Here is a 122,771-nt window from a genome sequence, read left to right as displayed (position 1 = left end):
GAGCTCTGCAGCTACTGCGAACATGGCTCCAGCAGAGAATAATTTGCATATCTTTGTGTTTGCTCTTGTTTAATTCGCAACTGACTTGCAGTGTTGGAGTTGCAAATTAGTCTGTCATGTCACTGCAATCTCATTCAACTCAACTCTTGTCAGAGTTGATAGAATCCCATATATGTTGGTTAGTGATGAAGCAATCACTCTACATTATTGTGCTTGACATTGTGGATGCACATGGAGTAAAAACTTGAATGGACTTCTTTTTTTTTTCCTCACTGGATTTAGTCCGACCAATTTGTGTTGCTATACATCCATGCAAGTTCCGGTTGATAAATGGCCCTTCTCAGATGTGATGTTCAATGGACAAGTAAATAGAGATCAGCTACTGTGCCTTATAAACACCTTGTCTTCTCCCATATAGTGCTACTAACAACTGAGTGCATTTCAAGTGAAATGGTTCTCGGTGATGTATTTTTCAATGTTTTATCTATTCATCTGATCTGTAGGGCATACTTAATGTTTCGAGACTGAGATTACTTAGATGCCAGTTATTTTGGTTGCATTAATCAATTCCCAGCGTGAATGTTATATCTGTACTTCTGTTGTAGCAGATGAAATGACATCCATCCAGATTCATTCGGTGGGCAGCAGCTCGAAGGTCCCACTGTGTGGACGTTGGGTTAACAATGCACCTTCCTCAAGCCGCTTCAAAGCCAATAAAGGGGAACAAGCTTTGATTGACCACTCTGCCAGCCTGAAAAGGAGCTATGATACAACCATGTCAAAACAAACTACTTTAAGTCCTCTTCGAAGGTTCCACTTAATTGATTCGGATTCTGATAGTCCATCCACTAGTGAACATGCCAATGAAGAAGCTGACAAGGCAGAGTTATCCTCCAAAGAGAAAAGTGAAATTGCCAATCATACACTTGGAAGTCAAGAGAGTAGAAAATTCCCATCTTACTGCATCCCTAAGAATGAGGATCTATGGAGAGATTTTCGTCCAACAAAGAGCTTTCACATCCCAACCCCAGCTCTGGATGAGGTCTGTGAAGAATATTTCCACTCTGTGAAGAGGGGGAATAAACCTCAGCAACGGGCGGCTCATTTAAACGTCGATAACAAAAGCTGTCAATTGACAAGAAATAGCAGCCAAACTATTGAGCCTTGCTGTGATTCAAATGACAACCTACCTCCTTCTCATAGATACTTTTTTAATGATGATCCAAGTATTCGGAACTTAGTCCACAGTCGTCTACCTCACTTTTTCCCTCTCGGTGGTGCCAATAGTAGCAAGCAGCCATCACTCATTGATTACATGTATTTCACCTCATCCTTATCCACTGAAATCAGCTGCTTGAACACCCATATCCATCTTAATGTGCCGTATAATTTTAACTACATGAAAATTTTTGTTTTTGCAGGGGTCAATTTGCAAATGGAGAATCTTCTAAAAAGCAAGCTATACAAAAAAATGATTCTAAGAAAAGCTCAAGAGGAGAAATAAATCAAAAGCTCACATTGCTGACGAAATCACAAGCACCGGAAGCTGGATGAACCCCAAAGCCACTTCAACTGCTCCGCAAAATGCTGGGAAAAGACGAGTTCATGCTAATGGAAAATCCGCTGGTCATTGGTATACTGCAGCTGGTGGGAAGAAGGTTGGTGAAACTTCTGTTTGTACTTCTTTTGAGCATTCTCATCTTGTTAAATTCATCAACTTGTTTGTAGCGGTTCTAGAAGGAGAAAGTGATAATTGCTTGATGTGTGTATCATTTATGTCAGACAGACTTAAGCGTTTCCCTTCCTTTATTCACAGTGTCTGTCATTTGTGCTGGTACCTGCTCAAATCTATCTGATCAGCATTAAGAACTTGCTGCCTGCTAATAACCTGCAGTCGTAATGTTACCAATTAAAGTTTTGTTTTCACTAGATTTATTGACAGTTGGTGTTTTCAGACATGCCATTAGCGTGAGTGTCTAAGAGATGATATTACAGATTCTACTTTGTGCAGTCGTATCAGAAGAATTTAACGTATCCAGTACTTAGTTGTGTGAGAGAACAATATTTGCAGTGGTTGCACCTCTCAGTTGCCATAATTCTGTCCTTTCAAGACTCATGGAAGCACCCTGAGAAATGTTTCCATGGTCATTGCTCCTGTCCGTCTGTTGTTTTCTTTTTTCTTTTTATCTAAATAGGAATTCTTGTGAATGAGTACTTCACCATTTCCGTTGCACAGTTAGAAGCTAAACTTGCAGTATAATTCCGAGTCTGGATAAGCACAAAGGCTGGAGGGTTGTCTCCTAATTTAAATAGGTTTCCTAATTTGATGCTTCCTATTTCTTTAAACAAGTCAAATTTTTTCGGTTGCTTCACTCCAACCTGCTGTGTCTTAGCAAACTCTCAAATACTTTGCCACGATAAAGCCAGCCAAAAAGACTAATTTGAGTGCATTTCCTTTTTGATCTAGCCTTTGTTTCTATTGGTCTCTTTGAATGACCTATTTCTGATGTCTATATGTTAAGAAGTTTCGTGTCTTGATCAAGATTTGATTCCCTCAGGTTTATGTCACTGCAACTGGGGAGGAGTTGACAGGTCGTGGTGCCTATGGACATTACAGAAAGGTAAAACTCAAAGCTTGTCAATTCAAGAAGTAAGGTGCAATACAGTTGATATATGTTTCGCGTGTGTTGCTGACAGGAGAATGGAATGGCGTCTGGAAAGTCAAGAAAGAAATCCAAGGCCAAGAAGGGCAAGAAGGGCAAGAAGGGTTGACGCTTGGATTACCGTCACGCTTTGTAGTTGTTGCTTGTATTAAGAAGCAATGTATACTTACGCATTTTCTCTTCAAATTTTAAGGTCAATTCAGATGTCCATCCAGTAATAAGCTAGTGGTTCTAACAAAAAGATCGAGCTAAAGAAATGTAGTGACCTTATCTGCCTCTGTTTTCCAGGCCAGTTAGCTCAAAATGATATCTGATTATAGCTGAACAAGCGTCTAACTGGTCATCTGCTTATATGTAGGCAGCAAATGATGGACATAAGTGAAGATGGCATTTGATAAAACGTATCAACCTTTCAACCGCAAATATACCTTCATAAGCCCGAGATGTATGTCAATCCGAGTGCACCGTAGATTCTTAATTAAATGCCTTAAGACGGTCTGAGAACGCTGATATTTTGCTATCTCAAGCAGATTTTTTCTTGTTTTTTTAAAAGTACTTTGGACGGAAGTTCCTCTTTTCGCTTCTATCAACGATCTCAATTTGTTTCCATGTAACCGAGGCAGATATCTGGATTATTGGTAACAATCAGCCGAAACAGTCATGTACGATTACCCTGAATCTGGAAATATTTGAATCAGTAGCTTCTTGTATGACCACCTCGAGGTGATTAAGGGCCTTTATGCAAACAGTTTCCGGCGGTTGCTGACATGATCCGAGACCTAGCTAGGAACTCTTTTTTGGAAGTTCTCTTCTATTTCTTTCTAACCTATTTTATTTTGATTTCGGATCATATATTCAGTGATCTTCCAATCAAAGGATATGACATAAGAAACTCCGCCTTATTGTATACTATCCGAACTATAGACCCAGCTAGAACTCTACATTATCTTTAGAGATGCGAGGAATCCTCACTTGATTGAGTTATCATCCTCATTCTCTTCCATTGCAAAAGAGTTCCTATATGCTGCGTAAGAAGTCGCTAAACTATCTAATGCTCTTGCCCTCTTTGTCAGGTACAACTCGTGCAAACTGGCATTTACTATTGCCACGGCAGGTATAAAAAATAGTGGTCATTGTATAAGCAGAGGACCACATTAAAAAATTGACCGACAAAAAGGAATAGTTTCAGAGTCTCCCTCATAGGGAAATCAGCATAAGATGAGCGGATCATGCATTTCAACAATTTTCACAATTCTTAAGGGAAACGAATTCAGAATCGAAACTCAAAAAACAAAATCTTGACCAAGACTCTCAGGTTCTGTCAGTTTCTATAATTCCTCCTCTCATTTCCACACCTTTGCTTGCTAGATCTAAATCTAAAATGTCAAAAAGGAAAACCTAAAAGATTTACATCTCTTGAAAACTAAACCCTGTTAACTATAGGACATGAGCTCACCAGTAAAAGGTTAAAAGAAGTGAAGTGACCTTCCCACAATCTGTTCATGAGTCACTGGAAGTGTGATGATCTGGGCCTCTGGACTCTCCTGGAGTTGGGCTAGACGTCCTTTGATTTAGCATATGCTTGCATTTCCTGAAATTCACAAAAGCAAATGTCATAATCCGTTGACAGATTTGGGTATCATAGAAGGAGAAAAACTCTGGTGATAAAGTTCCGCCATGTCGTTGGGAGGAGACATCAGAATATCATGCCTCAGAATATCCAGTCGCAGAAGAACTTTGCTTACTAATAAAAAGTAGTGAACTTCATCATAGAGGCACCAAGGGTGTCTGTCTCTAAAAATCTACAAGTCAAAATCAAACTAGCATGCACGGTTCATTGGACTTTATGAAATAAAAATAGTTACACCTGATAATTATTAAGAAATACATATTGGTACCTCTCTATAGCAGTCTACAAGTCAAAATCAAACTGGCACGCATGGTTTATTTGACTTCATGCGATAAAGATAGATCCACCTGATAATTATTAAGAACTACACACCACAGAGAGAGAGAGAGAGAGAGAGATCTTTCTTATGGTTCCGCAGTAAATAAAGAGCATTACATTTCCAGGTCCTCTGCCCTGCTCTTGATATCGCTTGACCATAGTACTGGATTGGAATTCTTAGGCAAGGACTCCTGTTGCTGGGTCTTCTCTCTCAGCCACTGTTCAGCTTTATTGCACTCATCCACTATCTGAAATATGGAAAACCAAAAACTCAAATAAAGTCCATACTTCATAATAACTTGCATTTAAGTTTCTTAATCATACCAATTCTCTGTCCTTTGGCGGAAGTGACTTTACAGACATTCTATACTCCACGATGCAGTTCAATAGGTCTCTTGTAGCTTGTGCTCTAGCTTCTTCGTCCTTATACCGACTCTCAATTGGATTGACCAGCTAAAAAGCAAATGGAAACTGAGCACCAAGACGAAAATGGCAAGACAGACTCTAGAATTTAGAAAGAAAATCACCTTGTGTAGGTCCTCCAGCTTCAAAATATAAGCATTTTCAGTTTCATCGTCGCCTTCATCATAAAGCCAATCCTCCGTCTGTTGTAGACTTCTGGAGATCCTCCCTCTCCCGATCACTTGCAAAGCTCCGGTACGTGTTCAAAAGCTATTACAACGAGCATTGACTCATTATTCTGAGATCATAATGGAAATTTGGAAGCACTGATAGAAGACAAGACTTGAATGAACTGCCTAACCAAATAAAGGAAAAGATGCAGAATATGCTAGAAATAGGGATGGATGATCAAAACCAGAGTTAAGACAGCTTCTAGCATCAAAAGATGAAACTAGATCTGCTGTAGGTTATGATTTCACGATAGGACGAGGGAACTTTCTCCTCTGCGGGAGGAGGAAGTTCACAGTATTATCAGAAGGCCTTACAGATCCTAGAAACAGACTATGGCCATCTAACAGAGCATAGAACTCTTCAAAATCTTCCAATCTTTCCCTACTGAGCCAGAGAAGAGGAATGATGAAAGATTTGAATTGTATCAACTTTAGGCACAATATCCACAGGAATCAACTGTTACTGCATAGACTCTTCCAAAGCTTCAATAGAGTTCGCAATATCCAATGCAACCAACTAATAACTACAAATTTGATGAACCAAACAACAAACTCGTGTTATGGATAATATGCTGAGAATATGCTCTGAAAATGTCAGGGGAGTGTATGCATGTTATGATGTCCTGATGGCATTTCAGACACTTAACTCATTTTCAATCTCTGTAAGTTATAAGAGATAGCTCAATCAATACACGAAAGGCACACATTTACAAGATCCAACAAGAAATATTTTCAGCAGATATCAAAGCAATACCTTGTTCCGTGTCTCATAAACATATGACTCCAAAGCATTTTCTTTCTTTTGTTTGTTCAGCTATCTTATCTTGCTGAGCCAACTGATATTCTTTCTCCTGAGCTTCTAAAACCTCAGCTTCTGTCATCCCTCCATATATTTTCAGATGAACTGGTATATCGTGCTTTTGGTCACTTTATGTTTTCTGATGTGATGATCCTGCCATAGAAAGATCAGATGTAAAGGAATTCTATTCCATGTGTGTCAATGAATCTCATTCATGCAGTCCCGCACATATTTAAGCTTACAGTCAAGACTAGTCAAATTTAAGAAGTTCCATAGTGAAACAAACATAAAGTTAACTACCATTATTTGTTTTACCAAAAGGTACCATTATTCTAGTTGTACTAAAATTAAACACCACTAATTATAGAAACCATATTACTGCATAAAACATACAGAGGCATGTGAGGATTGAAAATGTGAATGGGTCCCATCTTCAACACCATTATCTCCGGCAAATGAAGCACTCTCGGTATCCATTTTGTCACCATGTGCTTGAGTGTCATCATTGCTAACTGAACCTTCTACACCTTCTTCTATCATCTGCAACAATATGGGCATCAAAATTGTGATAATTGGAAAAAAACTCAAAAAGTCTGCAAATGAAATAACGTGTCAATTTCCCCAAAAAAAAAAAAAAAAAACATGTTAATGTATAGCAATAGCAAACTCACCGTGGCTGAATCAATAGTGATGATGCCATGAAGGTTTAATTGAACTCTAACTTTAACCTTTGACTTTTCCCGTGCAAACCTTTGACGGGGCCAACCTGAATGAACAGGAGCATATCAACAAGAAAGCAAAGTTACTAACATCAACACAGACAGTCCCACTACAAATGCCCAGCTACAACCATATCTGCTTATCACATCTCTGGCTAAAGAAAGGGACTGATCAGAGAAGATTTGAGGACCGACTAATAATGAGATGACTTTAAAAAAGTGATTTGATGCTTGAAAATCTTGCATGTCAAATCATTCTAAAATCTGAGTAAATTTCTTATGAACTCCTAAAACAGGACCTATAAGATTTGTCAAGTTCATATACTGTACTCACCATGAAGCAACTTATTTTTGAAGACATGCCAGAAGGGAGCTCATCGGGATTAGCATAAAATGCTTCCAACTGGAATGAGCTACTCCTTTGAAGTGTCAGTACTTTGACACTTGGAATAGGCGCCCTTTTGGAAAGAGCACGACATTTGACCCTGCACCAATTGGGCCTCCATCTGATGAGAACCCTATGGAGAATGGTATTGAATCTTGTACCTACATGAAAACAAAGCAAAAATTAGTTCCACTCAATATCACCAGCAAAAAAGAAAGACAAACTAGATAAGTAACCAACAATGTAAAAGGTTAAGATCATGCTAGAGAAAGATTGGCCTAAGCGTCAGTATATTGATTAGAATCCCAAGACATATTTGTGCATAACAGACGTATGTCCGGAATTTATGCCGGCATGTTTAAGAGACTGACTGTCCTTGATTCGAGCAACTGGGACAGAAGTGGTTCAATTTGTGCCACAAAAACTTGCAGGTGGGATGACACAATGCCTGCCCGTTTTATAGTATAGTTGGTCTTATGGTACTCAGATATGGTGCAAATGCAAAGGGAAAGTATAAACCTTCAGGTTGGACAAAACAAGTTCCTATGCCTCTTTGACTATGCTTTTCAGGAATATAAAGAAAATAAAAGAAGCCCGAACACATCAAGAAATACAGAACTTGGGTTTTGATACCAGACTAGAAAGTCCAACTCAGAAGCTTAAGTCATTAAGTTGAGAAAGAATGTGCCAATACCTCGTATTCTCTGACCCGGAAACCGGACTAAGCATTGCGCACTGTAGAGCACATCCACGAGCTACACATTCGCTTGCATTCAACGTCCTTCTAGGTTCTCTTCTGAAAATAGACGTTAACACTTTAGTAATAGCTGGTATCCTAGACCCTGATCCAACAAGCTCAACTGAATGAAGTCTCTCCACAGGCAATGCTGCATCAGCTAAGGCTCTTTTGCAAGGGATACTGATCCTCTCCAGCAACGCAGATGCGAGTATCTCAAATTCGCCCTTTTGATGTCCCTTGACATCTTTCTCATCCATTAAGCACTCAATATTTAATGGTGCCTCTGCATTGGCACTCAAAACTTTCTTCAACTTCTCACATGCTGCCCGCAGCCTGATACAGGCCTTAACATTTGAATACACATCGATGTTGTACTGGTCTTTGAATTGTGCAGCAAAATGACTGAACAAGACCTCATCAAATTCTCTACCACCCAAGCTTCTATCAAAAGCATGTGAAAGTATTCTCATATGCCCGGCCTCAAATGATGCAATGCAAACCTGAGTATCGCAGTGGCCAATGTCCACAAATGCAACAAAAGTGGGGCCTCTGCTGGAGAAGTCTGTCTTATAAATCCCATAACTAAGGGCAGTTGCAGTACAGTCATGCATCAACCTCAGAGGCTTCAATCCAGCAATCGTGGCAGCATTCAAATATGCCCGCCTTTGCAGGTCCGTAAAGTATGAGGGAATGCCAATAACGCAATCCGAAACAGGGATTTCTAGATTCTTCTCCGCAATATCTTTCAGATGCGCAAAGAGCATTGCCATCACCTGAGTCGGAGAGAATGTGCTTTTCTCCAGCATATTGTATTCGAATCAAAATGCCTCCGTCCGGACCTTCACAAGTTTCTACAGGCAGCATTTTAAGCCCTTTGAACATCGGGATCTGCAAATTTTCTACCGATCAGTCTCTTCACCTGAGACACAGTTGATTTCGGTGCATCACGAAGCAGCCCCAGCAGAACCAAAATCTCTGCTTCTCCCAAAACACACAATAGCCAGGGTCTCGCGATTTGACTCATCATTCAAAAGAACGTCGATGCCCCGCTGCTTCACCACGGCAATCACACAGTTCTCATTTCCTATATCAAAGCCCACCACACTCATTTTTGAAACTCACAATAGACAAAACACACACAAGCCTTAAACGAGCCGCTCCACTAATCCAGACATAAAGATTGCGCTAATTAATTCTGTTGCATCCTCCGAACTGAAACCTCTACGCCAGCACACCTTGCAAGATTCACCTGATTCACAGACACGAAACAAATTCTGGCAAAATCACTACAATCGCAAGCTGAAAAACGGGAACAGAAAACAAATTCCGCCAGCTGAATCGCAAAACCGCAAGACCAACGACAACGAAATTGCCAACCGATCGAAACAACCGACAAGCTCTCGGATTAGGAACCGGGGAATTCATGGAAATTAGCCGTAATGGGGTGCAATCCGATGCGCGAGCTGTCGACCATTGACTGAACGAGGGAGTGAAGGCATTGAACTTACCCTGGATTACCAGCGAGTGAATTTTCGTGGGTCGGAATCAAATGGAGTCTTGACTCCATTGAAGATGGGAAGCTTCAGGAAGTCGAAGAGGGAAGATGGCGATTAGCGGTGGTGGAGAGAGAAAACCTGCGCTTTGCTCGCGCGGAGCTTTGCCCGTCTCAGGAAAATACGGAAAAAAATTGCATCTTTTTTCTTCGTGTAAGAAAGTGCGCGTGTAATTAAAAGAAGAAAGAGAAAAAGAAAAAGAAAAAACACGTTTGACCCGTCCATTCCACAACGGCAAAGAGCTTTGCCATCATTATTATTATAATAATAATATTCCGTGCAAAATCCCTTAAGACACTTCATTAATCACACCTAATCACAAAGTCTTTCGTTTTACTGCTCTAACAGCAACTCGTGATTGTTAAGGCTACTACCCTAATTAGCAGGAGTTGTCATAATGACAGATTAACTTCACTGATTGAAGTCATTTACATGGAAATACATGAGACAGAAACTCAGTTCAAGGGTAACTCTAGAAAAATTATCTTTGTTAGGGTTTGGATGCTTCATACAAAATACTAGGACATTGATCTGTCGCCACGTGCCACAAAAACAAAAGAAATTAAACCGTCGTGACATTATCAACTTTTTTTTTTTTTTTGTGATTGAAGATCTGCCAGAGCTTGCCTTTGTTGCTTACGTCGACGAGATCTTGGGCTCTGGCCAGGCGCCCAACAAGAACTATACCTCGAGGGAAACTGACCCAACGATATTATCAACCTTTTTGTTATGTTAAAAATTCTACATTATGGTTCGCTTAATCATTTTTTCAAAGTTTCAACATTTATGGGACTCATCATGGATCTCATTTTACTTGAGTATCATCTCAAAATAAAGTTTCAATGGCCTTGTACATATATCGAGATATTTTAGAACCCTTCCATCAACAAGCAAAAATAGCACAACTCCAAAATTATCTTTATATGGCATAATGCTTGTCAAATTTGGAATGGGAGACTTACTAAGATGATAAATTTAGCCTTAGTGTTTTCTCATAATAAAATAAATGGGATGGATTTTCATAGTTGACGTCCTCTATTAATTCTAAATGTTTTGATGGCTAGATTAGTAAAAAAAGGGTAAAGTATTTGTCTTCTTTCAAGATAGTGAATTTAAGATATTGTATAAGACATATTTGCATGCAATTAGTATTATTAATATTTCAAAGGTTTATATCCATAATGTAAACTCGCTTTATTTATTGATACTTGCCAATTATCAACGTCAAAGTCCGTGACTGCTTTAACTATTGCGACTTTAGGACCATGCGAACAAGTAATGGATTAAAGGAAATGTAGAAGTAAGCTTAAAAAGTAAAGTACAAGAAAGTAGATAAAGAAAGAGGAAGATAAAAAGGGGAAAATGAAACTTGATATAAATTCAGTGAAATAAAAGTTAAAATGAATAGCAAAAGAAGAAAGGACGGAGGAAGGGGCACGAGTGATTTGATATGTCCTCCTAAAAATCTCATTGAGTACACAAAAAGATGAATAGATGCATTCTTTTTTCTTTTTTTTTTGGCTAAAAGATGCATTTAGTGATTTTTTTGGCAAAAAAGATGCATTTTAGTGATTGAAGAGGCGAAAAAGGGAACACAATTAAAAGGCGAGAATAGGAAATGGAAAAAGGTGACCGCAGAAAATGCACCCTACTGTCCCCTTTTCACCATAATATATTTTTTTTTGAAATCATAGCATAAATAGAATGATGACGACACCATCTAATGAAGCAAATTCATTTCTAAAAGGTCCGGCATTAGAAAATATTTGATTCTTTAAATGGTCAGTGGTTAGATGAAAGATGGGGTACGTTACTGGTGCTTTATCAAAAGATTAAAGTCCCATGAATTAATGATTCATTCTTTTAACAATAATTAAAGATTTGAAAATATTTCCTAAAAAATGATTATTTGTATCGATTACTAAAATGAATAAATAAGAAATATTTACATATTTTTTATCATAGAAAATATTTGAATCTTTAAATGGTCATTGGTTAGGTGAAAGATGGGTTGTTGCCAATACTTTATCAAAAGATTAAAGTCTCGTGAATTGATGATTCATTCTTTTAATAATTATTAAAGATTTGAAAAATATTTCCCAAAAAAATGATTGTTTGTATCGATTACTAAAATGAATAAATAAGAAATATTTTCATTATTTAAGAAAATAATTACATATTTTTATTATTATAAATAACCTTCAACTAAATATTTCAACCGATGTAAGTGATCGATCTTGACAAAAACATTTTCTAAAGTACGTATTTTTCGTAAAATAAACAGAGCTTAGATGAGCATTTTCAATAGGCGTTGAACCAATCTCTCCTTCATACACTTCTCCCAGTTCTCTTGATCAGGCCGATCATTGATCCCGAGTTCTCACGAGACTGGTCAGATGGATTCTATAAATCCTTTCGAGGGCCAAATTAACCGAAATACACAGAATATCCATCGGTATTATTCCAATTGTTTCATGCCGTATTCAATAAATCTCCTGGAAGATAAAACCACGAAACGCATCCACAAATTCTGGTCCCGAGCCGCGAACGAGACGTGAAGGACTGCGACTCCTCGGAGAAGTAGCGAAACAGGACAAGCTCGAGCAAAGGCAGAAGCAGATGCCGAGGGCAGGAGAGGCTGGCGATGATTCATCGGGTCGGACAGAATATGCTGTCCGAAAAGGCATAAATTCTAGTAATATTCTCTCTCTCTCTCTCTCTGTCTCTGCTTGATTACGGCCTCAGAATCTATGGCGTATACAAGTACACCATCGGAATTCCGCTCGGATGCTGGAAGCTACAACACTTCCGCGCGAAGTAACTAATGCCCGAGACACGAGTCGGTCCATGTTTCGTTCACGACGCAACTTGAGTTTATAATAATCATGTTCAGATGGGTCGTGTTGTATAGTATTGGGTCGGGTCTGTCTTGTCTCGTCGTTCACGTAAGCGCCAGTGGAATACGGGTGCCTTGGAAGGTGTATACCTTGACTCTGCATCGGGTTCCTTGCACTCTAAATACTCCCTTAAGCTTCACGCTTTTTTGGGTTCTTTTTTGCTCACTCTCTCTCTCTTTCTCTGTGTCTCTCTCTCTAGGACTTTGCTTTGTCCTTCTCTGTCTGAACTCCCACTTGGGTTCTCTGATTCGGCCCTTTCTTGGAACAGCAACACCTCGCGGCGGAAGTAGCGATTTCTTGCTGGGCATTTTGGCAGGTACTCCGTTGACGAAGCTCCTTTTCGACGCTTCGGCTTGTTCTGTCGCCGGGAACGATCTTGGAGGTCGGACTCCCTGGTTGATTCGTCTCGTTTCTTCTTGAAGCTACCGACATGAAGATTCTTGTTTTACTGTTCTTGTTTTGTTTTGTGTCTTGTTCTCTCTGCTTTTTTTGGGCTTTAGTGGTCTTTAATTCGGATAGAAAGTTTAGATTTTGTTCCGACCCATATGCTTCTTTGTGGTTCTGAATGCCCTTTGAGTGATGAAGCTTTATCCTAGTGAACTTGTTCTACTGGTTTTAATGCGCTGATCAATTTTTAAGCTTGTTAAGCCAGAGCGAGGCTCCCTCTAGCTGCTGAGAAACTGAAAAAAGGAGTTGCACGTTGATACTGACTTTGTTTTGCTTCGGTTAGTTTTTCGATTCAGCTCACCTGTACAGAGTGTACTCTGTTAAAATTTGGGTAAGGTAAACGTTAGTAAGCTTATTGGTTGTAGTAGAATTTCCCATCTGCTGTCTATGGTAACATCAACTTCTTTCATGTTGAGCTGTAAGCGTTGTCCAGACCAGGAGCAGTTCGAAAACGATTGCAATTTCAACAATTCTGCCAGTATTCTGGTGTTATTCCTAATTCTGAATTTAAATCGCCCCAGGTGAATACTACATAGAAACTCCATTGGGGCTTGCTCATTGATTCATGGAGACTAGTGGGGCGACCTTGCTGAGGTACAGAAAATTGGAGAACTTCTCTCAGAGCTAGCACTTCCGAAAATATAGGAGCCCCATCAAAGGTTGCGGCAGGGGAAGAGGTGGGGGCGGCAGGCTGACGTGTTCACGGATGATGACGGATGGGTGTCTATAATGATATCATGGTTAAAAATAATTACGTGCTTGATGACAATGATGGTGACAAATAACTACCTGGGCGCAATCATGGTTGTGCTGATTCCGTGGCCATACGAAAGGGTTCGCAAGGCAATATTTATGGCCATGTGACTGGTAGATTGATGGTAAGTTTCGGGTGTCACTTTATTGTTCATGTAAACCCTGTTTGTCTAATCTTCTGGGTAGGTCTTCAGCTTATTTAATCTTTTTATATATTTTTGGGCCGGTAAGTTATGTGTGTGGAATAGCTACCCATGTCATTTGGATACCAAACAAAAATCATCATTTTCACTTTAGAACCGGGGAGAGTTTGTCAAGAAAGTGCTGCATGGCAGTCTCCATTAAAGTTCACTGCAAATCATGTAGATCTTTGTTTCCATTTACTCAGATAAATGGTATGCATATTTATGATGTTCTTGACGAGCTTCTTGTACAATGTTTGTGTGAGAATCCCTCAGTTTGTTCCACTTTTGTTGTTGCTATTTACATGGATGAAGAATGTCATGATTAATGAACTCAAATTATGGTTGCAGATGTGGATCTTAGGGAATCCTGTGAAGATAGAAGGTTCAGAGTTTGCTAATGAGAGAGCAATTTACATCAGTAATCATGCATCTCCAATAGATGTCTGTCTTATAATGCGTGTTGATTTCCCACTGGAACTGTTGGCATTGCAAAGAAAGAGGTACTTTGACTATCATTTTTTTCAGACATGGTCACTGATCTTCAAGAGAACATCAATATGATGAGATCTAATAGGAGATGCCTCTGAATAGTGAGCATTGAACACAATTTGCCTTGCTGTTAAGAATGACAACACTGCGTTTTGCTGTGATTGTGTGACTTCATATTTAAATTTCCATTTAAGTATTGCATATAATACTATTCATGCTAGAAAGAGCATCGGGGCTGTTATAATTTACTGTTCATGTAACCTTGAGTTTGTAAAAATGGACAAGCATCATATATCCGTTTCATAGTTCATGCAGATTGTTACTTATCAAAAGTTAATTGTGCCAGATCATTTATTACCCTTTTTTGGACAACTCTATGTGTTGGCGAATCACCTCATAGATCGCTCAAACCCAACTGCTGCCATTAGGTCAATGAGTGAGGTATGTTTGCTCATAAATGTTAGTCTGCTCATGCATCTTCATTACTAAGTTGTGAATATCCTTATTCTCAGGTAGCTCGTGCTGTTGTCGAAAACAAGCTCTCTCTCATAATTTTTCCTGAGGGGACCAGGTCGAAGACTGGACGATTGCTTGCTTTCAAAAAGGTTAACTGCCCACTTTAATATTATTTTCGGGCATGCATACGGATTTGCTTGTCTTTTTTCATTTCACATCATGCAACCATGATGAAGATGTATAATGCAATCGATTTTTCTTTCCTGGCCATTATCCACTGTCCAGGGTCCTTTTGTTAGACATTCTGTTCTATGTATAGCAGCTTGACGAGGTTAAAGATGCCATATGGATCAAAATCTGCATCAAGATTCTTCATGGTGCAGATTTCTTGGAGATTAGCAGAATTTCAATGTTGACACTTCCTTACATTCAATTGGTTATTATACTATTATGACGAAGATCTTTCTAGCTTTGATTATGTAATTTTTGATGTTAAGCTTCATTGTTAATGCTCTGCAACATACATATGGATCATAATTTGATTGAAGAATCTTAACGATGTAGGTTTTAGTGGAGATTAGGGGAGATTCCTTTGAACTATAAGTAGATGCTACTTTCGTGACTGGTTCTCATGACAAAAGATCTAACTAGCTTTGGTTATTTAACCATGCTACACCTCCTTGTTCATGCTCTGCGACAGAGCATTCACATAGTTGCTTCTTCTCTGCAGGGTTTTGTCCACCTGGCATTGCAAACCCGCCTCCCTATAGTTCCTATGGTCCTAACTGGTACTCAACGAGCATGGGCAAAGGGCAGCATGCATGTTCGAGCTACACCCCTCGCTGTAAAGTATCTCCCTCCTATAAAAACTGATGAATGGGTGGCCGACAAGATCGATGACTATGTAAAATTGGTGCATGACCTATACATTCAGCACCTCCCAGAGTCCCAGAGGCCTCTTGTGGCCCCTGATCCTTGTAATAAGTCGTGAGGGAAACACGTCTCTCTTGTAAATACTCAGGCTAGAGAGTTGCTGTATCAAGTACTACAGTACTAAATGGCCTGTATATTCTTTTTCAGCTGGGAGATAGGGGTGGCTTGTAGTCTGTGTGGTCATGTTGTACTATCTGATCAGATTGAAATCTGAGCAACATCATTACATGCTTTGTTTCAGATGAACTTTTTTCTACCACTTGACTTGTGTAGTGAAGTGACAGAGGTAGACCCCTTAAATTTCAGGTTTTTTGCATGATGTAACTTGACATGGCAGGGCTAATGGAGGAGATGGGGTTCCGTCTTCCCTTTTCTCAGCAACAATCTGTTTAATCCCTGAAAGAAGTTTACTCAAGAGTCAAGACTATTAGGGAAAAACAATGTTGTTAATCTAAATATACGTATACTAGCGAAAATAGATCAAACTAAGCATATTCATCTCGATAGATTCCTCTCAAAATCTATTTTAGACCGAGGTCTTTTGCCTAGAAAACCGTCTCAAAAATCTCGTAAATAACATGTCGCTTCTTTATATTTTGCTGTAATCTTACTTAACATACAACGGTTCACAAATATTATAGACCATCATGGAGTGTAGTGTAGCAATATAGCAGGCTAGCAGCATACGCATCATAAGTGCTGGGGAATTCTAAACGTCACCGTTTAAGTATTTTCAAGTGAGCCAATAGAAAAAATTTCTGAATATGACTCTCCGGGTACGCTACTGACTTTTCTTTTCCCTGTAAAGTTCAGGTGTAAACCCCTAAAATCTCTAACCAAAAAAAGAAAAACCTAAAATCTTTAAAAAGTCTGTCTCAAATTTATCCATTTTTTTTTTTTTGTACATTCACGTCTTCTTTTCATCATTTTCGAAATTCAAACTAATTTATTAGCAAGGTTTATGAGTCAAAATAAGCCATAACTAAAGAAGAAAACATCCTTTAAGGCGGATACACCATGAGGCGTGAGTGGGTTTGTTTCACGAAAACAAGGATCGATTGTACCGCTTACAATAACAAATAAGCAAAAGATATTATCATCACCATACAAACAAAATTATAGTCAACAATGAAAAAATTTCGTTAGCTAATTATTCAAATGATAAAATAATCATTTTTAATTATTCATTTTTCGTGAAACAAAATGATTTAGCCATAGATTATTTTAAAAATGATTTAGCTATCTCATTTTCTTATTGGGTGATTCCATCTATCACAAAAAGATTAAAGCCAATAGAAAATCACCAATTCTTTTTTCCAAAACAGTCCCGAGTCAGCAAAAATCCACGTGTCGGGCATTGCATGGGCGCACAGGTGGCAATTTAAGCGATTGCCGAGGTCCAGGTTCTGTAGTGATTTCTTGGGATGTAGGAGATGATTCTGTAATGGGATGGAAACCTTATTAATACTCGCTACCCACCATAATAAATCGTCTCCTTTACGACCATTAGCACCAAAATATATATCAGCCCCTCCCCTAATAATAAAATTGGTTTTTTTTTTTACCCTACTTTTCCGACGTCAATGGCGGTCGGTCGCTGGGCCCTCTCCCATGAAAGGTACCTCTCTTTCTCTCTCTCTGCTCGTTCTGGCTGTGTTTATTTTTTTATTTGAATAATGAAAAGTCTTGAACTTTGGCAGTTTCCCAGAAAATTTCCGGTGATAATTTTGTTTTAGTTGATAAAGTTCTGAGCTTTAACGTTCCTGTAGCTGAATGAACACGAGAGTCGAAAGAAAATCATCGGCTGATAAAAGCGGGTCTTCTCCTTTTCTTTCTTTTTTTCTCTTTTTTTCTCGGATGGACGTGGAAAGCTGATGAACTAGTTGAATGTTTAAGAATTTTTACTGCTTGCGTAGAGCTAATCTCTACTCGAGTTGTGAGATCAAAGACGGTCCAAAGTATCTTGTTTCGTCACTTCGTCCCCGTTTTTTCTTTTCGTCTTTTGAATTGCCGCATATGGTCACTTGATCCGATGGATATAAGGCCACCCTGGGCGTTGATGGTAGTCCTCGAATGGGTTTATGGCAGGATTACACGTTTGCTTGCTGTTCAGGCACGCGAAGTGCATTATTCAATGCGTTGAGTATGAAAAGATGTCTTTTTTCTATGGCGGAATTGGTAAAGATTGATTAAAATGGTCCCTGTCTTTTCCTCTTACATTATTGAGCAGAAAGAGCATAAAACATGTCGGGAAAGAGAGAGAGAGAGAGAGAGAGCATGCCAACATGGGTCAATTGGAAAATAAGGTGGCTACAGATTTGAAGACTTACTGAAAAAAGATCAACAAGTGATTTGACAAAGATTTGAGGGATGTTAAAAATATACAAGTGAGAGACAACATGCGACTTGGACTAAAGATGTTGGAGAAAGTGGTGAGTAAGGAAACAACTTGGTGGGTCAATGCTTTGCGTTCCATTTTTAATAAATCCTTGAATGCTGGAGTTCAAAAAAAATTTTGCTCAGAGAAAAATTGGTGAATTATTCTTTTCATTAATATGATTCATTGACTTAACCTCGCAATTTTTTCATTGAAAGTGGATGTCATCATGCGTTTTATATATAATATCGGCGACTTCCGTCATGTTATAAATAAATGCAATCAATTTCTTTACCCATTAGTTTTGGTTCCTTGAGCTAGTGTACAGAGGCATGCCGACTGCTAATGTTGGATTTTTGGAGGATTATCACTATTTTACATCATGAAGGGAATTATGGCGATTTTTGCATATATTAGGAAGGATTTAGCTACAAATTATATCCTCCATTAGTTAGATAGAGAATCTTGATGGACAAAACTCGACATGCTTTCATAGTGTTTTGTATTGAAAAGCATAAAACAGAATTTAGTAAATTGGGCATTTAGATATGGAGCTCTCAAGTATAATCTTACACAAGCCATGTTCAGGACTTCACTTCAGCAGAACGATATGATGAACAAGTGCTGTGCTCATGGTATTAAACTCTATAGGACGTCCACTAGCATTTGGGTTTGTCTTCTGGTCATTCTTTTTTAGTTCTAATGGTAGAAAATGTATACTTCTATCTCAGTGTAAGAGAGCAACTTGGAGAGTCACCATTCTGTCTCCTCAGCAGAAAATCGTTTAAGGCTGAAATATCATGAGTTTTTGCTGAAAAGGTAATTAGTGAAGTTTCCCGAACAAGATTCATTGGCATAAACCATCACGAACTTTACAATTAACACTAAAAGTCGGCATGTATCTATACATGATACCAGTGAATTCTGTCAGTTTTAACATGAACGCACCCAATTTCTTTGCTGACTTTTTTGGATGTACTTGCACACAGGCAGCGCACAAATAAGCCTGTCAATGTTGATTTAAATATTTAGACTCTACACTTTTTTGCATCATAAATAGAGTAATGGTGATTACTGCATCTGCTAGGAAGGATCCAGGATCCATTTACTTATCTAGTTATTATCTTTCATTTGTAAGATGGAGAATCTCAAGCAACAACTTTTACTGTACTTAGTGTGTTTGCAGTTGGTGGTTCAACTTCTGAGCCATCAAAATTCCATAGAGCCAAATCTAGGACTTCAGTTCAGTAGAACCTGTCAAGAACCATTCTTATGCTCATGGTTTTAATTCTATAGGACCTGTTCTAGCTTTGTGAGTTTGTCTTCTGATCGTTTCTTATTATGCTAATGGTCAGAAAATGTTAAAAATATATTGTCAGTCAAAATATTTGTGGAAAACTGATGGCAGCATCAACATTCACTTGTCATCTATCACCCTAAATGCGTTTGCTTCTATTATTTCTGTTAGTGGGACTGCTAGAATCTAGAACTTGAGGCTCACACATTTGATTGCTCATCTTCTCCTTTAGTTAATGTTTGCAGTAAGTTTTGCAAGCATTGATGTATTAAGTTCTTCAAAGCGGTAACATTTTTTTTCCTTCCTTTCTCTTTGGAAGTATTAGCAGGCTTCTTCCTGATTTTTTATCTAACCAACCTATCTTTTTCCATTACATCGTATTATAGCATGTTTATCACAACATATTACTGTTTACTTGTCGGTGCTTTCTGTTGCTATTCTCTTAACACGCTGTAGCCTTCACGTTCTTTATGTGATCTGGACTTGCCATAATCTTGTCGAGTGCACATCTTATGTCATTATTTCTATTTCCCAGTAATTTTAATTTAATGTTCCTTCTACTTTTGTTCATTTATTCATTTCCAAAAAAAATTGATTCAAGCTACTAGCTGTTGCAGAGTTGATAAAATTTATGTTAATCCTAATGACAAAGTATGAGGGTGTCTGGCTGTTGTCAGGGAATGATAAATGGAGTTAATTAAATTCGATATTTGAATTGCGGTAGAACTCTCGTGAGCATTGAATTCTGTTCCTTTATTAGAGATTAGCATCAGTTATTAAGGCCCCGGCATGAACTCCACGTGCCGGGCAATGCACGACATAAAGCAACATGGTTGCTCTATATGGTACCTCTTTGATGTTTCTCTGGTCATGGTCCAGTTCAGATTTAATCACTCAAAGATCTAATTTTCCTTTTAGCGGCAAGAGGTGAAACTAGACCACATTCTGCAGAGAGGGCTAGAGAATAATTCTAGCAAAGATGAAGAAAGCAAACCAAGATACCATCCCCGTCCTCAGCAAACTCACGTAAGCGCAAAATGGGGCACCCTCGAAGACTAACAATTCCAGAGGATCAGAATTCAAGTCCCAGTGAGGCCCGCAAATGTACCTGAAGTTCAACATCAAGATCCTCGGAGTGATACTCTGACCCACCTGTGCATAGAGGTTCGAAGAGAGACCAACCCCCATCAAGTGGATCGTGTTGATGGCATAGACAGCGTTTTGTTGGGCCAGAGGTTTCTGGTGTCAGTCAAGAGAATTTGATGCCTGTTATTTGCTGACTGTTAGTCTTGGCAACCCCCAGGAAACTTTAAGGGGTGTTGTGTTCAAGCCTGGATGCCATGTACCTGTTTCTGCTGAAAACGACGTGGCTCCTGGCGTGCAAATGATCCAAAGAAAGGAGATTCCCCGTCCAGAGAAAAAGCATCGAACCCAGGCCTCTAATGCCAATACAAGAAAGAAGAATGCTAGCTCTACCCGTGCAGCACCAGTTTCTGCTGATTCAGGCCCCTCAAATAGCAAATGGTGGCTCTAGCCAAGACTGAGGCCGCTCGTGTGGTTGTTGAGGGTAAAGAGGTGGCTCCGCCAGCAATCAAGGATGTCTACGTGGTTTCCGAAAGTGTCAACAGACCCACCAGGTTTACCCAAAACTTTTCCTCCTCCTCCACCTCCACCTCCACCTCCTCCGTCGTCAAGTGAGATAATGTTCATGGATCATGTGACGACTCTGTGGTAATGGAGTTCCCAGGCCAGCAATGAGTATGATCCAGTGGTGGAAAATGCAGAAGACATGGGGACCTCTTTTGAGCTCTCAGAAAGGAATGGCGTGAGATGGAGGCCATTTCGATGACCTTGCTGCCTGGAACTACGAAGAAGCTGCTGAGGAAAGTCATTTCGAGTGTTCTGGGAAAATCAAAGCCGGTGAACTGCAGCGCTAAAAATCTTAAGTCAGGAGAGCTCATTGAAGCAGACGAGCCAGTCGCTGTTGAGCCTTTACCACCTCCTGAACCCGACAATCCTATCTTCTGCTCATGGATATCTGGAGCGCAGAGATATGGGGAGGATGGCTGAATTGTTGCAGGTATTAGAATCTTTATTAGATGGCCTTATATTCACTTTATTGGGTTGCGTTGTTTATGCCTTTACTCTAAGAGCACTTATTCACCAAGGCTGTGCAGGAAGAAGAGAAGCAGAACCAGGAGGCTCGGGCCAAAGAACCTGATCTCGGTGGTACCATGAGCAGATTAACTGAAGATGGGGACTAAGCTGGGGGAGCAGGATAACTTATAGATGAAGAGCGACCAACCTTAAAATGTCATGAGATATAAGATAGCTTTTATTGTTTAGGGACTGTTTATTTCCATCAGCAAAATGGGAACAAATTGATAGAAACAACAATCCATTGACATACTCTGCTTTGTGTCCTGAAAAGGATGCAGAGTCGATATAGTTTCCTGTTTACTGCTTTTAGAGTTGCAAATAGTTTCTGTATGCGTGGGTTTAATCATGCTGGATCGAATATTGTAATTGGAGTTGAACTATTCACTTTATGCTCCAGTTTCTCTGTTGCGTTTATCCTAACTTTATAGATTCTGAACATCACTGTGGGCAAATTGTGTGATTTGTACTTCAAGCCCGAGCTTCTGTAGCTCAAAAATCATAGCAATACTCTCCAGGCTCAGAATGGTTTCTAGCGTGTACCGATTGTGGTATGCATCATTGTTTAGTATTCTCTGAGTGTCGAGCTTGGCATCTTAGTTTGCGGGGGGTCATTTCAGCTTTTGCTTCCATCTTGCATGGCTCGTTTATTGCAGCAGTTTCTCCAAATCAATTCAATTCGAGCGTGAGATTTGATGACCATGTGGAGCACAATCTGCTGAGTTGAATGCGGCATTAGTTATTTCACACTGGAGGTCGGCGCAATTTCTGTGCGTAACTTACGAATAAGGGGAAATGATGCAAGTCTATAAGATATCTAGGTATCACTATGTGTGCTTCGAGATTGTCCTGGTTCAGGGGCATACGGACGCCTTCCGGAATCCCCCACCTTCAAAAGTCTCATTCAAGGAAGAGGGAAAGAAATCAACCCTTGGCCTGTAGGGAATCATACAGGTCTCATATTTTACACCCGACCTACGAAGCCTCATGGAGCCCTATATCTGACTTGGTCTGGTGCATCTATCTTCCTCAAAACGGGGGAATTTTCAATGCCCTCAGGACCTAGGCTAACGTATTGAACTCATGGTGCAGTCTGGTTTAATCTTTACAACGCAGAGCAAGAGTTCTCGAACAAACTCAAGACTATGGTTCGATCCGAATCAGTTCGTAAAGGCCCAGCACAGGCTGGAATAAGCTCAAAACAGATGGATCCCCGGCAAATCGAAGGCCACAGGCTGGAAGAGGAGGTTTACTTACGAATGAGCATAACAAATGATGCAGGCAATTAGAGATGAACCGTGACTTCCTAGAAATACTTGGAATAACCCGGCTCCACTTAGAATCTTATTCTTAAGTCGCAGTTCTGTACGGCCTGCAACTATAAGAATATACACAATAGGCTCTTGGCAGCAATATACCGAATACAAGGATTATACGCATGTTCTAGGAAGGTAATAGGGCCGGCAGGGAGGGGAGGGAGAGAGAGAGAGAGATTTCCCTCGTAGCCAAAGGAATGACAAGCTTAAACAAATAATTTAAAGAACTAAAAATTCCACCTCACAATCGAACTGAAGAACCTTTAATAATAAAAAAATAATCCCTTGACCAGGTCTTACAACGATTTCCCCAACAGTGCACTCACTTTCAAACATATAGAAAGAAAAACCCATATGATGCAGTCCGGCAAAAAAAAAAAATTAAAGGAGAGGAAAATGAACAATCAAACTCTTCCATAGTTTCGACCAAAAAGGGGGGGGGGAGGGGGTGGAGGGTAGGGAACTCTTCCATAGTGAGGGAAAAATGGAGAAAATTTCTTTGTTGACGCTGATCTCAAGGAAATAGGACTACATTCACAAAAACTTGGCGTTAAAGAGCCCGTTAGCTCCAGGGACTGAAACTGAAATGGACTGATTAGCGGGGAAGGGAGACTGCAAAAGTGGCGGAGGGCTTGCAGCAGCATATAGTTGCTGCCCACCAACCCGTAGGTTGATGCACAAACGGTTGACCAGGAAGAGTTCCTGCAATCAAAGAATGAGATGCTTCTATCACAATTTTTAAAAGCTCTTTTAAGATAGAAATGAGGTTGTAAGAATAAAATGAAATACAAACAGCGTAGCTCCTCCATACAATCTTCATAGACAAAAAGATAGCTCCCATGACTATTCACCCTCTCCTTGGTGAATAAAGCTAGCACAACGGGGATAATACCAAAACTGTGGCTTAGATAATCTATTTGTTGCAAATTGCAAGATGAGATAGTTGACTCAAAAAGATTAGTTTAAGATACAATAGGTAGGCAAGTTCACTTCAACATCTGCATGTTTTTCCCTGGCATTCCCTTGAGCTGAGCATAATATTTGGCCTGAAAGAATTACCATGTATCCTCTACTTCTAGTTGGCAACATTACCTAATGGAGCATATAATGTTCCACTAATCATCTTCAGCAGATAAAGTAAGGTTTGACGTTTTAAATGACATGATGCCCTACTGTTGTACTTACCACCTCAAATTCTCATGTTCGAAAATCTCCAGAAACTCAAAAGATATCAATTTGCAATTCTTTGAACACAGAGACATGCATAACATTGAAATTCTCTTTTTACCTTGGTGCTTTGGAAACTGCACTTGACTTAAGGTGGGCAAAGGGCGTGGAAAAGCTGGAGGGATGGCAGTTCCACTTTGAACTAGATCCTTCAAGAATTAAATTTAAAAAAGAAGAAGAAGGGGTTAATATAAAGGAAACCATGTCATCTTGATATTATCAAACAAGGGAAATGTGAATGATGTAGTACAAGGTCTTGGTAAAAAGACCACCTAACACAACAAGCAAATAAGTGTGCACAACCCATCAGATAGAGTTCATTACCTGGACTCCGTTAAATATAAGAATGAAGAGAACTCGTGCGACTGAAGTCACAAACCCTATAGATATTAACTGACTTGGACAAAGAATCACAACAAAAACTGTTGCAGAACATGTCTTACCTGGGATACAGGCATATAGACAAGCTGACCCATTCGTCCAACCATGACCTGTAAAGAAAGATACAAGTTTGGATACAATTGCCAGATGAGGCATTATACTAAAAACGTAATGACTGGACAGGAAAAGCACCCAACTGCTACTTACAGCTTGAGCATTAGGGGTGAACAAAAGTAGAACCCAGTGGAAAAGCATGATGCTGACCACTATACCTAAGTAGCTGTGCCCTGCTTCCATATTTCCAACAAACTGCAAACCAAAAGCCCAGTCAATTTATAAAATAAGACTTCTTGCTCCCTTGCTTCCCAACCCCAATCCAAAACTAGAAAGAAGGATTTCTACAAGTAATCTTGGGTAAATAGAGCTCAGAAGTTGAAGCATAAAAAGAATGTTTGCCATTTTAAGAAATGAAGTAATAGCATGTCCTCTGCCAGGAAAATAAAATGCTTAAATCTGTTAGGAAAGACAACTCAATGTAAACTATAAATTACTTACAGCCTGCGAAATAGCACTCATGTCGCCATTTCCAGCAGTGAAATTATTGTACTGTACAGCCTTAACAGGCACAGATGGCTGGGGTACATAACTGCTGGTACCCACCTCTGCTTGAGCTGCTCCAACAGGCAACAGAGGTGAGGCGCTTGGCACATAGGACATTCCTGTGACTGGTCGTACCAAGGGTGGAGTTGCTGGTACAGATTTTGTGAGAGCAGGAGAAAAGATTTTTGCTCCAGGGTTAAGTTTAGATTCCTGTGATAAATTTTTGATAAAAAGAAAGAAAAGTCTTTGTCAGACAATATAATAATGCAGAGGAACAATGCAACTAAACAAATCAAATGCACAAATGCCAGTTTTTTGTTAAATGTAAAAATTAGTTCTATTTTACATACTTCCTCGTTTCATCTTCTCACAAGTTTGCAAGACCACACTGTTACATGCCAACCTGATTATTTGCATTAGCCATATGATTTACCTTTGCCCTTTGTATGCTTCTGACCTTGCAAATGAACCTTCTCAGTTGGAGATGCCATTGAACTAAGGCTTCTGCTGGAGGTACCAATTACGGATAGAGTGGAAGCCAATCCGCAGCAAGAAGAAGCAGCATTCTGATAAAACCGGCCTACAATAGGTTCCGTTATTTGATTTCACAGGTGCAGAAGCAGTAAGATGGGATGCTTCATTAGGTTGCGGTGGCGGCAGCACCTCTGAATGTGTTCCATCAACAGGTTTTACTAGGGAAAGGCAAGCATCCGCTGTATGGAAATCATATTGAGTTTTAAAAGGAAATAGTATAAAACTTAGTTAGTTTTCAGCAAGGAAAACTTAAAAAACTGGATGGCAAGCTAACAAGACTGAGAGCATCACGGCAAAAACCAACAGGTGCAAGAGAATCCATGTGCATCTTCATTGGAATGCAGACAGAACTACAAAATGTTTCTAATGGCATGCCATGCAGAGCTAACAACTTCTAAAAGAGTTCCTAAAAACCAGTGACAGTCATTTCAGTGTCTCATACAAAATAAGCCACAAAAGCCCCTTCTTGAACCACTGCACCCCTATTTAAGCTCTTCCAATACTATGTTTGGCAATTTAAAGTTGGAGGAACGCAGATAGAAAATTAAAATGTCTCTATCTTATTTGCGAGTCCATTGAAGAGAAATAATGCACAGTCAGTAGGGACTGAACACGCCTTGTCTCATCCTCTTTCGAAAAGACGACACATGCATGGGAAATGGATTCCTTCAAATTCCACCTAACTCTGGAGCAATGAACATGGGCCCAAGAGGAAAAACAATTCTCCCAATTTGCATTCATTTAGCCCAGTAAAGAGAGAACAGAATTCTTTAAGTAATTATCATCGAGAGTGAGCTTACAGCTTGGACTTGAACCTTGCATTGCTGAAGCCTGCAATATACAACCACATTCATAAATACAAAAGTACTTCCATTGACGTATTATTAACTCAATTCCACTGCATAAGACATATGCTTCATTTCGACAAACATACTTTATCATCCTCTTGATTCTCAGACTCCCTGTTAAGATCATCCTGTTTGACTTGTGGATTTTCATCAACCTGTCTGGAAGAAATGACCGAAATGACCTCAGGAAGAGAGACACACTGAAAGACAACTTAATGGATAGAAGCATCCACAAGAGAGATGTGCAATGAAATGGGACAAAGGCACAGAACTACAGCGTAACTGTCCAATCATGCTTTCATTCTTCTCCACATGATAAAATAATAAGCTCATTATGGTCTACAATATGCCAGAAACCATGGATGCCCCCAAAGCATTATCCTAAAAATCAGACTAAGTCCAGAAGCACAGAGTTAATACCTTCCATTTGCCGAGGCATCAAAAGCTCCTCCTCCCTGAAATAAGCATAAGATGGTCATTGAAAAGGAGTAACTTACTGCATGCCAATAACAAAACTGGATAACCATTAGCTTCTCCAGTTCATAGGAACATCAAATGGAATCTCTGCAAAAACCAACAGAGGAAAGTTGCAGGCCAACAATACCATAATATGGATTTTCCTGCCCCTTTTCTCAATTCCTCCTTCAGAGACATTTTCGACTGCTCTGATTGACATCCCTTTTCCCTCATTCTTATTTTCTGCCTGTCCCTGTGAATTGACTTTGAAGGTTCCACACGTATCTCCATCAGTCAATCCGTTTTCAGATGTAACTGAAGTCCTGCTTAAGCAAAGTAAAAGTAGAGCCCATTATATAAATAAATGGCTTCACCATTTTTAACATCATGATAAATTCAATAAATGAAAGTAGGAGATACAGAACCAGGAATTTCTTCCTCAAATGTCAAATCAGTCTATGATTATATAAAGGTACTCTGGTTAACTAAAATCATGAATTTTCAAATTTCCATTATTTTCCAGCTATCTTCAGCAGCATATGAAAAAAATCAAACATTAAACATTTACTTTGGTTTATAAGTATGATTTCGCAACATGTAATGATACCTACTTTCTTTGATGGGGTCTCCTCTTGCTTGTGTCAATAGAACCGGACCTATTATCCACTCTTGCAACATCGTTTGAAGCAGTTCCAATCGCCAATTCTGATTCATCCCCAGCTATAGTTCCAGTAATGCCATAAGCTGGAAGCTCTACTCCCTACAGCAGTAACGTCACTTTAGTGCATTGATTTGTACTTCGTGAAGGTACTCAACATCCTATAAGAAGTGTTAGACAATACCTTGGCAATGACCTGAACAAGATCTTCAGCGAGAATCACAAGCGTTTCTACCATGCATCCACTTGCCACATTTGAATTGCTTCTCCCCTTCTTAGTCATTCTTGCTTTCTTCACAATGACACCTAAGTAAAGCGAGCTTAAGTTTAGTTCTTTTTGTTCTTTGGGATCATAGATTGTTACAGGGACATAGAAATGTCTGCTAGACTTCTGCGAATTAAGCTTCAGCAATTATCTGACCATATAACCCTTCAAGCAGTGAAAATACAATACGTGGCCAAGAAAAACCTCATCGGCACAATAAATAAGACTACAAAGATTCTGATCGCCACCTCCTTTTGGCACCAAGCTAATAGCACCTCGACAGACAATGACAGAACATAGGTTGCATCTCCATGTCAGCAGAGTCCTATGTTTTGGTTGTTTTCAGTTAACCAAATTGGTTGGTGGTTGTTAGAGAATTATAGTTCTGGAAGTTGCCCATTACTCATATGCAGCCAGTTCCATATAGATTCTACACTAAAAGACGCATAACGAAGCGCTGCATCAAACGATTGAAATTGATTTCCACCCTAAGCTTTTTTTCCGCAGGCTTTATTCCTCTACACACTATCTCGAATTCTTCCCCGGGCCTTCTCTACATTCTTTCAATATGTAATCTCCATTACATTCCCTACAATACAAACTGAAAAAAAAAAAAAAAAAAAAAAAAGACGCCACCACTGTGATCTCCAATCCCATCCGCACCTCAGTTCTATCGCACCCGATCAATCAACAGACCCCACGCCAACCGCATTCCTATGAAATTCGCACTCCGTCACACGGATGGATTACGCAGCAATTGAAAAAACGAAATCAAGCCCTATAAAGCAGCGCCGCGTCGTAACGGAAAACCGAACGAACTATCGCGACTTCGCCGGAATTTTCCCACACGATCGACTCTCCGCGCATCGGTTCCGAGATCTCAACAGGCTCGCCGTCAAGATCGAGCCGCGAGGGAGCCGAATCCGCACGCACACAACGCAACGCAACGCACGCACGCACCTTCGACGGAGACAGTGTGGAAGATTCCGGAATAGACAGCGCCGTTCGTGACGTGGACGTCGACGGGGAGGCCGACGATGCACACGGCAGCGAGCAGCAGCGATTCGCCGAGCGACGCCCCCGTCGCGCCCGTCCCGCGACGGCTCTCCGATTCTGCGCCCCATCGCTTTCGCTCTGCGCTTTTCGCTCTTTCCCGATGCGGGATCGCTGTTCGTTGTATGATGTAACAGTCGCAGCGGCGGGCGAGTGAAGGAGAGAGCGAGAGAAATGGTGGAGAGCTTCTTCGTGTCGGTTCGGTCGGTGTCTGCTGGTCCTGGTCGTGCGATTTGTCCGTAGGAGGTGGCAGTGATGCTCGACATTTCCTAGGATGGGCTAATTATTTGGGTCAAGGCCACGGTCGGCCGTATTTTTTATTTTTTTTATAGAGAAGAAAAAAAAGTTAGTCGAATACGGAAAATTGAGGTCGTTAATTTACTCTCTCTATTTTATCATCTAATAAAATATTAACTAAATTTTTTAGAATTAAGGAAAATAAGATAACTTAGTGTTCAATTGTTTATCAATTCCATATTTAGAAATTAGTTGCCGATACGATTTTTTTCCAGGAATTAATGTTGCATTTTAAACTCAAAGTAAGAACTCAATAGTCTTCGGATATATTTTTAAGTAAAGAAATGCCGATGTTATCAATAATAAATATAGACTAACAAGATCAATTATTTTAATGATGATTTTGTGAAAGACTAGTTGTTTTGTGAAGTTGGTCCCAATCATAGTGCCCGAAATTATCTTGTGTTAATGAACATAATCTTAGGAATGTGGCAAAACTAGTGAGCTAGGGACTCCTTTTTTTGGTAAAGTTTAATTTTTTTGGTAAAGATGAGCTAGTGACTTTAGTTTCTAAATAAACCCCTAAAATGGCAAGTCCTAGGTTGCATTTAGAAGCCCTATCAATATTCAGAATAAACCACTGTGAAGGTGGGAATCCCATCTAATCAAAATCGGGGGAGTGTATAATCCAATTAACATCGAGTTATTCTTAAACGAAACCTTGATGATTTCCTTTGCGTATGATCATTAGTTGTACTGGATTTAAAGGGAAATGAATAGGAAGTAATTTTTTTTCCATTATAAAAACAAACCACACACTTAATCAAAAAAATTGTGCTCCAGTGGCAATGAAAATTCAATCGTCCTTTACCAGCAAGATTAGAATTCAACTGTTGAGACAAATTCATTAAGAAGAATTCTCCCAAAAATTGTTATAGCATAAACTCAATCTATATTCGTGGTACACTCGTATACTCTTGTCAAAATGAGTCATAAACTCACTTTTTAACCATACATGATGGGTTGAGTTGTTATATGAGTTAGTTATATTCAATAACGGGTTATAAATGGGTTTAAAATGGCAAATCCCAAAAAATATGTATGTTAAATAAGTCATAAATTTTGAAAAGAAAAGAATTATAATGGGTTTATAATTTACTTAGATCCAACCCTCTATGACTCTCTTTTCATTTTCTTTCGCCCTTACTTGATTTTGCCCTCACTCACTCTACATTTTTACCTTAGTTTGAATATGAGTTATCCTAGATTAGGCTATTTATGTAAGTGTTTTAGTATTGTGGGTTGGGTCATATATGTGTCTAGTATGCGTTGGGTGGTTATGAGTTATTAGATTTGCATTGCATGAAAATGGGTCAAAATAGGTTAAATAGATATATTTAAGTTAGACCATTTTCGATCAATCTCAAACTTGACTTAACCCACCCGTTTGATGGGTTTGCTGAAGGGACAATTGAACAATCTCTTGAAACATGTAATGTTCTTTCCATGAACTTCGATTTTTAAATGTTCAAGTTCCTCCATTAACTTCGATTTTGACCTAATAGATTCTGGCTCTTCGAACGGATTTGAGGAAAAGCAGAATTGATTAGCAAAACCTGTGTGTTTTAGAGGGAGCAGCTTGGCTTTGGCTTAACCAATTGTGAAATGAAATAAAGTTCTAATAGTCCATGGAAGAACATATTTACCTAAATTAAGATTAAGATGTTAATGAATCGAATCAATCATAATTATGGATCAAGTGGGCCTAATATCAGGATACGTAGGTTCTATAAAATACAAAATTTGCGAGAGCTTCTAACCCTTAGACTCGGGTCATGGAAATTTGGTCTGTTAGCCTTTCCCACCGATTTATCCAAAGAATCAAAACTATATAGAACGCAAATTGAACAAGAATTTCAACCTCCAATAATAGTAAAAACAAGAAAATTCATGATCAGGTTCATATCTTTTATTGCAATATCATAGTAACATGGTATAGCCAAATGCACAAATATATAATCTAAAATTATCAAGACACCTGCCAACGAATCTCACAAACATCTTACTTTCCAAAATTGATCATCACATGGTTCATTTTAAGTCTTTAACATATTAATTTGCAAATTTAGACATTATCTCTATTAAAATCAGAATTTTTTAATCAGAGAAGGTAGTTGTTTAGTTATCTGTAGGATCGAGGAGGGAATGTGGCATTGCGAATAGAGGGGATAACGGGGGGTATTTACGAGGAAAGTTCCCTTGTTTCCTCTTGTTTTCTAGAGGTATCAAGGAAGTTCCTAATGACTAAAATATTTATGAGAAAAATCACATAAATAATTTTGGAATTTGGGTAAATATTCAACATCGTTTCTGAATTTTTTGATTTATTTAATGCGATTCATAAATTTTGATCAAATATTCAACGTGGCCTTTGAATTTTAATTTTTTATATAATATAGGATTATATTGAATATTTACTATTTGTTCAAGAACCATAATAAGTAAAGTAAAAATTTAGAGATGACATTACATATTTAAAAAGTGCCAAGATTTATGGATCATTTGTACTATTATTCTTTATTTCTATAGCCGAATTTTTTCATATGAAATTAGAGCTAGCAAGCGTGGCGATGACCTACTTTAGTGTCAAAGGCAAACGAGAACTTAATCAACATCCTATACTTTGATCTCACTTAATCCGAAAATCTATATGGAAATTTTAAAAGTTGTGCCAAGCTCGCCCATTGATAAAAGGGCCTAATGTAATGATCGAGTCCACTAATGATATAATTTCTACACAGACAATATTCAATGCGTTTTAAAATTGGACGAATTGAGCCTTTTCATTTTAGGACATCAACCGAGTCGGCTCATTTTCCCTTCGGACCTCTCGGGCCGGGCCGGTCGCCTCGGTTCATCCACATTTCCCGCCGCCGCACATGATCAGATCGATTCAGACGTCGTGCCCTTCTCTCGAATCCACGTCATCAAACCGTCGTCAGGGCGCGAAGGATCTAGTCACTTTTAAATCCGCAGGCGGCGCCGAACGGAAGGGCAAAAACGTAAATTCCGCACGTACTTCCCCCGTCCTCTTGCCTCCTCCTAAAACATCGCACCGCCCTGCAAAAACCCTAAACCCCTCCATAGCCATCCTCGCTAACCTCCGAGAAATCACCGCAATCTCCATCGGAAGGCCGCCGGAGACTCGCCGCCGATGAAGCCACCCAAGTCGAAGCAGTCCCGCAAGCAGAGGCGCTCGGAGGTCCAGGAAATCGAGCTCCTGGACGCGTGGATCGAGTCCCGCAAGCCCGATTCCGGCTCCAATCCCCTGTCGCCCCTCTCCGCCGCCGCCGCCCCCGCCCGGCGAGCAGGACGCCGCCTCGCTCCCTCCCTACGCCGGGTCCGCGAGGTTCGACCAGCTCCCGATATCGAGCAGGACGAAGGACGGCCTGCGCGACGCCAAGTTCGTGAAGATGACCGATGTTCAGAGGGCGTCGCTGCCTCACTCGCTCTGCGGGAGAGACGTTCTCGGCGCGGCGAAGACCGGGTCGGGGAAGACTCTGGCTTTTCTCATTCCGGTGAGTGCGTGTTATTTCGAATGATGGATTGACTCGTTTTTTTAACGTAAGAATGTGCAGAATTGGGCTTTCCCTTTTCCTATGTTTCTGTCGAAATTTGAAGTTCTTTCTTTTTGAGAGAATTGCTGATTTTGTTCTCTTTGTCCCTTTATGACATTTTCACTGCCTGCGTGAGGAGACTTTTTTAGACTGAACCATGTAGCTTGTCTCAGGTATTGGAGAAATTGTACAGAGAACGATGGGGTCCTGAGGACGGGGTAGGAAGCATCATAATATCTCCGACAAGGGAATTAGCTGGTCAGCTTTTTTGATGTGTTGAAAGTTGTTGGGAAGTACCATGGCTTCAGTGCCGGTCTTCTCATCGGTACCGCAAGGATGTTGACCTCGAAAAGCAGAGTGTAAACGACCTTAACGTATTGGTCTGTACTCCTGGTCGGCTTCTTCAGCATATGGATGAGACCCCGAACTTTGATTGCTCACAGCTTAAGGTCGATGGGATTTTTTATTAGTAATTTTCAATGCTGATGTATAGTTGCTGATTTGAGTTAAAATTTCTGGCCAGGGAACAGGTCTTGGTCCTTGATGAGGCAGATCGAATTCTTGATGTTGGATTTAAGAAGACTCTAAATGCAATTATTTCGCAGCTGCCTAAACATAGACAAACAATGCTCTTTTCTGCAACCCAGACAAAGTCAGTCCAGGATCTTGCAAGGCTTAGTTTGAAGGACCCTGAGTATATAAGTGTGCATGAGGAGTCTGTGACGGCGACTCCAAACCGCTTGCAGCAAACTGCCATGACTGTTCCGCTTGAGCAGAAGCTGGACATGTTGTGGAGCTTTATTAGGACACACCTCAAATCCCGGACTCTTGTGTTTCTCTCTAGTTGCAAGCAGGTATTTTAGAACCTTTGAGCTTTCTTCACTGAGCCTTGCCATTTTAATTTGCCTCGCCTTAATAGAATGAGTAGATAATTTGGCTTTGTTTGTGAATACTTAAAATTGTGTAATTCTGTTAGATGGTTTGTGTTATCTGACATTTTCTGTTTGTGTTATTAGCATTGTTTTAGGCTTTTGTTGACTTATATTTGTTTGGTGATTAGTTGAATTTGTTGGCTAAAGTCTGTGGCTGAATTGTTTGATATTTTCTCCCCAAAACTTCTTAGTTTGTTATGCACATCTGTTGAAGAAAAATTGTTATATGCTGGTGTATTTTCTAAGCACCACTCTTGCAAATGTTTAATTGCTAGCGTGGACCATTTACAACGTGAGCTGGTTTAACCTCAAAAAGGGAATATTTTTTTGACCAAACAAATGGGAGGCTTAGATTCCAACTTTAGAGATAAACAAATCACCCGGGAGTCTGGTCCCATTTTTCTATAGAGATTGCTGGTATCAACAATCAAATTTCACGCTTTCGGGTAATTATTTGCTTCAAGATAGCTTGATTTAGTTGTATTTGCTTGGTCAAATGCTTAGCTCAACTCTTCATGATCACTATTAGAATCTTTCTACCTCTTATTCTGGTTGATTTAGCATTTCAATTTTTCATTCACTCGTGTTTGGGTTGATTCTTTGTTCATATATAACTCTACCCCTAAATTGCAATCTTCCAGTGAAATTTGTCTATGAAGCATTTAAGAAACTTCGTCCAGGAATTCCCTTGAAATGTCTTCATGGAAGGATGAAGCAGGAGAGAAGGATGGGAATATATTCTGAATTTTGTGAGAAGAGGTCTGTTCTTTTTTCAACTGACGTGGCTTCTAGAGGTCTTGATTTCAATAAGGCAGTGGACTGGGTTGTTCAGGTGATTCTTTTTTCACTATGCTTTAGGTGGATTCTATGATCAGATTGTCATCATAGTTGTTCTCGGGAAGGCACAATCTGTTCCCTTTTATAAGGTGTTAGATGCTTTTGAACTTGTAGGTTGATTGTCCAGAAGATGTTGCATCTTACATTCATCGAGTCGGTCGCACAGCTCGATATTTGTCTGAGGAAGGTCAGTTTTGTTTCTGATGCCATCAGAAATGAAAATGCTTGAAAAATTGAAAGCTGCCAAAATTCCTTTGGAACTTGTTAAGGTAATGCATTCTCTGGACCTTTTTGCCTTTTTGGCTTATGGTTGAGCTTAGCTCACTAGTCATCTATACAGTTGCTTATGTGGTACTTTGTTGGTGCACTTCGTTGATTATCATGTGGTATTGGCACCTCAGATGCTGACATGGCTTTGATTCGGTCTGATTCCAGGCAAATGACAAAAGGTTTCAACCAGTTTCCGGCTTGTTGTCTGCCTTGCTTGTCAAGTATCCCAATATTCAGTATCTTGCACAAAGGGCCTTCATCACATATTTACGGTCGATCCATATACAGAAAGATGAGATCTTGATGTGATGAAACTCCCTGTTGATGACTTCTCAGCATCATTTGGTCTACCGATGACTCCGAAGATTCGTTTCCTAAACCAGAAAAATAAGTCCAAGATAGTCTTAGAAGAATCTTTACCACTTGAACCAGAGAATGCTGGGGCAAAAGTGAATTGAAGGTCTCAACAAAGAGTCTGATGGTGAATGACTCTAAACAAGATGAAGAGAACGATTTACTTTTGACCGATGATGATGTGGATGAGGCTCAGCCAAAAGTTAATGAACTTGAAGATGTAATGTATGTTTTTCTTTTCATATTAGAAAATTGTTATCCGAAGATAGCTTATGCACTCTTCAGTGTGGGCATATTCATAGTTTAGACATCATCCTTATTGAAATGATCAGAATGCAATTATGCACAGAAGTAGGCTACAAAAAGATTGAAGAAAGAGCTAAAAATTGAAATCCGCACGTTCTTTCTTAGGTAGAATTATATGTTGCAGATTAGGAGGAGCATCAACAATCAAAAGTTGGTTAGGGTTCTACAAGCTACTTGTTTTTTTGCATCTTCAAGATCCTCATCTGTTGCAACTTGATTTGATGTTACAAAAAACGTAAAATGAAATTTGACTTGCTATTCTACTGTAGACCGGCGACTCGGGTTTTGAAGAAAAAGAAGCTTAAAATCAATGTCAATAGGCCAGTGGGATCTAGAGTTGTCTTCGATGATGAAGGCAATACCCTACCCCCACTTGCCAGGATAGCAGAGATGCTTAGTTCGGATGGTGCTCTTCTGCTTGACAAAGGTATGTACCCTACTCAAATTGATGGGTGTTTTTAGGTTTTTCTTTTAGAGAACAATATTGTGTTGACGTTATTCTAAATTGAATCATGAATTTCTTGTGTTCAATGCATCTTGCCAATGGGAAGAATGTCTGCAGCTAGTGAATTGACTGAATGTGTTATTATTTTTATTTTTTGGTGATGGGTTGGTGCTCGTGTCATTCTGTTTTATATCTGCCCAGATACTTACTTCCTGACTCTATGAACAAATGAATATCAGGTGTGGTATGTGTCTCTGTTTGCATTCATGCAAATTTCTGTAATTATTTATTGCAGGCAAGAAAGACGAGTACTATAAGAGGATGAGAGAGGAGATGAAGCTAGTGGATAAAGAAGACAAGCTCCTTGAGCGACAGCGCCGCAGGGAAAGAAGACTCAAGCAAAAGATGAAACTGAAGGAAGGGAAAGGTAAAGATGATGATGATGAGGGTGAGAGTGAGCTTTCGGAGTCGGACGGTGAAGCTATGGAGAACAGGAAGCGAAAGAAGTCGAAAATATATTTTGACAGTGACGATGACGGTGGCACACAAAAAGAAACCAACGATAAGATCAATCAGAAGTCCGACGCTATATCTTTGGCAGAGCAAGAGGCATTGGCTCTAAGCTGCTGAGTTCAATGCACTCATGAGTCATGATTTAACTTTATAATGATGAATCTAGTTGTGAGATTATTTTCTTCCGACTGGCTTTACCAAGTTTTGTCCGTGTTACTTAACTCTTGATCCGGCACATGTAATGCTTTGTTGAGGCAGAGACTGCATCAGGATGTATTTTATGCGACAGCATCGTACATATTTGAGTTCCCACAAATATTTGTCGGGGCGTTAGTAGAAATTTGAAGAAGCATGTTGCAAGTCGACTCTTACCATATTGGTCATTTGTTGCTTCTTTATTAACAATTGCTGCGCCTTTAACAGTTTGTATGCAAGAAATGTCATAACTACAATACCAGGAAATTTTAAATTTGGCCAGAATCCGCAGCTGTGAAGATTTGTGTAATGCTTCTGCTCCCACCCTGGGTTGTAGGCAGACCTGACTAACAAGAAGCTGCATAAATCTGAAAGATGGTTTTAAAACGTATTTGGTAGAAGAGGATGGTACAGGTTGCATCTAACAAGGCTGTCATGCACAATAGAGACCTGAGGACCCTAAACTCTTCCAGAAATATGTTTTGAATCCCACAGGGTACACTCACTCCCACATGATGCACTCAATTTTGCAACGTCTCAAAATACAAATTGACAAGATATCACCCTTTGCATTACCATATGACTACTCCTGTCTACACTCGATTTTGCAGCGTCTCAAAGTACATATTGACAAGGCGTCACCCTATTTTAGCTACATAACCATATGACATCGGCCATTGGCATAAGAACTTCATATCGCCGATACTAAGGAGCCATGAGAATCTTCCTCAAGGAGTGTTTCTTTTCAGCGAGGCAACCTGAACTCTTCAAAGAAGTTATCCACAGCTGGTCTGACCTCACCGGCTCATCATCATCATTCCTGTGCCAGCTCCATAATGCATGTGATGAATTCACAACCTTGAGCTCACCGTGACCAAAGCTGGCTTCACGGAAGACAGACCACTCTGGCGGGGGGTCCTTATATCTGTAATGATACACAGGAGCTATTTAACATTTCCCAATGCATCCAATGAAAATTGATCAACAGAATGTCCTATCGAATCCCTAATCAATAGCTTTTGTTAGAGTGAGGACATACCTATGAGCTAAACCTTCTCTGTTCCCCCCATCACCAATGGTAATGTGAACGGCACCGCAAGGATCGGGTTTTCCACCATTGACACGTTTCTGTTCAGTGATGACCACTTAAAATCATGCCTCATGCACATCAAATAGCAATGAGAGATGAAAAAGTATAGGTATAGGGTCATACGGATCGCTCATAAGCATGCACGTGTCCTGCAAATACTATGTCCACCCCAGCTGCATAGAGCAATGGTTCCATGGCTTGCATCATCCCATCGCCTTCACCTTGGTGAGCATAGTTACTGTTATACCAAGGTACATGGAACAATACGATCAGCCATGGAGTTCTACTGCGATCGACCTTGAAAGATCAGCCTGTAAATGGAGAATAAGACATATATGTTAGCAGAAAATTCATAACCATTGGACAGAAATGAGTGCTAAATACCATCATAAGTCCTTTGCATCAATGTAAGAAAACAAAGAGCTACATCTGATAGCTGAAAATGAACACCTTTGCCTTTGACAACTAATGCAGAAGTTAATTCCCCATAACAAGTTGAAGATTGAAAATTGCTTCATTAGCAAAATAGTAGCTAACACTGATTTCAAATCTATTTACTCTAACAGAATTTAACCAAGGATATATAAATTACAAACTTAATTTTCCTATCTGTGAGACTTGTTACCTCAATTTTAGAATCCTAACTTTCACAGATAGCTAACAGCACAAACTTCCTCCTTTGTAATTAGTGCATTTAAGTGATTCACAACAGCATCCATATTATTGCAACAACTTTTGCATGACAAAAATAGGAAATGAATGATAACCTTCAACCAATTATATTGCTCTGAGTATTCATCATAGTCTGTGTATGAGCCAAGCATGATGAGATGGATGCCTGCCACCTCAAAAGAGTAGTACAGATTCGAACTTGATCCGCTCTCCTCATATGGCATCTTCCACCTTGCATTATAGGACTGAAATCCATCTTTAATCAGTGGAATGTTCTCCATCTCGTGGTTTCCTTGTGTTACCATCCAAGGCCTTGCACTTGCAAGTGGCTGCACCAGCTCACCAAATGTGTCCCAGCGATGCTGTATGTAATCAGCATAGGACAGATCTCCGGAAGGAGATGCACATCGTACTTGCATTCATCAATGTGGTCTAGTGTTGATTTAGTCCAGCCAGTTTGGCCTAAATCTCCTGCCACAGCGAAAGCAACCGGAAATTCTGCAGGAGGAGTCTTGAGCTGGAACTCAGGACCTTCTCCTCCACATCTGTAGAAGTAAACAGTGTTGCTCTCCAATGGCCCGATCACCGTGTGGTGTATCTTTCCAGAGCTATAAAATAGATAACTATAAGAAGTGCTCTCTCCTTGAGCTGTAGAGTCATATCGACCAGGCGATGTTCCGTATTCCACGTATGAAGGGGAAGATTTACCATCAGTGACCCATGAAATGCGCATATGTCCATCTCCAGCTAAAGAAATGTGAACCTGCAGGAGGATTTTGATAATGTCACACAACGTATCAATTTGAGGTCTTGGTGAGGCAGCTGGAACTCATATCGGAACAATACTGAAAACACCAACTATTGACGCGAACTAAGTCAACACAACAAGAGAACAAAGACAACCGAGCTTCTCTCACTAAACAAACTCAATGGACACATGAACTGAGAAAAAGATGAGACCCACTGTTCTATGGCAGATCACTAACAGATCATTCAACACCTTGGCCTCCATAAATTGGTGATACTGCTAAAGAACAACATAGTTTACGAGGACGGCGTAGGGCGAGGAGACTGACGGTAGTCATCACACTGATAAAGATAAAGATAGTAACTTTAGTAATCTTGGTTTGGTGCCATATGAAGTACCTAAGTTAACGTGAGATTTCCCTTTTCCCCTTTGTACTATCCATTAATTCAGGTCCCTCCTCACGTGATTCGACACTCATCTCACAATCTTCACCACAGGATGAACCACGAAGCAATTCCAGCTTCAAGAACACAACAAAAGCTCCAAGAAAGCGACAATTTCAGAAATTGCAGACCAGCGAGCCGAATTCAACCACCCGAAGTCACGCAAACTCGACAAATTCCATCCCCGCAAAAAGAAAAAAAAAAAAAAAAAAAAAAAAAAAAGAGAGGGCTTTCGAAACGAAAGATAGCACAGAAAAAAGGAGGAGCGAGAATCGACAAGTCCTTCACCTGCTGGGGATAAGAGGAGGGCTTGCGGTCCCACGGGAAATCGAGGGTCTCGCGAGGCTGGGGCCGCACGTACTGGCCGCGACGGCAGCCGAGAAGATGCAGAGAAACAGTACCAAAGTCGGGATCTTTCCTTCCATGTCCACTTCCCAAATGCTTCTCTGTTTGTCAGAGAATGTTGTTCATCTCCACGCCCCCGGTTTCTCCGCAGCTGTTTGCTCTTTGCTTGCTCGCTCAGCCTGCGCAAATTATTCGGTTGGTAAAGTGGGGAAGTGAAGTGACGCGATGGGATCGCCCCTTCAGGCCTTGTTTCTGTGTTGGGCCTTCTTCTTGGATGGGGCCGTTTTCCTTTTTCCTCACAGCAATCAGCCCAGCAGTGTTGCAGCTCTCCTTCTCCATTTTAGCTGTTCTTTTTTCTGTCTTGATATCCTAAAGGACATCATCGCTCCTCGTCTTGTTCTGTTGTTGTTGTTCTTTCCATGATTCGACCTTTTTTTTTTTTTTTTTTTTGTCTATATAGTTTGGCTGTCTTTTCCAATTAAATGCATATGATTTCAATTTTTTTATTGAATCTTTCTACTTTACTTATATGTAACGTCTAATCAAGTTATTCTGACATAAAATCTAATTGATATATCCATTGAACGATGCTAGTGTGTGATATACATTATATATTGACTAAGTTAACACCCACTATGAATAGTGATTGGGTGGTAGGCTGGCGATGTATCAAAAAAAAAAAAATTGATCCATTCTCAATTTTTAAGGATTTGATAAGACATTTTGTGTTCTGAAAAGTACTTGAATTAAAAGTATCATGGACTTGATGAGAAAGGCAGCGCAAGTACACGAAATGTGATGGGTCTCTCCTCTTATGCATGCTTTCTTATTCTAAAATATACCAATTGCCGAGACCCAAGATCTGATTGACTTATTAAATCCTCGTCTCAGGTGCGATTATTGCTTCTGCAATTCCTTTTCATGGTAGTGTTTGCAACGTTGCACTACAGTCATACATAATATCGACCAGTACCATGATGTGATGATATTTCATTGACGAGCGTCCAGTGCATCGAAACAATACGAATTCGTATGATGCAATCCAGCTTGATTGAAGTGCACAATGTGCACCCTGCCTCAGGTAGACTTCTAACATTTCCATAGATGCTTGTCGGCTCCAAGTCCGACATCAGATGGAGCAATTGTTGAGATGCAACAGCTTCAACCAGGATCCTCCCTGCAACTTTCTCATCCACCTTCCATCCCACCACAATCAAGTTCATCACTTCGAATTCAGCCGCCTCCTCAAGTTCATCAATGCCGAGCGGGTTATGAGAAGGAAATGGAAGCTGAGAACCGTGAAGTGCTTGTATTCTTCAAGCACCACAAGTATATTAAGTCACAGCCTCGTCCAAACACTCGGCTGATTCCCAATATGTTGATAGCGCAATACGTGGCGCATGTTTACTTTGTGATACTTAGACAAGTTTTCCTGATTGTTGGAATAGCAGTCCATTCCATCCACTGAAAAAGCTATGCAACTCAACAAGGTCCAAATCCAACCAAAACATGAGACAAAGGCCGCACCTGGTGTAAAGAACCGGACACTAGGATAAAACTAGAGTTATGCAGAGAAGAGACAAATTTTCATCACCAGGTGCATCCCAATTGCGTGGGAACTATGTTATCTCTCCATGTAACAATCGATTAAGGTGGACAATTGATGATTCTCTACATGTACTTAATTTTATTATTGGGTTAGATCAGTAGCTAGGCTAGAATTTCTGAAACCCTAATTATCTCGAGTGCCTCTTTCCTGTGTTAGAATTCAAAACACTCCTAATCATCACCATTGGGCTAGCGAAAAGGTGATCATTCTTGACATGAAGTGATAGCGAAATAATTTCATAATTTCTCTCTGTTAAGTTTAAATTGTTTTACTCTTTTATTTGAAATCTAACATGTAGAAAGGAAATAACTAAGCTAAATAATACAAAGTATTTTGAGAAAGGGCAATTTCTATCTAGATTCTGACATGTCAACACATTGATGCAGTTACATATCTCTGTGTATCACACAGGTCATACTCTAGTATTAGATTGAATTACAGCATAAAAAGCTTAAGCAGATACTTTGATACTCGACCCAACGTGCCTGCTGGTGGTCAATATTCATAAAGAGATAAGAGAATCACAGGGCAGAAAATCAGTGCATCTTTAGCAAATTCAACTTAGAGACATGATTAAGAGGGAAAGGACCTAGTTTGAAAAAGCTAATGCAGGCGATTACAATGCATGATATTCTGGAAAACCGTGAGAAGTGCAAAAGATGAGACAGCAGAGACTTCAGTGAATGCAAATTCAACAGGCACAAATAATCAATGCAATCATGCGATATGAACTTGAACAGAAAATTGCCCAAGAGCTCATTATGGCAGGGCAAGCTGAAGAGGCTTACCCTGAAGTGGATTTACCCAATCTTTCATGTTTACATCGTCTCTGATCATCGACCATTGACTCAAAAACATCTAACAGCTGATCCAGCCCCTCTGGACTACCCCCAATTGCCTTCATCGTGTAAATGACACTCTCAAGAGTGGACAAACATCCAGCCTTAGGCTGACTTCTAACTTCTTCGTACAAACTCATCACCTCCAAATCCAACTTCAGATGAGGCAACAACTTCAACCAAGGATCCTCGCTATACATTCTCTTTGCCTTCATCCACGTGCCATCCAGCACAATCAAGTTCCTGACTTCAAATTCAGCTGCCTTGAGTTCGTCAATGCTGAGTGCATTCTCGGTCGGGAACAGAAGCACTGACCCTCGCGGCACCTCGAGCACAAATTCCTCATATTCTTCAGGCTCCAAGCTCAGATTTGATACAAGGTTTTGCGATTTCCTAACCACAAATCCATTCGACAGAACATCACGAGCTGACTGGCAATCTAATATGGCATCGAAATCAGCTCCTTGGTGACCGATTCTAGACATCCAAACATGGTCTGTCGATTCGATAGTCCCCTTCTTGCCCATTCGAAAACTGATAACAGGTTTGCTAGTACCTCTAGACACGACTCCACAAGCGCGCGAGTCCTGCAGCGCCTGGGAATCCTCCGAAACTTCCACACCGTTCGAGGCAATCGAACCGCAGTTCCTATCATCCCCAGGACAATGAGCTCCATTCGATTCGACGACCGAACTAGGGTTTCCCACCGCCACTCCAGATTGCTCCCCATTTTGGACACCCAAATCCGCGCCGACCAATCCGTGGGCGCCGATTTCGGCGTGCGGCTCGAGCGGCGAGATCGAGAACTCGGCGCCGAAGTTGACGTCGGAAACGGCGGCGACGGCGACGTTCTTGAGCCCAAGCCTCAAGATTCGAGTGGAATTGAGGGGGTGCTTCCGCTCCAGGCTGTGCTGGAGAACGGTGACGCGGACGGGGTGATCGAGACCCGGAGAATGGATCCGAGCGCAGAGGCACGTGCGCGGGGCTTGGAGCAGGACGGACAGACGGGCCGCTTCGGATTGGTGGAGCGAGCCGTCTCCGCCATCTTCGCGGAGCCGCGGCGGACGGAGGCGGAGATCCGGCCGGGGAAAGTAGGGAGCTCGAGGAGGAGGGTGGTCGGGGACGCGTATTGAAATGGGCTCGCATTCGGGTTCGCGAATCGGATTCGGGTTGCGAAATGGACCCGCATTTTTCCAGAAATGCCTAAGATTAGAAAACTTTTATTCATGAGATATTGGGACAAAAATGGGTGTGGAAAAGTTCACGCTTTCGATCGGAGAAGGTAGTATTTTAATTACTGGACCAAAGTGTTCCCACCAATTGGGAATTAGTAGGGTAATCATTCTGCGGGGAAATTTGATTTAAAGTAGAAAAGCTGGGTGTAAAGGTTATTGTTGGCAATAAAAAAGTATTCCACCACAATTGTCGGTAAGAGTAATACCAATGAGTAAAGGTAGGGAGATGTGATAATCCATTGATTAACCTAGCTTGGAATCTTATAGGGGTGTGAGGGGAAGGCTTCCTGCCATTTAGCCGGAGGATTGACTTGGGGTACCGTTGTTGTGAAATGAGTGATTTTGTTGAGGTTATCAGGTGCCGAAAAGTGTTTAAATCCAATTGATTTGGTTTCGATAGAATATGTTTGTAATAAAGTAATGGTTTTTCCAAAATTATGTGATTAGTAATGCTAATTTTTTGGAAAAGTATTTCTTGCCAAAAACTTTATTATTTTCACGGTAAAGTCTTTCTTCTACTGTCATTATGGTTTGGTATTAGCTTTTCATAATAAACTGTGATTTTCGCCAGAGGTCTAATGATCACCTCAATGGAGAATCGTTGACGTTGAAAGAATGGTCACCTGGACGTTCACTTTCTCGTTCAGTACGCGAGTCACCATATCCAACCTGGACGCTCAACAGTCAACCAGGAAGAAAGCGACCTTCACCACCTTGAAGAAACACAAAGAAAGGTATGCAGCGTTCCTTTCGCTAGGTTCATAATAAACTTCAATGGAGAATCGTCGACGTTGAAAGAATGGTCGGCTGGAGTATGCGACGTTCACCACCTTGAAGAAACACAAAGGAAGGCATGCAGCATTCCTTCGCTAGGTTCGTCTCATTTGATCTCTCTCAAGAACACGGCACGGAGAGAGACGGAGGAATAGAGAGAGAAGGGGGCGAGCGACGACGGTGGATTGCAGCCCTCGAAAGAAAGGGTCGAGCGACCGCCGGAAATCTTCATTTCCGAGCACCAGGCAAGAGATTTTACCTCTATTTCTCACGAATTTGGCGATTTTCGTTTTTTTTGAAGTTTAGGGTGCATGATAAAATTATTTCGTTCCGTAAATGATTTTTCTCGTTCTGCACTCAATTTCGAACAAAAACTGTTTGATAACGCTTATCAAATTTTCTATTTCTAATACGATTTATTCCGTAAATAGAAATTGAGGAGAAATCGAAATATATATTTTCTATTTCTCGATTTCTTCGTAAATCAATTTCCGATTTCTCCTAACCTAATTTCACTCTTCTCCCCTCGTACGCCTCTTCTCTCGCTCCTCCTCCGCCTCTTCTCTACCTCCTCCTCCTCCTCCTCCGCCTCTCCGCCTCTCCTCCGCCTCCGCACCGACGCCTCCGCCTCTCTCTCCCGCACCGACGCCTCCGCCTCTCCGCCGCCCGCACCGACGCCTCCGCCTCTTCTCCGCACCCCGCCGCACGTTCCCCGCGAACCGAAGCCCTCGCAACAGATCCGAGCACCGACGCCCTCCGCCTCTTCTCGCGCTCCTCCTCCTCCTCCGCACCGCCCGCCTCCGCCTCCGCCTCCGCCCGCTCCTCCGCCTCTCGCTCCGCCTCCGCCTCCTCCGCCTCCGCTCCGCCTCTCCTCCGCCTCTCGCTCCACCTCCGCCTCCTCCGCCTCCTCTACCTCTCCTCTCTGGCTCATCAAACGAATTTCTATTTTTGAAATAGAAATTCTATTAAGTTATCAAACAGTTTTTTTTCCTTAGAAACTCGTCCGTAAATAGAAAGAAAAATAGGAGAAAAAGGAAAAAATGAAAAGAAAAAAATGAAAAAAGAAAAGGAAAAAAGGAAAAAAGAAAAAAAAAAGTAGAAAAATTATTTAAAAAAAAAAAAAAAATTGAACAATAATCAATGGACACGTTATCAAACGCAATTTATTCCCGAATCAAGAATTTTATACAAGCTACAAACACATTTTTTTACTCTAATCGGTTCTAACAGAATCAAAATAATAATTTCTTGTCGACCGCCCTGAACAATCATTGCCAAACGCGCCCTTAGTCTCAGCTTGGCTTGCTCGCTTTAGTCCCCGTGGATGTTATTATTTGCTTGAGAATAATGCTGTGCGCTAGGGAAATATACACAAGACTGGTATGCTATATAGTCGGGTGCGCTCTGTTTGCCTGCAGGTTGATAATCAAGACGACAAGATGCTGCGAGCTGAAGGTATAGCCTGTAAATTCGTGATTAGGCAGGGCAAGAAATGGCGTTGTCCTTACTGCAAGAAGGAATACTCTGGATCAGTCACAAGAGTGAAAAGTCACTTTTGTAAACAACCAAAAGAAGGGATTGTCTCTTGCACAAAAGTGCCGCAGCACATAAGCATGCTAATGGAATTGTTACAGAATCAGGTGGCTTTAGCACTTGTGGTAGCTATATTATGTGCCTGAGAATAATGCTATGTGTGCTAAGGAGATATTTAAAAAATGGGGACAATATATGATAGGGGTGTGCTCTATGTGCTTGCAGGTTGATAACAAAGATGATATAGCCTGGAAATTCGTTGATAGACTGGGGGAAAACATATGGCATTGTCATCATTGTAAGGAAGAATTCCTTGGAGACCTTGCAGGAGTGAAAGGTCACTTGCTTGGAGTCCCAACTGAACGGATTCCCATTTGCACAGAAGTGCCAGACCACATAATAACTCTAATGCGGTCGTTACTCGATGAGGTGGCTGAAGAAGAGAGCAGAGGAGCCAACGGTCAATCCTTCACGGAACCTCAATCACATGACATGCCCGCTCAAGCTGAGGTGGGTGAAGAAGAGAGCAGAGGGACCAGCCATCAATTTTCCACGGAACCACAGTCATGTGACACGCCGACTCAACCGTCACCTGTTTTGACACCAGAAGACCTCGAATATGTGAGAACGTTGTTGTCAACACCACGTGGGGCGAGCCACATGGCAAACTTCACCCCACAGGGTGTCATTGGTTTAAACTCTGACCAACAATCACAAGCGGAGCATCAGCTTCGTCAGAGTTCAGCAATGCCGTTATTTGTGCAAAGTAGCCATGGTATGTCCACGTGAAGTTTCTTTACATTCATCTAGGCGTGAAGAAAGAAATTCTATTACATTTTTCATATAATTAACTCCATCTAATATGACTCAAATTTATCTAGTTCCACGTCCCATCAATTCTAAATTACAGAGGTATCATTGCATTTTCTATATGTCTGATATCACTATATATTCACTGCACACTTTATTTCATTTAAATATTTAACTTACGAGCATGCTGATTTTCGTTGTAGAAATCTCTCTGTGATCAAGTTCTAGATGTTCGTTTTATCTGTACCCATGACTTGATTCGAAAGTCCCAGTGTTGACTGATCTTACGCTTGAATATTTTAGTGCAACCAGCTTTGGTATCCCCTCAACATCAAAGTGTTCTGCGTCAATCTATTAATCACGAGATAAGGGATACACAGCAGAATGGAACCATTCCTCTGGATAATCTAGATACCACCCGGCAACCTAATCTTCATGACTCTCCGCTAGAGAATCTTGTTGAATCTCGTGATGTAATTGTAAACGCTCTTGAGGCAACTCCTACGCCAAATTCATCCTTCGCTGTTGGAGATTTGACTTCTTTTATGGAGTCTCTTGAAGCTGATTCTTTTATGGAGTCTCTTGAAGCTAATTCTTTTATGGAGTCTCTTGATGCTGACTCATTAAACTGTGAGCTCCTTTGATAATATTTTTCAAAATGAATTACAGGAGTCCCTTTTGCCCGATCCCTTTGCATCGGATACTCAACTCAGTAACATGGCCACAACAAACACTCCCAGCAGTCTAGTCAACCACTTCAAATTTATGTCCTTCATTTCCTTGAGATTCAATTGTTTCGCTTAGAAAGTTTGTCAAGAAGTCGAATTACACGTTAAATTGATCACTGTTGTTGTCCCCATTCTGGATGGTAATGGCAATGGTGACGGCCATATTGAGAATGGCGACAACAATGTTGGTGACCATGAAGTGGAGCAAGAGGTGCAGGAGGTGGAGAATGAGCAGGACAGCGGCGAGGGGGCTGGTGGTGTGGGGGCTATTGTTGGTCCTGCCGTTGCTGAGAATAGAGCTGGCTTTATTGTTTTGGCAACGGTGCTGATGGGGGCGCTCGTCCTTTGGAAGATGCGGCTAATAACACAGTTGATAACGGGTCGACGGTCGCCGGGTCGGGCTGGCCGGTCGGGCCGCATCGGACGGATCGACCCGGCACGTGCGGCACGCGTGTAGTGACCGTGCACGCGCCTTCCCCTGTGAATCGGCGAGTGCAGCCGGTTCGTTCTGGCTGCGTGTGAGGGCGTGTCCGGCGACCGTTGGCGGCGTTCCACCACTTGTCGCGATCGTCTTGACGAGACCTTCCATCCAACGCCATCGAAATCAATTTTGAGTTACGTAAACTCGAAAAATGGATGAACAAAGTGCTCGGGTGTCGGGATTTTTTGCCCCGATTGGTGTCGGCTGATTAATTTCGCGAAAAAACAATAAGAAATCATCCATAAACATGAAAGGGGTCGGAAAAAAACATGGAAAAGAATCAGGAAACAAGAACTATGGCTTTGATACCAATGTTGGGATTGTCGGATTCCCAAAAATCAGATTCAACACTAAATCGAACCCCTAAACTTGTGTGGAAGACGAGCCCGGGAAAAAACATGTATCACCGATCCTAAAGCACACCACGGAATCAAGCGTACCTTGTTAGCCACAGATTAAACACCGACGCTGATATGAGGAAGAGAAACCGATCCCGTTCGATCCGATAACGTCAATTAGCCTTGAAGGGAAGATGGCGTTGCCTTTTTCTCACTGTTTTTCTTTTGGAGGGAGAGGGGGAGGAGGAATGTATGTTATGCCAAAAGGTGCGTTCCTCCCTCTTTATCTCCTCTTATATACGTCCCCTCCAAAAGGAAACGTGCCCCTTCATCATATCCCTCCATCCATGGGCCATAATATTGTGGGCCGGGCTTTTAGGCCCAATATGGGCGGATGGGCCAACTTAGGCCCATCACTATAAATAAAACCATCACAACCTGGTGAGGAACTTTTTGGCTGAAAATAAAATAAAATTGGTCAATGTTTCGGGTTAGCCAAAGGACGGTGGGTTTGAATATTTGAGAAGACAAGGGATTAGCAGAGCCCGCTTCCTATCCAGCTTAGAACCAAAAGGAAAATTTATTATTATGATCAATCTTTTTAGAATAATGCCTCCTAAAAAAAAGGGAGAATTCTAGGCAATACCGCATTTAATCTGTTTTTGTTTAGAAATGATTTTAAACATGATATTGCATAAACTTGTCGATCGAAAATGTGTGCCACATATGATGTTGTTCGGTCTTTTGAATCAGAGCAACTTGAGCCATATTGAACTATTTTTAATATTAAACAATTTAGAATTCTCGATCTACTTAGTGATTTTATTATATCTGGTAACATAGGCTGGGAAGTTTTCTTTTCGCCCTTGCTGTCAAAAGAAGATGAAGAAAGAATAGTCTCATATGACTAGGGGTTCACACTTGTATTGCCTCTGCATGTATGATCGTGAGAATGAATGCATATACTTGGAGGACGCATAATCTCTTCAATAATCGAAAGAAGAGTGAATAACAATAATGTTTTGATCTTCCTATAGGCATTGCCCCTGATGAAAATTCTTACATTCAACATCATATGCTCTCTTCTCTTTGTTATGGAGGAAGGAGCTGAAAGAAAGAAATTCTTGGAAAATTTTCAAGAAATGGTAAGAGGGAATGTTGTCCATACCAGTGAACCTGCCATTGACACGCTACAATCGGAGCCTCCGTGCAAGCTGTAGGGTCCAAGGTATGTTAAAGGAACTTGTGCAAGAGAAGAAAGTGAAACTAGAGTAGCACACTGCAAGCCCTCATCAAGACATAGTCATGTGCTTTTTAAGTAAGCACAGTGAAGAAAATGAACGAGTTGTGGCTAACAAGGAAATTCTGCAAAATGTCAAGCTTGTCATGATTGCTGGACATGATACCTCATCCATACTTATAACTTTTGTGCTGCGTCTTCTATATAAGAGTCCTGCTGTTTATAAAGCATATCTTCAAGGTAAACATCCTCTAATCCCGTCATCTTTTTAGATTTGTCGAATCTGCATAGAGATTCCTACAGCCCAAAAAGGAAGGAAAATGGAAACAAAATGAACTTGTTCAAATCTAGTTCACTCTTGAACTATGACCCAAGCTGCGTAAGGATAATGAATGATCTCTATCTTGCTGATGGATGACGGATGGCCTGACAAATTTAAAAAAAATCAATACATAAATTTGTCTGAGTTTCCAAATCCAAATGTCAACTTTAATAACAAAGCTCAGGAGCGTCTTCCTTCCCTTATTGCGACAATTAATAAGCTTGTTTTGCTATTGCAGAACAAGAAGAGATATCAAAAAGCAAGACTTCAGGAGAACATTTAACTTGGGAAGACCTTGCCAGGATGAGGTAACCATGGAGAGTAGCGATGGAAACTCTAAGGATGGTTCCGCCTATTTTTGGTGGCTTCAGGTTAGCTTTAAGGGATATTGACTATCGTGGCTACCTCATTCCTAAAGGCTGGCAGGCAAGGATGCAAATAACTTTTCTGATCTCTTCAAATTCTTGCTTGCATTATCTGCTATTTATTCTCTCTATCTTTGAAACCAGTCCATTGACATACATTTGGTATTTGATGTGTGACTTAGGTCTTCTAGGCATTGAACATGACACATATGGATGAGAGCATATTCCCAGAGCCATCAAAGTTTGATCTTGCTAGATTTGAAAACTAGAAGTTAATCCGCCATATAGCTTTATTTCTTTTGGAGGAGGGCCTCGTGTATGCCCTGTAAACGAATTTGTGAGGATGGGGGCGCTCGTCCTGTGGAAGATGCGGCTAATAACACAATTGATAACGGGTCGACGGTCGCCGGGTCGGGCTGGCCGGTCGGACCGCATTGGACGGATCGACCCGGCACGTGCGGCACGCGTGTAGTGACCGTGCACGCACACGTGCGATGCACGTGCGTGCTTGCGACGCACGCGCCTTCCCCTGCGAATTGGCGAGTGCAGCCGGTTCGTTTTGGTTGCATGTGAGGGTGTGTCCGGCGACCGTTGGCGGCGTTCCACCACTTGTCGCGATCGTCTTGACGAGACCTTCCATCCAACGCCATCAGAAATCGATTTTGAGTTACAGAAACTCGAAAAATGGATGAACAGTGCTCGGGTGTCGGGATTTTTGCCCGATTGGTGTCGGCTGATTAATTTCGAAAAACAATAAGAAATCATCCATAAACATGAAAGGGGTCGGAAAAAACATGGAAAAGAATCGGGAAACAAGAACTATGACTCTGATACCAATGTTGGGATTGTCGGGTTCCCAAAAATCAGATTCGACACTAAATCGAACCCCTAAACTTGTGTGGAAGACGAGCCCGGGAAAAAACATGTATCATCGATCCTAAAGCACACCACGGAATCAAGCACACCACGGAATCAAGCGTACCTTGTTAGCCTCGTGCACATCAAATGACAATGAGAGCTGAAAAAGTATAGGTATAGGGTCATACAGATCGCTCATAAGCATGCACAGAACCTGCAAAAACTATGTCCACCCCAGCTGCATAAAGCAATGGTTCCATAGCTTGCTTCATCCCATCACCTTCACCTTCACCTTGGCAAAGGATAGTTACTGTTAATACCAAGGTACGTGGAACGATAGGATCAGCCATGGAGTTTTACTGCAATCAACCTTAAAAGATCATCCTGTAGATTAGCAGAAAATTCAAATCCATCAGACACAAATAAGCGCTAAATATCAGCATAAGTCCTTTGCATCAATATAAGAGAACAAAGAGCGACATATGATAGCTGACAATGAACACCTTTGCCTTTGACAACTAATATGGAGATTAATTCCCCATAGCAAGGTCAAGATTGAATATTGCCTCGTTAGCAAGATAGCAGCTAAATTTGATTTTAAACCTATTTACTCTAACAAAATATATTCAAGGATATATAAATTATAAATTTAATCTTTCCTATCTGTGAGATTTGTTACCTCAATCTCAGAATCCTAACTTTACAGATGGCTAACAGCACAAGCTTCCTCGTTGTAATCAATGCATTTAATTGATTCACCACCGCATCCGTAGTATTGCAACAACTTTTGCATGGCAAAGAAAAGGGAAATGCAGAATAACCTTCAACCGGTTATATTACTCTTCAGTAGTCATCATAATCGTGTATGAGCCAAGCACGATGACATGGAAGCCTGCCACCTCAAAATAGTATAGATTCAAACTCGATCCACACTCCTCATATCGCATCTTCCATCTAGCATTATAGGACTGAAATCCATATTTAATCAGTGGACTGCTCTCCTCCCCGTGGTTTCCTTGTGTTCCCATCCAAAGCCTTGCACTTGCAAGTGGCTGCACCAGCTCACCAAATGTGTCCCAACGGTGCTGTATGCAATCAGCATAGGACAGGTCTCCAGCAAGGAGATGCACATCGTACTTGCATTGATCAACGTGGTCTAGTGCTGTTTTTAGTCCAGCCAGTTTGGCCCAAATCTCCTGCAACAGCGAAAGCAACCAGAAGTTCTGTGGGAGGAGTCTTGAGCTGGAACTCAGGACCTTCTCCTCCACATCTGTAGAAGTAAACAGTGTTGCTCTCCAATGGCCCGATCACCGTGTGGTGTATCCTTCCAGAGCTATAAAATAGATAACTATAAGAAGTGCTCTCTCCTTGAGCTGTAGAGTCATATTGACTAGGTGATGTTTGTTGACACCTATTTTTAGCAAATCTAGGAAAATAAGGAAAATAAAATTGCATTTTGAACAAATAAAAGGAAGAAAAAAATAAAAATGGGGAAGATTGATTTGATTGATTATGCATGGAAGTTTGAAATTTTGATGAGCATTCGGATTTCGTTAAATGCAGAAGTAATTTAAAATTCAAGTGAATAAGAGGCAAAAATTTTGCAAAATGGAATAAATGAAGAAGATCGAAATTGCAAATCACGCTCGATTTGCAGGATTGATTTAATGCAACATAAGATGGAAAGCCGAAAGTTGCTATAAAATGGCCATCTGAAAATCACTATAAAAAGAGCGATAATTTTCGTGAGCCGGGGGGAGAAAAATTCAGAAAATTTTTCAAAGGTGTGAAAAAATTGAGAGAGATTTCGTGAAGAGAGTGCGGGAGAAAGTGAAAAGAGAGAAAAAGAGAAAAGCTTTCTCCGCAGTCAAAAGAAGTCTTTTTCTTTTCCCTTCTGACAACCTGCAGAAAAAGCACGAACGTGAGAGAAAGAGTAGGAGAGAAAAGAGAAAAGCAGAAACGGTTGATTTGACCTTTACTGTTCATTGTCTTCCCCAAAGTCCACTCCTCACCCGCGCGCTGCAACTCGCGGAGACCCGACGCCGGAGCTCCGACGAAGCCTGCCGCTCCTGACCTCGCATCGCGCCCGACGACCGCGCTCACCTTCGCCGACGCCGCGCCGCTGCAACACCCCTGCTCTGCCCGCGACGCCGCCCATTGATCTCCAAGCTCCGCCGCGCCTCCGCCAGACGCCGTCGCTGCCCCGCCCGACGCCGCCGCGTCTCTGCAACCCGCGACCAGCGCCGAGCACGGCCCAGCCAACGCCTGCAGCTCCGGATCCGCTGCCCGACGTCGCCGGAGCCAGCACCGTCGCTGCTCGCCTCAGCTCAACGCACCCCAGCCGGAGCCTCGCCACCGCGACACCAGCCACCTCCGCGACCCGAGCGCCCCAACTCCACCTCTGCCCGTGCCGATCCACTCAACGCCGCTGGTTGCCGTGCCAAGCATCTACAACGTCGGCACCATCCCTGCTGTTGCACCACCAGAGCCCGACGCCTCCGCCTTGCCTCGCGCGACCCGCAAGCCCCTCGCCGCCGACGTGCCACTCCCGGTGCCTCGCCGAACCTCCGGTCAGCCATCCTTGGCTGGACCCCACGGCTTGCCAAGCCCAATAAAAACAAGAGAAAACACATTAGGTAGTTTTCTTTATTTTATTTTATTTTATTTATTTTACTTTTATCTTGTTTTTTTTAGTATAATTAGTCTTTAGTATATGATCGGAAATTCAGCATATTACCGGATTCCGCAACCGCGCTTCAGATTTTTTATTTCATCTATAAGGCCTTAGATGAAATAATTAATTAAGTGGGAATAAAATTGATATTTTGATCTTTAAGGCTTAAGATCAATCTATTGATTTTATAAGTCAAATATTGTCTCTTGATCTCGAACGATGTGCGATATTTCCGATGATTTTGAATGAATTGTCTCGCTTTAATTGCCTTGTTTATCTCGAGATATGTTTGAATTAGAATATTGCATGTTTTAGGGTTTACATGTTTAGAATAAGAATTTTATTTAAAAAAATCAAAAATCAATTCAGTTGCTAGATTTTAATTTAGGTTGCATGTTTTAATTATTCGGCAATTATTAATTTCGAAAATTAATAAAAACAACAAAAATCATCATGCATATGTAATGTAGTATTAAAGCATATTTTGCATGTCATTGCATATTAGGTTAAATTGCACCTAGTTTAATTTAGATTTTTTTAATTTGTTATAAGTTTAGGCATTTTTTAGATATATTGCATTTTAGAATTATTTAGGTCAAGATAATATTTTAGTTCAAATTAGGATTTGGCTCAACCTAATTCCTAATATAAACTAATTAGGACCTTAATCTAATTAGGTAATCTTCACATTTCATCTAATTTCGAATTTTATGAAAAATACAAAAAGTCATATTATTTAGGAAAAAATACATTCTTTTAGGAAAGAGAAAAATGCAATATGTATGTCATTTAAGGATTGTTGTTAGATCCATTTAATTAGAAATCGCATGACATTAGAATTAAGTCATTTAGTTAATATTGCATTGCATATTGCATGATTCTCATTAATTAAGTGAAAAAACAAAAAGAAATTGCGTGTTAATTAGAAATCATATATAGGGTTGTTGATGTGGTTTTTAACTTAACATTACGATGCTTTCGTTGTTTTGAGGTAAGTTTTTACGCTTATTTATTGTTTATCCGAGTGTTAAATTGGTGGATTGCGCACCCGCATGATCACCTAACATGTTAGGAAAATAGATTTAAAATCAATTTAAGCCGCCCGCAAAACATTTTTGGAAAATAAAATAATGGTACCGAAAGGGCATTAGAGAAATCTAAATCAGAACCAAGTCCCTGTACTCCATAGTCTCTCTGTTCGTAGGAGTAAAGTGAAACTCCTCGTTACTTTACTTGGGTTTCTAATCGACCCACCAAAAATAGATTAGTGGCGACTCCGTTTAAAAATAAATTGCATGTTAAGAACTTGAATTTAAGTCGCGAATTGGTATGGGCTTGGGAGAGCCCGAATTAAGTCTAGGCTTAATAATCCATTAACCAAATTTTAGGTGGTTCACACTTCGAAAAATTTAGGTCGCGACAATGTTCCATATTCCATGTATGAAGGGGAAGATTTACCATCAGTGACCCACGAGATGTGCATATGTCCCTCTCCAGCTAAAGAAATGTGAACCTGCAAGAGGATTTTGATACTGTCACATAATGTATCAATTTAAGATGTTGGTGAAGCAGCTGAAACTCATCTCAAAACAATACTGAAAACACCAACTATTGATGAATCCACTGCCCATTAAGCGAATCAAGTAAACAAACTCAATAGACACATAAATTGAGAAAAAACAAGAAACCTACTGTCTCATGGCAGATCACTAACAGATCATTCAACACCTTGGCTTTCACCATAAATTGGCAATACTGCCAAAAATTAACATAGTCGACGAGGACGGTGTAGGGTGATGAGACTGACAGTAGTCATCACACCGATAAAGATAAAGATAGTAACTTCAGTAGTAAACGACTCATCTTGGTCTGTTGCCGTATGAAGTACCTAGATTAACGTTAAAATTTCCTTTTTTCCCTTTGTACTATCCATTAGTTGAGGTCCCCCTTTACGTGATTTGACACTCCACATCTCACAATCTTCACCACCGGATGAACCAAGAAGCAACTCCAGCTTCAAGAACACAGCAAAAAGCTCCAAGAAAGTGACAGTTTCAGAACTTGCAGACAAGCGAGCCGAATCAACTCCCCCACCGCAAAGAATTCAACAGAAAAGGACGACCCAGGTAACGAAGCCACGCAAACTCGACAAATTCCATCCCCCAAAAAAGAGGGCTTTCGAAACGAAAGATGGACAGAAAAAAAGAAGGCCCGAGAATCGCTAAGTCCTTCACCTGCTGGGGAATGGGGATAAGAAGATGGCTTGCGGTCCCACGGGAAATCGAGGGTCTCGCGAGGCTGGGGCCGCACGTAATCGGCCGCGACGGCAGCCGAGAAGATGCACAGGAACAGTACCAAAGTCGGGATCTTCCTCCCATGTCGACTTCCCAAATGCTTCTCCGTTTTCTCCGTTTATTCGGTTGGTAAAAGTGGAAGAGAAGTGACGCGATGGGATCGCCCCTTCAGGCCTTGGTTCGGTGTTGGGCCTTCTTCTTGTATACTATTATAGGGCCGTTTTCCTTTCCCCGCAGCAATCAGCAACCGTGTTGCAGCTCTCTTCTCGATTATGGCTCTTCTTTTCTGTCTTGATATCCTAAAGAATTCATCATTGCTCCTCGTCTTGTTCTGTCGTTGTTGTTCTTTCTATGATTCAACCTTTTTGGTTGTCTATATACTTTGGCTGTCTTTCCTAATTAGATGCACTTGATTTTGATTTTTTTAATTAGGTCTTTTTATTTCTATATAATGTCTAATTAAGTTCTTTCAACACAAAATTTAGCTGATATGATCGCAACGATGCTGATGTGTGATGTGCATTAAAAATTGATTACATTAATACCCATCATGAATAGTGACTTGGTAGCAAGCTTACTTTGATCCATTTTCAATCTATAAGGATTTGATAAGATATTTTGTGTTGCTAAAAATACCCGCAGTAAAAGTACATGGGGTTGATGAAAAAAGTAGGGGACATGAAATGTGAAGAGTCTCTCCTCTTTATGCATGCTTTCTTATTCTAAAGTATACCAATTGCCAAGACACAAGACATGATTAACTCGTTAAATCATCATCTCTGGTGTGGTTATTACTTCTGCAGCTCCTTTTCATGGTAGTGCTTGCAACTTTGCACGACAGTTATACATAATATTAGCCTGCAGCACAATGTGATGATGTTTCATTGACTAGCGTCCATCTTTTGCGTATGCATCAGAATAATATGAATTTGCATAATGCAATCCAGCCTGATTGAAGTGCACAATGTACATCCAGCATCAGGCAGACTTCTAACTTCTCCATAGATGGTCATCGGCTACAAGTTCAACATCACATGGTGCAATTATTGCCTACATCCACCGTCGGATGTTTTTTCCTTTAAAAGATGCAACAGCTTCAACCATGGATCCTCAATGTAACTTTCTCTTTGCTTTCATCCACCTTCCGTGCCAGCACAATCAAGTTCATCACTTCAAACTCAGCCGCCTCCTTGAGTTCATCAACGCCAAGTGCATTTTGAGTAGGAAATAGAAGTGCAGATCCATGCAGAACCCACGCTCTGAAGTCCTCATATTCTTCGAGCGCCACACGTATAAGTAACAGCCTTGTCCAAACACTCAGCTGATTTCCAGTATGAGCACCTTTCAAAAGAGTTTGACAGTGCAGGTGTGTGCCAGATGTATAGTTTATGATTCTTCGACAAATTTTCCTGATTGCTGGAATGGCAGTCCATTGCATCCACTCAAAAGCTATGCAACCAAACAAAGGTCCAAATCCAACCAAAACATGGGACAAGGGCCGTGCCTGGTGCAAAGAACCAGACACTAGGATGGAACCAGAGTTACAATGCAAAGAAACTGTTCGACGAAACTATTTGATCATCGTCACAGACGATAATGAACTTCTTGAGTAGAACTCAGAAACTGAATAAATTTTTTCTGGTCTTCAAATTCTGACATCTATAGTCCACATCTTGTTCTACAAGTTTTGGTGGGTTCTGCGCAATCCATCAATTGTGTTTTTGCTCCGAAGGGATAATGCAATTTGCTGCATTGTTGCCTGATGGTTTTGCCTTTTCCAGGAACATTTTAAGAACACAAAAGTATATTTCAAAGCAAGATTTCGTTTTCCTCTTGGGCTCAACTCCGTTTGTTGAAAACAAACCAGAGTTCACATCAATTTTTCCCTGTTAGGTCAGTCTTATCCTAAATGTTTTACTCATCCGTAATTATCAATAAAGGGTCCACTAAACGAGACAAATCGGCAGAATATTTAATAAAAACTCGTATCAAAGTGGGTGACGTTTTCTGCATCCCACGTTGCTGAAGGAATATACCGCTTAAAATACTAGATGAGGAACTGACAAGTATAGAGCTATAACTCTCCTGCTTTCCCTCATTACACACACATGCCCGCACCAACAATGAACATTCTGATCACCCTTCTTCTTCTTCTACCAGTTCTCTTTCTGTTAAGCTGGAGAAGGAGAATATCATCAAGAAAGCTACCTCCGGGATCACTGGGAATCCTGGTTATAGGCCAAAGCCTTGGCCTACTCCAAGCCATGAGGATAAACACAGGAGAAGAATGGTTCTGCGAAAGAGTGAGGAAGTATGGGCCAATCTCAAAGCTCACTCTCTTCGGCAAACCGACAGTGTTCATTCATGGACAAGCAGCAAACAAGTTTGTATTCCATGGAGACAGCAGCATGGTTGCCAACAAGCAGACATCATCCATCCGTGCAATTCTGGGAGACCGTAATCTGATGGAACTCAGTGGCCAAGATCACAAGTGCATGAGAGGTTCTCTCATGTCGTTCTTGAGACCAGAATCCTGAAGCAGTACGTGGGGAATATGGAAAAAGAAGTAAGAAAGCACATTTAGTTGCATTGGCAGGGCAAGGAAAAAGTTGCGGTATGTCGATATTCTGTAAATTCTGTGTCGCTTTTATCTGTTTGAGGCATATTCAATACATAGTAAGTTTTAGATACACATGGTGTATGGACTCATAATCTCATTTGACTGTGGTTCACACTTGTATGGCCTCTGCATGTATGGACTATGAGAATGAATGCGTAGACTGGGAGTGCACTTAATGTCTTCAATAAACGAAAGCAAAGCAGAGTAAATCACACTTAAAGTTTTGATTTCCCTTAGGTATTGCCCCTGATGAAAAACCTTACATTCAACATCATATGCTCTCTCCTCTTGGTTTAGAGGAAAGAATTGACAAAGAAAAATTCTTGCAAAATTTTCAAGAAATGATGGAGGGGATGTGGTCAATACCTGTAAAACTGCCGTTCATGCGCTACAATCAGAGCCTCGATGCAAGCTACAGGGTGCAAAATCTGTTGAAGATACTTGTATAAGAGAAAAAGGTGAAACTAGAGCAGTGCACTGCAACTCCTCATCAGGAATTGATCACAAGCTTGTTAAGTGAGCGCAATGAAGAAAATGAAAGAGTAGTGACTGACAAGGAAATTTTGCACAATATCATGCTTATCATGGTTAATGGACATGATACCTCATCGGTTCTCATAACTTTCATGCTGTCGTTTTCTATCTAAGAATCCGGCTATTCATAAAGCAGTTTTTCAAGGTACACATCCTCTATTTCTGGCATCTTTTAAATTTGTAGAATCTGCATAGAGATTCCTGCAGCCCAGAAAGGAAGGAAACTAAAGCAAAGCGACGAAAAATATGTTCAAACTCAGTTCACTCTGGAACTATGACCCAAGCCGCGTGAGGATAGTGAATGGTCTCTATTTTGCTGTTGGAAAATGGAACACGTGCCAAATGTAAGGAAAATCAATTCATAAATTTGGCGAATTTCCAAAGCCAAATGTCAAACTCTAATAACGAAGCTCGGAAGGATGATCCTCCCCCTTGTTGCGACAAGTCATAAGCACCTTTTGCTTTTGCAGAGCAAGAAGATATAGCAAAAGGCAAGATTTCAGAAGAACCTTTAACTTGGGAAGACCTTGCCAGGATGAAGTACACATGGAGAGTGGCAATGGAAACTCTGAGAAAGGTTCCACCTATTTTTGGTGGCTTCAGGGTAGCCTTGAAGGACACTTACTATGGTGGATACCTCTTTCCTAAAGGTTGGCAAGTAAGGATGCATACAACTTTTCCTCTCTCTTCAAATGTTTGCTCATCTGCTATATATTCTCTCTATCTATGAAAACAGTCGATTTACATACATTTGGTACATCGTGTGTGATTTAGATCTTTTGGTCATCAAACATGACACAAATGGATGAGACCATATTCTCGAAGCCATCAAAGTTCGATCCCACAAGATTTGAAAACCAGATGTCAGTACCACCCTACAGCTTTATTCCTTTTGGAGGAGAGCCTCACATATGCCCAGGAAATGAATTTGCAAGGATCGAAACCCTTGTTGTAATCCATTATCTGGTCACTCAATACTCTTGGGAGTTATGTTTAGATGATCATTACATTAGGGACCCCATGCCAGTACCTACTCAAGGACTACAGCTTCGGATTGTGCTGAAGAAACAGAAATGAAGTACGATTCTTTCCTTGACTGTCCAGGATTTCCACCATGCCACCTTTTCAGGACTTAGCTACATCAAACTTCTTCATTGGTGGATGAAAGTTGAAACACCATTATTAACCCAACAAAGAAGCCAACGCTTTGAGAAACTCTTCTGGACAGCATAACCAAGTGCATTGTACCAATGGTGTATGTTTTCATTTTATATGAAGCTATATGCATGTCGTCTTTACAAATTTGACATTTAGCTTGATTGCCCAGTATCCATGCAATCTTCCATCGAGGCTGGGACTAGTTTCTTGATAGATAGGTCCCTCGATGTTGAGCCCAATGCCCAAGTGCTTGGGCTCAGGTCTTGATGATCGTGCCTGAGTACCTGGCTCTTGTACCAAAACCACCAGTGTCCAAGTTCGGGTCCATCAAGGCAAGCCACAAGTTTACAGAGGTTTGTCTTGGGATCTCAGCACCATGTCCAGTATTTGACTCCCATATGTAAGTTACTAGTGTTTGAGCCTAGGTGACTAGGTCCATTGAGAATAGGCCTGAATTCACAAAGGTTGGGCCTAGGACCTCGGTACCTGTGCCCAAGTCCTCAATGGCAATGCCTAAGTACCTACTTTAGCACCAAAGTCATTGGCACTCAAACCATAGTATAATGGCCCAACCCAAACCCATGTGTTTAATAGACAAACTCAATCCATATTTCTTCTCTTCTCAAGATATTTCACGTGAGAGCAATCGACTAACAAAATAAGAAAAAGAAGAAAAGAGAGGGGGCTCATTCGTGAGAAGGAAAAAGGGGGAAGAGAGAAAATTTTTGCATGCTTATGGTCCAAATGACTTGTCGAGTCGAATCAACATCGTTTTGCAATGTCAAAAGATGATTGAAACTTCTAACTGTCTATTCAAAGGGATTGCTGAAAGTAGAGGCTTGAAATTCAAATCAAAGGTTACTATTCGCAACCCGATCAACATGTGCGACAAACTTGAAAATTTCGTTTCGGGCAAAGTGTAAGCTCAAATTTAGACTTATAAAGTGCTATAACTTCACAGCATCTAAACTATCAATTTTATATGTATACCGCTTGAAAACTGCCCAATCAAACATAGGAAGTTATAATTGATCTAAATCCAAATTTCAAACCCTAACTTCAGCGATTTTTTTAAATAGACAATTAAAGGTTTCGATTACTTACCAATGTTGTAAAATAGTGTGGATTTGGCTTGATGAGTCGTCCAGATCGTGAGTGCATGAAATTTTCTCTCGTCCCCTTTTTTCCTTCTCACGAACGGCTCCCCCTCTCTTACCGTTTTTTTCAATTTTGTCTGCGGCTTGCCCTCACATGAAATATCTAGAAAAGAGAAGAGGATAGATGGGCTGAGTTTGTCCGACATGGGCTTGGATTTATTGGGCCATTATATTACACAGGCACTGGTTTGTCAAGGCCATGCTTGGCTCAATGGCAGCCAAGGTTAGGTCCCTTGAGGTTGGACCAAAGATCTCGGTACCTATACCTAGGAACCGAGCCATGCCCAGTTTCATGGTGACTAGGGCCAGGCCCATGCTTAACTCACTAGTGCTTGGTCCTGGTTCCTTGGTAGTTGGGCCCACGTCCCCTGAGGTCGAGCCAAGACTCTAGTGCCCGTGCTCGGTTACACGACTCTCGCTTCTACGTTATCAGCACCCAAGCTGGGTTCATCAAAGTCCAGCCCATATCCTTGGTGCTTGTTCCCGAGTTCTGGTGGCTAGGCTAGAGAAAGGCTAGCTCCCGCTATTAGGATCTCAATTGCTCGGTACCTCTTATATCAAATGAATTGTGCATGTCTTTTTGGTAAAATAAAATTGGACACTAGAATGGAATTAGAATTATGGTGCAGAGAAGTAAGATTTTCGCATCACTGGTAATATATCAATTTGCATAGGAACAATTGTTCCAGCTTTCACCGAAAATGAGATCTCTTCACTTATCAGTCTTCGGACCTTATGGGTTGGAAAAAATGAAGACTCCATTCAGAATAATTTTTCACTGCAGTTTCCAAGAATCCCACCTCCATTTCCATCTCATATTCTTCACATTCTTCTTTTTCTTTGCCCCTCTCTTGTCGACTGACTTGTTTGATCAACAATCGCGGAGGATGATAGCGGACAATGTTAAGCTTTTCGAGTGGAATTCAGGAACTGATCCTGTTCCTCCTTTCAATCATTCCGATCTTCAAATTTCAACAACCATGGTCCATTTCTCATTCTAGGAGTTTTGTTGTATTTTACGCTAACACATTAAAAATTGGTTCTCAGTTTCGCTCCATTCCGTTAAATTTATGATAGTGACCGGAACAAATTTAGAGTAACATACATCCGGGCTCAACTCCGCTGTCACGACCAAACAAGAGGTCTCATCCATTTCTTTCTCTGTTAAGTCAGTCTATGTCAACCGCAACTTTGAATAACGCACCTGGCACACGAAACAAATTGGCTAAATATTGAACAGAACCTGTATCAAAGTCGATGCGTTTTCTACACAGTAATCGTCATCGCCCGTTCCAGAAGGAATCTGCCACCTAAAGTGCTAGTTCAGAAACAGACAAAAATGGAGAGCTATGATTCTCTTGCTTTCCCCTCATCACGTACACACCCACACATACCCACACACCCACACACATGCCCGCACCCACAACAATGAACATTTTGATTATCCTTCTTCTCTTCCTTCTACCAGTTCTCTTTTTATTAAGCTGAAGAAGAAGAGGTTCATCATGAAAGCTACCTCCGGGTTTGTTGGGAATCCCCATTATAGGCCAAAGCCTTGATCTGCTCCGAGCCATGAGGACAAACATGCAAGAAGAATGGCTCCATGAAAGAGTGCGGACGTATGTACCAATCTCGAGGCTCTCTCTCTTTGGCAAACCAACGGTGTTCATTCATGGACAAGCAATGAACAAGCTTATATTCTCTGGAGACAGCAGCGAGATGGCCAACAAACAAACAGCATCCATCTGCGCGATTCTGGGAGACCGAAATCTGATGGAACTCAGGGGCCAAGATCACAAATGCGTGAGAGATTCTCTGAAGCAGCAGGTGGGGAAAATGGATGAAGAAGTCAGAAAGCACATCGAGTTGCACTGGCAGGGCAAGGAAAAAGTTGCGGTACGTCAATATGCTGTAAAACTCCCACAGTTGCTTTGATCTGTTTGAGATATATTCTATACAAATCAATTTTAAGGAACGTATGCTGTATGCACTCACTCCCTCATATAACTGGTGTTCACACTTGTATGGCCTCTGCATCCATTGACTATGAGCATGAATGCATAGACTGAAAGTGCGCATGCTCTCTTCAACAAACGAAAGCAGAGTAAATAACATTAATGCTTTGATTTTCCTATAGGCATTGCCCCTGATGAAAAACCTTACATTCAACATTATATGCTCTCTTCTCTTTGGTATGGAGGAAAGAGCAGAAAGAGATAAATTCTTGCAAAATTTTCAAGAAATTATAGAGGGAGTGTGGTTGATACCAGTAAAGCTGCCATTCACGTGCTATAGTAGGAGCCTCCATGCAAGCTCCAGGGTCCAAGGTCTGTTGAAGGAACTTGTACAAGAGAAGAAAGAGAAACTAGACAGCGCACTGCCACTCCTCATCAAGAATTGATCACGTGCCTTTTAAGTAAGCGCGATGAAGAAATTAAACGAGTTGTGACTGACAAGGAAATTTTGCACAATATCATGCTAATCATGGTTGCAGGACATGATACCTCATCTGTTCTCATGACTTGCATGCTGTCTTCTAATAATCCTGCTGTTTATCAAGCAGTTCTTCAAGGTACACATCCTCTATTTCCGGCATCTTTTTTGATTAGCTGAATCTGCATATAAATTCCTGCAGCCCTAAAAGGAAGAAAAATAAAACTAAATGAAGAAGATATGTTTATAATAATGAATCTATTTTGCTAATGGAAAATGGACGACTTGCCAAATGTCAGACAAATCAATACACAAATTATTCAAAGTTTCCAAAGTCAAATGTCAGCTTTGATAACAAAGCTCAGAAGCATGTTCCTTCCCCCTTACTGCAAGTCATAAGCGTCTTTTGCTTTTGTTGAAATGATTTATATCTTTTCCAGCACAATATATGTGATTTCTCTTTTATCCTATAAAATAGATAAAGACAGCAATAAAAGTACTACGGGAATTTCCACATGATCGGGTAATAAACAAGAGAACTGATTTTGTTCTGTAACTTAATCGAGTAGATATTCTAGAGGGCGGTATATAATATTCTCAAAAGACATAAATATAAGGAAATAAGATGCTAAGTAATCATTTGCCTTATCAATTGGTAAATTATAATGAAATAAACTATGTTATCTCTCCATGTAACAATCGATTAAGGTGGACAATTGATGATTCTCTACATGTAGTTAATTTTATTATTGGGTTAGATCAGTAGCTAGGCTAGAATTTCTGAAACCCTAATTATCTCGAGTGCCTCTTTCCTGTGTTAGAATTCAAAACACTCCTAATCATCACCATCGGGCTAGCGAAAAGGTGATCATTCTTGACGTGAAGTGATAGCAAAATAATTTCGTAATTTCTCTCTGTTAAGTTTAAATTGTTTTACTCTTTTATTTGAAATCTAACATGTAGAAAGGAAATAACTAAGCTAAATAATACAGAGTATTTTGAGAAAGGGCAATTTCTATCTAGATTCTGACATGTCAACACATTGATACAGTTACATATCTCTGTGTATCACACAGGTCATACTCTAGTATTAGATTGAATTACAGCATAAAAAGCTTAAGCAGATACTTTGATACTCGACCCAACGTGCCTGCTGGTAGTCAATATTCATAAACAGATAAGAGAATCACAGGGCAGAAAATCAGTGCATCTTTAGCAAATTCAACTTAGAGACATGATTAAGAGGGAAAGGACCTAGTTTGAAAAAGCTAATGCAGGCGATTACAATGCATGATATTCTGGAAAACCTTGAGAAGTGCAGAAGATGGGACAGCAGAGACTTCAGTGAATGCAAATTCAACAGGCACAAATAATCAATCCAATTATGCAATATGAACCGGAACAGAAAATTGCCCAAGAGCTCATTATGGCTGGATAAGCAGGAAGAGGCTTACCCTGAAGTGGATTTACCCAATCTTTCATCTTTACATCGTCTCTGATCATTGACCATTGACTCGAAAACATCTAACAGTTGATCCAGCCCCTCCAGACTGCCCCCAACTGCCTTAATCGTGTAAATGACACTCTCAAGAGTGGACAAACATCCAGCCTTAGGCTGACTTCTAACTTCTCCGTACAAACTCATCACCTCCAAATCCAACTTCAGATGAGGCAACAACTTCAACCAAGGATTCTCGCTATACATTCTCTTTGCCTTCATCCACGTGCCATCCAGCACAATCAAGTTCCTGACTTCAAATTCAGCTGCCCTGAGTTCGTCAATGCTGAGTGCATTCTCGGTCGGAAACAGAAGCACTGACCCTCGCGGCACCTTGAGCACAAATTCCTCATATTCTTCGGGCTCCAAGCTCAGATTTGATACAAGGTTTTGTGATTTCCTAACCACAAATCCATTCGACAGAACATCACGAGCTGACTGGCAATCTAATATGGCATCGAAATCAGCTCCTTGGTGGCCGATTCTAGACATCCAAACATGGTCTGTCGATTCGATAATCCCCTTCTTGCCCATTCGAAAACTGATAACAGGTTTGCTAGTACCTCTAGACACGACTCCACAAGCGCGCGAGTTCTGCAGCGCCTGGGAATCCTCCGAAACTTCCACACCGTTCGAGGCAATCGAACCGCAGTTCCTATCATCCCCAGGACAATGAGCTCCATTCGATTCGACGACCGAACTAGGGTTTCCCACCGCCACTCCAGATTGCTCCCCATTTTGGACACCCAAATCCGCGCCGACCAATCCGTGGGCGCCGATTTCGGCGTACGGCTCGAGCGGCGAGATCGAGAACTCGGCGCCGAAGTTGACGTCGGAAACGGCGGCGACGGCGACGTTCTTGAGCCCAAGCCTCAAGATTCGAGTGGAATTGAGGGGGTGCTTCCGCTCCAGGCTGTGCTGGAGAACGGTGACGCGGACGGGGTGATCGAGACCCGGAGAATGGATCCGAGCGCAGAGGCACGTGCGCGCGGGCTTGGAGCAGGACGGACAGACGGGCCGCTTCGGATTGGTGGAGCGAGCCGTCTCCGCCATCTTCGCGGAGCCGCGGCGGACGGAGGCGGAGATCCGGCCGGGGAAAGTAGGGAGCTCGAGGAGGAGGAGGGTGGTCGGGGACGCGTATTGAAATGGGCTCGCATTCGGGTTCGGGAACGGGTTCGCGAATCGGATTCGGGTTGCGAAATGGACCCGCATTTTTCCAGAAATTTGGAGATGATTTTTGGGAATCTGAAAGAAACAGTAGGGGCCGGAGCGCGCGGGGGCGCTGTTTGGCCAAAACGGTCGAGCAAATGGTTTTGAATTTGCTAAAGAGCTCGCCGGGGACGGCCTCTGTGATTCAAATCCGAAAAATGATGTGCGGAGGCCAATCGATAAGAATTGCCGCCATCAGGCGAGGCTGGATATCATGATAGCGACCGAGTGGTGGAGATTGTTCTCGTGGGTTTATCATGCCATGAGACGGCAACCCACTGCGGCGATGGCCGAAATCATGACGATGAATGACCGAAATCATGTATCTAGACCACAGTAAGTATCACTTAGATGTCCTAAGCTTCACATTCCAGCTGCCAATGATGCTGTAAAGCTTCACATGAAATCGCCTTCTTGGAATTTGCATGAGTATTGTCCAATTTCAACCTGGTGAGGAACTTTTTGCTCGAAAAGAAAAAAGAAAAAATTTTGGTCGATGTTTCGGGTTAGCCAAAGAACAGTGGATCTGAATATCTAAGAAGCCAAGGGATTAGAAGAGCCCACTTCTTATCCGGCTTAGAACCAAAAGGAAAATTTATTATTATGATTGATCTTTCCAGAATAATGCCTCCTAAAAAAAAGGGAGAATTATGGGCAATATTGCATTTAATCTGTTTGTGTTTAGAAATGATTTTAAACATGATATTTCAGCAACATGAGTTCTTTTCTGCCTTCCATGCTCATCCACATCAGTGGGGGTAGGTATCTTACGGACATGCCTATATTTGTTTTGTGGATAAATAAACTCTTATGGAGCAGGAAACGAGAGTTTGGAACTTTCTCGAACTAGAGGAGAAAAGTTTGTTTCGTGAAACATGGCAATGAAAGAGCTATGTGGTGTTTTTGCTGGAATCTCAAGTGGGTAGAATGTTTCTTTGCCCACTTGACAATTGGCTTATAAAACAGAGAAGTAACTAGTTTTTTCTAAGGAGGAGATGGAGGAGGTGATGATGGTGGATCTGGTGATACTGAGGGAGGAACATTGAACTATGGTGGTGGATTTGGTGCATAGAAAACCATAAACTGAAATTTATCATACTCACCAAGAGTATCAACGGAGGGATCTCCGTTTAAGTACCTTTGGTACATAGGATCCTTTGGCTTTTCGTGCTTCCTTCAAGGTGGAGGTTTTGCAAATAGATCTACCTCGTTAGGAGAATTTGTACAATAAGAACATTGACAAAAATGATCCAAAAAACAGCGACCATATCGGTCTTTGTAGTAATGGACAGAATGTCCATCACTTTTGAAGTATTTAATAAGCTTTTTTGGATCTGGCTCGGAAATTGACTCAGGATCACATGGTTCAATCATGAAGAGGGTCTGAAAGATAGAATGACTCTCTTCTTTTTCATTGTCGAATTTGATGGAAACGGTTCCATCTTTCTTTCTGACAAACTCAGAGTCCTATGATTGGAAATGCTTGTTATTTTGATGCAACTTTTCATAGTTAGTGATCCAAGTTTCGGGGAGAAGCTTGGCTAACTTTTCTTTCGGGATCTGCCTAGGAACATGAATTCAGGATGCTTGATCATTCTGCATGGAAATGAATAGGGCATCTTCATTCCCATTGTGGAAATTTAGGTCAAGAGCATGGTTCTGTACTCGATAAACCATCTGGTAGTGCAGTGTTGCTGCTACAGAGTCGGCAGTTTAGGGAGCTCCAATGAGCTGAACCTGGACTTTTAGAAAAGAGAGCAACTGTTGGTCTAAAAGAGCAATATTGAAGTTTGGATACAAAGTCACAAAACTGTTCCAGCATTCAAAGTGGTTTGAACAGTACCAATGCAAGCATACTGATATTCTAGGAATTTGGTATCCAATAGAGCAATTCTTGCCACAACTGGCAAGCCTTTACAACCATGAAAAGTAAGAGCAAGGCGAACAGCTCCATAATGCACATGAGAATATCCTTACTGAATCCACTATTTGGGAAATTTTGGAGGAATCTGAAGAGTAACAAAGTAATCCTTTTCAGTGGCAGGAATGAGATGTTGATTGAACTTGGAAGACTGAACGTACTCTTTTACTTCCTTCAGAGTTTGGCGAATGAGTTGATGTATGGAGCGGATGGGAGAAAATGATGAAGTGGGTTTAGCAAAAGCAGAATAGGGGTTTATCAAAGGAAGTTGGGTTTCAGAAATCTTAGTTTCATCGCTAAGAGAGACTTCATAAAGATAGTCTATCTTAGAGGCATTTGAAATACGAAAATCTGAAGAGGTTGAAGAAGATGGAGTTACAACGAGAGAAACAGGTGCTTCTAGTATTTCTAGTTGATCCGTCATGATGTGAAGAGATCTTCTCAGCACTGGATTTACCTACTAAGTGCATTGAATGGATATCATTACAAATGGAACAATTCTCAATGGGCTTGTGAAGCCTTTTATGTCAACAAGTGTGCCGAGCAAAATCGAGGAAAGATGAGATTGGTAATTAATTACTAGCCTCTTAACATTTTCCTCAAAGATGATAAATTCCCTTTACCCTCCAGAAACTCTCTTTTTGCTGGATTATCCAAAGTCCAAATCTATTCCAAATTTGATTTCAAAGCCGGATTTTGGCAATTGAACATTCACCTTTAAGACAGACCCAAGACAAGGTTTTATATCCCAAACCAGCATTTTCAATAGAAAGTTCTTCCTTTTGGCCTAAATGTTGCATCATCCCTCTTTCAAAAAGCAATGCGACAAATTTTCCAACCAATCTTATCAAATGCAGCGGTATACATTGATGACATTCTGCTCTACAGTCCTGATGAGTAGTCACACTGCCAACTTCTTGAGTAGTTCGCTGAAATTGTTAAAAAAACATGGGATCATGCTTTCCCAAAGAGAGATGAACATCGCTCAGATAGAAATTGAATTTCTGGGTATGCACCTTAATAAAGGGACATACTATCCAAGGTCACACATTGCATAGGAATTGTTAAATTTTCTGAAAAAACTTCACAACAAAACAAGTTCAGCAATTTCTTGGGATAATTAATTATCTTAGAGATTTTGTTCCAAATATTGCAAAACTGCTAACTCCACTACATACAATGCTGAAGAAGAATTCCCCACCTTGGGGATAATCTCAAACTAAAGCAGTTGTTGAATTTAAGGAGATTATGTAGGCTCTTCCTCCGTTGCAAATCCCATCAACAGGAAAGAAAATTCTCCAGAATAACGCTAGTGATGAATACTGGGCCGCCATCCTGTTCAAAGAAATTGATGGTAAGAGGCATTTGTGTGCCTACAAAAGTGGAAAATTTTCCCAAGCTGAAATGAATTACCATTCCACTTTCAAAGAAATCTTAGCAGTAAAAAATAGGATAAAAAAGTTCGAATTCCATCTCATTGCTCATCACTTTCTGGTAGAATTGGATATAACATCTTTTCCTCAGATGACCAAATTCAAAGAGAAGTGGGTTCCAAATTCTCAACTATTTCGATGGGCTGAATGATTTTCAAAATACTATTTTGAGACCAAACATATTGCTGGAAAGAAAAATGTGCTTGCCGATTTCTTATCAAGACCAAAAGCACCAGCAGCAGAAATCAACATGTATATCATGAGGCATGCTTTTCATACTCTTCGTCACAATGAAAAGTACAAGATTGAGAAGATCAAAGACTGGCCAAGCTGGCGATACCCTTAGGAGATCATTGAACAAATCCAGAATAACAGCCTTACTGAAAATCTAGATAAACTCATGTGGCAATGCCACACAGATTTGTTCAGGCTCAATGGAGGTTCGATTCTTTATCTTTTTGGATTAAATGCAGATTATCCGTTCATACATCCTCTTATCTGGAAGGAGGATGATTTTCCTAATTAACTTCGATAGTTATTATGGTACTTAACCAATAAGTACTTAATAGCTATTGAAATTCCAACCAGAAGGTTCATTGCCAACCTCACTAGGATATTTGGACTCGGCAAAGGAAAAATTGAGAATAAGAGTGACGGAAACCTCTTAGATTTCCTTAACTAGTTTTATCCTCCAACTCACTAGAAATGACTCCTGCAGAAAGAACAGAGAACCACACAACCAAACCCTAAGGTCCATACTATTTTGTTCTTCCGACGACCATGGGCTTTTCTTACAAACAATGGCAATATTATCAATGCCCCCCTGAGCATAGGTACATCATCCTATAAACTTGTTCCACTCAGTGCAAAAGCTTGAGTTCATAAGTCATATCCAGGATTTGTTGGTTGATGTGAACACCAATACCGAGAACTCCGAAAAATCTTGTGCCAATAAAATAAAACTATTCCTGAAGATCCATGGAACTATAATGTACCCACTACATGGGATTATTATGATCTAGCATCAGAAGCCAAGCACTTGAGGAATTCAGACAAGCCGCATCATCACAAGAGCATGAAATGGCAGACACAAATGACATTGCACAGTCCTCTCAAGACCCCTATGCTAAATGGGGAGATCCTTTTTCCCAAGACCCCTATGACTAAGGACTTTTGTCTCTATCCCAAAACATGGACACATCCCACTATGCAGAGCCATCCAATTGGCCTCAGCCAAGCATTCTTGCTAACACTACAGACGCCGACAATACAGACTGGGCACAAGAGGAAGCATTCGCATCTACATCATATCAGCTGAACTAGATCCTCTCACCAGAAGACCTTGAAGCACTTGAACAAAAATATGATGAACATCTTCTAGCAACAGTGCACAGCTCAGATGATTCGGACTATGACTACAATGGTCGTGACGGACGAGATCACTGAATAAGACCAATGTCCATACAATTTCACTGTAACAAGTTACTGTTCATTTTTACTGTAGTAGTAGGCTAGATAAATCATTGTTCACTGTCACTATTCATACCGTGCGAATAATTCCCTACCGAGATTTTCGAAAGCCTCTGTTTGTTTCAAGACTCGTGAGCTTGGTCCTTGTCTGTGTGTGACCTCTTATTGCCTATAAAAGGCAAGGAGGATGTAATGTGTTGGGCAAAGTCCTTGAAGTAAAGTGAGTGTTTTTGAAATTCTCTCTATGGCTTTTTAAACTCGTCTTTCCTTTCCAGCCTGGTAAGATTCTTTGAGAAATGGAGCTCGGATAGTTAGAAATGTTACTATCCTAGTTCTATTTGGGTGTCTCTAGGCTCTGAACTAAAGGGCATAGTGGTTTTCTGCTTAAAGGCTGTCCCTGAAAGGCTTGAACTGGAGTTGTTCGCCCACTGTGGGAAGACATACTTGCAGAAAACTGACTTAGTCATCCCTGGTTCTAAGTCTAAGTCCATTCGATGGTACTCCATGAACTAATATACAATCACCTCATTTGGGAGTATGATCATGCATTAGACTAGGAGACATTCCAATTATTATATGAGACCGATATTTCTCAAACCTAATCAATTGTGCCACTTTGACGGTCACTACTCAATTGAATCCTTGAAACTCTCTCATACTATGAATATAAATTTATTTCTCATATACACCATATACATGTCATTTTGACTTTAGTGATAGGGACAATAAATCACCAAAATCACATATCATGTTAATTATATTATTTTATTCATTAATAAAAATTAATCATATATATATAGAGGCATAAGGAAATAAAAAAATCACGCTGCTTCCTAGAATTTTATTTTGATTCGAAATTTGTGGTGATTTATTTGTGATTTGAAAAAGTTGTATCTGTAGCGATTTATTTTATTTTACTTTTGGGATTGAGATGCTTCTTTAATCTTGCTAGTACAAAGACTCTTTATCATCAATCTAATGAGATTTTCAATGATTTTGTTAGTAGAATTCTGAAATTTTGTTCATAGGATGCATTATAATTACATCTATTCACGAAAAGAAAATCGATGATCAAAGGTACTGATTATATTTTGTATAATTCAGAACTTCCATGGTCAAAGATAGTGATTTCCTCTGGATTCATTACCTTATGTTAGCCGTGACACAGAAAACTAAAGAAGAATCATTTAAAAGAAATAAAAATTGCGTAGCTTGGAATGGAATGACTTAGGTGAACCGGATATCCATATTTCCTTATGGGGAATAAATCCCAAATTTGTCTATTGGCAGTCTGGGGATTAATTATTTTGCATCTTTTTCGGAAAAGAAGAGGATGATGATATCATCAAGGCTAAAGTGGTGTGATTTACCAATTGTCTGCTAAAGCTTTTTTTATGGCGACCATGGATCATTATGCTTCTCTGGAAATAAAAAACAACCTAGTAACCAGTTGCATGTTCATGTATGAATCGTCTGTCATTGGTTGATAAAAGGAAAGATCCTCAGAAAATTGTGTAATATTAGTCACGTCTAAGATGACGCGGTTGCTCCTCATCCCTCCTCCTGCTCGTAGTTCTCTCTCTCTCTGATTTCGCGTGTTTCAATTCCGATAGTTGACGCGCTACTCTCTTCATTTCAATTGGCGGTGTAAAATGTTTATCGAGTGCGGGATATCCTCCAGTATCACTACACCATGAAGCTTCACCTTGAATGGCTCTTGCCCTGCACAATCTTTTCATGTAGAGAAAGATTAACAGTGTACACAAGTTTTCGGCTCTACATTATTTCTGTCCTATTTTGATGATATGTGGCAATTGGCATTTTCTGTTTGTCATAAGTATACTAATTTGTGGTTTTGCAGTATTAATTCAATTTAATGAAAATTAATAAAAATGTAAATTTATCACAAATGTACCAAACTAAGGTTTTTTTTTATAGTCAAAAGATTAATCTTTGATAAAATTCAATCAACACACTCTCTCTCACCCCCACACGAACTTACATTTGTGATGAGTATCAAATTTAATCAAGAATCGTATTTATATCAATAGCTATCCAAATGTATTAGACTCTAAAGACGGGTTGGACATTGCAATCACGACGCCAAAGAAGAAAGTTAGTAAGAGTGGTCCGCAACAAAAAGATGCCTATCTCCTCCCTGAAAATGGGCTACAACAAACAAATTCATCTCTAATGACTTCTTTCTTTGATAGAGACATCAGGAAAAAAATTCATGCTGCTTTTTAGAATTGTATATCGATTCGAAATTTGTGATGATTCATTTATGATTCAAAAAAATCGTCTCCATAGCAATTTATTTTATTTTAGGGATTGAGATGCTTCTTTGATTTTATTTATTTTTATATAAAAACTCTTTATCATAAATCTAACGAGATTTTCAATGAATTTATAAGTAGAATTCTGAGTTTTTGTGCACGTAATGCATTAAATTGCATTCATACACAAAAAAAAAAAAAAATGATGATCAAAGGTACCGTTCATACTTTGTATAATTCAGAACTTTGATGATCAAAGATAGTGAATTCCTCTGGATTTATTACCTTATGTTAGCCGTTCTAACATGCGTAAAAAAATGCATTATCATTAGTAATTACTATACCGCGACGGCAACTTCGATTCACCTGAAAAGATGGCCGATCCTCCTCCCCACCGACCTCCCCTGCTCCCCAAACCCTAGCGTCCGGCCCCCACTCCTGCGAGGCCCCCTTCGGCAACGGCTTCACTCGCCACCTCGACCTCCTCTCCGCCGTCGACGGCGGAGGAGGAGGCCGCGGGGGAGCATGGTTCCGGTGCTTCACGCTTGAGAGCTCCATCTGCGAGGGGAGGGCTGCCGAAGATGTGGCCGGAGAGGATCAGGATGGCGGTGGGAGGGGAAAGGTGGGACGGCGTGATGGGGAGGAGCGAAGAGGAGGAGGAGATGCTGGTGTTGGAGGACGGCGCGTTCCAGATCGCCGAGGGCGGGGGTGGCCGCAAGTTCTAGTTGTTGTTGGAAAAAATTATGTGGACCAGGGTAAGCGGCATCCGGTTCGTAATTTGATCGGGTCGATTCGTGTCGTCAAACCAGGAGAGTCGCGGCGCGATCAGGTTATGCTTTTGATCGATCTGTTTATCCTCGTCTCCGTTCTAGTTGTGTCAGTTAGAATCCAATTTATTGGAATCTGGAATTTACTGATGGTCATGGGAATTCGACATTGCGCTTTTTATACAGTTATATGGCAGAGTAGGATGTGATGATGATCGATGGCTATGGAGCTCCGAAATTATGTCATTTTTGTTAGGGGAGTGCAATACAATTGCTATGCATTTGTAGATATGGAATTTATTGAGTACTATTAGAGTTAGGGGATCAGTGATAATGAAAAGCTGAATATGCTAACAAGTGATTAATTATCTCCTAGATTCTGGGAAAGATGGGAAACTCACAGATTGGAAAGATCTAGATTCCAGGTAAATTCAGTTGGACTGGTGGTCTTCTGTGGTAGCTCTTTCCATTCATAATTGATCATGGCTGCGCAGAACCAATGGTTGTTGCAACGCTTGAGATTCTGGCTAAACTGAAATTGCAATTGGCTGATTATGTATTTCTTAGATTCTGGGAAGGATGAGAACAAAAGTTTTGAGGATCTAGAGTCTAGACTGATCTGGTTGGACAGGTGGTTTTTTTCCTGCTAGCTGATTATCTATCGTTTTATGTGGAATATTTCTACTCCTCTCTGTTTTCTCTTCTCTTCATTCCATTTTATCTCTCTCTTAATGTTATCTCTCATGAAGCTGCAGTGGATCAAGGAGCCAATAATTCTTATCACCTGCTTTGAATATTCGAACTTTTTACATGGTTACTGATTGGTACAATGCATACATTTCCTCCACGGTCACTGATTTACCGTATCGACCTCATGTTGTCTTTGTAGACGGCCATTGCACGGTATGAGAAGGATGCTTTGATCTACAAATTCATGTTCTGGTGCTTGTGATTTCTGCGTGTGTGGAATAGTCTTGGGGGAGTATGAAATCATTTGTTCTCTTCCTGTTTATAGCATAATGGGTGCATACTACACCGTTTTTAGGTGGTACCACAGATTTTAGATAAAGTGGAAATTGGATCTATATGTGACATCATGCTGTTACAACATGGAGTATCCTGAAGCACAGTAAATCAGCTTCGGTACAAATGGAAAGAACCTTTGTTCTCTTTGTTTAGGGATTGTAGTGGGATTAGAGCAAAGAATTTTGGACGTGTGTTTCTTTCGACAGTTAGTTGTTGATAGAGGATATAGATTGATCAAAGTTACCAGAATTATCTTCAGTCAAAAATCTGTAATAACTTTTTGAGTTTAGAGAGAATAATTATTAGCAAGGAAACTCAGTCTCTCTTACCATCATTATTCTTTCACAGTGTAACATTTGTATCCCATTTTGAGGAGTATGCTTGATATGCATTTTGTGCAAGTTCATTGATAGTTTGAACTTTTGGCAAAATTGAGTGTTTAACATGGTCTAAGTGCTCCACTCATGATTTCATTTTGTATTCCTCTTTGTTTGGTCAGTGTGCTCCTATTTTCAGCTATTGTGCTTATCCCCATCAATGTGGTTGTATCCAGGTACTGGATAAAGCACAGCTGATATCGAGGGTGATGTTAAGAACCATGCTTACAAAACTGTGGGTACCGTTCCTAACAGTTAAGCTTTTGACAAAAAACAATTGTGTAACATGTGACAGAGTAGAAGAAGGAACTATGTCGATTCAGTCCCATGCTGTGAGGATTTAGAAACCTTTAAGTTTCCTTAACAGTAATTAACTAGAAAAGGTTTTCTGATAGGCTAATTTGAAGTGTTATTTCTTAAAAATTCCTTTACTCCTTGAGAATATTCAACACATTGATGATATACCAATGGATTTTTTCACCTTTGTGCTAGAGTATTATCTCGATCACGTAGTTTTTGCTAAATGATGAGATTCTCATCTCTTTTTTCCCGGGGATTCTTTTTTTTTTTCCCCTTCACTAATCTGCCTAAACATTTGTGGTAATAGTAAAGGGCCTAGCTAAATGGATCCTTTCCTTGCCATTACAAAGCAAGTTCATGTTGTAAATGTTCTCCAGGGCTCAATTAAGCAGGCGAAGGCTCTTAATGGCAAGCTTGCATTCATCTATACTACATGGAACGATGAGCATAACGACTTGACAAGAAATGTCAATTTGATTTCGTCCAGGTTCCCCAAGCATCGTGCATTATTCTCCTTCCTTCAATCTTGCACCGTGAATATTTCTCCTCGCCCTAATCCATCAAAACTAGGATTTCCAATAACAAACCTTTCCCAATGAACAGTATATTTCCTTTTCTTCTCCTTTTTTGGGCACCTGTAATAATTATAGTTATATATCCAGGGTGGATATGTACCTCATTAGCGTAATGAATCATGAATACTTTGTACCTATCATTCATTATAATCGTTCTTTAATTTAAAAAACATAGCGACGGTGTTAAGTAATTCCGGTAGCTTTGCGTCTCTGAAACAGTGTTTCCACTGAGTTTGTTCCGCGTTCAGAATTACACTGTATGATCGAGCTTTATTCTTTCTCGCTGTACGCGACTTCTTCTTCCACGAATATTTTCAGTCGCCTACGGAAGAAACATGGAAGGCATTGGTTTCAAGTATTGCAAATGCTAAAAATTTTCGGGGGTCGGTTTGCTTCCGCCATGCCACTAATGTCGCCTTGGGATATAGCGAAATTTGGATAAAAATAATATATGTTTTTACTCTAGTCCACGCTAGTATATTATGATATGAATATGATAGGATTCTGTAAATCAACGGAACTTAATTGAATGTATGTTAAATCTATAGCCACCGAAGAAAACATTCTTTAGTTATAAGAATCATCATTGATAATAATATCCAACGTGTACAAATTAGTTATGTCAAATTAATATTACTGGGAACCTAAAAAAGATCCATCGATATTGACAATGCATCCCAACAAAATGTAATCTAGCCCAATCTAATCTTAGGCCCTAAAAAAGGTCACTGAGAGATTGTCATTTGACGAAGCGCACCCAATTGAAAATAATGCTCTAAATCCGGCCGGGGCAAGCCTAACTTTGGGCTATTTATTTTTATCCAATCTCGGCCTGGTCAAGCCTGACTCTGCTCATTCTTAAAAAGAACTTTTTTTTTTTTTTTGGTATGTTTGGGAAATTTGAAGCAGCTTGGCTCCATTGTTTTACAACAAATGAATGATTTGTAGAACATTTTCTTAAAAATGATTGTTTGTATCACTCGAAATAGTTAGTTAATAGAAAATAATTTTGTTATGGACAACAATTTATATTCTGATATTTTCATGGTGAAAATTTTTTCATTTCTTCATTTTCGTAAGAGATACGAATGATATTTTTAGTAAAATATTTTTTTAATCATTTATTTTTTGGGAAATAAATAGAACTTGAGTTGTTTACATTAAAATAAAATTTATTGAATTAAAAGCGATGAAAGTGAGAAAATCGTATCATATTGGTGATCCCACTTGCACAATCCGACGGTGAATAAAGAAACATACAAAGAATATCTTAAAATCAAAATTCCACACATTTTTTTAGAATATTTCCCAACTTTCCTAGACATACATAAAAAAAAAAAAAATCATAGGATTTTCAGATGTGCTATTGCTTAGTATAGTGAGAATGAGACACCGACCGGGTTATCAGGTCCGGGATTCATTTTTGGCAAAAAGCACATCTTGATAGCCGCTTTGGACAATAAGGTACAGCTGGACATTTTTCCCAAAAATGCAAAAAAATTGTTTCAACCCAATCTGGACCCAAAAATATCTAGGTTGGTTCGGGTCAAACCGCATTCAAAGAATTTTTTTTTTTTTTCTTTTTTGTGCTTGAAACCCAATTGAAATTTTGGAATAGTTAGAAATATGATTTGACATAATTCTAATAACAAGCGTAGGAAGACTAGTCGATTGAATTTGTTTGTTAAGTCAAGTGATAGATTTTCTATTGAATGGTTAAAAGATTTTGCTGATGAAAATAGTTAGGGGCTGCATGTTTTCGTTTTTTTTTTTTTTGTTTAAGAACATAAATTTTGTCTTTTTTGTTCCCGAGAACAAAAAAAAAAGAACAGAAACGCGTTTGTTTGCGTTTTTTCAAAATCTGATTTTTATTCCTAGAACACAAAAAGAACAGAAATAAATAAAAAAATTTGTTTCTTGTTTCAGAAACACTTTTGAAGAAACACTTCTTCTCTCTCTTCCCTTTTCTTCTTCTTTTTTTTTTGGCTGGTTGCCGGCCTCGGTCATGGTTGGCGATCGGCTGTCGAGGGCCGGCGACTCGCCGAGGGTCACGACCTCGCCGAGCATCGCCGCCCCGGCGACACTCGGCCTCACCGCCCCGGCGACGCTCGGCCTCGCCTTGGTCGGGTGAGCTTGAGCTCGAGCTCGCCCGGCCACCGGCGAGGCCGAGCCTTGCTGGGGGCCGGCAAGCCTCGTCGTGGCCGGGCAAGGCCGCTGGCCCCATCAGCCCTGGCCGCCCGGAGGCCGGCGATCGGCCGAAAGAGGAAAAAAATAAAAAGAAAGGAAAAAAGGAAAAATAAAATAAAAATATTTAAAAATTAAAAGAAACAAAAAAGAATATAAATTTATCAAACGTGTTTCTATTCATTTTTTATTCCCGGAACAAGTTTACCAAACACATATTTCGATTAAAAATTGTTCCCAGAAGAAACATTTTTTTTTATTTCTATTTCCTAGAACAATTTTTGAAATCAGACACGTTACCAAACGCGCTCTTACTTACAGTTGTCACTTCACTAATTTACTAGGCAAATATTAATGTCTCTAATTTGGAACACTTCTTTTTGCTAGAACTCCTAATTAGGAATGACCATGCCATGTTCTCCCAAATATGAAAAATTAGCATGCTCGTGGAGAGGGGCAATACAATAAAAAAAAATATCGTTTTTATTTACCATCCCGAAAGAAAAGGCAGTGGATTTTTCATTTTATTTCCTAAATAAAGGGTAGTTCTGTCAAGTCGAATTGGAAAAAAAGGGACCCGACAGATGGAAATTAAACGGAATCCTATATAGAAACTATGGGTGTGTTTGTTTATATTTCTTTTTTGTGTTTTTAAACACTTTTTTCTGTTTTTTTGTTCCTGGGAACAAAAAAGGAACAGAAACGCGTTTGGAGCTCACCGATCCTATATAGAAACTAAGGGTGCGTTTGTTTGCGTTTCTGTTTAAAAATTGTTCTAGGGAACATAAATAGAAAAAAGTGTTTAATTCCGGAACAATTTTTGAATAAAACAACGCGTTTGGTAAACTTGTTCTGGGAATAAAAAATAAATGAAACATGTTTGGTAAATTTGGATAATTTTTTTATTTCTTTTATTTTTATATTTTTCTTTTTCTTCTTTTTTTCTTCTTTTGGCCGGTCGCCGCGAGGCCGAGCTCGCCCGGGCGGGCGGCGAGGCGCGGCCTCGCCGGGCCACCGCCCGGCGACGCCGACTCGCCTAGATCCGGCGAGGCCGAGGCTCGCCGGCCGCCGAGCTCGATCTCGCCCAATCTGGGCGAGATCGAGCTCGCCCAGGCGGCGGAGGCCGAGGCTCGCCGGCCGCCGGGCGAGGTCGGCCTCACCTGGATCTCGGGCGAGATCGAGGTCGCCTGGCCGGCGCGGAGGTCGGCCTCGCCCGGCTACGGCGAGCCTCGACCTCGCGAGGGGACGGCGAGCCTCGGCCTCGCCGTGGCCGGGCGAGGCCGCCCTCGTCGGCCGGTCGCCGGCCATGGCCGAGGCCGGCGATCGGCCAAAAGAAAAAGAACAATAAAATAAGAGAAAAAAGAAAAAAAAATAAGTGTTTCTCAAAAGTGTTTCGAAACAAGAAACACAAAATTTGTATTTCCTTTCTTTTTTTTTTTTGTTCCCGGGAACAAAAGAACAAAAGAACAGAAAAAATGTTTAAAAACAAGAAAAAGAAACACAACCAAACAGGCCCATATGTAATTAATAGTTTTACCAAAAACCTATGTAATTAACAGCGTTAATTACCCCACTTTCCTTGATTAAACCATTTTTACCGAATTTTTTATTTGAGAAAAGTTTTCTAAAATTAAAGAACGACTATAATGAAGAGAGCCCAAGACAAATTACAACATTCAAGTCAGACGAGAGAGAGAGAGAGAGAGAGAGAGAGAGAGAGAGAGAGAGAGAGAGAGTTCAAATTTTTCCGCAACTCTTCTGATTCCTTGCCTGCCTCTGGAAATTGCCAGCAACCGCACTCCCCCAGGAATGGCCATGGTGCCACCGCAGTCGATGCTAGCTAGGGTCTCGCACCTCTCCTCCCCATCTCGATGAAGCCTCACCTCATCGATCAGGGTGGGGGATTTTGGGTTTATTTGTGTCAAATTTTGACACTTACAATGTATTTTAGCTCAATCTTATACTATTATTATTATTATTATTATTATTATTATTATTATTATTATTATTATTATTATTATTATTATTATTATTATTATTATTATTATTATTATTATTATTATTATTATTATTATTATTATTATTATTATTATTATTATTATTATTATTATTATTATTATTATTATTATTATTATTATTATTATTATTATTATTTTGGGTGATCTAATACTCTATCTAAGTTCATTTCAACATAATTGTTGGTTTCTTCTTTTCATAGGGAAAATTACCAAAAAAAAAACAAAAACAAAATCATGAACATATTGCAATCGTGCCGATTCAATCATAAACTTATTTTTTTGGCTAATCGAGTCTTAAACCCATTGCACTTATATTAATTTAGTTCATCTATCAAGTTGATGTGGATGTCGGCCACTAGTGAACATTTCTTTAATATTATTTTATTTATAATTTTTTATTAAATTTTTATCTTTTTTCTCCTCCTTCCTTTGGCTTCAACAATTGGCTAGAGGGGGGCAGTTGCTGGACTAAGGCGACTCCATCGTTGGGCAAGGGCAAGCTTGCTCGGGCTTTGGCGAGGCAAGCCCTCACTAGATCTATGGATCGGTGAGCTCACCCTCACTTAGATCCACAGGGGCTCGCCTTGCCCTTGCCCAAAGAATGATGAGGTGAGCTTGCCACTGGCCAATCGCCAGAGCTAGAGGAAGGAGAAGGAATGAGGGGAAAAAAGGACAAAAAGAAAAGATAAAAAATTAATAAAAAATTTGAAAAAAAAAAATAATATTAAAAAAATTGTTCACTAGCATTGGTCAACATCCATGTTAGTGTCAATAAGTTAAATTTGACTAAATAAACTGAATTGACATAATTACAAAAGATTTAGAACTCAATTAGTCAAAAAAATAAGCCTAAGACCAAATCGGTACAATTATAATATGTTTATGCATTTTTCGATAATTTCCTCTCTTTTCATAAACCCATTTTTTTTAGTGAACAATATGCTTCCATAAAGTATTATACGTATTTCCTTAATGTTAGATGCAAGGAAAAAGGATGCTGTTGTGATTAGTCGACTAGGTAATTGTGGGCTTATCAATGAGAATATGCCATCTCTTAGAAGAAAGCAGGGAGAGCTAAGCAATCGAGAAGTTGTCAATAATTGTTGCCATTTGTAGCTTTCTCGAAAGTTGTCAACAGACATGCTACATGATGTAGGGAAAGTTGACCCTTGTTAACAATAGAGCTAGTAGGCAAAAAAAGTAAGGTGACAAGATTTGTGATTATTGAGATTGTCATCGTTGGCACTTATGGAACGAGGGGAGTTGGCAAGAAAGCCACTCTAATGCGTGTCCATAATAAAGTATTTGAGGATCCTACCTTTAATTATGTGTTATGGTCATTGTATCTCATCTCATGAGTTGAGCGTCTATAAACTACAAGAAAAGATTGTCAATGTAGCCGGACTAGATAATCTCTCAAATGATAAAGGATGTGAAGAGGAGGACGGGCGTATTGAATCTGAGAAGGATAATAATGTTATTGGCCAGTATGCCGATTGATTAGCCTGTGATCGCAAGCAATGAAGATGGTCGGCCTGTGATCGCAAGCAATGAAGATGGTCGGAGAGAGACTTCGTTTGTTGCCATGCCATACCTGAGCTCTAATGCCATAAGCAACACCCCTTCATCATTCTAGCCTTCTTCAATTTCTCTCTCGAAGCTATTCTCTGAGTGATTAGCTAAGAGAATAGCACTATAGGCGTGTCAATAAAAGGCCCGACTTATTTAATTGAAAACAAAACTAAAATTTCAGGATGTCACAGCCACTGCAGGATTGCCACCCACAGCTCACCGGCCACCACCCCTTCCCGCAGCCGGTGGGTTGTGGGCGGCAATCTTGTGGCGGCGATTGGCGGTGATGGTTGGTGGTGCAATGGTCGTGCAATGGTCGTGCGGCGGTCGTGCGATGGTTGTGCGGTGGTGGTGCGGCGGTTGTAATCGATATCTCCGAACGGTGAAGAAAATGAAAATGACAATTACAAAATGCGACGGTTTAACAAATTTGTCCAGAATGGGTCAGCTTGAATACCTTGAGAAGTTAACTGTAAGAGAATGGGAAAATTTATGGGTGCTTTGTGGAGATCAAAACGAAGAAGTAATCGATATCCCTGCCCCAACCCTTACCCCTCAGCTTTTCCCGAGCCTTAAGGTTTTGACAATATGTGAATGTCCAAAACTGAAGTATCTCTTTGGGCATGTGTTTAAATCCAACCTTCTGCATGTACAAGAGATTCATATTTGGGAATGTGAGGAAATGGTGGGGATAATAGCAGCAGTTACATCCCCACCACCACATTCGCTCCCATTTTTCCCTAGTCTGGAATAGATTCGGGTAATTGAGTGTGGTAAAATAAAGAGAGTGGTGGAATCTGAGTGGATGCTCCACTTCCATACTCTCAGAAGAATTGTAGCATCCAAATGTGAGAAGATGGAGGAGATAATAAGAGGTCATCTCTCTTATGTGCCAATTGAAGAGATTTCTCTCGAATCTTTTGAGGTAGCAAGTTGCGATAACATGAGAAAGCTGTTTCCGCATGAGTGGTTGCTCGATCTTTGAAATCTTCAAAGTATTGAGGTTCTTGGTCGCAATGGAATGGTCCAGATGATAGGCAACGTGGGACAAGGCCAAGAAGGAAGCATGACGACTCCTGTAAACAACACCCCTTCATCCTTCTAGCCTTCTTCAATTTTTCTCTCGAAGCCATTCTCTGAGTGATTAGCTAAGATAATAGCACTATAGGCGTGTCAATAAAAGGCCCGACTTATTTAATTGAAAACAAAACTAAAATTTCAGGATGTCACAGCCACTGCAGGATTGCCACCCATAGCTCCCCGGCCACCACCCCTTCCCGTAGCCGGTGGGTTGTGGGCGGCAATCTTGTGGCGGCGATTGCGTGACGGTTGGTGGTGTCGTGCGGCGGTCGTGCGGCGGTCGTACGGCGGTCGTGCGGTGGTGGTGCGGCAGTTGTAATCGATATCTCCGAACCGTGAAGAAAATAAAAATGACAATTACAAAATGCGACGGTTTAACAAATTTGTCCAGAATGGGTCAGCTTGAATACCTTGAGAAGTTAACTGTAAGAGAATGAGAAAATTTATGGGTGCTTTGTGGAGATCAAAACGAAGAAGTAATCGATATCCCTGCCCCAACCCTTACGCCTCAGCTTTTCCCGAGACTTAAGGTTTTGACAATATGTGAATGTACAAAACTGAAGTATCTCTTTGGGCATGGGTTTAAATCCAACCTTCTGCATGTACAAGAGATTCATATTTGGGAATGTGAGAAAATGGTGGGGATAATAGCAGCGGTTACATCCCCACCACCACATCTGCTCCCATTTTTTCCCTAGTCTGGAATAGATTCGGGTAATTGAGTGTGGTAAAATAAAGAGAGTGGTGGAATCTGAGTGGATGCCCCACTTCAATACTCTTAGAAGAATTGTAGCATCCAAATGTGAGAAGATGGAGGAGATAATAAGAGGTCATCTCTCTTATGTGCTAGTTGAAGAGATTTTTCTCGAATCTTTTGAGGTAGCAAGTTGCGATAACGTGAGAAAGCTACTTCCGCATGAGTGGCTGCTCGATCTTTGAAATCTTCAAAGTATTGAGGTTCTTGGCTGCAAAGGAATGGTCAAGATGATAAGCAAAGTGGGACAAGGCCAAGAAGGAAGCATGAGGACTCCTGTAAACAACACCCCTTCATCCTTCTAGCCTTCTTCAATTTCTCTCCTAAAGCTGGAGAAGTTGGGGCTAGATGATGTTGGAATTTTGTTTGTTAAAACAAAATGAGTGCTTTTTAGTTTGTCCCACATAGAAAAGGTGGGAGCAATTGGGTCAGTTTAAAAATGTGAAATTTCCTTTTTGTAGTTAAATGAATGATTGGGTGGGGCTATACCCTACCATACCTGCGTGCGAGTGCGGAATAATTGCGCGATTATTTGGCACACTTAGCACTTAGCATTAATCCCTTGCTATTTATTTATTTTTAATTTTAATTTTTTAATTCAAAGGTTGCCTTTTAATTTGAGAATTTTCTGATGTGAAATATAAATGAAAATTCGAAATTCTATTTAAAAAAAAATTATTCCGAATTTTGTTTGTGTATTTTCTAGACAACCTTTGGAAAATTACTTATTTTGTTTTAACTTTTCCCGAAGGGTTGCAATTGTTCGTTTTCGACTTCTTCCGAAGAGTCGCATTTGTTTATCCGAACATTTTTCTAAAGACGTGTTTGTTCGCAATTTTCACGAAGAGTTGCAAGCCTGTTTCATATATATACTTGTCATTTTTCGGAAAGATAACAATGGTCATTTTTCGAGTCTTCTTTCTGAAAAAACTGCAGCCAATTTTCGATTGTTTTCCGAGAGAGATCCTAGAGAAATACTAGAATTGCTATATAGTATTCTCATCCGAGACTTTGTTGTATCCTAGAGGATTTTTGCCGGTGACCATTAGCAACGTTGTGGGGCAAATAAATTCTTAAAGAAAGTGATATCACGCCTCAAAGTCCGAGTTGTTTTACTCTATCCGATTTCATTGTACTACCCAATTTCGAAGCCATATTTTCCAACAGATGATCTACCCCAGCTAAAGAGCATATGCGAAGTCTCAATAAGCTGCGATTCCATGAAAGAATTGAGTGTGGACGGATGCCCAGAATTGAAGACGATTCCTTTGCAACTGTGATGGCGTGAAAATTGAAGAGCTTCCGAATATTTGGGTGGAAGATAAGGAAAAGTGGAACATGCTGATGTGGGATCATCCCGATGCTGAGGCTATTCTTCAACCTTATCTCTGAAAGGGGGAACATGCTTATAAGGAAAATCTTGTGACGGGGGAGATATGGAGTTCTCCAAATGCTATAGTTTAGTGAGTTTAATTGATATACAATTGCTTCACTTAAAAGTCCTTATAAAGATGTAACTTTTTTGTCTATATAGTCACGCAGCTCTAACGGTGGCCTTTTGCAGAACTGTCCACCTAGGGAAAGGATCTCTAGCGACTCTGCTCTTGAAGAAAGCCCTGCTGCTTGACCATGCTTTCCTACAAACTCAACTCAAGTTCTCATATGAATTGACTTTTTTTGCGTGGCCATGCTTTGTGTATTTTGAACGTGTTCGCATGTTTTATTGACTACTGGAAATGAGTCAATCTGGGTCAATATTTTAGGTTAGTAAAAAAAAAAAAAACAACGGATCTGAAGATTTGGGAAGCCAAGGGACTAACAAAGTCTGTTTCCTATCTTGTCTTATAACCGAAAAGACAATTTATTATTATGGATTGATCTTCCTGGAATATTAGCCTTCTAAGAAAAGAGAGAATTTTGAGCAGCACTACCTGTAATATGCTTGTGTTTAGAAAGGATTTCAAATATGATATTGTTATGACTTGTCGATTGAAAATGTTGTGCCACATATGCTGCTTCACTCTCTTGGATCAGAGCAACATGGCCCTGATTAAACTTGTTTCGACATTAAACTATCCGGTAGAGAATACTTGATCTGCTTAGTAGTTGTATCATATCTAGATACGTAGGCTGGGAAGTTTTCTTTTCACCCTTTGTTGTAGAATTTCACCTCAACCCCACTTTGAGTTATAAAATAAAAAGATGACGAAAAAAGAATTGCACAGCTATCACCCCTCTTTTGATCCTTGAAGTCGTAAATAGATGGAGAACCCTACAGCTTTAGCTTAAGTTGCCGAAAGATTAGAGCCATTACCACTAGCAAGTCAGTGGCAAAAAGGCCAGCTTATTGGATGTGGCACTTTCGGAAATGTTTACATTGCAAGCAACAAGTTAGCTAGCTCTAGGAAACTTTGATATGTTCCAATTTTTTAGATATCCAGTCAGCTAAACTTTGACTTATTAGGTGACAGAGAAACTAGATCTCTATGTGCATTGAAGGAGTTTGAGCTATTGCCTAATGATCCAAATTCAGCCGAGTGCATGGGGCAGTTAAAGTAGGTAATGTCTTTGTTATGCTCCGGGATCCAATCTATCCTCTCATCGGATTTAAATATGCTGGGAGGAAATTTTCTTTTATCATTTCCAGGTAATTGATTGCTTTGCTACTATAGGAAATTCAAGTACTTAGCCAGCTTAGACATCCAAACATTCTGCAATATTATGGCAGTTAAATTGTGAGTCACCTTTCCATGGCATCTACACGTCCTAGCTCAATGGGCATTCATAATTTTACTCACCGAAATTCCAACATAATCATACATACTTAGGTTGAGGATCAACTTAAAATATATCTAGAATATGCATCATCCTCCCCATCTTTAAAAGAATTCGTCCTCAAATTCTCGCTATCATCATCAGAAGAATCTCCCACACAAGGTGTTAAATGTTGAACGTTGAAGATGTCGTGAATCTTCATATGAGAAGGAAGATTTAATCGATACACATTAGGATTGATGCGCTCAAGAACTTCGAGAGGTCCAAGCTTTCGATCACTAAGCATGTTATAACTTCCGACGGGATGCCGTTCTGGTGGCAAACAAGCCCAAACAAAATCTCCAGGTTCAAAGATAACTTCACGTCGCCACTTGTCAATGTCCGTTTTATAGGATTCAATTTTGCTTTGTAGTCTTTGGCGCACATCTTCATGAATTTCCCTCATTTGAGAAACAATATCGTCGACTTTGCTACTCGACTTCTCAGCAAAAGGAATTGGTGCAAGATCAAGAGTAGTGTTCGGTCGTCGACCATATACAATCATAAATGGACTATATCCAGTGCTACAGTTCTCAGCACAATTATATGCAAATTCTCCAAGTGACAACCGTGTCTCCCAAGAATGGGGATTATTATCGATCAAAGTCCTTAATAGATTTCCCCATGTTCGATTGACGACCTCAATTTGTCCATTTTGTTTGGGGATGAAACATAGTAGTATCGACATTCTTCCACAGTTGTCACAAAAAATGTCTAAGAAATTTTGTATCCTGATCCGAAGTGATGGTCTTCGGAATGCCATGCAACTTATAGACTTCCTTGAAAAATAAGTCGGCAATACGCAAAGCATCCATAGTTTTTCGACATGGAATAGAATGTGCCATTTTTGAAAATCGATCGACAACAACAAAGATCGAATCCATACCTCTATTTGTGCGTGGTAGTCCAAGGACAAAGTCCATAGAGATATCCTCTAATGGGGCATGTGGAATTGGCAAGGGCAAATAAAGGCCATCATTAGTAGCTTTTCCCTTTCCAATTTGGCAACATTGACACCTCATCACATGTCGATGTACAACACATTTCAAATGACGTCAAAAGTATTTGGCTGAGACAAGTTGTACAGTTTTGTCACGCCCAAAATGTCCTTCACAATGAACTTCATCGATCACCCTTTGCCGAAGAGAACAGTCCGGCACACATAAACGGTTTCTTTTGAAAAGAAAACCATCACATATAGTAAAATCAGCAAGCTTCTTTTCATGTGCATCAAGAATGATCTTGGAAAAGTAGCTTCTTTTGAACTCTTCCAAAAGAGGTCGAACTCGATGAGGTACGACAAAAGCAACTTCATTCTTCTCACCTGTTTTATTAAGCAAAATATACAAGATACGAACTCCTTTCAAAGCATCCTTCATATCCTTCATTATAAGCAATGTAGGGGAGAAGGAATTCTCAACTACGGGAGTTTTTAGAGTAAACATGTTTCCTTTTTTCTTTTTTTTTCTACGATTAAAGTGATTCCTATACCTAATGCATACGGGAAATATATAACATGAATGATATAAAATGTAATAGAAAAAGAAACTCCAAATTTTGCAAAGTCAGAGGCGCCGCTCAAACCGAGCAATGTCTCTAGGTTGCATTGGATTCTCTCTTCGTTTTCGTTTTCTTCAGTTCTTGTTCTCATTTTTCAACCAACATCCTAACCATAAGGCGCCTTTTCTCTTTTGTCCCTTATCTCTCCCCCTTTTCTTTCGTACAACTCGCTCTTCCTTTCCTACCCTCTTTTTCTTGTTCTCTGCCCGAACCCTTAATGAAGACAACTAATTGGTGTTTAGTTTTCCAAAGCGTAGCATTATGGAGCACCATAATCGACCATCAAGTTCGCTAAACTCAGTCATCAATTAACTTACTGTTCTTGTTTAAACAGGAGTTGCTCCTGTTGGGAAAATATGCTTCGAAATTGGGTAGTACAATGAAATCGGATTGAGTAAAACAACTTGGACTTTGAGGCGTGATATCACTTTCTTTAAGGATTTATTTGCCCCACAACGTTGCTAATGGTCACCGGCAAAAATCCTCAAGGATACAACAAAGTCTCGGATGAGAATACTAAATAGCAATTTTGGTATTTCTCCAGGGTCTCTCTAAGAAACAATCGAAAAATTGGCTGCTGTTTTTTCAGAAGAGGACTTGAAAATGACAACCATTTTCTTTCCGAAAAATGACAAGTATATATATGAAACAGTCTTGCAACTCTTCGTGAAAATTGCGAATAAACACGTCTTTAGAAAATTGTTCGGATAAACAAATGCGACTCTTCGAAAGAAGTTGAATAACGAACAATTGCAATCCTTCGGAAAAAAATAAAACCGAATAAGTAATTTTCCAAAGGTTGTCTTGAAAAGACACAAATAAAATTCGGAATTTTTTTTATTAAATAGAATTTCGAATTTTCATTTATATTTCATTTCCGAAATTCTCAAATTAAAAGGCAACATTTGAACTAAAAATATAAAATAAATAAATAAATAAGTAAATAGCAAGGGATTAATGCTAATTAAATCGCGGGCGCGCAGGTGTGCTAAGTGCGCCAAAATCGCGCAATTATTCATGCATCCACACGCGGGTATGGTGGGGTCTAGCCCCACTTAATCACTCATTTAACTACAAAAGGAAATCCCACATTTTTAAACCGACCCTCCCGCTCCCACCTTTTTTATGTGGGACAAAGTAAAAAGCATTCATTTTGTTTTAACAAACAAAATTTCAACAGCCCTAGCGTGACAAGAAAAAGATGAACAAAAACTCAAGCAAGAACTCATTGGTTTTCAAGACTCGGTTATAAAAATTGAAGAAAAGAAACAATGAGCATGTGTTGGATTTTTCTCTACCGCCGTGTCCTTGTTGACCCACTTTTGACCCAGAATTCGACCATTTCCAGCTCTCTCTTTCTGTTCCTTTTGGTGTTTTCACGCTGCTAATTTCCTTCATTCACACGCGAAGGAATGTCGTGTTGAAAGTGGCCTCCTTTTGGCCAACCGGGAGGAGGGAACGGGAAGGACTTTACTTTGGAGGGCGGGCTGCACCCAAAACTCTCATAAGAATTCTCATTTAAATTTGCCCGGGGAAATTCAGAGTCGGGTTGTGTAATAGGTTGGCTCACAAGAATTGCACCCTAATTAAAAAGGGTAGTGCAATCACGAGAATGTGAGGTTACAAATGGATTTTATTATGGATTATCAGTGGATTTGATCATTAATTTTTATGAAGATGCAACTGAAATCTTTGAGGTCATAACATTAATTTAACTTAAAAATTATTGAGTTATTATAGTCTTTAAATCATTCTCGGGACAATTTTTCTCATTTAGATCTAAAGATCCAAACTACATATGAAACGAGTCTCATGATTGGGAAATCATGAATTTAGCATATCATGCATTGCTCCTAAATATTTTTATGTGGATGCCAAATAACAAGAGAAAGTATAAGTTCACGCAAATAGGATTTAGCGAATTGACAATGCAAAAATTGAGAGAATATGGAGTGCTGTACACTTTTGAAACTCTGTCAGTGTACATTCTTGTAGTTTTCCCTTGTAGTTTTCTCTTGTCAAAATATATGATTTTCAACTTTCACTAAAATGTCGCACATTCAATTAGGGAAGCATATGATTAATAGTCCTAATTAGCCAAGTCACAAAACAAATCATAAGAGATCTAATGCGGTTGTCACCGAGTCTCGAATTGGTGGGATGGTCATTCCCATGGCAAGAGCGGCTTACATTGCAAACTTCATCCTCTAGGGATTCAGTTAAAATATAACTTTTGGCATTTATGGTATTCTTATACTTCATAATAAATATGCTACTTATTTTATCAATTAATCTACCCTGAACAATATGCTAATATTAGTTTAGATAATTTGTCAATTTGGCTATAACTCGAATATGAGACAATAACAATATAAATTCAATATTGAAAACTTTTTTGTTTGATTTTTTTCACTTATTCTTTTAGCAATAACCGAATAACATCATTCAAACCGTGTAATGCCATATCTTTTTTTTTCAATTAATTTACACCTAAAATGTGCGAATCAACATACATGATTTCACCACAAAACAAATGGACATTTTTTTGAATAAATTAAGAAAAGATTTTTTTTAAAGGCTCATATTAGTACCATTTATCAAATGCAAATTAAAACCAAGTCTTAATTTTTTTATTTGTATTAAAAATTTCCAATACCATGTCATTTCATTTTACACATAAAATGCATATAATAAACATTTGGAGAAGAAGGAAGATAAGAAAGCCCTTAAACAAAAAAGCATCTCTATCCGCCCTAAGATAGAAAGTAAACATCAAATTTAGATAATCTTAATTTAAATACTTATGCAGCAAGAACATTCATAAAAAATAGAACATAATGTAAAGACTAAACAATAATATAATGATTGATTTATATAAAGTGTTAGTATAGCATTATGCAAAAATTTATACATGTAATATGGGTTCATATCAATCAATGGAATTTGAATTAGTAAATTTCTGAATTTGTGCAACCCGTGGGTCTTTGTTTACTACACATTCTACATAAATATGCAGTCATAAGCTAAAAATCTGATGGAATCACCTACCAATATACAACGTTCTATTCACATCATAGGAAATGTTTTCTAGCAATCCGATGGCTTAGAATATTTTGGGGGCAAAGATGGACACGTTTCATTCATATGAGGTACGGGTCCATTGAATTGTATCCTAGCAGCTCCATTCGATATCTACCTTGTATTTGACAGAACGGAAGCTTGATGTCATCCCCATCATTGCACCACTTAGGCAAGCAGCTTGAATTATTCTCGAAGAACCTTAGTGAGTAAGCATCTTTTATCTGCATAAAAAACAATGCTATTCACAAAATGCCAAATGGGATTCCTCAGTCACGCGTTGAAGGCAAACTAGATTATAATTTTCTCAATCTCTAAAGAAAGTGACATCCATCTCTAGATAGTAAGTTCAAGCAATTAGGGTCAGAAAGATAACCCAACTAGCGTCAATCAGATCGCACTTACATGAACTCTATAACTTGAATGGAGCTAGAAATTGGATCAAAGAGTCCTGCTGCTTTGTATATTTCAAGAACAGAAGCTACGCATGAGGTGGACTTCCCGTCACTGTATACCCAACTGTCTTGCTCTGGAATTGTCAGTAGTTCAGCAAAAGATGACCCCCTCATTTCAGTTTCAACTATTAGATCAGGAAGATTCAAGCCCTGTATGCAACACAATCGTAAGGTAGCCATAAAGTGAAGTAAGTGTAATTACAACCACATAATTTTTGTTAACTGAATGTCATTCAAGAGACATTAGATTCCTGTGGCACCTCAGTGTGCAAAACAAGATGCATAACGTCACACAGACAACTGCAAATCATATGGGATGGTACCTCTGTTCCTAGTCGCTTGTTGAGTGCTTCATTCCACATGTTCGCAGCATAGGCCGGTTGCATTTGGTTCCATACTGTCATAACAGAAGCAACCCACAATAATACAATGCTTTCTATAAAATGAGTGAACCGCATTCCCATCACACGAATAAAGCACCCCACATGGCGAGCATATTATATGCATCGTCAGTCAGGCTGATAGCAATTCTTAAAAAAAAAAATGAACAAAGTCTACAATTTTGCTGTCTTAGTATCATATAGGAGGCCATAAAAGATGAATATTTGTCAAACCAAGTCAGATTCTTTTCCATAATGTTAGCACTCAATAGTCACATGCTAATGTGCTATTTGGCGAGATCACTGTTCATTTTTTACCTTTTGTTTTGTTCAGTTGAATTCATTTGAAATCATGGCATGATTGTCTAATTTCAACTAGACCATGACCGTGTTGTTAGGATCTAACACACGGCATCATTATATTTCAGGGTCTATCAAAGTAAGGGTAAATTGCTGTCTAGCAGTCATGTTGAGAAGCAGAAACTCTTTCTATCCAGCATCTAAGAATCTCAGGGCATCTACAGATATACCATAGAAGTAACACAAGGCCTTAGTGCTAGAAAATTGTCTAAGACGAACTGAATGCACCCACAAAATATATATAAACACGTATGCACGTGTACAATCTCTGTACCACATGAGCATCCAATGGCCGTGGATAATTTGCATCGATGGTGTCTATCTAGCTGAAAAGCATGTTGTGATAACCATATGGTTTCCCATTCATACTTTCTGCATACTCCCATGCAGCAGTCTCGTTAAATTTGGCTAGCATATCAGGATGCAGTGGAAGCAATGCAATGTGGGGGTTTGAGTCATCTTTGTTAAGCTCAAACTCCCACCATTCATCCCATGGTAGCACAGCAATGACATCTTCTCCCTGCAATGATAAGAACAAAACAAAAATTGCATTATCTCCATCACTATGTTGGACTTCTGTAGCACCTGATCCCTCTACCAACACAAAGGAACAGAGCATGTAGCAATAACCCAAATGTGACCTTAAATTTGTTAATCAAGGTTTGCCTCAAGTAAATGACATTATTTCATCAAATTCTAACCATAATCATCATCAGTAAGTTGCCATGTCGTGTGTGAAGATGGTCTTGAAGTTCAGTAGAAACAGTTTAGACACACTGTATCTGCTATGTTACAAATATTATGATGCTACAGTTGAGCTCCTAGTAGGAGCCTAAATAGGATCTGCTCCAATTTACCATGAACCTGAAGCAGCATGTCATCGTTTACTTACTCATCCTCTCTTACAATCAAAAGTTTCTACGGGAGCCCAAAAAGGAAAGACCTGTCTTATTAGAGAACATAAGATGGGCAAGGAGATTTAAGGACATAGGAGCGTGACTAAAGCACACTTAATATGCAAAATGGAACGATCTCAATGGGAACTATATTTGTGAGAGAAGAAGTCCATGATTCAACTAAAGTTACATTTATAAAGTAATCGCACAGGAATATAATGTTACAAAAACCTAAGGGTTCACGAAATGTTGCGGAAACACTGCAGGGAGCCTAGTTGTCCTTCTCAATATGTATGAGACCACCCTTTGATAATCAGAGGACATTAAAGCAGTATTCTACGAGTGTCTTTAATAATGAATGACTGATAAGCACAGGGAATTAAGGAGGTGGAGAAATAATAACTCAAACAATTGGTAGGGGTGTTTGAGATGTTTGAACGCTTGTCTGTTGGATATCCCCATATAGGAACAATGTGGACAGTTATTGTGAAAGTTTGGCATACTTACAGCCATGTCAATATAGTGTCTATGCAATTGGTTTCAAACTTTACTTCACAATTACAATTACAGAGACAGCAGCAGGCAGAAAGATTGGATGAAATGTTGAACATCAAAAGCAATCCGTCAATGTATGAAACAAAAGAACGAGGAGGAATAGATAAAATGATTAAAAACAATCACAAAGTAATACTTTTCCTCAAAAGGTTTTTTCTCCACTAGTCAATATAAAAATTAGCCCTTCAAACTGAAAAAGAAATACACTTACATGCATAACCAACTCATATCTGTTTCCAAATTACCTGTTCATTATCATGTCCCGATTCACCAACCCAAAGCTTTCCTTCAAAATCCCTTAAACTCACAGCTGTGTGACCAGCATATGCGCCACTGACCCATTTCTCTAGAGTCTCAAAACCACCCCACCTCCCATGGATTTTTGAAATTGCAAGGAAGTCTCCAGAGTGGATATCATCAGTGCTGATGTTTGTAACCTGGACGTTGCTCAAATGAAGCTCCCATATGTTTCTTGAGAAAACCAATGTTAGATTTCTTCCCCCCACCCGGTATTTGAAAACAAGGGAAACACATCCCACAGTGCTTGAAGGGTCCCTAGCATCCCAGCTTGCATCAGAAAGATTAACACTCCTCTAATTTTCACCTGTAATCGAAATAATGGAAAATCCAATTGTAACAACTAACCAATATGCACATGCAAGAATAGAAGAGAAAAAAAGATAATCGCAGCTTACATATTCAAACTCAGCTTTTCCTTCCCACTCTTTGAATTGGAATGTGTGCTCACGAGATAAAAAAATAGTAGTCCCATGTCACAAGGTAGGGGGTTGCAAAGACATATATGTCCATACATGTCCAGCTATGGGCTTTGCTGACCTGGATGAGCAATCCAAACTCATGGTTACAAGCCGGATACCTACAACTAGTTGTTAGGTTCCATATTCAACAGAACCAGATGCCAAAAGAAGGGTTATTGGGTATCAACATGAGGCAGTACCCACCTAGACTGGAATGGCCTCCATAAGATAATTTGATTTTACATCAAACGAAACAACTGTACCTGTATACATAATGGTATGACTGAACACCTCAGTTGGTAAGAAAAACACCGTAAGTAGATAGAAACTCTATCCAGTTCAGAGCTTTGAATCCATTAGAAAAAATCGACCCCAAATTAACCAAGATAGAGAGCTCAAACTAAGTACCGAAGTCATCGAGAATTAATCAGAAACTGCCAAAAGCTGGCAAACAATGGCCATTAGACCCCATCAATAAACCGCTACAACCTCACATCTCCCATAATTATCACAAAATCAAACAGCAAAGAATTGAATTAAGCAGTGACAGAAGACCAGAAAACCTCAAAAGCTGGTGAACAGAGTGACCATCTCTCCCCATTACCAAACCGCCACAAGCTCAAACCTCCCAGAATCTTCCAGAATCGCACTCAAACACAAGGATTTCCATTCCGTTCCCCACAACCACTGAACAAAAATCAAGACCTGGAATCATCACTCCAGTTTATTCCTTTCCCCATTCCATTCGATTCCACCGTACCAAACCCGACATAATTGTCCAACAGAAATCCTCTCGGGATCAGTGACCACAATCTCAAACCACCCAAAAAAAAATTTCCAGAAGTGCACTCAAAACCAAACAGAGACCAAGCCAAAGCGACGCCATAAAACTAAAGAACGGACCTTGATGTGAAGCGTGCCTCCACCGAACTCGCTGCCGGTCTCGTTGTGGGACTCCAACCAAGCGGTGTTGTCGTAGAAGCAAAGCTCCTTTCCGCGCCAGAGAGCCATTGGAGGGAGAAGCGGTGCCGACGAAGGTGGGCAACAGGTCCACGGGATGGCGAAGGGCGTTGAGGATGGGCCAGGACATCTGCCTCGGCAGCAGAGGGAGTATCAAACTATCAAAAGGTTGATATGATATTTGTAGATGCAAGAGGAGCAATTCCTTTTGATCGTCCTTGGACACTTTAGTCATTACCAATTAGTGTGCTTGGCCAAGTACATGAAACGTTAAAGCATAATCGGATCTAAAAAATTTCTGCATTTTTATATTTTGTATTAGTTCCGCCAAAAAAATCTTAAATTATATCAACTGTAGTGATGCTGATGTCCTAATTTTTTTTTTTTTTATATCACAATAAACCTTAAATGAGTATTAATCTTGCGGAGAATAAAAGTTAAGATTTTTAGAGATAAGCTAAAGGTATTTTAATCTTAAATATAAGTTTTAGTGTAGGGATCTGCGATTAGAAGACTCCATGAAAGATCTAATCCTGCGGGAGCAGAGATACTTCGGGACCATATGACATGTCCTCAAGTTCCTCAAGAATATCCCATTCCCCCCTTCTATACTCCTTTAGAGAGAGGAATTTTTCTTGGCCACTTCCGCAACTCTTCTAACTATACTTTTGGAGCTTCCTAATGGATCAACAACAGTTAAATAAATTTGATTAATATGGAATCAAGAACTTAAATTTACTAAATAACCAGTGCCCAACCAAGCTTGAAGTTATGTGTATGCCGTAGTACGAATTCAACATTTAGCTCAACCTCGTAGTTTCCATACAATCTTCCTCATTACCGAACTATGTCTCGAGCTGTAGTCCATTTTGGAGGGTCTAACCCGCATTCGAAGAATTTATTGATCAAAGTCACGCACAAAATGCAGAGTCTTCTTTTGTTAATTAAAGTGCACGCAAGTCTTGGACTTTTCTCTGCTATCTCCAACTTTGTCCCTTGATCATTTTTTTTCTTTTTCTTTTTTTGTTCGAATCCACTTTTATCATTGAAGGAGATGAACGTCCATTTTTCACCTCTGCACTAACCAAATCCATTGGGCTGGTTCCGGATTCTCGCTCGACCAGCATACGCCCCACTGACCCATTTCTCTAGAGTCTTAAAACCACCCCACCTCCCATGAATTTTTGAAATTGCAAGGAAATCTCCAGAGTGGATATCATCAATGCTGATGTTTGTCACCCAGGGCTGGGGACGTTGCTCAAATGAAGCTCCCATATGCTTCTTGAGAAAACCAACGTTAGATTTCTCCCCCTACCTGGTATTTGAAAACAAGGGAAACACATCCCACGGTGCTTGAAGGGTCCCTAACATCCCGGCTTGATTGGAAAGATTGACACTCCTCTGCTTTTCACCTGTAATCCAAATATTGGAAAACCAAGTGTAACAACTTCCGATATGCACAAAGGAGCAGAAGAGAAAAAAGGTAACTGCAGCTTACATATTCAAACTCGGCTTTTCCTTCCCACTCTTTGAACTCAAATGTGTGCTCATGGATAAAAAACAGTAGTCCCATGTCACACAGTATGGGGTTGCAAAGACATAAATATCCATACATGTCCAGCTATGGGCTTTGCTGACCTGGATGAGCAATCCAAACTCATGATTACAAGCCGGATACCTACAACTAGTCAACAGTTTCCATATTCAACAGAACCGGATGCAAAAACAGGGACTATCAACATGAATGGACAGTACCCACCCAGATTGGAATGGCCTCCACAAGATAATTTGATTTTACATCAAAGGAAACAACCATCCTTGAATGTGCAACCAAATTCAAATCACCAAATCCTTCTTCAACCACTTAAACCCCAGACACAAAAAACTCAAGTGACCAACCATGGTACCACCAATTCGTGGAGCTTAATCAAGCACAAACAGGCAGAGGAAAGGAAAAGAAAAGAAACCGTAGCAAGTGACGAAATCCACTTGAAACATATTGAAGTAAGACCTGAAAGATTCCGTGACTCAGATTCCAACATAAATAAGTAGAATGAGAAAAGAGGGATAGTTGGGATCAAGTGCAAAGCCTGAACATTGAATGATATTCTCTAACATCCATTGAATAATAAATTTTCTTTCACAACTCTATACATAATGGTATGACTGCACGCTTCAGTTGGTAAGAAAAAGACCGTAAGTAGATAGAAACTCTATCCAGTTCACTACTTTGAGTCCATCGGAAAAAAATCAACCTTAAATTAATCAAGATAGAAAGCTCAAACTAAGTACTGAAGTCGCCAAGAATTAATTGAAAACTGCGAAAAGCTGGTGGCCATTAGACCCCATCAACAAACCGACACAACCTCACATCTCCCAGAATTATCATAAAATCGAACTGCAGCGAATTGAATTAAGTGGTGACAGTAGGCAAGAAAACCTCAAAAGCTGGTGAACAGTGACCATCTCTCCACATTGCCAAACCGCCACAAGCTCAAACCTCCCGAAATCATCCAGAATTGCACTCAAATACAAGGATTTCCATTCGGTTCCGTTCGGTTCCCGACTATTCAACCAAAAAAAAAAAAAAAAAAAACCCAAGGCTTGGGATCATCACTCCAGTCCGTTGCTTTCCCCGTCATTTCCCAATTCCATTCCATTCAACCGTACCTAACAGAAAACCTCATCTTTCAGAATCACACTCGAAACCAAATAGAGACGAAGCCAAAGCGACGCGATGGAACTAAAGGACGAACCTTGATGCGAAGCGTGCCTCCCCCGAACTCGCTCCCGGTCTCGTTGTGGAACTCCAACCAAGCGGTGTTCTCGTAGAAGCAAGCTCTTTTCCACGCCAGAGTGCCGTTGGAGGGAGAAGCGCCGCCGCCGACGAGCCATTGGACGGCGAAGGGCGTTGAGGATGGAACAAGAGAGCTGCCGAGAAGCTATGGAAATTGGGGCGGGTCTCCCTGGTGACCCGGATCATGTATCAAACTATGAAAAGTCTGATATGATAATTGTAGAGGGGAGAGGAGCGATTCGTTTTGATCGTCCTTGGACGCTTGGTAATTACAAGTTAGTGTGCCTGGCCAAGTAAATGAAACATTAAAGCATAATCGGAGCTGAAAATATTCTGCATTTTTATATTTTGTATTAATTCCACTAAAAATCTTAAAATATATCTATCGTATTGATATTAATGTTCTAATTATTTTATAGCATAGAAAACCTTTAAAAAAAAAAAAAACGTTTTAAATTCGTATTGATTTCACCGTGAATAAATGTTAAAATTTTTAAAGGTAACCTAAAAATAGTTTAATTATTTTAGTGTAGGGATCGGGAATTAGAAGTCTCCATAGATGATCTTACCTTGTGGGAGTGGAAATACTTCGAGCTCATATGGTCTGTCCACAAGTTCCTCAATAGTGTCCCATCCCACCTTCTTCTATAGTCCTTTAAGAGAGAGAGGGGAATTTTTCTTGGCCACTACCATAACTCTTCCAATCTATACTTCTGGCTCCTCCTAATGGATCAACAACAGATAAATAAATTTGATCAATATGGAAAGCAAGAACTTAAAATTACTAAATAACCGATGCCCAACCAGGCTCGCCGTCGAACCGCGGTCATTGATAGCTTCAACTCCGCTTATATTGCTTACCCACCCTCTTCTATCATCACGACAACTTTCAATATCCCGCTTTTTCAAGACTTAGATAACATCAAACATCTCCATCGCTGGATAAAAATGGAAATGTCATAAAGAAGCCAATGCTTTGAAAAACTCTTCCTTATGACAAAATCAAGAGTATTCCATCAATGATGTACTTCTTAATTTTGTACGAAGAAATGTGTTTGTCATCAGTATGGATTCAACATTTACCTCAACTTTATCGTACCCATGCAATCTTTCGTATTGTGAAACTATGTCTTGAGCTTGAGCCTGTGTACAAGAATTTAACCCACGTTCGAAGAATTTGTTGATCAAAGTGACGCACAAATGCACAAAGTGTTCTTTTATTAATGGGAAAAAGCCATGAAAAACCCTGAATTTTGTCCAAAGTGACACATTTACCCCAAACTTTTTTTTGTGACATGAAAAACCCTGAATTTTGCCAACCGTGACACATTTACCCCAAACTTTTTTTTTTTGTGACATAAAAAATCCTGAATTTTTGTTATGTGACACATTTACCCCAAAATTATAGGGCATTTTGGTCACCTTTGCCGCGTCGGGCGTCGGGCGAGGGTGTCCTTGCCCTCGCTAGATCCGGGGCGAGGGTCGCCCTCGCTGCGTCGGGCGAGGGTGTCCCCGCCCTCGCCCGACACCGGTGAGGACCGCCCGCTCGCGTCGGGCGAGGGTGTCCCCGTCCTCGCTAGATATGGTGAGGGCCGTCCTTGCTCGTTGTCGGTGAGGGCTGCCCCGCCCGTGCCGGGTGAGGGTGTCCCTGCCCTCGTCGGCGTTGGGCGGCCCTCACCTGCGTCTGGCGAGGGAGGCCCTCGCTTGACGCCGACGAGGGCTACCCTTGCTCGATGCCGGAGACGGTGACCCTCGTCGGACGCCCGCTTCCCTCCACCGCTTCGCGATGGCCTGGCGGAGGGAAGAAGAAGAAAAAAAGAAAATTGAAAAAATAGAATAAAAAGACAAAAATGCCCTTGATGGGTAAATGTGTCACGGTTCGAAAAGTTTGGGTTTTTCACGTCATAAAAAAAAGTTTGGGGTAAATGTGTCACTTTGAGTAAAGTTCGGGGTTTTTCGTGACTTTTTTCCTTTATTAATTAATGTGTACGCAATCACCGCCTGTGGTGGCTCAGTTGGATAAAGCTCCCATGATCCTTTGCGAGGAGGAAATGAGTTCGAATTCCGCTGGCTGCATGAGATCTTAAGTGCGATGTCGGGGTGGTGGTCCTCCGCTATCGTCGCTCCAGTTTTGCCCGCCTAGGTTATCGGCTTACGAGTTCTGGGTCATAAAAAAAAAAAAAATTAATGTGCACGCAGGTCTTGACTTTTCTCTGCTATCTCCTACTCTGTCCTATTATCATTTTTTCATTTTTTTGTTCGAATCCCCTTTTTATCATTGATGGAGCTGAACGTCCATTTTTCACCTCCACACTTAACCAAATCCATTGGCGCTGGTTTCGCATTCTTGCTCGATCAGCGAAATGGGAAAACTCGGCACCGAAGTTGGCGTCAGGAACGGTGGCGTTCTTGAGGCCTAGCCTCAAGATTCGAGTGACATGGAGAGGGTGCTTCCGTCCCAAGCTCTGCTGGAGAACGGTGACGCTCAACGGGGTGATCAGAGGCACGTGCGTACGGGCTTGGAGCAGGACGGGCAAACGGGGTCGCTTTGGATTGGAGTGTGAGCCGTTTCTGCTATTTTCATGGAACTGCGGGGGACGCTGGTGGTGATCTGGTTGGGGAAAGGATGGAGCTTGAGAAGGATGGTCAAGGACACGTATTGAAATGGACTCGACTTAGGGTTCAAGAACGGGTTTGCAAATCAGATTTGGGTTGCGAAATGGACCTGTATCAATCTAGTATGGAAAAAGTTTTTTTTCCAGAAATTGTGAGACCATTTCGGGAGTTTGAAAGAAATAGAAGGGGGCAGAGCACGGAGCAATTTTAATTTATTTTGCCCAAGTGTTCGAGCAAATAGTTTCTTCGCCAAAAGACTTCCATTTTTTCTTTGTAGATGAAGTACATCTGCTCCTCGGATTCTCAGATGGTGATCCCGATTTGGGCTTCAGATTGTAAGAAAAGAGAGAATTTTGGGTGGCACTACCTTTAATCTGTTTGTGTTTAGAAAGGATTTCAAACATGATACTGCTTTAACTTGTTGATCAAAAATGTTGTGCCACATATGCCGCTTAGCTTTTTTGGATCAGAGCAACATGACCCCAGATTAAATTGTTTTGACATTAAACTATCGGGTATAGAATACTTGATCTGCTTAGTATTTGTATCATATCTGGAAACATAGGCTAGGAAGTTTTCTTTTCATCCTTTGTTGCGAAAATTCACCTCAACCCCACTTTGAGTTAAGATGTAAAAAGACGAAGAAGTAAGAATTGCTCGTTGGTCCACCTTGTCTGGACGCTTCAAGGTCGTGGATAGATGGAGAACCCTGCCGCATCAGCTCAAGTTGCTGAAAGAACGTAACAATTACCACTAGCAAGTCAATGGCAAAAAGGCCAGCTTATTGGACATGGCACTTTCGAAAGTGTTTACATTGCAAGCAACCATTAAGCTAGCTCCAGGAAACGTCTACATGTCGCATTTTTTTAGACATCCAGTTAGCTAAACTTTGACATGTTCCGTGACACAGAAACCAGAGCTCTGTGTGTATCGAAGGAGTTTGAGTTATTGACTATCGATCCAAATTTGGCTGAGTGCATGAGGCAGTTAAAGCAGGTAATTTTTTGTAGCTCTGGGATCCAATCTATCTTCTCATCTGATCTAAATATGCCGTGGAAAGTTTCTTTTATCAGTTCCAGGTAATTGATATCTTTGCTACCTCCTTTTTTTTTCAACCTGTTACACAGGAAATTGAAGTACTTAGCCAGCCGAGACATCCAAACATTCTGCAGTATCATGGCACTAAAATTGTGACACCTTTCCATTGCATCTACATGTCCCAACTCAATGGGCATTCATAATTTGACTCGCCAAAATTTCAACATATTCATACATACTCAGGTTGAAGATCAGCTTAACATATATCTATAGTATGCACATCATGGTTCGATAGACAAGTATATCCAGGAGCATCTTATGGCCCTAACAGAATTGGTTGTCCGCAATTTTACCCGCCATATTGTGACTGGGTTGGCTTACCTCATGTTAGCAACTCCATATGTGGGTAATTCTAAACCATTGATCAGGCATCATTAGATGACTTGCATATTGGATAAGGATGACGGGACCTTCTTCTTTCTGCCTACAGAGCTGTGAAAACTCTCTGGCCTGCTCAGGGATTTAAAGGAAGCTAATTTATTTGTGGATGCATCTAGGATAGTCAGACTTGCTGACTTTGGGATTGCTAAACATGTGAGTTTCCACCTCTTCGCTGCCAGAGTACTGAGTGCATATAGAAATTTCTTGCTGATCTGCAGTGTTTACTAGCGAATCTGAAGTGAGGATGACTGATTGATTAGGTGAGCACAAAAAGAAAATAAGAAAAAGAAAACATGCAAGCTTGTTATTCTTTATCTATGCTCTCTTGATGCGTACTTCTCATTTTTGGATTGTGACATTTCATCTGTGCAAAAGTCTATTATAGACGGATGAAATGTTATTGAATAATTTTCTTCACTTTTTCCCCATTTTTTCGGGTAATGTTACTATTTTGCATAAACAGGAAAAGATTTCTCCCTGTAAATGGATGCCGAAACCAAATGAGAGTTCTTTCCTTTTTTACTGGTTTCTGAAAAGTTTCTGAGAGGCATAGCAGATGGAGTGAGATACCTCTGGTGAAAGGTTCTTCTCATGTTGTTTTTTCTGCTCCTCTGCCTTCCAAGTGAAGGATCGAATTTAGTCAGAGTAAGAAGCGCCTCCTTCCTAAGGGAAGATAAAAGTTTATTAGTCCATAGATGGAAATCTGGACAGCAACCAAGATATTTTTGCTCTCTTTTTGAGTTCTGAAGCATTTGTTCATTTTGTCAAATTGCTCCATGGTCGTTTTCTCAGTGATGAGCTAACATAAGTCGAAAGTGGTTAATTTAGTTCTTTTTTGTTGACCTGATGTATATCTATGTCTATGAAGATGTTGCAATTTATATCCAGGGTTCCATGAACTCACCAAATAGTCTTTGGCTTTACTAATTTCATACCATTTCTTAGCTAACTAGACAAGCAGCTTATTGCTCTTTGAAGGGAAGTCTGAACTGGATGGCTACAGAGGTACTTTGCTTTTGTGAACATTAATGCTACATTCTTTTTTTGTTGTGGCAGAATGATGGAATAGTATATGCTGCAGCTCATACAATCCTTGATGGCAAATGATAACAGCACGGGTCTCAATCATACTGCCGGTATCTAGAGTTTGGGATGTAATATTATTGAAATGATAACTATGAAACCTCCTTGGAGTGAGTATGTACAGGTAAGAATGCTGCATTGCTTTTCATTCTCAGTCCTTCCAAGGATACGCTTCCAACCAAATCTGTGTCACTGTTTTCTGTTGAAGTGTGGGACTTTGTGTATAACTTTTATCGTAAAGTTTCATATTTACTTAACCAAAAGGATCACAAGGTCAGTAGATGGGATGAAGAAGAAAGAAGACGCTTAATGGTCGAGTAAGAGATGCTTTTGCTTGAAAGGAAGGGCGTCGGGTGCGGAGGAGGGTCGACAACAAGTTTCTATAATCATTATAAAAAAAAAGGGGTACATTTAAGAACTATCTTCAGTATAAAAACTTCCTAACACGGCGAAAAGAATTATTTATCTCGTGGAGAATTACTTGACACTTTTAAGGAGCTCCAACTTCTGGATATATTTACGTTTACCTTAAAAAACTTACTGATAAATAGGGGGAAAAACTAAATAGTTCAAAACAAGTTAACACATTGAAAGGAGTTACTTTTGCTTATAGAAAAATAAGTTTAAGTGATATATATCTAATTATATTAGCTAAATGTTTCAGAGTGGCTTGCAATTTTCTCAATTACAAAAAGTAATGTCGAATCTATCATGTTAATTATAAGGTATTGGTTATAACTTATAAGAGTACTTGTATATCAACAATATAAGATGCTTGTCCCTCTTGCATGATCAAAGCGGCGGTGGATGTCGACCTAAGCAATTTGACAGTGTTGTTTAATCATATCTTTTGTATGGAGTGTATTTGAATCATAGATATTGAGATAGCTAGTATAATCACCTAGAGGGGGGTGAATAGGTGCACAAACAAATTCTCGAGATATGGAAGAGATTCTAGGCAAACGATAGAAAGGAAAATACGATCAAAGTAAAGTAAAGGTTAGGGAAGAGAGAAATGAACACAAGATTTATAGTGGTTCGGCTTATTCCAAGCCTACGTCCACTCTTCCGCACCGATGACCCCACCGGCTGGATTTCACTATGAACAAAAGAGAAGTTACAACAGCTTTTCCTTGATTCTACAAAGCAGATGTTTTACCACACTTCCTCAAGGTTTCTCACAAATATGGACTCTCTTTTGTTTACACGATTTTGCTCAACAAATGAATTGACTAGGAACAAGGAGCTTCAGACTTTGGAATTCTTCTTTCGTGCACGCTCTCGAACAACTGGAACGTCTTCCTTATATACTCCTTCATGCCATCATACCCGTTGGCATTTACCAAAGGAATTCCTCCAATCTACCCGTTGGACGGAATCAATTAGGAAGATCATTCGAGCTATTAAAGGAACATGTCGATAACCCATCAATCCTGTTCGCCCATACAATCAGGATCTCGATTTCCATAAGTAGAACCTTCAAAGTATACTTTGCCAATCATCGGATCCTTAATCTTCAAATCAATTATGATCAAATAAAGGATTCGATTATGTCATATCCAGCAAAGAGATCTTCTCCAGTCGATAAGGCCACATCCTTAATGAAACAACAAGTTCGGATAGCCTTTCTTCAACGGATTAGAAATGTCAATGAGGATAGACTTTAAGTCTTGAGTCCGGCTGTCCTGAGGTCTTCGACTTTAAATAGCGAGAGTCTACAAGCCTTCGACTAGACTGATGGAAACGTTTTGTCAACTTCAAAACACTTCAAGAGGATCTCTCCAACAATCTCCCCCTTTTGATGGTGACAAAACTTTCCCGTAGATTTGGAAAACTTTGACCCGCAAAACATTTCTCAAACACATATGCATATCTTATAGAGATAAATGGCTAAATGAATAACACTAGAGTCTGCAGCCACAAAAAATAGGTTAGTTCAGTATGCAATAAAGCCATCCATAAGATATCAATAGTAATTAATAACAAGCAGTCAAATCCAAATCCCAAATTTAGTCCACATCTAGACACACAAGTCAAGTCAAAACAAACCACAAAACAAACCAAAAGTTCGACAAATTTAAGTTCAAAGTTTTTCAAGTCTCGCAACTCTCCCCTTTTGTCAAAGATAAAAAGATTGAGATGATAATGGAGTCAAGAATGCTTGGGAACACGAACAAGCTAGAAATCTCCCATCGACTGAATGATGCCTTCCAGCCTTTTAAAGTCTTCCTTCAGTTGAGCAACATCCTCACCCTTAGCATTAGCCTGAATCTGAAGAGAAAGGGCTCGGATTTGAATATTTAATGAACCCGAGGAAACTTGTCCTGCATTCTACAAGTTCTGAACTTCACATCCTAATGCATATATCTGACCTTGCATCTCCAAGAGAATATCCATCACTCTGCGAAAGTCTGCTGAATTGTCGGTTTGCGTACCGGCGTTGGCACGATCTGATGGAGTAAAAGCAGACGATGGTAGATCAGCATAATCACGCATATTTGGCGAAGAAACCTCATGACCTTCCTCAGGAAACTGAGAGGCATAAATATCATCTGGATCTCGGGGGATCGACTAACTCCCTCATTTGGTTGCGGGATTTGAGGACATTCCTCTTTTCTCTTGGTCTCCCCCATGTTCATGCCTTCGGTGGAGAGTGCTCCTCATGTTCTCCTTCTTCTTGATCTCTTTTCTCTTCTTCTTCTTTTTCAACTCTCTCTTTCTCAAAGCATCTCTTTCTTCTTCTTCTTCTTCTTCTTTTCCTTTGTTTCTTTTTTCTCTCGCTTCTTTCTCTGCTCTTTCTTCGTCCATTTGTTCGACTCTTTCTCGGAACAGTTGACCGAGATTCTTCAAAGCCATTGCGAAATAGTGAAGTTATCCTCATCATCTTCATCCTTAACGAGGAGAGCTCTTCTTCTCTTAGATGGAGCATCCATGGGCTCCTTCCCTTTCCTTTCTCCCCCAGAATAGAATTGATGAGATTTGACTGAGTCTTCTCCTTAAATTTCTCCAATGCCTTGCTTAGTTCCTTCAAATGCATCTTGGTCACCATTTTCAGTCCTACCACCATATGATCGCACGATCGAGCACAAAGAATTTGCGGAGGCTGAATGTTCGAGATGTCGAATAACTTCGTCACAAGACCTGGATAAGGAAGTTGTCCTCTGTCCTTCATCACAGCTCTATACATGTGGAACATAACAAAGTGTGAGGAAGTGAAAACCTTTTCCCAAAGTGATGATGGCATACATTAGCTTTGCCTCGAACTTGAGACATCGGTCTTGGAAGTTGATTTCGGTTTGAGGCAATTGATTACAATTTTGTGCAGCAAGATGTTAAATGCACTCATCCTTGAATATGAAATATTTTCCTCTGTTCTCTTGTCCTTAACAAGTTCCAGCGTAGTACGAGCAATAGAAACTTTGATCCGTTGATATCTTCCTCTCTCAACTCCTAACACATCTGCTAGCATATCCATATCCACTACAAAGTCTTGATCTTTGACATTGAAGGAGAATCTATTCGCATCCAAGAAACTAAGATTTGAATAGAAATATGCAGTTAATTGAGGATAGGCCTCTGGTGTCGAGCAGAATTTTTCAAGTTGAAGATGATCGAACTTTTCCCTCAAGTTCACATTTACAAAGATCCGAGGAAAGTCAAAATCCACACTCCTAGGGTTTATCACCCCACGCTTCAGCAATTTTGAGTATAGATTCTTTTGTTCCTTCGATCTAAACAAATCTCCCATTTTTCCTCGATTTTCCGCCGCAACTCCCATTCTTGGTTGAAATTGGCTGTATAATTTGTCATCATCATTTCCATCTACTGGATTAAATCCCCAATCACGAGGGTCACTTGGGATATTCGCAAGGGTTTCTTCTACCACCCCCTTACGAGCAATTCCCAAACTTTCTATTTTTCGCAAAAAGATGTATTCATTTCCATATCCTTTGTCCTTAAGAAAATCATCGACATAGTTTAATGGAGTACCATTCCCTTTTAAAGCACGATACATCTTATAAATAAAAGAGGGGCCTTTGAACTCTTACGGGATCTGCATCTTCAATGATTTCTTCATTTTGATGATGATCAACATCTTAAGGACTAGATGGAGGAGAATGACGCTGCCGAGAATGTTATGGGCTCTCGCTGCTGATTTGGAGACACTTCTTCTTCGGTGAGATCGAAGTGCGTAGGCCCCTCACTCATTCGCCGTGGTCCCACCTTGCGATCTTCAAAGACTTTCTTGAAGACGACATCTTTCTTAGTCTTTGAAAGATTCCTTGCTTGACTTTCCCAAGAAAGATGACAACTTTTTTCGAAGATTAAACAAGATAAGAAAACGGGCTTGGAAGATTGGTGCTTTTTAGGGTTTTGGAGTTAAGCGAGGAGAAACTGATTGTATATAAGACAGTCGAAATGAGAGGATACCAAACGTCGTAATGGAAAGTGAAAAGATGCCTTTTAAAAAATAACTGCATTTTTCGAAAAAATGTCACATCAAGATAACTCCTTTTTCTAAAGGAAATGATGCAATGATCTCGTCAATTAAAGATGGCGGTTGAGATAACAATAATCAACACGGTTGATGAACGTACCTTTTCAAGATGAGATTAGAGAGAGAGAGAGAGAGAGAGAGAGAGAGAGAGAGAGAGAGAGAGAGATAACTTATAGTCAAAGTCTTGCAGTCAAAGTCTTATTTGTCTCGAGTCTCGAGAGTCTCTAGACTTTAACTTCTTCAAACCTCAAAATGTTGAGTCTTGAACGGATAATTTCAAATTGATTTTTCTCCAAAGGCTTTGTAAATATATCCGCCGCCTGGTTCTTTGAGTCAACAAAAACAATCATAATTTCTATATTTTGAACATGATCTCTAATGAGGTGATGTCGTATCTCTATATGCTTTGCTCTTGAGTGAAGAATTGGATTTTTGGTGAGATTGATTGCGCTGATGTTGTCACATTTAATCTCCGTGCATGAATCTTCAATTCCGAAGTCTCTTAGCTGTTGTTTTATCCACAAAATTTGTGAACAACAACTTCCAAGAGCTACATATTCTGCTTCTGTTGTAGAGAGAGCTACTGTACTTTGCTTCCTTGAAAACCAAGACACCGTCCCGCCTCCAAGTAGTTGACAGTACCTAAGGTGCTCTTTTCTATCAACTTTGCATCCGGCTAAGTCTGGCGTCGAGTACCCAAGAAGAGTAAAGTCTCCCTTTTAGGATACCGAGACCGAAGCTTGAAGTTGATGCAATATATTTGGTAATACGCTTTGCAGCATTTAAATGTGATTCTTTAGGGTCTCGTTGAAATCTGGCACAAATGCAAATACTAAACAAAATGTCAGTCTAGAAGCGTAAGATAAAGAAGTGATCCGATGATACTCCCGTATAACTTTTGGTCGACTTTCTTTCCTCCTTCATCTTTATCTATCTTCAAGGAATTTGACATTGGTATTCAACCTTTTTGCAATTGTCCAGTCCAAACTTCTTCACAATATCATTAGTATATTTTTCTTGATGAATAAAAGTTCCTTCCTTCAGTTGTTTCACTTGAAGTCCAAGGAAGAAGGTTAACTCACCCTTCATGCTCATTTCAAATTCATACTTTGCATGGTCTTACGAAATTTCTTGCGTACTTTCATTAGAGGATCCAAAAATAATATCATCGACATATATTTGAACAAGTAGAAAACTCTTGCTTTCTCTTTTAATGAAAATAGTAGTGTCTACTTTACCTTTAACAAATCCATTTTCAATTAAAAACTTACTCAGTCTGTCGTACCAAGCTCGAGGTGCTTGTTTCAAGCCATATAAAGCCTTTTTGAGTCTGAATACTGAGTCTGGTTTCCTTGGGTCTTCAAACCTAGGTGGTTGTTCCACATAGAGTTCCTCTTGGATGAATCCATTTAGGAAGGCACTTTTGACATCCATTTGGAATAACCTGAAATTCTTATAACAAGCAAAAGCAAGTAATAATCGAATTGCTTCTAACCTTGCTATCGGTGCGTAAGTCTCGTCATAGTCTATCCCTTCTTCTTGTGTGTATCCCTTGGCCACGATCTTGCCTTGTTTCTTATGACTTTTCCTTTTTTGTTCATCTTGTTCTTGAAAACCCATTTAGCTCCAATAACAGACTTACCTTTTGGTTTAGGAGTTAATTCCCAGACATCATTAATACTGAATTGCCTGAGCTCTTCTTGCATAGCTTCAATCCAGCTTTCATCAAATAAAGCTTCTTCTATGCTTTTGGGTTCTATTTCAAAAACAAGAGCCACAGCATTAGACTCTTCACGCCTTTTGGATCTTGTGCGAATTCCTTCATTGATGTCGCCAATAATAAGATCTTTGGGATGATTGGACTTATGTTTTCAGTTGCTGGTTGATTTGTCAGATTGATGGTCATTTCCTTCACTTGAATCTTCAACAGTCACTTATTGCTGGTCCTTCAAAGTCTGAGCTATTTTAGACTTTGTAGAGTCGGAGCAGTTCGAGATTCTTCAAGATGAGTCCGAATGGATTCATTTTGCATAGAATCTTGGAATTTAACATTCATTGATTTTTCCACTTGTTTGAGTCTTCTTGTTGTAGACTTTGTACGCTTTACTTGTGGTTGAATATCCAAGGAAGATGCCTTCATCTGACTTTTCTTCAAACTTACCAATTCAATCATTTGCATTTTTCAGTATGAAACATTTGCATCCAAATACATGAAAATATGAAACAATAGGCTTCTTTTCTTTGAATAGTTCATAGGGGTTTTTTTTTTTTCCCAAAATAGGCCTTAGAAAAACTCTATTTATAATGTAACATGCTGTAAAAACTGCTTCAGCCCAAAAACGTGAAGAGATGTTACTTTCAATTAAAAGAGTTCTAGCCATTTCTTGAAGTGATCTATTCTTTCTTTCCACAACTCCATTTTTCTCTGGAGTATATGGAGATGAGAATACATGCTGAAGACCAGATTCATCACAGAATTTTGTAAAATCATGATTTTCAAACTCACCTCCATGATCTATTCTTATACTTGAGATAACATACCCTTTTTCATTTTGAACATTTTTTGCAAACTTTTCAAAGTAAGAGAAAGTTTCAGACTTACTTGCCAAGAAATATACCCAAGTAAATCGTGAGTAATCATCCACAATTACGAGGCAGTATTTCTTACCTCCAATGCTTTGTGTTCTGGTTGGTCCAAAAAGATCCATATGCATAAGCTATAGTACACGGTTAGTGGAAACTTGATTTATTGGTTTAAAGGAATTTCTTACCTGTTTTCACAGTATACATGGTGTACATAGATCAGACTTTTGGTATGATAATTTGGGTAGACCACGAACAAGCTTCTTTGCTGCGATTTTGGTTATTTGCTTCATATTGACATGCCCAAGCTTTCTGTGCCATAAATTTGCCTCGTCTTGGATTGAGATTAGACATTGTGATTCATTTGGTTTCACATCCAAGAGGTAGATATTTCCATGTCTTCGTCCCATGAATGACTGAGTAGAATCTTTACTAATTCCTGAACATATTCCCTCTTGAAAGTTGATTTTGAAACCAAGATCACATAGCCGACTAATACGAGCGATTGTAGTTAAGCCCTTCCACTAAGGAAACATTGCTGATTGTGAGATTTCCAATCTTTACAGCTCCAAATCCCACAATTTTTCCTTTGTTGTTTCCTCCAAAAGAGACTTTTCCACCATTCACTCGAACAAGCTTTATGAAGTAATTTGAGTCTCCTGTCATGTGTCTTGAGCATCCACTATCCAGATACTATTTTACCTTTTTCTTGATAGTGACCTGCATTTAAAAAAGAAACTCAAACCTTATTTGGTACCCATATTTTCTTGGGTCCATTGGTGTTAGTATGATATGCGGTTTGCCCATACCTTTTTAACAGTTTCCAAATCATAGGACATTCTTTTTCAAAATGATCTGCACCGTTGCACTTTGAGCATCCGAGAGTATTGCGACCTCTGGTTTTACAAAGATCCTTTTAAAATGATTTTTGTAAGCATCTCTTGTGGGTCTTTGTTTGATTCTTTCATTCACTTTAGGAAAATCAATTAAAGGAATGGTTTCAAATGGTCATTCCTAAACCAGATTTATTAAAATAAGGTTTTTGAACGAGAGAATTTTTTCCAGTTTCTCGAGATCCTATAGAAAATCTTTTGGAAATATTTGAGATATCTCTTTTCAAGAATGCATTTTCTTTTAAAAGATTATCTTCACTTTCTTTAAGAGAAGAAACATTTTTGTCTAAACTTTTCACTTTTTCTTTCAAAATATTTTCCTGTTGTTTTAGAGCAGAATTTTCCTTCTTGAGTTTGGAAATTCTTTTAAGAGAAGTCTTAAGACTGAAACACAATTCATCAATGTACTTTGAAACCTTAATAGGATTTTGAAGTTACTTACCTCAAATTCGCTTCGAATCTGAATCTGTCTCGCAATTTGAATCTGAATCCGATTGTGCCATCAGACATATATTGGCATAATCATCATCACTTTCTTCACATTCTGTATTACTCCAGGTTTCAGCTTTAAGAGATTTTCGGTACTTTTCAGTTTTTCCTTTCTTCTTCCTCAGAAGAGGATAGTTGGGTCTGATGTGTCCCTTTTTCTTACATTCAAAGCATACTACATCTTTGTTTGATTCATCATCCTCAACATACTTAGTCTGTTGTTTTTGAAAACTTTGTTTCTTTGGATTGAATCTTCTTCCTTTTCTGTTCAGTTTTCTGAATCTCCTTATCATGAGAGCAAGTTCCTCATCATCCATATCGTCTTCGAATCGTAACATCGAATCATCATTAGATTTTAATGCAATGGATTTCTTACATTTAGGGTCTTCATCTTCATTGATTCGTTCCACTTCATAAGACCAAGAGTCCCAACCAACTCATCAACATATAGTGGCATGATTCTTTGGGTCTCTCTCGATTGAGATCTTTATGTGATTCCAATCCTTGGAGAGTCCACGCAGTAGCTTGTTTACTTTCATGGGATCAAATTGATTGACCTTGATTTTCAAGACCATTCACGATTTCGTAAAGTGACCGAACATATCGCTTATAGATTCTCCTGGTTTCATTTTGAAGGCTTCATATTGACCGAGGAGAATGTTGATTCTAGTCTCTTTCACTCGATCGGTTCCTTCATAGGTAATATGTAATCTATCCCAGACTTCTTTAGCTGTAACACAAGAAGATATTATGTTATATTCAGTAGGGGATAAAGAACAATATAAAGAATAAATTGCTTTTGCATCAAGAGCTTGTCTCTTGATTTTCTCTTCCTGAGTCATTTCGCTAGACTCAACATCTTTTCCTCTTTCTGAGACAGATGCAGCTTTATGAATGATTCCTTTTTCTACAACGTCCCATTCCAGAGAATCCTTTGATATTAGGAATGCTTTCATCTTGTTTTTCCATATGTTGTAATCCTTTCCATCAAAGTAAGGTGGTCTGGTATTGCTTTGCCCTTCTACCAGCCCTGGAGCCAACATACTAGCCATGGATCTTTAACTCTGAAGTAAAACACTTCAACCAAAGTGAGTACATAGGCTCTGATACCAATTGAGATAGCTAGTATAATCACCTAGAGGGGGGTGAATAGGTGCACAAACAAATTCTCGAGATACGGAAGCGATTCTAGGCAAACGATAGAAAGGAAAATACGATCAAAGTAAAGTAAATGTTAAGGAAGAGAGAAATGAACACAAGATTTATAGTGGTTCGGCTTATTCCAAGCCTACGTCCACTCTTCCGCACTGACAGCCCACCGGCTGGATTTCACTATGAACAAAAGAGAAGTTACAGCATAGCTTTTCCTTGATTCTATAGTGTAGATGTTCTACCACACTTCCTCAAGGTTTCTCACAAATATGGACTCTCTTTTGTTTACACGATTTTGCTCAACAAATGAATTGACTAGGAACAAGGAGCTTCAGACTTTGGAATTCTTCTTTCGTGCACGCTCTCGAACAACTGGAACGTCTTCCTTATATACTCCTTCATGCCATCATACCCGTTGGCACTTACCAAAGGAATTCCTCCAATCTACTCGTTGGACGGAATTAATTAGGAAGATCATTCGAGCTATTAAAGAAACATGTCGATAGCCTATCAATCCTGTTTGCCCATACAATCAGGATCTCGGTTTCCATAAGTAGAACCTTCAAAGTATACTTTGCCAATCATCGGATCCTTAATCTTCAAATCAATTATGATCAAATAAAGGATTCGGTTATGTCATATCCAGCAAAGAGATCTTCTCCAATCGATAAGGCCACATCCTTAATGAAACAACCGCTTACGGATAGCCTTTCTTCAACGGATTAGAAACCTGTCAATGAGGATAGACTTTAAGTCTTGAGTCGGCTGTCCTGAGGTCTTCAGACTTTAAATAGCAGAGTCTACAAGCCTTCGGACTAGATTGATGGAAACGTTTTGTCAACTTCAAAACACTTCAAGAGGATTTCTCCAACAGATATTTTGTACGAAGCACGTCTATTCATCAAAATTGAATGGTAGTTGGTATGGCTCCAAAAAAGCACCATAGTAGCAAAACTCATGCAAGAAAACCCAGGAAAACGAATGAAATGATAATGCATTCTAAAAATTCAACCACATCCTAAAACTCATCTGATTAATACAAGGAAATTACTTCGTCTATTTGGTGGCAGAAACAATGGCTGGCATAGTGTCACGCCCTAATCCTTGAGTGCGTGCCCATCACTCAGTGGTCGAATAAATTGCGACGTCTCAGGACGCATTACCGACCTTTTTATTTTAATGCGCATGCGGAAGCGAATAATTAGTTCCTTAGACAACAGAAATACGGTATAGAAAAGTAGGGCCACGATTTTTAAACCACACAACACACCTTTATACAAAACTGACTAGTTTATATACAATACTAGTCTATTCACAAAGGTCGACCAAAACAGAAAAGCTACAAGTCCTATAAGCATTCGAACCCTCAACCGAAGACTCCGAGGTCTTTGGTTCTGGGGAACTCGGGTCTACCACTGCGCCGCCAGGTGGTCAGCCGTACCATTGCCAAAAGTGATCTCTAGCATTGACACATGCACCTCAGAATCCTGCAGGGGACCTTCTTTAGGTCCATTTCGCTCGTAACGATACCATGCTCGGAATTGATGGGGTACCTTCCGAGGTAGAGCCGCATCAACCTAGACGACGGTCCTTATGAGCTTGTAGACCCAGATTCCTTGGCCCTCGGGCAGAGGAATCTGCATGACCTGTTCAGTTACCTTCTTTGGCTGGCCAAAACTCTTAGGGGGATTTGCCATCTAAGGACCTGAAAATGTTAGCCCACAACAGGGTGAGACGATGTTTTAGCAAGTTTACCCCATAAACTACAACTAGGAAGGAAATATGCCTAAAGGCCTTCTAGTCACACACTAGTTAGAGGACTTACATTTGCCTCAGTTCCTTCCTGCAAGTCAGTACAGTTCATATTTTCAACCATTCAATTCAAATTAAATAGTCGATTAATCAGTCAATCAGCTCAAATCGATACCGACAGTACTATCTATCAATTCAATACCATATATCAGTCCTCTGACACCACCCTGCTCACAACAGTTGCAATATATGGTCTTAGCTTGCTCAAGCTAATAAATAGATAGATAGATATCTCGTTCAAGTTGATAAATGTATAGATTGTGCTCACTCAAGTTGATAAAACGATCTTAGCTCACTCAAGCTGATGTGCAAAGGGTCCCAAAAGCTTATGATAAATAAGCTCGCACAAGCTGACATACACATATGCTTTCATAAACTAATAATTCACTGAGTTAAAAGTACCCGATAAAAAAATCGTGTGTAGGTATACGGTCGGCCTGAGCCAAAATTTCAATGTCTTTCTTTTAGAAAATCCCACTAATTATGGTAGTCCATAAATACATTTTTTGGCGTTGTAAACCAACGCCCGTTATTTTCTAATTAAATACTAAAATTCCATGATTTTGGGATGAATATCCAAAATTTTAATTTCCACTCAATTTGCACAAATCAACACTCAATTAAATAAACTAAGCATACCATTACAATTAGCACGAAATTCCGGTCACCGACTATATCGGTCTAATTTTCAAAAATAATAAATAATTAAATAAATACTAAAATTATTTAAATAAATACAATTAAATGCCATAAATAGAAACTTAGGTCGGAAAAGCCTAATTAAATACCAAAACGGGTCCGGAAAAATTTCGAACCTCTCTAGATAAATAATACAACCTATCTAGTTGCTAATTAAGCCGATCTAACTACCTAACATGCAATAATGAGTAATTAAATCGCTAATCCATTCTAACTAACCACTTAAACCATACTTAGCCTAAACTAGTCAACCCTTAAGAATCGCGGTTAATATCACTGCTTGCATATTTTATTTTTAGAAGTTATCTTTTTTGAATTTTAAATTTTTGGCAGTTTTTATTTTTGAAAAAAAAAAGCAGTTTTCTTTTTTCCTTATGATGGTTCGATTACCCCGTTTTACTTTCTTTATATACCGTTGAGTCTTTTTCTACATTCACATCTTTTCAAACCCTAGAATATAGACTTTCTATTCTCTCATTTTTTACTCCCAAGATTATTATGCAAGTTTTCATTTTTTTTTCACTCGAACGTGTTTGGGAAATCCTCAAAGACTGCAAAGATGTCTTTTCAAAGGAATTTCTCTCGGATCTCAAGTAGGGGACCACGGAATATGCCTAAGGGTCCTACACATTTTAATCTTACCGAGGAAGAAGAGTATCCACAACACTCTCCATAGCGTGCTACACAGAATCCTTCACACCAATAAGTGGAAGAGGAAGTCAAGAAAGACGTAGAACCTCTCAAAACCTTGAAACCCTAGGTTCTTTATAAGCTTCACACTCATTTGAAGCAGGGTGGTACTTCTATGACTTTTATTGATGAATTTCTAAAAGAAAGAGGATATAAGAACGAGACTCTATTCTTGCGATCGATGGAAAGATTAGGAATAGCGTTTGAAGGAGCGGTAGATAGAGTGTTTCAAAACTTTCCTATTGATCCTCGCTTTAGTTCTTTCAGTCAGCCTGAAAGCAAAGACAATGATGAGAGGATGTTTTCGAACTTCCAGTCGAGAGTGGGCGTTGCTGTTGAAGTGCCTGGTGATGGAACGAGTCTTTTTTCGTTCTAAGGATCATAGAATGGTTGACTCCAAATTGTTGAAAAGAGGGGTGATGAACCCTCAATCGGTCGATTTTGATTTTCTAGATTTGATAAGGTTGAACTTGAGGGAAAAGTTTACTCTCCTTCAACTTGAATTTTTTTTTTCTGAGACTACTATTGCATATCCTAAGTTGACTGCATATTTCTATTTGAACTTGTCTTTTCTTGACCCGAATAGATTTCAATTCACTGTGTGTGATAAGAGCTATGTGGTGTATGTTGACATGTTGGTTGACATTATTGGGGTGGAAAGGAGTGGTTTCCAACTAATAAGTGTCTTGGTTGGACATGCGACAAGATTTCTTGTTAGGGACAAACTCTCTATAGTCGGCATCACTTATTCCAGACTGTCTGCCTCGAATATTTTGCTGTACAAAGTTGTGATCAACTGTATCCGACCAAAATCGACTTCAAAGATAGATGTTTCCCAATCTGAAACCAATCTAATGTTTGCCATTAGTAATGGAATGAAGTTCTCTCTCCCTCATACAATCCTGATGCATATGTACGGGAATGTTGTGAAGGATAAGGGTAGAAAAATTCAAGTCTAAACTTTTCACTTTTTCTTCTAAAATATTTTCCTTTTGTTTTAAAACTGAGTTTTCCTTTTTCAGTTCGGAAATCCTTTTTAGAGAAGTCTTAAGACTAAAACATAGTTCATCAATGTATTTAGAGACTTTGACAAGAATTTTATAATCACTTACCTCACATTCACTTTCCGAGTCGATCCAGTCCGAGTCGATTGTGCCATCGGACATAGGTTGGCATATTCCTCATCACTTTTTCACACTCGTATCGCTCCAAGTTTCGGCTTTGAGAGCTTTTCGAGACTTTTCAGCTTTTCCTCTTTTCTTCTTCAGGAGAGGACAATTTGGTCGATGTGTCCCTTTTCTTACATTCGAAGCAAACTACATCTTTGTTTGGTTCCTCATTATCAACAAACTTGGTTTGCTGTTTTTTGAAGACTTTGTTTCCTTGAGTTGAACCTTCTTCCTTTTCTATTCAACTTTCCGAACCTTCTAATCATAAGAGCAAGCTCCTCATCATCCAGATCTTCTTCAGAGTCTGTATCATCAGAATCGTCGTTAGATTTTAATGCAATGGATTTCTTACCTCTTGGATCTTCGTCTTCATTAATTCGTTCCACTTCATAAGATTGAAGAGTTCCAATCAGCTCGTCTACAGATAATGGCATAATTCTCTGCGTCTCTCTTATTGAAGTCTTTATATGATTCCAATCCTTGGAGAGTCCACGCAGTGAGCTTGTTCACCTTCATAGGATCAGAAATTTTATGTCCTTGATTCTCAAGGCCATTGACAATATCTAAAACGGCTAAACATGTCGGTTATAGATTCTCCTTGTTTCATTTTGAAGGCTTCATATTGACCAAGGAGAATGTTAATTCTGGTCTCCTTCACTCGGTCCTTGTCCCTTCATAAGTGATATGTAATCTGTCCCGGACTTCTTTTCTGTATCACAAGAAGATATTTTGTTATATTCAGTTGGTGATAAAGCACAATATAAAGAGTAAATTGCTTTTGCATCGAGTGCTTGTCTCTTGTTTATCTCTTCTTGAGACATTCCGCTGATTTCAACGGTTTCTTTCCCTCTTTCGGATGCTGATGCAGCGGTAGGAGTAATTCCTCTTTCCACCACATCCCATTCCGGAGGATCCTTTGATCGTAGAAAAGCTTTCATCTTGTTTTTCCAGATGTTGTAATCCTTTCCATCAAAGTAGGGTGGTCTGGTATTGCTTTGCCCTTCCACCAGCCACGGTGCTAGCATACTAGCCATGGATCTTTTACTCTGAAGTAAAACACTTCAAATAAAGTAAGAACACAGGCTCTGATACCAATTGAAAATACTAGTACGAGTACCTAGAGGGGGGTGAATAGGTTTATGAAAATTTTCTTGCAGTTTGCGCAATACTTAGACAGATGAAGGATTAAACAATCAATCGTAAGACCGAGTAAAGGAAAGAGAGAATTAAACACGAGGTTTATAGTGGTTCGGCTTGATTCAAGCCTACGTCCACTCTTTCGCACCGACAATGCCCGATTGGCTGGATTCCACTATGAACAAAGAGATGTTACAAGTGTTGATCTTCCTTGATTTCTCGATGTAGATGATCTACTACACTCGCTCAAGGTATCACCAAGTACAAACACTCTCTGTGTATACAATTTCGCTCGAACCGTATCGACTAACAATCAAGGTTCTTCGGACTGGAATTTATCTATCGATCACACACTTAAATCAACTAGAACGTCTTCCTTTTATACTCCTTTATGCCATCATAGCCGTTGGCACTTACCAAAGGAATTCCTCCAATCTACCCGTTGGACGGAATCAATTAAGAAGATCATCCGAGCTATTTAAGGAATCGACGATAGCCCATCAATCTGTTCGCCCATACAATCGGGATTTTGGTTTCAAGAATAGAACATTCCAAGAATGTTTCGTCGACCATCGAGATCTTCAATTGATCTTAGATAAGAATCAAAGAATCCGAAATGATTATCCAACCAAGGGATCTATTCCAGGATTGGATCAAATCCCCAACCATATACTTTGGCTTCGGATATCCTACGCCACTGGATTAGAAAGACTGTCAGTGAGAATAATCTTGAGTCTTGAGTCTTGAGTCTTGAGTCTTGAGTCTTGAGTCTTGAGTCTTGAGATTACAAAGTCTTGAGACTTTAAACCAATGATATCCAGACTAGACTGATAGAAATGTTTTGTCAGCTTCAAAATATTCTGGAAAGATTTCTCCAACACTAGTGCACAAACAGAAAGCTACTTTGTAGACTTTCTAAGGATGCTATAGCTCCTTACGAGTTAAAAGCACAGCAATATGGTATGGAGTTTGAGATAAAAAAAAACCTTCAATCTGCATTGAAATCTTCTTTAGATTCTCTCCATGAGAAGGTATAGACTCTTAATCTTCAAGTTCAAGCTTTACAAGAGCAAGTTAAAGAGACTGCCAAGGTTGAAGATGTTGAGCAGCTAAAGGAGACAGTGCGAAAGCTGGAGGAGACAGTTCAGTCGATGGGGGATTTCCAGCTCGTTCGAATTCCAAAACAAATCTGATTTCATTTGTCTTTTATATGTTTTTTACTTTTTCCACTTTTTGTTGCTAACAAAAAGGGTAGAACGTGCATATTTGACTACTTGTTTGACTTGAACTTTCGTTGAACTTTTGTTGAACTTGTTGAACTTTTAGTCTATTATTCTGTTTGACCTTTGCATGCAACTTACTTTTGTGGTAATGATTATGGATGCATAGTTGCTTAAGTCTTGATACTGGTCTTATCTTTTCAAGATTAACATGTTTTCTATGGTTGTAAAATCGATGCTATCTAGATCATAATCAACTTATTTTTATAAGATATCATGTACTGCTTAAGAGTTGTTTTGCAGGTCAAAAGTTCTTAAATCAGCAGAAAGTTTTGTCACCATAAAAAAAAAGGGGGAGATTGTTGGAGAAAACTCATTTAATGTTTTGAAGTTGACAAAACTTATTCAAAGTCTATTCTGAAGATTTCCAGACTTTAGTGTCAAAAGTCTGAAGACCGCCAGACTTTAGGTTCAAAGTTTGCCCACACTGACAAATTCCAGACTGAATGTTGCTAAAGAATGAAGACTTATCAAGACACAAGATTATCTTTATTTCTTGAAGGGTTCGGCTCGTATGGCTTATGGATGGCTTTCTAGTTGGATACAACACCTACGTGATTGGCTATCTTTAATGGAATCAATTTCGATATCCCAATCTTTTGGAAGGCAAATAAACTTGGAAAATATCTACTTATGAAAACCAATATCCTGATTGCATGGGCGAACATGATTGACGGACTTTCATCACAATCATCAAACGGCTCAAGATCTCCTTGATTGATTATGTCCAACGAGATTGATTGGAGGAATTCCTTTAGAAAGTGCCAACGGTCGAGAAGGCATGGAGGAGTATTTAAATGAGACATCTCTAGTCATTTGACAAGTGTGTGAAAGAAAAAATTTTAAAGTTTGAAACTTCCTAGTTCCTTGCTATTTCATTCACTAAGCTCAAATTTGTACTCAAAAGAGAGAAAGACTTAAAGTGTGACTTCGTGAAAGAGAAGCAGACTCTTCACTGTGAAGTTGAGATCACCAAGCTATAAAATTTCTTTTGTTTCATAGTGGAATCCAGCCAATAGGCTGTTAGTGTGAGAGAGTGGACGTAGACTTGATCTAAGCCAAACCAACATAAATTTTGTGTTATTATTCTCTTCCCTAAACTCATTTATTTTGTTCATAGTTTTATCTAACTGCTAAAGTCTAAATTCTTTCAAAGTCTGTCATTTTCTAAAAGCAAAATACTTCTATTGGATTTTGCAAAAATATTTCTTCACACCTATTCAACCCCTCTAGGTGTTATTACTAGGCCTTTCAAAACTGAATCACTTTACGATAACAGTCCATCTTAGCTCGTTGTTTGGTGAGTTAGTCCATGCCAATTATCAAATCGAAGTCATACATAATTAGGACTAACAAGTCTATCTTCCCTTCTCACTCACCAATCACTAACTTGCAACCAGGACAACCAAATGTAGCTAGCACCTTATCCTTTAATGGTGTAGATATGCTAACCATTGACTCTAATAACTCAGGACTCAATCATATCTACTTAACAAACGGTTTAGCTATAAACGAATGAGTTGCACTAGGATCAAATAAAGCATATGCAGAATGGTCTTTTAGCAAAACCGTACCTGTAACCACATCAAGCGAGTTCTCTACTTGTCCTCTTGAGATAGCGTACACTTGTCCTTGCGTTGGTGGTCTGTTTTGTCCTCCTTGCTATGCGATCTGCGACACAAACCTTTTGTTCTAACTCATTGGCGGCGGCGGTTGTAATTGCTAAAATCCTCTCAACCTTTTAAAACAGTCTCTAGCCAAATGACCCGGTTGGCCATAGTCATAACACCCACTCATCCTAAGGTGGCATGGGGCAGAACCATGTCGCCTTCCTCAGAGACGACATGCGCTATTCTGATGCGGCGCTGACTTTCCAATTCCACCCTTCTTGTTAGGCGGCACATGGAACCTTCCTTTGTTCAATGGCCTCTTCCCATACCGGTTCCCATCTCTATTCGAGTTGAACATCGATCCAAATGAGACGGCTTGCTCGCTCAAACTTCTTCCAATCAGCTGGGCTCGGTTGTACACTTCGTTATAGTCCTTTAGATCAAATGGCACCAGCGGGTTCTTCAGTTCTAGTCGAAGGCCATTCCTGAACCTTCGAGCTTTGTTTTTTGGGTCCTCTACTAATCCGGGAGCGTACTAAGAAAGCTCCGCGAACTTGACCTTATACTGGTCAATAGTCATCGTCCCTTGGTGGAGGCGTTAAAATTCCTTCATCTTTTGTTTTCAAGCGCTACCTGAAAAGTACTTCTATTGAAAGCTCTAAGGAAAGCGTTCCACACCGGGACTACGCCTTCCAAAAATATTGTACCTCTGACGGCCCTCCACCAGGTATTCGC

General features: G+C 40.0%; 6 protein-coding genes, 2 long non-coding RNA genes and 6 pseudogenes across 16 annotated transcripts; 7 read left to right on the top strand and 7 right to left on the bottom strand.

The window, feature by feature from the left end:
- Positions 1-3,871: 3,871 nt before the first annotated feature.
- On the bottom strand, positions 3,872-9,055 carry LOC120294304 (annotated as a pseudogene).
- A 4,516-nt stretch (positions 9,056-13,571) lies between these two features.
- LOC120294652 lies at positions 13,572-14,575 on the top strand. The gene is made up of 3 exons (XR_005551883.1): positions 13,572-13,660; positions 14,069-14,220; positions 14,556-14,575. It is a non-coding gene; the product is annotated as an uncharacterized LOC120294652 (long non-coding RNA).
- Positions 14,576-14,601: 26 nt separating this feature from the next.
- On the top strand, positions 14,602-15,857 carry LOC120294651 (1-acyl-sn-glycerol-3-phosphate acyltransferase-like). Its single transcript, XM_039314988.1, has 3 exons — positions 14,602-14,650; positions 14,722-14,814; positions 15,396-15,857. Exons 1-3 carry the CDS (start codon positions 14,642-14,644, stop codon positions 15,654-15,656), a joined length of 363 nt encoding a protein of 120 aa, XP_039170922.1. The 5' UTR covers positions 14,602-14,641; the 3' UTR covers positions 15,657-15,857.
- Positions 15,858-22,979: 7,122 nt separating this feature from the next.
- On the bottom strand, positions 22,980-32,191 carry LOC120294303. The gene is made up of 15 exons (XM_039314314.1): positions 32,166-32,191; positions 28,675-29,036; positions 27,634-27,755; positions 27,403-27,551; positions 26,940-27,114; positions 26,756-26,790; positions 26,422-26,494; positions 26,288-26,318; positions 25,471-25,666; positions 25,387-25,423; positions 24,909-25,163; positions 24,561-24,662; positions 24,416-24,463; positions 24,034-24,121; positions 22,980-23,447 (listed from the first exon to the last, which is right to left on the bottom strand). The coding sequence occupies exons 1-15, from the start codon at positions 32,189-32,191 to the stop codon at positions 23,341-23,343; spliced, it is 1,806 nt and encodes a 601-aa protein (XP_039170248.1). The 3' UTR covers positions 22,980-23,340.
- On the top strand, positions 32,162-36,638 carry LOC120294302 (annotated as a pseudogene).
- Positions 36,639-36,836: 198 nt separating this feature from the next.
- On the bottom strand, positions 36,837-40,037 carry LOC120294902 (purple acid phosphatase 18-like). The gene is given in 8 exon segments (XM_039315839.1): positions 36,837-37,398; positions 37,513-37,601; positions 37,687-37,865; positions 37,868-37,874; positions 38,331-38,626; positions 38,629-38,998; positions 39,715-39,791; positions 39,794-40,037. Coding segments are annotated over 8 exon segments (1,296 nt in total). The 5' UTR covers positions 39,852-40,037; the 3' UTR covers positions 36,837-37,178.
- Positions 40,038-42,031: 1,994 nt separating this feature from the next.
- On the bottom strand, positions 42,032-44,116 carry LOC120294301. Its single transcript, XM_039314313.1, has 3 exons — positions 44,061-44,116; positions 42,884-43,422; positions 42,032-42,775 (listed from the first exon to the last, which is right to left on the bottom strand). The coding sequence occupies exons 1-3, from the start codon at positions 44,114-44,116 to the stop codon at positions 42,165-42,167; spliced, it is 1,206 nt and encodes a 401-aa protein (XP_039170247.1). The 3' UTR covers positions 42,032-42,164.
- A 1,439-nt stretch (positions 44,117-45,555) lies between these two features.
- LOC104451342 lies at positions 45,556-50,517 on the top strand (annotated as a pseudogene).
- A 1,011-nt stretch (positions 50,518-51,528) lies between these two features.
- On the bottom strand, positions 51,529-57,309 carry LOC120294300 (annotated as a pseudogene).
- A 685-nt stretch (positions 57,310-57,994) lies between these two features.
- On the top strand, positions 57,995-60,102 carry LOC104451400 (annotated as a pseudogene).
- A 2,443-nt stretch (positions 60,103-62,545) lies between these two features.
- On the bottom strand, positions 62,546-66,604 carry LOC104448256 (hypothetical protein). Of its 9 annotated transcripts, none has more exons than XR_005552257.1 (3): positions 65,228-66,604; positions 63,845-63,969; positions 62,546-63,749 (listed from the first exon to the last, which is right to left on the bottom strand). XR_005552257.1 is itself a non-coding variant. In XM_010062072.3 (2 exons), exons 1-2 carry the CDS (start codon positions 66,481-66,483, stop codon positions 63,924-63,926), a joined length of 1,302 nt encoding a protein of 433 aa, XP_010060374.2. In that variant the 5' UTR covers positions 66,484-66,604; the 3' UTR covers positions 62,546-63,923. The 9 variants fall into 9 exon arrangements, 2 of the variants coding, with proteins under 2 accessions (XP_010060374.2, XP_039171772.1); XR_005552253.1 differs by having other exon boundaries at positions 62,546-63,211; positions 63,336-63,977; positions 65,228-66,603; XR_005552252.1 differs by having other exon boundaries at positions 62,546-63,424; positions 63,608-63,977; positions 65,228-66,603.
- On the top strand, positions 62,913-63,741 carry LOC120294299 (taxadiene 5-alpha hydroxylase-like). Its single transcript, XM_039314312.1, has 2 exons — positions 62,913-63,236; positions 63,478-63,741. Exons 1-2 carry the CDS (start codon positions 62,913-62,915, stop codon positions 63,739-63,741), a joined length of 588 nt encoding a protein of 195 aa, XP_039170246.1.
- A 7,273-nt stretch (positions 66,605-73,877) lies between the features above and the next one.
- On the top strand, positions 73,878-75,785 carry LOC108960503. Its single transcript, XR_005551731.1, has 2 exons — positions 73,878-74,409; positions 74,724-75,785. It is a non-coding gene; the product is annotated as an uncharacterized LOC108960503 (long non-coding RNA).
- Positions 75,786-91,530: 15,745 nt separating this feature from the next.
- On the bottom strand, positions 91,531-99,103 carry LOC104451358 (annotated as a pseudogene).
- Between the last annotated feature and the right edge of the window lie 23,668 nt (positions 99,104-122,771).

Source organism: Eucalyptus grandis, chromosome 6, assembly GCF_016545825.1.
Source record: "Eucalyptus grandis isolate ANBG69807.140 chromosome 6, ASM1654582v1, whole genome shotgun sequence".
In the NCBI taxonomy this organism is placed as follows: Eukaryota; Viridiplantae; Streptophyta; class Magnoliopsida; order Myrtales; family Myrtaceae; genus Eucalyptus; species Eucalyptus grandis.
Note: the sequence above shows the minus strand (reverse complement) of the source record. Positions and strands in the feature narration are given on the sequence as shown.

Coding starts and splice junctions, on each gene's coding strand:
- LOC120294301 (XM_039314313.1), bottom strand. CDS start 44,116: ATGGTGACTCGCGTACTGAACGAGAAAGTGAACGTCCAGGTGACCATT. Junction 43,423..44,060: donor CAGGTGACCATTCTTTCAAC/GTCAACGATTCT, acceptor TTCTAATCTTAG/GCATTTCTGGAAAAATGCGG. Junction 42,776..42,883: donor CGAATCGAATGGAGCTCATT/GTCCTGGGGATG, acceptor TCGTGTCTAGAG/GTACTAGCAAACCTGTTATC.
- LOC120294299 (XM_039314312.1), top strand. CDS start 62,913: ATGAGGACAAACATGCAAGAAGAATGGCTCCATGAAAGAGTGCGGACG. Junction 63,237..63,477: donor AGGGCAAGGAAAAAGTTGCG/GTACGTCAATAT, acceptor ATTTTCCTATAG/GCATTGCCCCTGATGAAAAA.
- LOC104448256 (XM_039315838.1), bottom strand. CDS start 66,483: ATGCGGGTCCATTTCGCAACCCGAATCCGATTCGCGAACCCGTTCCCG. Junction 63,978..65,227: donor TTGGGTAAATCCACTTCAGG/GTAAGCCTCTTC, acceptor TCTTCCTTTTAG/GGCTGCAGGAATTTATATGC.
- LOC120294651 (XM_039314988.1), top strand. Junction 14,815..15,395: donor GATTGCTTGCTTTCAAAAAG/GTTAACTGCCCA, acceptor TCTTCTCTGCAG/GGTTTTGTCCACCTGGCATT.
- LOC120294303 (XM_039314314.1), bottom strand. CDS start 32,191: ATGGAGATTGCGGTGATTTCTCGGAG. Junction 27,756..28,674: donor CCACACTGTCTCCGTCGAAG/GTGCGTGCGTGC, acceptor CGCTTTACTTAG/GTGTCATTGTGAAGAAAGCA. Junction 24,663..24,908: donor TGAGTGCTATTTCGCAGGCT/GTAAGTAATTTA, acceptor TTTGGTTTGCAG/TTTGTTGGAAATATGGAAGC.